The sequence below is a fragment of the Dipteris shenzhenensis genome, chromosome 1 (assembly GCF_047967505.1).
Source record: "Dipteris shenzhenensis isolate YYH24624 ecotype China chromosome 1, Dip_SZ_1.0, whole genome shotgun sequence".
Classification (NCBI taxonomy): domain Eukaryota; kingdom Viridiplantae; phylum Streptophyta; class Polypodiopsida; order Gleicheniales; family Dipteridaceae; genus Dipteris; species Dipteris shenzhenensis.
Window position 1 is genome coordinate 34,822,439 of NC_141596.1, and position 144,179 is coordinate 34,966,617.

Below are 144,179 nucleotides of genomic sequence, written 5' to 3' on the forward strand. Positions count from 1 at the left end.
AAGTAGCCACCCTAGGATGTGGACTACATGATGTGGAGATGTGGATTGAGGATATCCACAAGGAGAGATGTGGATGAGAGGATCCCACAAGTGTTGACTATTCAAAGGGCACTCTCTATATAAGAATCCTATCATGTATTGTTGTGAACACACATTGCAAGAGATATAGATTTGCAATCTCCCTCTCATGCTTTATTTAGTGTGCTTTGAGCCTCCTTAGTTCTTCTACTGATCTTGTGTACACTAGGCTTGGTGGCGATCATATCTTGGCTCTTTGACATGGTATCAGAGCATAGGTTTAGCTCTCCTAGTTTAGCTCATTAGTAGTTCACTAAGATTGCTCCCATTCCTTGATTAGTTTTAGAATGTAAGATTAGTTTTAGATCTCAAGAGTTCTTCATTTAGAGAGTTCAATTCATTGTGAGCTTTAGTGTTCCTTATTCTGTGTGAGAGAGAGAGTCCCTTGAGTATTTTCTTTGAGAGATATATTGTGTGTGTGAGTTTCTTGAAGTGAGAATTCTTGTAAGGTTCATTCTTCCTGAGTGGTCCTTTTGCTCATTGAGAGAGAAAGATATCTCTATTGTTCTTCTCCAAGAGAAAGAGAGGGAGATACTCTAAAGGCTATGACCTATAGTTATGATCTGCATCTACCTAAAGCTACATAGCCAATGTTGGCCTCTCCATCAACTAACAAAAGAAAAGAGCTGTAGCCTCCAAATGGCTTGAATGACTTCAACAAGTGCCTCTTGGTCTTCACACAGCTGTAACGAACTATCTGGCAGCCCCTATGCGCCAAGCTCCCACACAATGGATTAGCTACACCAACTAGCTATGCAAAGGTCGTTTGAAGGCTACATCTGCATAGAAATGATCTCTTGGCTCCTACACCAAGCTTCAATGCTCAAGCTTCTCCACTCGGATGCCACCTTCTACAACGTCCTCTAGCCTGCAGACTAGCTTCTAAATCGACAACAATGCTGTCCAATGACCCACATCTTCGAAGGTAATGGCTGCTTCTTCGGCTTGCATAGGAGACAGCAACTCAACTCCAATCACCAGGTGATTCACCCCAACACAACGAGCTCCATTGCAACCCTCGAAGACCCACCTCCAAGCCTCGCCACTTCCACCACCTCTCGTCTTTCCAACAACGAAACTTTTGCCCATGCCCGAAGGAATCTACTAGCAACTTGGAGCTCTCCAAATTGCATTAGCCTCTTGATTGCTAGTATTGTTGACTCGAAGGAACCACGGCTTAGAAAAAGCTCCTTGCTGAAGCCACGAGTTGCTTTGCTCAACTCCCTGTGGCTATAATGACGAGGATCGATATCGATGAAATTTGAGTAGATGAATTCCCTTTGGAGCCGCTATGGTTTCTTCCAATGTAGTATGAACGCCATGGCTACCCTACTACAAGCAACTGCAAGAGTGGTTGTGATGAGAGCTGCAATTAAGAAGGCCTTTTGTTTACAAGATCTGCAATGAAGAGGAGCAATACTTGTAGTATTGAAAGCAGCAGGTGATAGAAATTCATTGGGAACTGGTGAAGAAGATGGGCCATTGTGTTGTTCATTGGGAGCTGCTGGCAAAGGAGACGGGGTGAATGAAGCACTGATCCAAAATCAAAGATTTGAAGGCGGTGACTCCACAAGCCTCACGAGATCCACAGACATCCCCGTCGCACTTGCATCACATATTTCCACGAAGGTTTCATAACCTTCGGCCACGTGGCAGATAGGGATGGTCATGTTAACCGTGGTTAGTTTCCACTTTACCAGTGGTCAGTAGAGTGCCACATGGCACACATGCTTATCATGACATGTGTCATACAGTGCCACCCAGGCACAGTCCCTTGCTAAGCACAATGTGAGTGCAGCATGTGAATCGCTCTTCCACATCATCAAAGGCTCTCTTCTTCACAGAACCTTTGACAAGCCGTAACTTCCAATCCATGAAGAATTTGGACATGCTCCAAAAAGGAAAAATGATCGTCTTTCCGAGCTCTACGTGCTTGTTGGATCAGAATCATTGTTAGCAATTAGACACTACCAATATTGAAAGAAATGAATTGGTAAGACCTTTGCAACAAATGGAAAAGCAAAGCATGAATGCAGACATTGCTGTCATAAGCATGCCAAAAGCACAAGTGCATGAGATGACCATAGCAGAAAGCATGGCATCCACACATAAAGAATTAAAGCACATGGAAGAACAAAGCATCATGCATCAAGCTACGAAGCGAACGTCATTGACATGAAGCATTGAAAAGTAAAATCCTTTCCACCTACAGCCCATATGTTTGTAATCAACCTGATCACCTGAGAGTAGCTATGAAAGCACCCAGGGGAGGTATTGACATGTAACTCACATCTGACCACCTTGCAGTAGCCAAAGGATTATGGCACCAAGAGGAGGTGTTGAGATATGGTGCCATGAGCACATAGATTAAAGGGCTAAGGTATGTGCTAAGGAAAGAATTAAAGTAGCCACCCTAGGATGTGGATTACATGATGTGGAGATGTGGATTGAGGATATCCACAAGGAGAGATGTGGATGAGAGGATCCCACAAGTGTTGACTATTCAAAGGGCACTCTCTATATAAGAAGCCTATCATGTATTGTTGTGAACACACATTGCAAGAGATATAGATTTGCAATCTCCCTCTCATGCTTTATTTAGTGTGCTTTAAGCCTCCTTAGTTCTTCTACTGATCTTGTGTGCACTAGGCTTAGTGGCGATCACATCTTGGCTCTTTGACAAGGAGGGTGCCCTAAAAGGTTATATAAGTCCTTAAAAATAGACTCCCGGAGATCAGGTGAGCCCGAAGAGCTTCCTGGCCACATGATGAACTGGAAGAAAGAAAAAAAGACGATTATTGATGAGCTGAGAGGAAAGGGGAAGGAAAGAAAAGATTACTGTCGGAGCGCATCTATAGATGCATCTGAGAAGTGCGTCTATTTTTGCATATAATAGTGTATCTATCTGTGTCTGCACACAAGCTAGACGTGCCTGTAGATGCAGTTTTAGACGCGCTCTGAGACATGCCTATAGACGCGCTCCGACAGACGGACTTTTCTAAAAAGTAGAAAAGGACATGCGCCTGGCACAAAAATGTAACACTAATACCCAAATCATGCGTTTCTTGGATACGAGAAAGTACAAATCCAAAGAGAGCAAACTTTCAAAAAAGATCAACTGCAAAAAGACTTACCTTGGATAGAGGTATGGAAGGTTCTTCTCCTTTTTCAAAGTTGCTTCTCTTCCTTGTTATCCCTCTTCTCCTTTAAGCTTGGAAGTAAGTGTGGGTGCCTTCATCTTAAGTGTAAGCTTGGAAGTAAGTGTGGGTGCCTTTCTCTTAAGCATCGAAATTATGGATCTGCTAATAGCAAAGCAAGCAAGCCGCACGAAGTATAAGTAATGTGAAGAAAAGCAAAGCGAGCGCGCTAAAAGCAGATTTAAAAGCTGCATCTATAGGCGCGTCTAATAGTGCATCTATACACGCATCTAAATACACAGAGCAGACGTGGTTTTAGACACATTTGTAGATGTGCACCATAGAACAAACAGATGTGGTTTTAGACGCGCCTTTAGACGCACCACAGAGTTTAAAATTAAATATTTGAAGAAAAGCAAAATTTTTTGGGTTGTTTGTTTGTAGGATGTCTTCATCTTCAACAAGTAGCTCTAGTGAGGATGAATCCCTCCATATCCACCATCGCGAAATGTGGTTAGAACAAAAGTCAAATGTTTGTGTGATCGATGTCGAGGAAACATGTATCGTGCACACAGGATTACACTCAATCACAACTCAAAGTATGGAGAATGGGATGCGACCGTAAACATGGTAAGTGTTAAAGAGTTAAGGTTGATTGAGATACCTATGGGTGTTCATATGTTTGACTTATGATCCCGTTTTAATTTGATATAGGATGCAGCCCCACACCCACATATGTTGCCCTATGCTCGCCGCAAGGAGGCGAAGTGTCAATGATATGAGGTGGGATCTTCAAGAGGGACCATTACGGATGCATGGAGTGATGGTGATAGTAGCCCTCTGCCATTACCTCATGAAGCCGTGGAGGAGGAGGTGTTTGATGATATGGTGCAGGATTTATATGTCCATCAAGGGAGGGATGATAGCATGGAGTAGGATGATCTTTTTACTGCAGCATCGACTCCACTGTTTGAGGGGTGCACATTCTCTATTCTACGTGCCTCCCTTGAGTTACTAAACTTGCAAACCATCTATGGATGGAGCAATGCAAGTTTGAATGCATTACTTAAGCTTTAAAGTCTATTTTGCAAACATGGTGAATTATGCTAGTGGGTTAATTACTCGAAAGCTTTTCCTCATTTATGGTCTTCACGTGCACGCTATTGTGTAAAATGCTTCCAAGGGAGAATAAATTACCTACCTCAAGAGATATGGTAAGGCAACATGTGACCTCTCTTGGAGAATTAGATTCCAAGCACATCCATGCATGTGTCAACGATTGCGTTTTGTTTCAGGGACTACATAAGGATGCAAGAGAGTGCCCTACTTGTGGAGAGGCAAGATATAGAGAAGATCTCAAAACTTTGGACGTGCCTCATAAGGTTCTGTGACATTTTCCCATAATCCCTCGCATCCAACATATGTTCAAGTGCAAATCCATTGCAGAGCTGATGTCATGGCATTCCTCCCAATGGCAAGTGGAGAACTCCCGCAGACTCTCCTGCGTGGAAGCATATTGAAGACACATGGCCAAGCTTCAAGGAAGAACCTAGGAGCTTGAGACTTGGATTGGTTATGGATGATGTGAACCCATTTGGTCTCAAAAGCACCTCTTACAGTGTATGGCTAGTGATATTGGTGAATTATAATCTTCCACCCTCTATGGCTATTAAGAAAGGACATGTTATGCTGTCCCTTCTGAAAGTCGAAAATCTTGATGTTTATTTGGAGCCTTTGGTTAACGAGCTAGAGATACTTTGGAGAGGTATCGAGGTGCATGATGTGAGTAGGCCTCCCTCATCACGAGACTTCAACTGCAAAGAAGTCTTGATGTGGACGATGCATGACTTCTCAGGCTATGGCGAGTATTCAGGTAAGCATTGCACTTCTAATTATGAATAGGCAAAGGATGTGGCACCCTAAACCCACCTTCAACTCTTAATTGCATCTATTGTTCAGGTCTCACTACATCAGGTTACCATGCATGTCCTGTTTGTGGTCCTTCGCTAGTTGCCTCATGGGTAGACGCATTGAATAAGGTCATCTATGAGAATCACCATCGATTTCTCCCACCTGATCATCCTAGATATGTTGCCCCTTGGAATGAAGTCCTCCCACAATCACTCACCGCGGGAGATTCGATGAGAATTTGGGATGGTTCCATGACTCCTCCACCACTTGTAAGCATTTGTAACTATTGTGTGCTATATTGGCTGGAAATAAAGATTACCCACTAACACTTTATTTTGTTTAGATACTCCATCTTTTATCGTTTACCATATTGGTCCCACCTCAAGATCAATCACCTGCTTGATCCCATGCATATCTTCAAGAATGTGGCATCTACCATTTGGGAGCATTTGAATGGGACACGAGATTCTGTAGGCATAAGGGAGGATCTATGTACCACAGGGAGGATGTGTGAAGCTTGGCCACAAGAGAGACCAAATGGGTGTGTTTTTTAACCTCGTGCAGCGTGCTATTACTACAATTTGTACTCCCACTGGATGCATGAGGTGTTTGAAGGGAGCCTTTACAAAGAGCAAGAAAAGAGGTGTAGAGCAATTATATAGCTTGAAATCTCATGATTGGCACAAGATGCTCCAAGTAAGTATTTTATGTGCATAATATCTTTTTCCTTTCAAATTTGTGAGTGAATAATTATAAGCAACTAATCAACCACCTCCTTGTGGGTTCAGTTCATACTACCTACTAGCCTTTCACGTAGTGCATCGAAGGACGTGAAAGATTGTATTTACAAGATGGGCGAGCTTGTGAGGTACTTTACATGATACAAAATATGATGCGTATCAATGCTCCATTCAAGGTGTTCATATTGCTAATATGGTGTACTTTTTCATTTCTAGGTATGTAAGCTCAAAGGAAATAGATCCCAACATGCTTGAGAATGCTCGAGTTATGTCAGTGGAGGTGGTTTGTTTATGGAGGAGACATTTCCACGTTCTATTCTCACGAGCCAACTACATCTTATAGTGCATTTGGTGGATGAGATTGCTATATGCAGTGCTATACATGCACGATGGTTGTTCTTCCCCGAGCACTTCATGAAGACCTTGAAGGGCTTCATGAGACAAAATGCAAGACCCGAAGGTAGCATGGCCGAGGGTTGGTTGGTACAAGAGTCACTTGTATATATTTCTGAGTTTCTTGTTAATGTGGATGGCTCTCTCCCATGACTATGGAGAGATGATGAAGACCTAAGGATGACCTCTATTGTGCCTCAAGGGAAAGGATGCAACAAAGTAATAGACATAGAGTTGCATAATAGTATCAACCTCTATTGCGTGCTTAATAGTGATGTGATGAAAAGATGGGTGACAAGATACAAGGATGCAAAGGCAAGAAGACAAGAAGAAAGGGGCCTCTTTTGTACACACTACGGATCTCGTGTGCCATACCGTCAGTATCTAAGAGCACTTCCAAAGGATATTCATGTGGATTGGCTACTTGATGAAATGGAGAAAGCAGAGAAAGACGAGGGGATGCATATCACAATGGAAGAATGGGAGTATGCTAGGGGATGCGTGAGCAAGGTCGGTATATAGAATGTTATGCATAATTTAGGAGCTTTCAATAATTTAGATTTCTTATTTAATTGATTTTTTCTTGGTGTAGTGCACTATCTTCAATGCCATATGGTGTGAGGGCAAGCATTTTCGAACACAACGGATTGATGATAAGAGAAACACACAAGATTGCGGCATCATTGCTAGATTTGAGGGAGCCGATGGAGCCATGGATGATTATTGCGGCATAATCGAAGATATTATTAAGCTTGACTTTCGACGCTTCTTTGTGTATGTTTTGGATGTAAACTAGTTTAAGGATGTGGTGGAAAGAGGCCCTAATGCAACAATCAAACGCCATGCAAGTGGCTTTGTAACTATTGACTCCACAAAGTTTTGGCAAAGTAGGAAGGACACACTAGTACTACCGCAACAATGTGAACAGGTACTGTGCACACATATAACAATACTCACTTTTAAATATTTGATGCAAGGAAAATAACATGATTGTATTTGTGTTTGAATTAGGTTGTCTATCAACCAATGGTGGATAATAATAGATGGTGGCATGTCATACCTATTATGCCACGTTCCAAAGTGATGTATAGTACATTTACTAATATGGAGCATATGGAGGATGATCATGGCCATGGATGTGATGATGACCGTGATACGAGAGAGGAGGATGATCATGAGATAGGAGATACAGATATTGAGGACATTACCCGTGAGGACGAGCCTACCATTGGTGATGCTGATTTCGATGAGCACATGAGTAGCACAAGTTGTAGTGGGTTGAATGTATTTATAGATCTAAACACTTGTTTTGATTTTGAAGTAGATATTTTGGCAATGGTTGATCTCATTGAGGATGAGATTGAACCGTAGCCCATGATTGATATTGGCAAAACTATTTTACATATTGTCTCATTCTCCTCACCTCACTTAATTCTTGTATATGTGGGCTTGCAAAAAAGCATTGATGTTTTTGTTAAAATTAGGTGCTTTGGTAATCATGGGCAATATTTGGAAAGCAATGATGTACACCAAAATCTCACTTTCTGTATTCTCTATTTTGCATCTAAATATGCGTCTAATTCTCAGTGTAAATGTGCTAATAGATGCGCTAATATACGCACAAATAGACACGCTGATAAACGTAATGTTAGATGGGCCCATATTTTCTCAGTGTAGATGCGTAAATAGACGTGTTAATACACATGCAAATAGATGAGCTGTCAGAATCGTGATTAGATGCACCCATAATTTCTCTATTCAGGCAACGCCTATAGACGCGCTCGCTATTTTGCGCATCTACCAAGCGTGTCTATAGCTGCTTTGTGTTGTTGTGATTCATATTGATCACAAGTCACACATATATAGGTGAGACCTAGTTCAAGTTAGAACGAGGTATATATAGCTCTAACACCCCCACTCTTGAAAACAAACGTCTCTAGCTACAGATTAAAAAAATCCTTGGGGAGCACAAGGAGAAAACCTGAGTTTCTATATAAAAGTATACAAAGTTGATCATAGAGTTGAAGTGATGCATTTGTGCAATTAGTTATAAGTATGTATGTAATGCTGATCATAAATTACCACCAGTACAGATGTGCATCTATATACAAATGTTGAAAGTTAAAGATAGGTGTGTTAATCTTGTAGGAAGAGAGAGGCTGCAAGAACTCCAAGTTCTGATCGTAGCACTGTGAAGCATGCCTCACTAAGTCCTTTACTGAGAGGTCTGCAAGCATCAGAGAAGTGGGACAATGTTCAATCATTATCATCCCTTTCTTCATCACATGTCTGACATAATGATAATGAACAACAATGTGCTTGGATTTGTTATGCTGAACATAGTCTTTAGCCAGACTAATGGCACTTTGATTATCACATCTGAGAGGAGTATTGAATGAGGGAGGATGTCCAATATTTGTAAGCAATTGGTGTCGCCAAACCAATTCTTGAGCCTACTAGAGAGGCAGCTACATAATCAGATTCTGTGGTAGAAAGGGCAACACAACACTGCTTCTTACTTGCCCAAGCGACCCTACAACCATTGATAAAGAAATAATTACCACTTGTAGATTGCATAGTAGTGAAGTGAGACCTTGCCCAATCTACATCCATATATCCCAAAAGATTAAGAGACATCCTGGAAGATGATCTGCATGACATTGATAAACTAATCCAGAGTCAACAGTGCCTTTCAAATACATTAGAACACGTTTTGTTGTAGACCAATGTGGCATTGAGGGAGTAACCAAACATTGACATGGAAAATTAGTAGCAAAAAGAATATTTGGTTGAGTGTTGTTATGGATAAGATTGTCTAAGGAAAAAGGCATTAATATGTGTGTGTGTTTGTATATGTGGCAATAGTATAATAAAATATGGTGTGCATAGGGCCCAGGGTTGAGGTGGCAAGGCATGACCATGTGCCACCCTTCCACGTAAGAGGACCCATAAGGTGTGTTGTACATAATCCATGATAGTAATATTATAAAATGTAAGGTGGCATGGCTCCTCCATGTGCCACCCCTCCACCTAGGTTGCATTTAGTGAGATATGGCTCAAAGTACATGGGAGAAGTAATATAAAATAGGTGGAGATGGATATTATATTGAGTTATTCCCTCCATATGGGATAGGCCCATGTGGGGGAGGTACAGAAGGTCCAAGAGAGCAAGTTAAATAATGGGGAAAGTAGGATGAGGTGGCAAGATTCCTTGTGCCAACCCTCCACTTGTCCTCCTAGAGGTTTGAACATATTCTAAATTTGGGAAGAGACCAAGGGAGTATCATAGACTTGAGATATGGGGCTTGATTTATGTGGAAAATTGAGGCAAAGGGTTGTCGCACACAATTGAGAGTGCATAATTGCCTAGCCCACATGGGAGACTTTTCCACACACACCTTGCATGTGGGAGGATACATTAATTGAGAGAGACCCCCTCTTTTGGCAATAAAAGGAGGGGGCTATTCCTTGATGAGACATGCTCATTCTTGTAAAGCCACCTAGCTAGTACTTTGATATTTCCCTCTCATCCTTTCTTTCAAATAAAGTATGGTCCTCTTCCCATGATGTCTCCATCTTTACATTCCTCCTTCTATCATGTACATGCTTCTCTCCCCCCTCTCCCTTTCCCCTTGTGTCATAGTCTCCCTCTTCATTCCCTCCCCTTCTAATTCCTTTTCCCCTCCCATGATAACGGTGTGAAGATAGTGGGAGAGAGGGAAGGAGTCTCACTTGCGGCTTTCTCACATGCACAATGGGGGAATACACACAAAGGTGGAGGCTGAAAATAGTTTTCCTCTTCTTAGTTGTGTAAGCCAAAAGAACTCAAGTACAAAGAAATAGAAGAACCCTATATGTGGGTCTCAAATCAAACTCAACTAACTAAGGTGGCATACTAACTGAGCCACAAACTAGAGTAGATAAGGATAGCTGTCATCCAGCTATTATTCGTGGGCAGTGTACCAATTGCATCTGCAGCTAACAAGTCGGTGACATAAATGCACAACGGTCACCCTGGCATATCACGAGTGGAGCTCGATATCTCAACACTCCCCCTCGAGCTCAATCCCAATTCCTCCACACCAAGCAGGTCTCTGAACTTGCACAGCTTCTCTGCGCCCAATGTTTTCGTGAATATGTTAGCTACCTGATCCTCTGTGCTGACATAAACTAGATCAATAAGACCAGGTAGAACCTTCTCCCACACATAGTGATAATGCACCTCAATGTGCTTTGTTCTAGCATGATAGACTAGGTTATTTGCCAAGTGTATGTTGCTCATGTTGTCACAATGAATGACAACTGGACCATCTGGAGACTGATGCATATCATAGAGTAGCTTATGCAACCAAGCTACCTCACATGCAGCCATTGCTGCACCACTGTACTCAGCCTCTGTGCTCGACAAGGCAACTGTAGGCTGTTTCTTGCTGCTCCAAGTGACTGCAGCACTCCCAAAAGAGAACACATATCCACTGGTAGATCATCTATCAGAAATGCTACCAGCCCAATCAGCATCAGTGTATCCATGCAACTGTATCTGAACCCCAGCCTCATAAAATAGTCCATACTGCAATGTGGACTTCACATACCTGAGTATGCATCTAGCCGCATCCAAATGCGGAGAATAACCAATAAAGATGCACTTCTCAGCTTTTGGATCCAACTTGGACCTGAACTCATCTGGCACATGAACATAGGCAATGCAACCAAAAATTTTCAAATGAGAAATGTCTGGTTTCCTACCAGTATACATCTCCTCTGGCGTCATGCCATGTATTGCTGCAGTGGGAGTCCTGTTCATTATATAAACTGCTGTAGCAACTACTTCAGCCCAATAATAATCTGGTAGACCTTTTTCATTTAGCATGGCCCGAGATACCTCTCCAATATGCCTGTTTTTCCTTTCTGCAATTCCATTTTGCTATGGGGTATGACTGCATGAATATTGTTGCTTTATACCATGCTCTTGCAAGAACCTTGCAAACTCATTTGAGAGGTACTCTCCCCCTCCATCTGACCTTAGGCATTTTATTTGCAGGCCTGTTTCTTTTTCAACCATAGCTTTAAAAGCTTTGAAGTGCCCAAACACTTCACTTTTCTTTTTCATAAAATACACCCAAAGTTTTCTATTGAAGTCATCAATAAATGTGACAAAATAGTGACAGCCTCCAATAGATGCAGCTTTAGTAGTCCACACATCAGAGTGGATTAATTCCAATGGCCTTTTACTCTCTTGAACATGCTTAGGAAAAGGTTTCCTTGCCTGTTTCCCAAATTGACAGGCTTCACAAACCTTGTGCATTTCTGCAACCTTGAATTTAGGCAATCTTGCAACAATATTTTGGGCTTGCATTGATTTAAGTCGCTGTATATTAACATGACCAATGCATTTCTGCCAGATATTAATATTTTCAACTACACCGGTCCCATGTGCAAACATTGCTGCACTCCATTCAGGCATGTCTGCATCCAACGTAAACATCCTGCCCTTCTTCTTTCCTTTTGCTATCAAGTGACCGTTATTTTTCATATCCTCAACAAAGCATCCATGAGGATTAAATATGACCTGCAAGCCCTGCTCAACCATTTGACCAATAGAAGCCAAGTTCTTGGTGATGTTCGGGACATGAAATACATCGGACAAGTATTTCTTTTTCCCATCCTACATAGACAAAGGAATTTTACCAATCTGCACAATAGGATGTGCAGTATCATCACCAGTCCCCACAAATCCTAGGTTTTCCATTTTCCTTGCATCCTGCATCCATTCTGCATGACCTGTCATGTGGTTTGATGCACCTGAGTCAACATACTACACATCATTTCGTTCTTCTACACTTGTCACAGAGTTGGTCATATGCTGTACCATAAATAGATGCTCATTTCTGTCATCACCCTGTCTACTGGAAGATGCATAATTGCCTTGCTGCAATTTTCCATTCATAATGTCATTCTGCTTTTTGTAGCAGTCCTTAGCCATATGACCCATTTTACCACAATAGTAGCATTCAACATTGCTGTTTGCATTTTGGCCTCTCTGCCATCACCACAGCCTCTTTGGCTCCCCCTGCCTCTAGAGTTACCACGTCCTCCTGCATAGGACTAGTTTTCTTGAGTTTGCTGCATAATCTGATTTCTACCATGGGCTGCAGATCGGCCTCCCCTACCTCTGCCTCTACCTCTTCCAGCATTTGAGTAGAAGATAGTTTCTTTTGAAGTTCCTCCTGAAGAGGATGCACCCCCATTTCTCTGCTCTTCAGAAATTAGAAGAGCAAACAACTCTTCAAAATCAGGAAATTTTTCACGGACGGCAATGGATGTCCGGAACTATGCATAGTCCTTTCCTAGACCATTCAAGGTCACAGAAACTAGATCATCATCTTCCACTGGCGACCCAATGGAAGCAAGTGCATCTGCAATTTTCTTCACCTTCATGTGGTAGTCATTTATGCTCAAATTTTCTCTCTGCACATTGTGCAACTCTTGTTTGAGCTGCATTTTCCTGGCTTGCGTATTTGTGCAGTACATTTTTGCCAAAGTATCCCATGCCTCCTTTGGCATACTTGCATCCTGAATATGCACAATCATAGAGTCCGAAATACTGATAGACAGCCAGTACATAACTTTTCTAACTCTCTCATGCCATCCTTTAAATGCCTACATTTCCTGTTGATTGGGAACATTAGGAAGAACAGGTTCTTCTTCATTTCCTGTAATGAACTCCCAATAGCGTTTTCCCATAAGGAAATTTGTCATTCTAAACTTCCATGCCTGGAAGTTGTTCTTGTCAAGCTTTTCAGTGACAATCTGTGAAAGAGAATCAGATGCCATTAAGAACACTACAAAATATTCTGTCACTGCAAAAAACACAGCTTTTGCCTCACACGGGCAGATCTGCAAAACTAACGAAAGTGGTATTTCACCACACAGTCACTTCCTAGTGACGATTTTGCATCAACAGGCAACAAGCATGATTATGCAACTCCCAATATCTCTACACACAGGCATACGATGCAATTTCTGTGGCAACTTTTCACCGACTAGCCGAGCAGTGGTCGCACAGCCAAAACAGGGCCTTTTTCTGAGTGCCTGCGAAGAACTTCCGCCTTCAAAATGGGCCCCGAAATGGCCTCGAATCAGAAAAATAAAGTCACCATGGGCTTTGCCCTTTCCCGTAGCATATACTGCGCTCTCGCCACACCGTGAAGGGCGTCTCAATCTGAGACAGTGCACTCTTGCACTTTTGGCTATGCTACCTGCAGAGATTTGCTCCCAAACTCGAAATAGGAAAGCAACACTGGTCCTCTTACTAGGACACCGCGAACTTGGTTTGCTTTCTTGAGCTCCTTACCACAAACAAGGCTCTGATACCATGTGAAGATAGTGGGAGAGAGGGAAGGAGTCTCACTTGCGGCTTTCTCACATGCACAATGGGGGAATACACACAAAGGTGGAGGCTAAAAATAGTTTTCCTCTTCTTAGTTATGTAAGCAAAAAGAACTCAAGGACAAAGAAATAGAAGAACCCTATATGTGGGTCTCAAACCAAACTCAACTAACTAAGGTGGCATACTAACTGAGCCAGAAACTAGAGTAGATAAGGATAGCTATCATCCAGCTATTATTCATGGGTGGTGTACCAACCGCATCTGTAGCTAACAAGTCGGTGACATAAATGCACAACGGTCACCTTGGCATATCGCGAGTGGAGCTCGATATCTCAACAAACGGTTCACCCTCATGATCTCCTTTTCCCTATGGCCCTCGAGCATCGCCATGCTTAGCCTCTAGCCTTTGGTCTTGATTTCTTTTCTGGCTAATAGCAATGGTGTGGCTGCTGGGATCGAAATCTCCACGGCTAGTGGCGGATCTTTTGCTCGTAATAGTCGCATCTACAAAACTATACCATATGTGCTCCTTCTAAGCTACTGCGTGCGCATTCGATTCGTCCGTCTACTGTGTTCACTCGTGCGACAGTTTTCTGGGCTGCTGTGTCTTCTGGTCGCGGACAGTTTTCTCGCTTTGTGCATCTACTGCGTTGACCCGTGCGATAGTTTTCTAGGAGGCTGCGTATTCTAGTCGTGGATAGTTTTCTCGCTCCGCACGACGACTGTGTTCACCGCGTGATAGGTTTTTGGGCTGCTGCGTCTTCTGGTCACGGATAGTTTTCTGAGTTTTTGCAAAACTATAACAGCAGATCCCGCACCCCCCTCTCTCTTCTCTTTCTCTTTCTCTTCTCCTCCTCCTCTCCTCTCTTTTTATTAAAGAGTAGGATTTGAACCCAAGACTCCCCCTTCACAAAAGTGAGACTTATCATTGGGCCAACAAGTTGGAAGTGGTGAAAATGTAATGATTTTTGTTTATATATTGAAATCTCGAGAACTGTAACTCTCTAACCGTGGGGAGTTTGCTCTTGCCATAAAAAGCAAAAGTACTTCATTTCATGTGCTCTATTCACATCTCCTGCTAGATCGCCGATTCAAAACTTCTCCAAGCTTACTTCACGGATGCACGCCACATGAGGAGGGTGGATATTTATGTCACTTCTCGATGCGTTTAACATTTGGTGCCGGGTCCTCCACACCTTATGGCTACCAATGCACGAGATCTCTTCCTTGATCTTCATGTTGACCTTCAACGGCTGATTATCTAGTGCATTGTTCAAGGAGATAACGGGTGGAATGATACACCATGGATGATTCATGGTGAAGAACTACTAATACGCTGGGAGAACTTTGATTTTACTTCTACTCATTGTGCGGTGATCGAACTACTTGCTGCTTCAGAGGTAATTAAAACGGTGTCCTTCATCAAAGGGTGGGATGCTCCCCAAGCTTGGGGCGAGATTTGGCACATCTGCTTGTTAATTCCTATAGATAAGCTCATCCTGAATGGTTTATTCTCAATCTCACTACGAAGGTTTCTAGGCCTCGGCTATGGTTGGTAATGTTTCGACCAAGAATCCATTTGTACCTAATCAACCTTTTGTCCCTCATTTCGAGCTTCAAGTTGTAATTCTTTTTGGTCTAAAGATAAACTATCAACAAAGGATTGCAAGTTTATTTGGTGCTGAATGTTTGGCTCAAGTGTTGAATTCTCCCCACCCTCTCCTCCTACCTATCTTGGACTACCTAGAAACGTGGGATGTTCGAATTTTAGTCTTGGTGTGATGACATCTTGGATCCTTCAATTTGACGGAGCTTACAAACCTTCGACCAAGGCTGCTGGTGTGGGTGTGAAGCTCACTTCACCGGGTGGTGAGGAGTATTGTTACAGCAAGTCTACACCTGCAAGTACTTGCAATCAAGCTGAGTACTCGGCACTCATTTTTGGGCTACAAAAGGCATAAGAACATCATGCCAAGCAACTTGAAGTGCAAGGAGATTCTCAACTAGTGTGTGAACAAGTTAGTGGAAGGTGGAAGGTGCGGAGCAAAGGCTTGGTTCCATGACATCAACATGCATTGGAACTTTGCAACCAATTTGAAGAGGTAAAAATTCAGCATATCCCTCGAGCTCGAAATCTAGTGGCTGATTTCTTAGCACGTGAAGCTTGTACTTCAATCACGCATGACGCGAGTGGAAGCACCACCCCAACAAAGCCGCAAGCCACGAAGAAGAGTGATCATTTGTAAGGAATGCAAAGGTTGTGGTCATCATGAAACTAAGTGCTGGGCGTACTTGATACGAGTTCACAGACTTCAGAAGATCATCAGGAAGGTCCTCAAGGACATTGCTCAAAAGAAGGATGCCAGACTGCACACCCCTTGAAGAAATAGCATGGCGACTACAAGAACTGAAAGAAGCTGAAGGTGATGTGCAAGCTCTCCAACTGTTGACATTTGTCATGGCATTCTTGTTTGCCTTGATGAACAACCTCATGCAGCACCATGTCTCTAACCCTCGCTTGTAAAGATGGATGTGATATCATGAGGGTTGGTCCTTTTAAGATTGTCTATGTGCTATTCTATGCTGAAGATTCTTCCCATGTAGTATTTCACAATACACCAGTCACACCCTACCCTGCCTATGTGTGCTTTGTGGATGTATCTTCACCCGATTTTCAATTAGTACATGCACCATTTTTCATACGTAGTCGTGCTAGTAGGGATTGTAAAAATGTACGCATTATACCTTCCATGTGGCGCATACCAAATCAATTGGATACCAAATCTTGCATGGATGTACGTCTAGGGTAGCCTAAGAGCCGTGCAAAGTTTAATCTCCAACAGATAAGTCCACATGCGTATTTCGTTAGTACGTGCACCATTTTTCATACGTAGTCGTGGTAGTAGGGATTGTAAAAATGTACGCATTATACCTTCCATGTGGCGCATACCAAATTAGTTGGAGACCAAATCTTGCGTGGATGTACGTCTAGGGTAGCCTAACAGCCGTGTGAAGTTTCATCCCCAATAGGGTTTAGGGTTTAGTCGTGTTAGTAGGGATTGTAAAAATGTACGCATTATACCTTCCATGTGGCGTATACCAAATCAGTTGGAGACCAAATCTTACATGGATGTACATCTAGGGTAGCCTAAGAGTTGTGTGAAGTTTCATCCCCAACAGATAAGTCCACGTGCGTATTTCATTAGTACGTGTGCCATTTTTCATACGTAGTCGTGCTAGTAGGGATTCTAAAAATGTACGCATTATACCTTTCACGTGGCACATACCAAATCAATTGGACACCAAATATTGCGTGGATGTACGTCTAGGGTAGCCTAAGAGTCATGCAAAGTTTAAACTCCAACAGATAAGTCCACATGCATACTTCGTTAGTACGTGCGCCATTTTTCATATGTAGTCGTGCTAGCAGGGATTGTAAAAATGTACGCATTATACCTTCCACGTGGCACATAACAAATTAGTTGGAGACCAAATCTTGCATGGATGTACATCTAGGGATCCTAACAGCCGTGTGAAGTTTCATCCCCAACAAGGTTTAGGGTTTAGGGTTTAGTCGTGTTAGTAGGGATTGTAAAAATGTACGCATTATACCTTCCACATGGTGCATACCAAATCAGTTGGAGACCAAATCTTACGTGGATGTACATCTAGGGTAGCCTAAGAGCCGTGTGAAGTTTCATCCCCAATAGATAAGTCCACGTGCATATTTCATTAGTACGTGCACCATTTTTCATACGTAGTCGTGCTAGTAGGGATTCTAAAAATGTACACATTATACCTTCCACGTGGTGCATACCAAATCAGTTGGACACCAAATCTTGTGTGGATGTATGTCTAAGGTATCCTAAGAGCCGTGCAAAGTTTAATCTCCAATAGATAAGTCCACATGCATATTTCATTAGTACATACGCCATTTTTCATATGTAGTCGTGCTAGTAGGGATTGTAAAAATGTACGCATTATACCTTCCACGTGGAGCATACCAAATCAGTTTGAGACCAAATCTTGCATGGATGTATGTCTAGGGTGGCCTAAGAGTCGTGCGAATTTTCATCCCCAACAGATAAGTCCACATGCGTATTTCATTAGTACATGCACCATAGCTTTGCCACAGTCGTGCTAGTAGGGATTGTAAAAATGTACGCATTATACCTTCCACGTGGCGCATACCAAATAATTTGGAGACCAAATCTTGCATGGATGTATGTCTAGGGTGGCCTAAGAGTCATGCAAAGTTTCATCCCCAATAGAAATGTCCACATGTGTATTTCGTTAGTACATGCGCCATTTTTCATACGTAGTCGTGCTAGTAGGGATTGTAAAAATGTACGCATTATACCTTCCATGTGGTATATACCAAATCAGTTGGACACCAAATCTTGCGTGGATGTACGTCTAGGGTAGCCTAAAAGCCATGCAAAGTTAAATCTCCAACAGATAAGTCCACATGCATATTTCATTAGTACGTGCGCCATTTTTCATACTAGTCATGCTAGTAGGGATTGTAAAAATGTACGCATTATACGTTCCATGTGGCGCATACCAAATCAGTTGGAGACCAAATCTTGCATGGATGTATGTCTAGGGTAGCCATCTGCAATAGGGTTTAGGGTTTAGTCATGTTAGTAGGGATTGTAAAAATGTACGCATTATACCTTCCACGTGGCACCTACCAAATCAGTTGGAGACCAAATCTTACATGGATGTATGTCTAAGGTAGCCTAAGAGCTGTGTGAAGTTTCATCCCCAACAGATAAGTCCATGTGCGTATTTCATTAGTACGTGCACCATTTTTCATACATAGTCATGCTAGTAGGGATTCTAAAAATGTACGCATTATACCTTCCACGTGGCGCATACCAAGTCAGTTGGACATCAAATCTTGCGTGGATGTACGTCTAGGGTAGCCTAAGAGCTGTGCGAAGTTTAATCTCCAATAGATAAGTCCACATGCGTATTTCATTAGTACGTGCGCCATTTTTCATACGTAGTCGTGCTAGTAGGGATTGTAAAAATGTATGCATTATACCTTCCACGTGGCACATACCAAATCAGTTGGAGACCAAATCTTGCATAGATGTATGTCTAGGGTGGCCTAAGAGTCGTGCGAAGTTTCATCCCCAACAGATAAGTCCACACGTGTATTTCGTTAATACGTGCGCCATAGCTTTACCGCAATCGTGCTAGTAGGGATTGTAAAAATGTATGCATTATACCTTCCATGTGGCACATACCAAATCAGTTGGAGACCAAATCTTGCATGGATGTATGTCTAGGGTGACCTAAGAGTCGTGCAAAGTTTCATCCCCAACAGAAATGTCCACATGCATATTTCATTAGTACATGCACCATTTTTCATATGTAGTCGAGCTAGTACGGATCAATAGATAAGTCCACACGCGTATTTCATTAGTACGTGCATGAATTTTCTTAGTCACGTTTTTAAAATGTCCTAAAGCACAAAACACAATTACAACATTACTACTAATAAACAATTTTTTGTTTTACAAACACAACAAATCCCATTGAGAAGACATTGGACATCATGTATAAAATAGAATCTAATACAATGATGTGTATGAATGTTTATACAACCATCAGATTGAAATACAAAATATGAGTCCATGAAAATTACAATGGTACGGTCACACAGTGAGCCTATACATATCGAATACAAAAATGTGTAATCAACTAGTAATACCCAATAAAAATCAATCTGATCAACTGATGATCCCAAAAAATATGATATGTAATGTGCTACTCCTCAGGATCAGCTCTCATGCCAATAGTTGCAAGTATGCTCTCGTGATCCGCCACTGCAAGGCACCATCGTGGAGTGGATGTCGCCTTGCGAGTGCGAACACGACTCAAAGTAATCTTAATCGCAACAACAAGATGAGAATACATGTATGCCTCCTGATCCGCCATGTACTCCTGGAACTCAATATAGCGATCACGCCTCTATATCTGTTGAAAATAGTGGCCACCTATGATCAGGTTATGAGCATTGAAGTGCATCCAATGCCCATCCACTGTATCCTCATTCAGCACACTCTTCAGCATAGAGCATCGCAACAAGTAATAATCCACACCCTCCTCATTGCCCTCCAAAGCAATAACCGTGAAGATATCACCAATACACAAAATATTTGTAAGCTGGTCATAATATCTAGAGGAACTGAATCCCGCATCCTGATCATCACATGTACCTCCTCCTAAGGCTGGAAGGGAGAAATAACTCACCGTACCCATGGATCGGCCCATGGTATCATGGAGCACCCTCCCCAATCATCATCAATGCATGCAGAGCAAAAACATGCAAACCGTCGAGAAAAGATCACGGGGTGAGACTCACCTATGCTCCTGATGGAATGGAAATCAAGAGTGCCAGACATTGAATGATAATCAAAAGGCCTAGACCAATCAAGACTCCCAATGTCCACACACCAAAAATACCGGCTCACCACCCTATCGTCACGCGACTGAAACGAGGAGATAGCACTAGTGGATAAGTGCTGGCTACACCACCGCACCACATCATGTGCATCCTTGAAGCGATCGGCACTATGATGCAACTGGTATCGATGCAAAGCACGCTTCACACAAGCACCTGCACCATTGTGCTCTCCCTTACCATGCCCTGTCTCGAAGTAGCTCCATGTGATCGGAATGCCTATCTCACGGTGCCATCTGTAGAACCAATAAAACTGTTTAGCCAATTTGAACTGACCACCACAGTCGTCTGACCAGATCCAGCACCGCTACCATGTGACACCATGATCCCTCAAGAAACTATCATGCAAAGTGAAGCAATGTTGCACAAAATGGGCATCATGCGATCGATCATCACTAATGTAGAAGTGATACTCTCACACAATGATGCATGAGTCCATGGTGCTATCAATGCCATCCACATGAGCCTATGCATGACGATAGCTAATGTGCACAAATATAGCAACCTGCAATATGGCATTGAAAAAAAATATGACTATTGAAATAATTCAATATAATGAGGTGGGGAAAAAATCAATACTCAATCACACATCACCTGTTCGGAGAAATAATACTCCGATTGGATCTCACATGTGCTATGGTGCAAAGGTGTAATTCTCCGCAAAGTCCACCACTGAGACAACCACCCCTATAGGAAATGTCCTCAAAAATGCACGGAACTGACGATCCTCCCATTTCGCAGTGTGCGAGTGGCGTATGTAGCGGTATAGCTTCCCTAGAAAACTGTCAATGAATACAACACGTGGTGTCTCCTTCCCCACAAGTTGCAACCTCCTCGAATGTGCACCACCATCTAATGTCAAAGTACTATACTCATACTGCTACCAATGAACCATCTGCACATCACAAGTATCTAGTGCAACTCGTGCATTAGGAAAAAAGGGAGCTCATTTTGGGGCCTTTTACGGTTTGGAAAAATAAGCTCTCAACCAATCAATAGAGGGCCAACGTAACGTTGGAAATTCACGAAAATAAGAGAAAATAGAAAAAAGAAACAATACTTTATGTAGGTACAAGCGTGCTACATCAATGTGGAGATTGGTTTTTTATTCTCACAAGATCTTTGGACAAGAAGATAGAATCTAAACTGACATTTTATCTGATAAGGGCCTTCCCGCTTCCACCTTCCTTTGAACTTTGAAATTTTGTGCCGCCTTTCCTTCGAAAGGTCTGCCATTCTACACCACTGCCTCATTGTGCAGCAGCCTTTTCTTTTCCAAAACTGCTCCCTTGATCCTATTTGGCATAGAGTAAGATGTTTCTCGTCAACTGTCTGTCTGCCCACTTTCTCTTTCTTGAAACTTCAAGTTGTTATCTTATTTACATTACTTTGCTATTGTTATAGATTCAGAAAATCTCCAAGGTGAATAAAAACCATGGCCGTTCTTGTGGAAGACGCTCTGTGGATGATAATGCTATGAAGGCCTCTTTGGTCTTTCTTCAGTTCATCATGTGGCCAGGAATCTCTTCAGCCTCACCTAATCTTCAGGATAGGAGAAGTACCAATTTCTGACACAAAAAACATATGTAACATCTAAAACACAATTTCCACAACAAAGAAGAAAGCTTCATTATAATAAAAATTACAATACATTAAACTAAGTAACACCTAGCTTGTGTGATGAAAGTAACATCACTTGGTTTTTCAATGTTCTATCCCTGGGGTGCTAGCTCCTTTTGGTAATAAATCTAATAAAATATTGAGTATGTAATGCATAAAAAATAACTCCATGAATAAAGTTTAGTCATGTTTGCATGTTGGTGTTCTACACTAAAATAGCTTTGAAAATAATGCATTTACATCTTGAAATTTACATAATGCATGTAGAAATCAAAGAAGGTTGGTCCATATTCTATTATAGTTATTGTTTAATGCCCCCTTAGTCTTGTATTGTCCAAAATATGCAAAATCCTTGTGATCTCACATATTTCATAAAGGACATGACATGTTTTGTGCATGGGAGGCCTTAAAATTTTAGATTTTCCCCTTGAGTATTTAAGGTACTTTTGGGAGATCCATGCATATTCTATAAAACCTTATCCCCCTGTATCGTAGATTTTGAACTAGGTCACATAATACGCAATGAGTTGGAACTCAATGATTCTACCAAATAATGAGGCAATTTGATGCCTGATACCATGCAATTACTTTCATTGTTGTATATCTATTGAGTTGTATGTGGGTGCACCAATAGATTCCTACCAAAGATGGGGAGATAGCCTTATTAGCCAATTACATTCTCAGTGATCCTTCAAATTCTATGAAAGACGAATTACCATTTGGGTTACCTCCAAAAAAAATTGTTTATCATAAAATTGAGCTTGTTCTTAGGGTAGAACCTATTAATAGACCCCCTTATAGGTTGAGTTTATTGAAAAATTTGAGATACATAGACGACTAGAAGAATACATCAAGTTAGGATAGATTTAACCTAGTTTCTCAGCTTTTACATCAATAATGACATTACAAACAAAGAAATGTATGATACCTTTTGGTTATGTAACGATTAGTGAGGTTTGAGTAACATTACAATTATTTAATAAGCACAAGTATTTGATTGGCAAGCATTGATAAATGCATGATATGGGGCTATAATTTTTAGTAAGATTGATCTTAAATGTGGGTACCACAAATTAAAATGCGAACACAAGATATGAGTAAAATGACTTTTAGATTCAAATTTGGTCATTAGGAGCTTTTGCAAGCCATTAGGGCTTAGTAATGCTCCAACTACATTTGCCATGCTCATGAATGGTCTATAGGAATCAAAGATGTAGAGAGAGCACGTCATGAAGAGAGAGTGGGTAGTTCTAGAGAGTCACACCACTATCAAACATTCATACCTAATCCCAAGTTCCACACCTTTGGCTATGAAATAACCCACAAACCCCCCTTTGAAGCAAGAGTGGCGAGATACAAGATGCAAGGATAACACCACTCTCCAACTCCATTGTAATACTAGAAAGAGCATGCTGATGAATGGTCTATAGGAATCAAAGATATAGAGAGAGCTACAAAGATTCATACTTATCCATCATGAAGAGAGAGTGGGTAGTTCTAGAGAGTCACACCACTATCAAACATTCATACCTAAGCCCAAATTCCACACCTTTGGCTATGAAATAACCCACAAACCCCCCTTTGAAGCAAAGGTGGTGAGATACAAGATGCAAAGATAACACCACTCTCCAACTCCATTATAATACTAGAAAGAGCATGCCTTATTGCCTAGACCTCCTATGTGACAGTGACTCTCATCGATCTACTCAAACCATAGTTAAGACCATCACTCAATCACCTCCCTGTGCTACTAACTAGGTACAGGTATTTTAAAAGCCTAGAACTAATTCTCTCACACAAGGAATGCAAAAATACAATCATTTTAGGGGGACAGCTAGGGGCAAAGGACCCTTATTGACTTTCACAAGGAAAACATAAATAAATCTCTTAGGGTGAGAGATGCTCCCATGTAGTCATTACACATGTATGCAAACTCATAATCTTGTGATGATGTGTTGATGAACCTTTTGGCATGAGTGATTTGGAAAACAAGGTTGACAAAGTTAATGGGAATAATTTCCTAGGACAGTCAACTCATGACTCTCAAAATATAAGTGCTAGAGGCTTCAATTTGATAGAGGAGGCCTCAAATTGAAAAAGCAATAGATTTGATTTAGGCCAATTTTAAAACCCCTTTGAATTTATAGGTATGCCAAGGATGAATTTACATTGATTTTTGAAAATCCACACATGATGCTAATGCAAGGAAAGGAAGAATAGAAATGCAAGAAATTTTTAGACTTTAATCCATCAATTTTGGCTTTGAAATCTTGCAAATTTCTTTAATTTGGTGCTAGATTTCTATTTGTAGAGAGATGCTTTGGAATGAAGTTTGAGCAAATCAAAAAGACCCTGGATTCACCAATCTTGAGTGGTTGTAGAAAATGAGTAGTTAATGGTGCATTGCTTAAAGCAAACAGCTAGAAGTGAAGCAACAACAATGTGGGTGACATCATGTCAAAGACTAGGAGGTGAAGCAATAGCAGTGTGGGTGTTGTTTTGTCAAAGAATGGAGATGCTAGAGACCACCATTACAAGGCTTGTCTTCTACAAAATGTGTCACTATAGTTTTAATAGTTGCTATAGTAGTGAGTTAATAGAAGAGAGGTAGAGGCCCCTCATAGAAATACATAGCAAAGATAGAAGAATAACTAAAGGCTATCTTAGTGCTACATCTAAGAAGAGTATTTGTAGTAGCCAACACGTTTCTCACCCATAATATGTGATTGCTATATAGAAAAACGTCAACCAATATTATTACTATTGGAAAGCAACATACTCTTATAACATTTTTTCAAATGACATCCAAAATTAAACCAAACAACTCTTGCTAATAGATACAAGGCCTAGCAGGGAATATAACAAAGTTTACTAGGGCCGAAAGAATGATACAAATGGCTAATAACACTTTTGTTGAGAATGGTAACCCTTTCAATAGAAGCAATGTGAACAAGAAGACAACTAATCTTGGTGGCTTTTGCTTGATGGATGATTAGGTAGAATCAATAGAAATTGATGCCATAATAAACAACAACCAACATGCCTTTAGCAATGAATATGAGCAAGCTTCAAATGACCAACATACCAACATACAAATTAGACATCGACACCCATAAGAAGACTTAAACATCTTAAACAAGTGTATTCAGAAAGGTAGAGAGAGTGTAATCTCTTACAAGGCTCTTATACCATTTGTAGGAATCAAAGACGTAGAGCCTAGGGTGGTGACTCTCTAAGAACCCAGATTACTCCTGCAAACAAGTACATAGTTAAATAATTTAATATTTATCAATTTTCAATTTAACTATTTACCCCTTTTTTGTACATATAAATATTGTAATTTGAAGTTTTAAAGGCTCCCTCCATTATTATATTGGGTAAGTATTCTTTGAAACCTTCCTATGCACAAATGGCCCATAAGTCTTCCCAAATTCAAAAATCTCTTCCTTTAATAAACCTACTATCTTACATTTTGTACTGAGTAACCCCTAGAGATGTAGAGAGAGCTATGGAGGTTCAAACTTTTTGATCATGAAGAGATAGTGGGGTAGTTCTTGAGACAGAAAGGGAGACAAATACAAGAGAAGATAGAGACAATAGGCTAAGACACCATATGTTATAGATTGAAGTGATGAAGAAGCAAAGTACATGTGCCATTTTATACACTGGTTGGTCTGATCTTCTCACACTCTCATACATCATAGATGATGTCACACAAGAAAGAATAAAAACTAATTTAGATAGTATCTAGAGGCCAATGGTCAATTGAAGCTTCACACTCTCCAAACACATAGTCTCTTAAAACACTCTCAGACACACATACCTAAGCCTAATCCCACACTTTTGGCTCCAAAATAATCGAATATGGTCTACTGCACCCATATATTAGGAATTTTCTAGTACATTTTACTAATGATATATTGGTTCATAACAAAAGTATTGCTAAACATAGAGAACATTTAAGAAAAGTGTTCAATACATGAGAGAAGCTAGGCTTTTGTAAAAAAAGGGGAAATCATGTTATGCATGGTAATGTTATGATATTTAGGGTTCATTATAACTCTTGATGGGGTTGAAATGGATCCAAAGAAATGTAGCCCATATTTTAGTGAAGCCAGTACCTAAGAATGTGATAGTTGTATGATCATTCTTGGATTCATTAGTTTTATATAAAAGGAATATCAGCGCATATTCTAACATTGTCTCATGATTGGCTAATTTTACCTCAAATAAAGTACCTCACATTTAGGGAAAGGACCAACAAGAAATTTTTGACGGGGTAAAGAGAGCCATTCCTCAAGAACTTGTGTTAAGGATTGTTGATCCCTTCAAACCATTTTTCCTAAAGGTAAATACCAGTACTCATGTGGTAGAAGCAATTTTCTTGCAAGAGGAAAGGCCAATTGCCTTTGAAAGTAAGAAGCTTTCTCACTGAGAAATTGGCCAACTCATGAACAAGAGTTGTATGGCATTATTCATGATTTGAAGGCACATATGCCAACTCATGAATTAGAGTTTACATTGTGATTCATGCTGTGAAAGCATGGAGATGTTACTTATATGGTGCACAATTTTATGTCAATGTCAATCATGATTCTTTAAAGCATTTCGAAAAAGAGTGTGGCCACCAAGCTATAACATTCCATATGGAAATTCAATTCCAAAGAAGGTAGGATAATGGGGTTGTTGATGTGTTGTCACACATTATTATATTATGCATTTCACAATAGTATAGAGTTCTCTAATGAGCGAGCTAAGAGTAACCAAAAAGTGGATGAGTATGTCTAGAGCCTTTGGCCTAAACTTTTTGTGATTAAACTCGAGGTTATAATGATTGGCATCTATGAAAGGCCATGCATATGCAAGTTATACCATAAACAATGGTATGCTTAAGAAGAATGACAAGGTAATACTACCTAATCAAAATGATCTTGTGCAAAAAAACATCCATATCAAGCCTTTCTTAATCTAAGAAGAGGATCATCGCTGCATATTGTGCTGACTGATGTGGAGAATAAGAAAGCTTTCGACTGCTGATAAAGATCCCATAGTAAACCAGCATAGCGTATGACTCATCTCATTATGAGTATGCTTCAATTTCCTAACTAGCCACCATAAATCAAGAAGCTGGGGTAGCAAGCTCAAATTTTTCATCAAGATCAAGGCTCAGGTCGCATGATTGGATGGGCGTAACTAGGTCTGGCATCAGATGAAATCCATAGGCTAAATTAAGTGAGGACCAGTATATGGAACAGGTAGATAGCTCATTGCGTGTACCCAATGTTTGCATCAATAGTATTTAGAGCATGGCTTCATTAACTTCTATGTTGATGAAGATCCCAAGCACAAGTAACATCTAGAAACCTATCGCAAGAGAGAGTTTCAACAGATGCTTCAAGTGCTCAAAGATCAAGTGTTCAAAGATCAAGCATATATGTCTAACATATACCCCAAGGTTAGGAACATAGCTTCTAGCATCGATATTCCACATATGCTCACCAAATTCACCCAAAGACAGCATTGAGTGTGGCAAAACCCTCTATGCATTGAGTGTGGCAAAACCCTCTATGCATTGAGTGTGGCAAAACCCTCTATGCAAGATTTGACTTGTTCAAGCTTTAAGAGAGCATTCATAGCCCAAAGTATTCTCAGAAGTTTTCACTCCAGTTTCCACATTAACTCCTTTGATTAGATCACTGCAGATATTGGTAAGGAGATAGAAAATTCAAGGAAAGAGGTAATTCAATCAACAAAAGACAGCTTCAAGTCACCACCATCTCTTAGTTGAAGCTTGTCCTCGGACAAAGTGGCTTTAAAGATGTTATGGGACATCTAAAGATAAGTATTTCTTTCATGTTTATTAAGCTTGCCTTATTCTAATTCAAAGATCTAACCCTTGTATCTTATTACAAGGAAAGAAGTGTGTTGTTACCTTGATTGTTTTAGGAATCAAAAGGCAAGCACATAAGATTACTTATACATACATATGTGGTCCTAAAGTATTCCTTGATGGGACAAGCTAGTTATTCCAAGTTTTGGAGAATTCCAAGTTATTGTACGAGTGATATAATCTCTCTTATGGAACTAGTTTTATATGACTTATGTGGTCAAGGCTATGGACTACTTCTTTGGTCTCATCAAATTTGTATGCATAGTACCGATACAAAATAATCTCAAAATTATTGTATCTAGTTTATGGGTTTGAGCAGCTTATGCCAAAAAGGAGAAGTGTCAGAGGCTACGTGTTCATCTTTTATGACTTGATCCAAGATAAACTCAGGATCAGCAGAGCCTGTTTGAGGGTAGTATGTTCAAAGTTGGCAAGTTTATAGTCATGCACCTAATTTTATGATCTTTAATTAGAAACTAAGTTATGATAACTAATCATGATAATCAGTTATGTTCTTATGGAGGATGAGATGATCAAGTATATGATCCTTTATGGCAAAATTCCATGTGGTCATTATGGACCACGTATTTCAGTTCCAAGTTATATTATCTCAGTTCGAGAGGAGGAGTTTCAATCATGAAATTTAGTTTTGTTTTCTTGTAGAACATGACACGCTCAAGTACCAACTCTATATAATAGTATTGAGTATGGTCATCATTGAACAAGTCAAATTTTTTATCATTCCATAGTTCTCTTATTGGGAATTGTGTTGAATAAATAGAAGTCCTTATGAGGGTGCATGATATATTCAAGAACCAATTTTTTTGATGACAGGATTCTATTTGGTCACTATTAGCCCAGTGTTTACTTTAGGATTCCATTATTGAAGAGTTTCCATTGAAATATGTTTCATACAAAAACTCTTATGGTTCTCATGGATTATTATGGCCAAAGCGATAGAGTTTTACACTTCATTTGTCAGTTATATGTCCTTTTGGAAAGTTTGAGAACTCTCCAAGTTTATGTCTCTAACCAGCACGATAAATGTTTGGTAGCAAAGTTATTTTAGTTTTACATCTATATCAAGAATCTTCTCAGTTGAAGACAACTGATTAGAAGCCAAGGGGATGTCACCAAATTGGTACTTCTCCCAAGACATAAAGAGGAATCTCTAATTGTATTGATGATGGTCAAGAAAGTTGTCTTTCATTAACTAGAATAAGCTTTGTTTTACCTTTGCTTTGCATTGGTAAAAAAGAATTATGGGAATGCTCAGAAGGGACTAGGATTAGTCCACTAGGAATGCATGCATTTCACTAACCTCTAATGGGTTAAAGTATTGGGACTTGTTTGTGCAATGTGTAGGACCTAAGAGAGTCAAAAAGGACCCAAGAGTGAGGAGAAAAGCACAAAAAGTAGGACCCACAAGCCCTAAAAGCATGGACAAGGGGGCGCCTCTATAAAAGGAGGGCCAACTAGATAAAAAAGGTGCCAAAAGAAGAAGAAATCCTGAAAATCTTGGCTTTTATGTAAAAGTAGCTTTTAGAACACAGGCCCTAGCTTTTTGCTAGGCCTTGTCTATAAAAGAAAGGCCCAGGCCTCCCAAATAAATTGGAAAAGTTGTACACAGCTTCATGCTCTCCTTGAAGCTAGTTGTACAAAGCATATTCTATTGCAACAAAGACATTTTAGGGAGTTCTAGCCCTTATTTATGGGTCCTAGTGGAGTGTCCTCTCCCTCCTTCCCTCTTAGTTACTCTCTCTTCATGGCGACTCATGTACCAGCTTCAACGTTGAACTATGGTTTGCTGATTGGAGTTTCTAGCTAGTATGAAACATTAGTTTTGAAGTGCTAAGACTCAGATTTGATACAAATTAAATATTGAAGCTATGCTCTAGCTCCAAAATGGTTACAGTTTGCATGGATATATTTTGAATAAATATCATACAAAAGTGGGTTAATGGGATGGAACTGGGCATTTAGGGAGAGAGTACATGCTTGCCTTAATGCTATATAGATTTTGAAGTCTTTGATCAATGCCTTGCCATCTCAGTAGATAGCCCATTTGCCTTCCTTTCTAGCCGCCTTCACCTTTGCAAGCTCTGAGGCTTTACTCTTCAGCTTAGTTTTTGTAAGTTCCTCTGCAATCCAATAGACCCTTAGTTTATAACTGATGTATGATCTTCATTTGCTCTCCCTTTTTCTATTTTGTTTTCTCAGATGTTCTGGTGGAAACAGTTGTGATTGGAACTTTATGTGATTATCAGTATCTCGAGACATAATATAAAAAACTACTACTTTTTTTGCCCCAAAATAATATAATGCTATATAGAATATTAAGTTGTAATAATAACATATCTACCTAGCCCTAGTAAGGGTCTCTCAATTAACACTATCCTTCAAGATAAATGTTATGAATTTGATATTCTCTTAAGTAAAATCTTTTGAGATCGAAAGATAGATCAATCATTATAATTCCTTTAGTCCCTCTAAATGGGGAATGACCTTCCTCTAGATTGAGCATAAAGTTGCCTCTTCTCAACCAATGTATATTTTAGCCTAGTAAATATTTTTCTAAAGAGATAGTCATGGATCAAGGTCAGGGATTGGTGCCCAATCATGATGTTGAATTCATCCTACAAGATCATTGCCAAGGCATTGCATTGAGAATCATGGAGGTGTGCATGGAGGTAGTGGATCAAGTGAAAGGGTGGGATATCTTTGACATCCTCTAGCCTTAGATCATGCCTACAACATGAGTCAGAGGGTGATACTCTTTGGGTTCATGACTCAATAAGGCCAGGGATAGGGTAAAATGGGATTATATCCTATGTGTGCTTGAGAAACTTGGCTTTGGGTCAAGGTTCATCCACATGGTTGCCACCTTATTTGGCAATGTCTCAACCATCTTCTATCTCAATAAGGATGTGGTGGGCACTTTTTTTCTCATCCATTCAATCAAGGGAGAATTTTTGGTTGGCCTCCTCAAAGGCATCTCACAGGGCAATTAGCGTGTCAGCTTAGCATCCAACACTTTGTCAGCAATATTGTTTCATTTTCTATTGAAGAAAAAGGCAGTGTTGATAATCTCATGGTGGTTATGTCTCTATAGGCCTTAGAGTCTCATTGCAGTGGGTCAAAGACCTTCGCTTTGAGGACCCCTATTGTTGATTGGTATTATTTAGGGTTTATTCATCACACCTCCTAGCATGCCATCTCCTTGTAGTTTCTTTACAATGGGGGTCCCGAGAGTCTTACTTTGCATGGCTTTCCGTGTTACCATATTATTCTATTTCTACAAGTATAGGTGTTTATAGCAATGCTTAAGGTTCCTCTGTCTCTGTTTCTTGATTTCGAGCTCTTTGCATGACATTTAAAGATTGATTCTACATACATTTAGATCTAGCATCGATACTTGGTCCTTTGTGATGTGTATTGGTACTATGGATTTTTTTACACTAATAGTGACCTAAAACCTACACTAACTTCCTTTTGACCCATTGGATTTTGTGTCATTGAATATTTCATTAATGATTGCTCAATCTTTCTCAATGGATTTATTTAACCATTGACCAAGCAAAGTTAAATTTAACCATAGTTAATTCTTATCCTACCACGTGGCATTTATCTGAGACCTTGGAGAAGGAAGAAGGAGGCTTGAAGCTTCTCTGTGACAAACTTGCGACGATGACGGCTTCGATGGAGAGAGATTTACTGCTGCTACAAATTCGGGCTCGTGGAGGAGGAATTGGAGACTTGCGAGAGCTTGGAGCACGACCTGCACTATTGCCTGTGCGTCTACTTGGGGCACTGTCTGTGGCTGTGAGCATTGGAGCTGCACTCGTTTGCCTCGCTACTACTACTACTGAGGATGCTTGGGCTGGTCTATTGGAGTGCTGCTATGCATCACGAGCTTCAGAGCTCTGGTAACTAGGTGCTATGAGAGCTATGAGGCTTCGCAGAGTCAGTGGAGTCACCCATGCAGGGGCCGTTGGTCATAGAGGAGCATGGGATTCGGGTGTATGTAGATTTGCAGCCATTGCAGAGCGGCTTCGTTGCTTGCAGTGAGGCAGCTATTGATGTCGTAGCATTGCTCTATCCATGAAGGCTGGGTCACTGGGAGCTATGGAGGTCGTAGCTGGTCGTTAGGAGATAGGAGCACCTCTCTAGAGCTGTCAAATGGAAGCACTGTGACCCTATTGATAAGGCTACGATGGCAGATAGGGTCACGCTATAGATAGGAGCTTGAGAAGGCATTTGATCGTTGGGAGTTGAAGCTACCGCAAGTAGAGGTGTGCCATTTGATAGTCAGGAAGCTCATTGTTTGTACTTACTACCTAAGAACAAATCCATATCTCTCTTTCTTTCTTAGACTGAATCTCTCTCTCTCAAAAAACATAGACCTACTTTGCACTCTTCATATTTCTCTCCTTGGAGAATTGAATTCCTCATAATGGATCTCTCTTACTTTCTCAATGACAGAATTCCCTCAATGCAATGGAAGGAATCAATGGACAGAAATTTTCTCTCTCTAGGGATGAAACTTTTTTCTCAATCTAAAACTAAAACTAACCTAGGAGAAAACATGTGCTCCTAAGACATGCCTACAACTAATCTAGGAATGGAAGCAATCCTAGTGAACTACTAATGAGCTAAACTAGGAGAGCTAAACCTATGCTCTGATACCATGACAAAACATGTATGCCTCAGGATCTATGGATCACTCTAAGGTGGATGGAACCTATGTGGAAACATGAGGAAGAGAGTGCTCATGACATGTACCTCAAGTCAATCAGGTTCCAAGATAGATTAGCTTGGACTCATAAAGAGAACCTTGAGAAAGTGCAAAGTGCTTAGTTGATATTACTTCAAATGAACCTACCTTTTATAGGTGAGGGTACTTACATCCATTTGCTTGCTCACATGTGGGATATCTCCTCCATGCCATGTGGCAGCTTTTCCTTTACTCATACCTTTGCTCTACAAGTGCTCATGGCACCACAACTCTCAACATAGTCCAAGAGTGCAAGTTAAATAATGGGGAAAGTAGGTTGAGGTGGCAAGACTCATTGTGTCAACCCTCCACTTTTCCTTTTAGATGTTTGAATGTATTATAAAATTAGGGAGAGACTAAGGGAGTATCTTAGACTTGCGATATGGGGTTTGATTTATGTGGAAAAATGAGGCAAAGGATTGTCACACACAATTGAGAGTGCGTACCCACCTAACCCATATGGGAGACTCTTCCACACACACCATGCATGCGGGAGGATGCATTTAGTGAGAGACCCTCTCTCTTGGCTATAAAAGGAGGGGGCTATTCCTTGATGGAACACGCTCATTCTTGTAAAGCCACCTAGCTAGTACTTTGATATTCCCCCATCCTTCCTTTCAAATAAAGCATGACTCTCTTCCCTTGATGTCTCCATCTCTACATTCCACCTCCCATCATGGACATGCTCCTCTTCCCCCTCTTCCTTCCCCCTTGTGCCATAGTCCCCCTCTTCATTCCCAGCCCTCTTAATCCCTTTTCCCCACCTATGTTAACGCTTCTCCCCTCACGTTCCCTTTTCCTCTATGGCCCTCAAGTGTCGCCATGCCTCGCATCTAGCATCATGCCTCGAATTCTTTTCTAGTTAATAGAATTGGTGTGGCTATTGGGATACGAGGTCTCCATGGCTAGTGGTAGCATACAATCATTCCGTCGACATTGGTTATTCCTACGACTGTGTGCGATTCTGTGGCATCTTCTCTGCACTTCCAATCTGTGACATCTGCTTCCGGTTCTCCATCCCTGTAATTGTAAAACTTCTCTGTTGTTATGCTGTGCATCTTCTAGGTTCCCGCATGTCTTTTGGATTCCTATGCACACCACACCCACGCCCTGCGCCGTGCTTCTTGTTTGCACCGTGCCCACACTGCGCATCTTCTCCGAGCCCAGCGAGTCTTCTAGTCGCAACCTGTAGTCTTTGCAAATTCTGCAACAGATCTTGTGTTCACCTCTTCTTCTTCTTCTCCCTCTTTTTTTGTTCTCCTCTCCTCTCCTCTCCTTTTATTAAGGAGTGGGAATTGAACCCAAGACCTCGCCATTCACAAAAGGAAGACTTACCAATGGGCCAACAAATAGGAATTGATGAAAGTGCAATGATATTGCTTATATGCTGAAATCTCATGATCTGTAACTCTCTAACCATAGGGAGTTTCCTCTTGCTATAAAAAGCAAAAGTACTTCATTTCATGTGCTCTATTCATATCTCATACTAGATCGTAGATTCTAAACTTTTTTAAGTTCACTCCTTGGACGCACGCCACACAAGGAGGGTGGATATTTATGTCACTTCTCGACAAGTTCAAGGATTTGGTGCTTGGTCCTCTGCTCATTACAGCTACCAATTGGTGAGATATCTTTCTTGATCTTCATGTCGATCTTCAACAACTGACTGTACAATGCATTGCTCAAGGAGATGACAGGTGGGATGATACACCATGGATGATTCAAGGTGAAGAACTAGTGATACACTGGGAGGGCTTTGATTCCAATTCTACTCATTGTGCGGTGATTGAGCTACTTGTTGCATCAGAGGTAATTAAAAGGGTGACATTCTTCCAAGGGTGGGATGATCCACAAGCTTGGGGGGAGATTTGGTGCATCTGCTTATTAATACCTGTGGATGAGCTCGTCTTGAATGATTTCTTCTCAACCTCACTACAAAGGTTTCTAGGGCTCGACTATGGTCGGTAATGTTTCAACCAAGGAATCCCTTTGTACCTAATCAACCCTTTGTGCCACATTTTGAGCTTCAAGTTGTAATTCTTTTTTGTCTAAAGATAAAACTGTCAAAAAAGGATTGCAAGTTTATTTGGTGCTGAACGTCTTGCTCAAGTATTGAATTCTCCCCACCCTCTCGTTCTGCCTATCTTAGACTACCGAGAAACCCGGGTGTAATGAAATCTTGGATTCTTCAATTTGACGGAGCATAAAAACCTTCAACCAAGGCTGTTGGTGTGGGTGTGAAGCTCACTTCACCAAGCGGTGAGGTGTATTGTTATAGCAAGTCTGCACTTGCAAGTACTTGCAACCAAGCTGAGTACTTGGCACTCATTTTTTGGCTACAAAAGGCGCAAGAACATCACATCAAGCAACTTGAGGTGCAAGGAGATTCTCAGCTCGTGTCTGAACAAGTTAGTGGAAGGTGCAGAGCAAAGGCTTGATTCCATGACATCAACAAGCATTGGAACTTTGCCAAAAATTTGACGAGGTAGAAATTCAACATATCCCTTGAGCTCAAAATTTAGTTGCTGATTTCTTAGCATGTGAAGCTTGTACTTCAATCACGCATGAAACGAGTGGAAGCACTGCCCCAACAAAGCCGCAAGCCACAAATGAGGGTGATCATTTGTAAAGAAAGCAAAGGTTATGGTCATCATGAAACTCAGTGTTGTGCATATTTGATACGAGTTTACCGACTTTGGAACATCATCAGAAAGGTTCTTAAGGACATTGTTCAAAAGAAGGATGCCAAACCGCACACCCCTTGAAGAAATAGCATGGCGACTACAAGAACTGGAAGAAGCTAAAGGTGATGTGCAAGCTCTCCAACTGTTGACATTTGTCATGGCATTCTTGTTCACCTTGATGAACAACCTCATGCAACGCCATGTCTCTAACCCTCACTTGTAAAGATGGATGCAATATCATGAGGGTTGGTCCTTTTAAAATTATTTATGAGCTATTCTATGCTGAGGGATTCTTCCCGTATAGTATTTCACAATACACCAGTCACACTCTACCCTGCCTATGTGTGCTTTGTGGATGTATCTTCACCTGATTTTCAGTTTAAGCTACCTCTTTCCATTGTTTGCCAATAGATAAGCCTCATTTCGTCTCTCTCTTTTTAATTTTCCAAGCATGGCTGACATTCCCATGTTGTGTGGTCAAGTTGAGGAAAATCCAAATGAGTATCTTGTGGCCTTCAAGTGCCGTTGTGTTTCTCTCAACTTTCTTACTAAAGATAGATGGTTGTTGGTTCTTCCCACATTTCTATAGGGTTTGGCTCAAGTGTGGTACGAGAAGCAGGCCAAAGACATTCGCCAAAGTTGGCTGAGGTTAACATTAGCTATGATCGAGTATTTTGGCAAAGAAGAGGAGCTTGAGAATGTGTACCTGTAGGTGGCAAACCTGAAGCAGTCAGAAGGTGAGACGACGCGTCGACATGTGGATCGAGCGGCCATGCTCCTAGACCGTTTAATTGCCATGTAGGAGGACAACGCTAGATTTTGAGCTAGAATGAGTCAGCATGTGCTGGACTACCTTGTAGTAGGAGCAAGTGATGAATTTTTCCTCAAGCTTAAATGGGAGAATCCAGAAACCATGGTGCTAGCACATGAGATTTCTCAAAAGTTTGATAAACTTCAATCTGACCCCACTTCAAAGAAGACGGTTGTCCCTCCGCAACCCCCTCAATTCATGCAACAACAACCTAGGGGGTCCAACTCAGAGGCATACCCCCACCCCCCATCAGGGATGTATTCACCGCCTTCACCTCAAATGTATGGTCCTCCCTTAGATGCTTACCCTCAACAAGGAGTATAGCCTCAACCTCCGCCTGGAAGATTTTCCCAGCCTTGCCCATGAGCCCCCCTCTTCCTACTCCCCCGGCCCCTCCTACTAAAGAACCCAGGGTCAATGACCTAGCTAAGGCCCTGAATGTTGTTCAGCTTGAGATGGTGGGCATCAGAAATCAAGCCAATCGCCCTCCAAGAGAATGTGCCAATGTTGTATGCTACGAGTGCCACCAAAAGGGTCACCATCGCACCGATTGTCCTAATATTCCAAGGGTGAATCTTCTAAGTGAATCAGGCATCGAGGATTTTGACGTAGAGGTCCTTGACCTCAGGAAGAGAAGTCATACTGCCTTGGACCCCTCTCCAAAACGTGGACTAACTAGGCCACCCCAGGAAGAAGGTGTCCTTCTCAGAGCCCTTAGATGCTGAGATGGCAAACCCACTAATAGAGAAAACTAAAAGATCTCGTAGGAGTAAGTGGTCGCCCTTGGATTTTCCTCTCGGCTCAGGGCAAGAAGACTATTCGTTGTTCAAAACCTTGCTCATCGATCTTTAAGCATCATGCTTCCTCAACTAATAACATTAAGCCCTAAGGTGAGACATGAGATGTAGCAAGGGCTCTCAACAAGGAAGAGCAAGAAAAAGGGAAAGGTACAAGAGATTTCTTTTATCTCTGAAGAAGTTGATTGGCACCTGCATATAGTAGATGTCATCATAGATAATTGCCATATCAAAAGTGTGTGTGTTGATGGGGGAGCTGCATGTAATATCATGGTGCCCCGTATCATGAAGAAGTTGAATTTGAAATGCACCAGGCATTCCTCCACTCGAATTAAGGTAGTAGATGGTCGACGGCTCACCACCCTGGGAGTAATTGAGGATTTGCCCATCACTGTCAATGGGTTGACCACCATTGTCAATTTCTATGTAGTGGACATTAAAGATACAGGCAAGAGTTACCCAGCCATACTCGGGAGACTGTGGTTGAGAAAGAGTGATGGAGTCAGCTATTGGAAGATAGGACACATGTCTTTTGGTGCTTCAAAGAAGAAGATCCCGGTGCAACTAGGTGCCATTGAACCAAAAGAAGGAAAGGAGAAATACAGTGATACTCTCTCATCCTCAGTGTCTGAGTCAATGGAAGATTCAGATGGTGGGGAGGAGTTCTCAGAGGAAGAATTTTACATGATGGGGGTGTCTCTGATCCCACCACTCATAGAAAAGGTAACAGCTAGTTCTCAACAGCTTGAATCTATGCTTTCCCTTGACCTCACTTTGAGTGAGAAAGATGAGTTCCTAGAAATGTTCAAAGATTTCCCTGACCTCTTCGCAACTAGCTACCACCACCTTTGCCATGTGACTGCCATAGAGCACAAGATAGAGCTGAAGCCTGATGCTAAGCTAGTGGCTCAGAAGTATCGAAGATTAGGGCCCCTATAGACCAATGCTTTGCACTTAGAGTTGCAGAAGCTTGTAGAAGCTGGGTTTATTGTTCCGGTTCACAATACTGAATGGGTTTCACCACTGGTAGTCACCCCAAAGAAAATCAAGTGGTGGGTCTGATCGATTATAAGAAACTCAATGTGGCCACCAAGAGGGACCATCATCCTCTGCCCTTTCAAGACCTCATTCTTGAGAAGGTAAGTGGTCATGAGATGTATACTTTCTATGATGGTTACTCCCGGTTTTATCAAATCAGAATTGCCAAGGAGGATGTGCTTAAAACCACATTTGCCATACCCTGGGGGATGTTTGCATTCAAAGTAATGCCATTTGGCCTCACCAATGCTCCTGTTACCTTTCAAAGATTTATGTAGATGGTGTTTGCTCCTTATTTGGGGGTTTTCGTGGAGGTGTTTTTAGATGATTTATGTATATTGTCGGCATGTAAGGAGCACGTCATGAAGGTTAGGTTGGCTTCTAAAGGGTCAATGATGCGAATGGCAGCTTCAACCCTGATAAATGCACCATTGGAGCCACTCAAGGGAGGTTATTAGGGCATATTGTCTCATATGAGGGTGTCAAGCCTGACCCCGAGAAGGTAGAAGTTATCCTCAAGTTCTCCCCACCAACAACCAAATGTCAGGTACACTCATTTATCAATCTAGCAGGGTACTATTATCGCTTCATTGATCAATATGCTGCTTTGATGCGACCCATGACCACTTTATTAAAAGATGGGGTTGATTTCTCTTGGGATGAGGATTGTGATCATGGGTTTGTACCAATCAAAAGTGCTCTGGCTTCAGAACCCATTCTGTGCAATCCTGATTGGTCAAAGACTTTCTATATCAATCTTGGGTTTGGTGAGCACACTCTGGCAGGTATTCTTCTCTAGCAAGGGGAGGATCGGTTCATGTATCCCATTCGATTTGCTTCTCAACAATTGCTCCAAACTAAACGATGCTACTCTGAAGCTGACAAACATGCCTTGTCTTTGGTGTTCTGCATTGAGAAATTTAAGCATTATGTGGATGGAAAGTCCTTCATCATAATCTCTAGCAATTGTCTTACAAAGCAGGTTCTTCAATCACCAAGTCTCATGGGCCAGTTGGCCAAATGGTTGGCAATTCTGCAAGAATATGATTTTTCTTTCAAAATTGTAAAGGGGAGTTGTTCCAACTTGAAGAATGCTTTGATTGATTTAGAGGAGTGCCTCGATGTAACCCTTGTCGATGTAACCCTTGTAGTGGCCATAGAAGTTCGGGATCCATAGTATGGTGGTATCTATAGATTTTTGACTACTTTCTCCTTTCCTCTAGAAAGTACTAGCTATGAGAGAAAGAAGATCCACAGAAATAGTAGGCGCTACACTCTCTTCGATGGGGTGTTGTACCGTCAAGGCATGGATGGGGTACTAAGATGGGCCATTGATGCAAATAAAGTACCTAAGGTATTGAAGCATTATCATAATGGATTTTGTGGAGGCCACTATGTCGGTGACTATACAGCTAAGAAGATTTTACATGTTGGATACTATTGGCCGACCTTGTTCAAGGATGTCACTATGTATTGCAAAACTTGTGAACCATGCCAATTCTTTGGTAGGAAGGATTTGCGTCCTAGATAGCATCACCTAGTGATGTCCATCCATCCATTTCAGAAGTGGGGAATAGATTTTGTTGGGCCCCTGCCCATGACTGCCCGCAAAAAGAAGTATCTTCTGGTAGCCACTCAGTATGTCACTAAGTGGGCTGAAGCTATTACCCTCCCCATTGCAAATGGTAAGGTAGTTTCAAATTTCATATTTGAACTTATTTGCACAAGGTTTGGGACACCCATGGAAATAGTATCTGACCATGGGAGTCCATTCTTAAATGAAGCAGTGGAGTTGCTAATGGATCACATGGGTATATATCATCACACTTCTAGCATCTATTAGCCAGCATCCATGGGACAAACGGAGCAGACCAATGGCCTCCTTTGTAAATCCATGGGAATAATGGCCACAGGGAATAGCAGTGGGATCAGAAGGTCACTGAAGCCATGTGGGCTTACAACATCACCCATAAAACGTCTATAGGTCACACTCCTTTTGAGTTGGTGTATGGTATTGAGGCAATTTTACCACTAGAGATAGAGATTTTGGCCTTGAGATTGGCACAAGAACAAAGGATGACAAAAGATGAACATGTAGAGGCCAGGTTGGTACAACTTGAGAAGCTAGATGAAACCTGACACCTTGCACTCCATCAAACAGAGATCCAAAAGAACCGACAAAAGGCCCGCTTGGATGCTAAGATTCACAAGGGATGGGAAAGACACTTTGCTGAGGGGGATGGTGTGCTATGCTTTGATAACAAATTGGACCACCAAATGGATAAAAAGTTCCTTACATTGTGGACCGGTCCATACAAAGTCATCAAGGAACGTAGCAATGGGTATGTACAAGTATAGGAGCTGCATGAGCCATATGGCAAGAAGGTGATCAACAAGTGTTATCTCAAGCCCTTCTTTGTTCATGATGGTCCCAAGCATGGAAATGCTATGCATTCCCTGCCTTGGGGGGGGGGACTATTATGGATAAATTTGACCAAGGTAAAAGGCATAAATATATGTGTGTACTTGTACGTGTGGCAATAGTATAATACAATATGGTGTGCATAGGGCCCAGGGTTGAGGTGGCAGGGCATGACCATGTGCCACCCTTCCACATAAGAGGACTTATAAGGTGTATTGTACATAATCCATGGTAGTAGTATTATAACATGTTAAGGTGGCATGGTTCCTCCATGTGACACCCCTCCACCTATGTAGTCCCATGCCTGCATTTAGTGAGACATAGCTCAAGGACCATGGGAGAAGTAATATAAAATAGGTGGAGATGGATATTATATTGGATTATTGCCTCCATGTAGGATAGGCCCATGTGGGGAGGGTATAGATAGTCCAAGAGTGCAAGTTAAATAATGGGGAAAGTAGGATGAGGTGGCAAGACTCCTTGTGCCAACCCTCCACTTGTCCTTCTAGATGTTTGAACATATTATAAAATTGGGGAGAGACCAAGGGAGTATCTTAGACTTGGGATATGGGGTTTGATTTATGTGAAAAAATGAGGCAAAGGATTTTCACACACAATTGAGAGTGCGTACCCACCTAACCCACACGGGAGACTCTTCCACATACACCATGCATGTGGGAGGATGCATTTATTGGGAGAGACCCCCTCTCTTGGCTATAAAAGGAGGGGGCTATTCCTTGATGGAACACGCTCATTCTTGTAAAGCCACCTAGCTAGTACTTTGATTTCCTCCCATCCTTCCTTTCAAATAAAGCATGACTCTCTGCCCTTGATGTCTCCTTCTCTACATTCCACCTCCCATCATGTACATGCTCCTCTTCCCCCTCTTCCTTACCCCTTGTGCCATAGTCCCCCCTCTTCATTCCCACCCCTCTTAATCCCTTTTCCCCACCTATGTTAATGCTTCTCCCCTCATGTTCTCTTTTTCTCTATGGCCCTCGAGTGTCGCCATGCCTCGCATCTAGCATCATGCCTCGAATTATTTTCTAGTTAATAGTACTCTCATCTAGTAAGAGCTATTAAGTTCCAGACGCACCCTGTGCCACAACGAAAGAAGGGCAAGGGTGTCTTCAAATTGGACTTAGACACGCATAAGCACATCTTGGGGTGTCTTGGAGTGGTGGACAAGGATGACTAAGATAGTACTAAGAAAATCTATGTAGTCTCATCGTAAGAAAACAATATGTCCACTTGTCCTACAAAATGGAGTTTGTATTTGAGATTGCTTCCTTTTAGTATATCCCAAACAACCACCATGCTAGTTTCATTAAATTTTTTTTGTAAATCCCAAACGGTAAATCCCATGCTTATTTTTAGTATATCCCAACAACCACCGTGCTGGTTTCCCATAACAAATCCACACATCCTACAAATCCATTTATCTTGTAATAATAGAAGCAAACCACCATGCTGGTGGCTGTTAATATCCCAATGCAAACTAACCACCACATTGGCGATAACTTATCCTGCACTAATCCTGCACTACTACCATGCTATCCCTATACTACTACCATGCTATCCTAAAATTCATTGCACAATGCTATTCTAAAATAGTGCCCTTTAGACTGTTTATCGTTTTGTTAACTGTCAGATTTCATCCCATGCTTGCTTTTAGTATATCCCAACAACCACCAAGCTAGTTTCCCATAATGAGTCCACACATCCTGGCAAATCCATTCATGTTGTAATAATAGAAGCAAACCACTGCACTGGTGGTTGTTCATATCCTAGTGCAACCAACCACCACGTTGGTGATAGCTTATCTTGTACTACTACTGTGCTATCCCTACACTACTATCATGATATCCTAAAATTTGTTGCACAGTGCTAGTGCCCTTTTGATTGGTTATCATTAACCGTCATATTTTAACCACTGGGCTACTTAAAACATTTAAGTACTAACATGGAAGCAGGTTGATACAAAATTAGGTATTATGAGCACTAGGGTCAACATTAGCTTGGGTGTAGCCAATCACAGAACTATTTTCGAGGCCATTTTGGGGCCACGACACGATGTGCTTCTGGGTGAATATTTGAATTTTGCGTAGACCCATGCTCTCGTTGAAAATTTTCTCGACATCATGAAGGTGCACTGGCGTAATATTGAAACGCAATCTATTTATTCAGAACACCACGTAGCTCGACACATGGCATCTTTGCACTACTTCGCGCAGTGCAGTCTCTGGCCTACACCGCCTAATCACTTATTATCGTGCAGCCTTTTGTTGTAGCTTTGCTACCTCTCATTGGGAACGCACCCATGTAGATCATTAAAATTGAAGGTTGGCTTAGAGAGACCGCCGTGCTAGTTCTTGCCTTAATAATTATACACAATCTATCATTCTGAATACCGCAACCACAGCACAGTCTCTAGCCTGACCACGTGTCATCATGCAACCTTTTGCCACTTCCTTGCCCACATCCCATGCAAATCATAGGTTAGCTTAGAGAGACCACCGCGCTGGTTTTTGGCATAATAATGAGACGCCATCTATCATTTTGAGCATTGCCTCAGCGCAGTCTCTGGCGAGACCATCTATCATCGCCTAGAATTCAAGGTTGTCTTGGAGAGACCACCGTGCTGGTTCTTGGAGTTATAGCTCCGTTACCTATTTTTATGTATTACGGGAGGAGATTTCTGAAAGCCACCGTGCTGGTTCTTGGAGTTATATATTTGTGTACCAAGGAAAATGTATTCTGTTGTGCAACCAAGCAAAATGCAATTGATGATATGGCCTTTGAGGGGTCCCCTTTGAGGCCAAGGGCCATATCTACGTGCATTATACAATATCCAAGATGCCACTGGATAGAAATGGCATGTCAATATGGCCCTTGCGCGTAAATGGAAGCCATATCATCAATTGCACTTTTGAAAAGTTTAATTGTATTTTCTAGATGTATCTCCATGCAACCACAATGGTGGGGTTGTTGGAGTTATTTTAGCGCTATTTTGGTCATAAACCAAGGAAATTGTAGTCCTTCTTTCTTGATATTTATTCCTTGTTGCAGTAAATATAAATGATGAAAAAAGTACAGTTTATCGAGTAAAAATTGAGCAAAAGAGTTTACAATGCACATTTATGTCCAATAATAGGTTATATAAAAATTATCAACTTATACCGAGCAAAAATTGAACAGAGGATCTTACATTTATAAAAACTCAGCAATTGCTGAGAGCTTTAAACAAAAGATTATAGGTAGCGGCCATAACCATTCAAATACAAATATAAAAGTTAACAATAGTGCAGGATTAGAGCCTCAAATTGAACAAAAGGAGATCACATAACTGCCTTAGTCTCTTAGAGACCAAAACATTACATTCAATGAGGAATTTGTACAACTCAGTTTTTAGCCAGTCTAGCTTGTGGGAGCCAAAGGAGGATACGATGGAGAGGCTGAAGACCATGCACATTGCCAGGACTCAATTAATTGTGGGGGTTAAAGGTCACTGTGCCTTAACCCCGGTTATGTACAATACTCAAACACATATATAAATGAATGAAAAAGAAGATTAGGGTGGTTCTGCACCCACCAAAACTTGTGTGGCTCTCTGTCTCTCTCTCTCTCTCGCTCTCTCTCCCTCTTCTGTTCTTGCTTCCGTTGAGAGCACTCTCAACTGGTATCAGAGCCCGAGTGATCTAGCTGAGCGTGCGTGAATGCTTGAAGCTCAGCAGCTCTGTGGGAGGAAGGAGAAGCTTTGTGGGAAGCTTTGTGGGTGACTTTACTTGCATCCGAGTGTGCAGAGACCTTGGAGGAACCTTTGGAAAAGTCACTTTGGCTTTACGAAGTGGTTTTGAGAGCCTGTTAAGAGCTTTCAAAGAAAAAGTCGTTTTTTGAGCTTTTCCCTGTTCCGTTCGATGACAGAGACTCCATATTGACTTGTAGAGGCAACTATTGCTTGCTTTTGGTGTCCACTTCACTTCAGGAGCTTGGAAACACCTTCATTCTTGAATCTGGGATCATTTCAGTGGATTTCTGACTCACTGTGTTAGTTCCTACGTTTTTTTCCCGGGTGTTGGAACTCAAGTTTGGAGCAACCATTTGCAGATCTGTCAGTTCCGGTGGACTCAGGAGGTCCTAAAACTTCTATGTTGCTCATCATTCGCACACCGGTGGAGTTTACAGATAGCTCTGTTTCCAAAAACGTTTTTCAGTCCGGGTGTTGGACCCAGTGATTGAGACCACGGTTTCCAAAACCGTCTGTCCCATTGCGTTCCGGACGCCCAAAAACCCCTACCTATCAGTTCTTGCGTGATTCGGTGGAGAATTTTCAGAGTTATAAATCTCTGTGTATTTGATTTCGTCTCTCTGTTATGCATTTTTCATGCTAAGGTTTTGAAACCTTAGATTTATGCCACATGGCAGTGGATAAGTGTTGACTCCCATTTCTCATTCATCGGTTGGGATTTTGGAGTTCTGGCAGAAGAGAGATATTTGCAGATTTTCTTGCTGAGTCCAATTATGCAATGGCGCCCATGTTTTGAAGCATCTTAGGTTCTATTTTCAGTAGCGCTCATTACCGTGGGACTACGATTTCTTGAGCATACCTTATGCAGATCACTCTGGTTGCAGTTTGAGCAGTGTGCGCTCATTCGTGGTGTGCATTGGGTTGCAGTGGATGATTTATAGGCCATTTGGATGCATTGTGGTCCTTGTTGGATGCGCTGATAGGCCCAAATTGCCTTGTGGGATGCTATTTTTTATGGACGCTTTGCACATGGATGCTATTTTAAGCTGAGGGACAGCTTTGACACATTGCAGGTGATGCACTGATAGTGCTATGCTCTCTTGGATGAGACATTATTGATGCATATGCCAGTGGACAGTGTTTATGCTTGAGTCATTTGGCACTTATTGGCATTTTCTTTTGGGCCAGATTTGCTCATATGGATGCATAGTATATGCACATGAGTCAGATGCATCTTTTGATGCTTTGAGCTTTGAGCTTTGGTGATATTTCAGTCTATTGTGGCATACACATTTGGTGCACCTAGTATTTGGTGTGATTCTCTCTTGCAGGTACTAGCATTTGGGATTTTGCTTTATTTGCATCATGGCATCCTCTTCCATGCCTGAAAAGGAGTTTTTCAGCATTAAAAAGTTTGATGGGACAAACTTTTCTTTGTGGAAAGAACAAATAAGGGATGTGCTTATTCAAAAGAAGCAGATTAAACCCTTGGCAGGGATTGAAGCTAAGCCTGCAAATATGTTTGAGGATGATTGGAATGAGTTGGATGCATTAGCAAAGTCTACTATTAGACTTCATCTTGCAAAGTCAGTTTATTTCACTGTAGTAAATGAGCAGACTACTGAAGATTTGTGGAAGAAACTGTGTGCCATTTATGAGAAGGAAACTGCCTCTAATAAAGTTTACCTCATGAAGAGGTTGTTTGAGCTGCAGATGAAGGAAGGGGTCTCCATTGCTTCTCATTTGAATGAATTCAATATTATTTTCAGCCAGCTTCAGGCTTTGAAAATGAATTTTGATGCGGAGACTAAGGCAATATTTCTCTTATGTTCATTGCCATCCTCATGGGATACCTTCCGTATAGCTGTTAGTAACTCTGCACCTGGTGGAGTACTGAAATTTGATGATGTTGTGGGTAGCTTGTTGGCCGAGGAGATTAGACGGAAGTCTATGGATGGCAACAAGCAGGATGCAGCCTTAAATGTGCAAAGGGGCAGATCACAGTTCAGGGGGAAGTCCCAAGAAAGAGGGAAGTCACGTAGCAAATCTAGGGCACAGAACATTGAGTGTTACCATTGTGGCAAGAAGGGCCATATGAAAAAGGATTGCTACAAGCTGAAAAGAGAGCAAAAGGATAAGAAAAAGAATGCAAATTGGGGTGCAAATCAAAAGGAAGAGAGTCCAAGGGAGGACAAAGGAAAAGTGAGGATCGAGGAGATCAATGCAGTCACACATGATAGTGACAATGATGTTCTCTTCATGTCTAGTTTATCTACAGAGTTGCTTACCACTTCAGATGATGCATATTCCCAGGATTGGATTTTGGATTCTGGTGCTTCATTCCATGTTACTCCCCATAGGGAATGGTTCTCCACTTATGACAGTGGAAAGACAGGTTGTGTGCATCTTGGAAATGACTATGCATGTGACATAGTGGGAGTAGGTGACATAAAGTTTTCTTTTGCAAATGGGTCTGCATTTGTTTTGAAACATGTGAGACATGTGCCTAAGCTGACCAAGAGTCTTATTTCAGTGGGTCAGCTAGATGATGCTGGTTTTCACACCACTTTTGGCTTTCAAAGTTGGAAAATTCAAAAGGGCTCTATGCTTTTGGCTAGGGGTGCCAAGTGTGGGACTTTGTATCCCTTACATGTATCAGGGGTATTTGATCATGTTGTTGCAATAACCGAGCAGCCAAGCACTTCTTTGTGGCATTGCAGGTTGGGGCACATGAGCCAGAATGGAATGAAACTCTTATGCCGTTTGGGTTATGTACCGCATTTGAGTTTCTCTGATTTTGAATTTTGTGAGCATTGTCTCTATGGGAAGCAGACTAAATCAGCCCATAAAAGAAGGGGAAAGAAAGAGTTTGAAATGCTTGATTTGGTGCATTCAGACGTATGTGGTCCCATGCCTACACAGTCATTAGGCGGGGCTGAATACTATGTGACATTCATTGATGATGCAACTAGGAAAGTGTGGGCTTATGTTATAGCTCCAAAGAGTGATGTATTCCAGGTATTTTAGAAATGGCTGGCCTTGGTTGAGAATCAGTCAGGTAGAACGCTTAAATGCCTACGGACTGACAATGGTGGAGAGTATCTCTCTCATGACTTTCAGCATTTCTGTGATACACGTGGGATTAAGAGGGAGCTTACATCCCCTCGTACTCCAGAGCAAAATCCAGTTGCAGAAAAGATGAACCGTACCATTCAAGAAAGATTGCAATGCATGCTTTCCAATGTAAGTCTTTCTGGTGGTTTTTGGGCTGAGGCAATGAGGACTGCAGTGCATGTGATCAATAGATCACCTAGTAAGAGTTTGGATGGTGGTATTCCTGAAGAGGCATGGAGTGGCAAGAAGCCCTCTTACTCTCATTTGCGTATATTTGGGTATGAGGCATATGCACATGTGCCAAAAGAGCTTCGAAAGAAGCTAGATCCTAAGTCTAGGAAATGCATCTTTCTAGGTTATGGTGAAAGTGGAGAGATGGGCTATCGTCTCTGGGATCCAGAAGCAAAGAAGATCATACGCAGCCATGATGTGGTCTTCAATGAGAAGAAGATGCATAAGGCACCCATGAGGGATGTGGAAATGAGGAGAATCACTTTCCAGGATGTGAATCCACCTGCATATGTTGATAGGCAGCAAGCTGTCCATGCACCAAATGTGCAAGAAATGGTACAACCAAGTACTCCCACAGGTATACAATCAAGGGTAGATGATGGATCATCTATTGGTGGAAATGATGAGCCAAATGTGGCTAATATGCAAGTGGGACAGCAAGCTGAAATGCCCTTGGGAAGATCATCTAGAGTGTCTAGACCGCCTGATAGGTTTGTTCCAGGGGTAGACTATGTGATGCTTACTGATTACGGGGAGCCTTCTTGCTACAGAGAGGCTATGATGCGTGAGGATCAATGCAAGTGGGAGTATGCTATGCAATCAGAGATGAGTTCACTTATGAAGAATAAGACTTGGGACTTGGTTTCTTTGCCACATGGAAAGAAAGCATTGCCATGTAAATGGGTCTACAAAATGAAGGTCACAGGTGATGATGTGCCTAGGTACAAGGCCCGTTTGGTTGCTAAAGGGTTCAAGCAAGAGAAGGGTGTGGACTTTGATGAGATATTCTCTCCGGTTGTGAAGATGACCACACTTAGATGCATGCTTGGACTAGTGGCAATAGAGGATATGGAGCTTATGCAAATGGATGTCAAGACAGCTTTCTTGCATGGGGATTTGCATGAGGACATCTACATGGTGCAGCCGGAAGGCTTTGAAGAAAAGGGCAAAGAGCATTTAGTTTGCAAGCTAAAGAAGAGTCTCTATGGTCTTAAGCAAGCGCCTAGAGAATGGTATCAGAAGTTTGATGCTTTCATTCGGTCCCAGGGTTTTAGAAGGAGTGAAATTGATCACTGCCTCTACACTAAAAGGGCTAAGGATAGTAGCCTGATAATCCTGGCACTATATGTGGATGATATGCTATTGGCTAGCAAGAATACTTATGAGCTAGATGCATTAAAGGCCAAGTTGCATGAGGCCTTTGATATGAAGGATTTGGGACTTGCAGGTCATATTCTTGGTATGCGCATCACGCGTGATCGGCGTAGGAAACTCCTTTGGCTTTCACAAAAAGAGTATGTTACAAAAGTATTGCAGCGTTTCAATATGGAGGGGGGGAAGGCAGTGAGTACTCCATTGCCTCCATATGTGAAACTGAGTCATACAGATAGTCCCAAATCAGATGAGGAGAGGGCCATGATGGCCAAGGTTCCTTATGCATCAGCAGTTGGGAGTCTTATGTATGCTATGATAGCTACTAGACCAGACATTGCATTTGCAGTGGGAGTTGTTAGCCGGTATATGGCTAATCCAGGAAAGAGGCATTGGGAGGCAGTTAAGTGCATCATGAGGTACATGAAGGGTACCAAGGAGATGTGCATTTGCTTTGGTAAAGGAGACATGCGTGTACTTGGGTACACAGATTCAGACTATGCAGGGCATGTGGATAGTAGGAGATCCACTTCCGGTTATGTGTTCACCTTTGCAGGTGGTGCAGTGTCGTGGATGTCTCGTGCACAGAAGTGCATTGCTTTGTCTACCACAGAGGCTGAGTATGTTGCAGCCACAGAGGGTTGCAAGGAGGCTATATGGCTTGATCGGCTAGTGGGAGATTTGGGGATTCATACAGGTGTACCGACATTGCATAGTGATTCCATGAGTGCTATTCAGCTAGCACGGAATCCGGTCTTTCATGCAAAGACCAAACACATTGAGGTCAGGTATCATTTCATCAGGGAGGTACTTGAGGACAAGCGCATAGAGCTTGTCAAGGTTCATACAGATGATAACCCTGCAGATATGCTGACGAAGAGTCTACCTAGTCAGCGGTTTGAGTATTGTTGTGTATATTAGATAGTATGCTCACTAGTTATTCTCCCTTAAAGGCACATTGTCCTTTAAGTGGGAGGTTGTGGGGGTTAAAGGTCACTGTGCCTTAACGCCGGTTATGTACAATACTCAAACACATATATAAATGAATGAAAAAGAAGATTAGGGTGGTTCTGCACCCACCAAAACTTGTGTGGCTCTCTGTCTCTCTCTCTCTCTCGCTCTCTCTCCCTCTTCTGTTCTTGCTTCCGTTGAGAGCACTCTCATTAATCACCCCCCCAGTTAGTCGAGAGTACTCTACTCTAAATATATTGAGGGCTTCGTTGACATCTAGGGGGAACCCATACAGCATAGCCACAAAGAGGCCTCCTGTGAACATGTTATCCAAGGTGATGACATTCAGATGTATGGGGAGTCGCTTGTGGGAACAAAGAGTCTCCACTAGTGCGACCATTTCTATTCCATGTGAGTGCAATGCAATGACCTTATATGTGAAGGCAGATATTATTGGAATCACAGAGCATCGAGGGGGGGACCAACTAGGCATGCTAAAGATGAGTGGGTGAGTAGAAGATGAGTAGGGGAGCAAATGCAAAAATGATGGGGACATGGCAGACAAGGAGCTAGAAAAGATGCAAAAGGACCTTGAAGATCAGAGAGCTGAAAAGGAGGGTCTTTACAAATGGCTCTACAACATGCGAAACTCATTGAATATTGAAAAAGACCATATGGTGGAGGAGCTGAAAAGGGAGAATGCAAAAACCCAAAAGGTGATGCAGGAACTACGAGAGAGCTTCGAGGCCAGGAAGGATGGGGCAGAGAGCAGTTGGTGTGGAGAAGACAACAAGGTAGCTCCCTAAGCCAAAAAGGATGCAGAGAGTAGCCACCATGTTGAAGCAAGTTCCAACCATCACGATGGAGAACTTTGCAACAGCCACGACAGTGAGGGTTTTTTTTCAAAATAGTGTTGGAACTCCAAAGAGCAACCTACAATACCCTACAAGAAGATCACGATAGATGTTTGCACAAGCTTGCCATGGCTTTTGACAATTATGAAAAGTAGTCTCTCGCTCTGCGAGATGTCCAAACTAGAGTGGAAGTCTTGGAAACTGACCCTGAAGAAGTTTTTCAGGAATTTACAAAAGTTCAACAGATGCTAAGGGATTCTGATACAGTTGTTGCATATAGTGAGCAAAAAGTGGAGGAGATGAAGGAGAACATCCTATGAGGGAGGAAGGAATCAAGAAGTAACTTCATCATGTATAGAGCAAGACTATGGTATTGACGCCTGCAATAGTTAAATCGGATGCTATCCTGCTATGTAGCAGGGTCTAAAATGCATGGTTTGCCATACCCCCATCATAGATGATTGCTCTATCCGGATGGCCTGCATGCTACCACCTTATGCACATTTTTTTCATTGGAGTGTGGGTGCATACAAAATCGCTATGTAGAGAATGCCATTTGCCATTGCCTAGGTCATGGATAGATCAAATATGCCTTCTTGCTACAGCTATCTACGACAAGAAAGTAGATGCTGCACCTCAATATGCCATTTGGGCAAAAGATCTTAAAGACAAGGAGCTCAAATTGAAGAAGGCCAAGACTGAACCTGACTGCAAGGAAAAGGAGCCTAAGGGAGGAACTGGCCCCCCTCTGGAAAGGAGAAAAAAGGGCCGAGCCTGCAACCAGAAAGCTCAAATCAAGGAGAGAGGAAGCCACATGAAGGGAAGGAGTCTTTGAGATTGTAATCTATGTAATTTGTGTGTAATCTATTGAATTGTTAATCTTCTCTAGAGTTTACTTGGGCAATGTTTTCTAAGCTAAGTGACTAGATAGTGTCGTTTGATCCATGCCAACATGATGATAATAATGAGATGAAAGATTTTAATTTTGACACGTAATGTAAGACGAAAGATTTCGATTAGATTACTAATGTGAGACTGAAAGATTTTGATTAGTGAACTATTGTACCACAAAAGATTTCAATTAGACAACTAATGTGAGATGAAAGATTTAGATTAGACAACTAACATGAGACTAAAAAATGAGAAGGTTGGCGGCTCACTGAACTCTCTCCCTATTTAAGTCCAGTGCAGACACAACTAAGAGCTCATTATGAAATCTAGCCCCAAAACTCTATACATTGATCCACCTACTGCGAATCTATAGCATACCTAAAAGACTTTGGAATGCTTTTGTTCTATTTGAAAATGATGTTGTATGGCATCCTCATAGAAATAGACCCAGAGAAGGAGGAGGAAAATAGCTACAAGGAGGACATGCTTCAGTGGTGGGTGTATTACTAGGAGTTGGCACAGACGGTGATTATTAATTTCCCCGGCTATTGTTTTTTCTGCTCCTTTAAGGTACTTGTCAAGCTCATGATGTAGGTTTCTTTTGGCAGGACATGAAAGAGGCTCGAAGATGTATAGAGCACAAAGAGCAGGATGAAGAGGAATCCCAGCAAAAGGAGAAGATACTATGGGTGTATAAGTCGGTAGAGTCAACTCTACTTATAAGCCCCCCATATGAGGAGAAGGCATTTGAGTAGCTCGGTTATCCGGTAGGTCCTGGTTTGGACACCAGATGGGGGCCATGTGTGGCCTGATGGCTAGATGGCATTAGATAGAGTTGGCACACCACCAACTAGGCTACATGCAAGTGCGGGAAGGCATCCCATGACTGACCGCACTAAGGGTAGATGGAGCATTTCCCGCGGTAGCCCACTCTGGGGTTGCGGGGCCCATTTGGAGCCTCAGATGATCCTAGATATAGCTCTGGGCCGCGAACAGAGACACTCTCGTGTAACTACACAGGAACCAGCTAACTCTACTTGTAAGCCCCCCATATGAGGAGAAGGCATTTGAGTAGCGCGATTATCTGATAGGTCCTGGTTTGGACACCAGATGGGGGCCATGTGTGGCTTGATGTCTGGACGGCTTCAGATAGAGTTGGCAAACCGCCAACTAGGCTACATGCAAGTGCAGGAAGGCATCCCATGACTGACCGCACTGAGGGTAGATGGAGCATTTCCCAGGGCAACCCACTCTGGGGTTGTGGGGCCCGTTCGGAGCCTCAAATGATCCTAGATGTGGCTCTGGCCGAACGGTGACCGTAGGTTAGTTGCTCCACTTTGCGCACTGGTTCTATCGTGTGGTCGGTGGCCTATTTCAAGACCGACCCCTAGTCGACCGTTTTGGGTGGACTGGGTCAGTCACCAAATTGGCTCTAACCGACTACTTGTGGTGGTTATATAAGAGCAAGCCCGTGAAGCCCATTTCATCACTGGCTATAGTAACCCTGATTCCTTAGCATCCAGCCTCCGTCTTCTACTATTTCCTGCTCACCATCGAAGCTTCTTTCATAGGAGTGCATGGTTGGGAGGCAGCGCCATCTATTGTATCAATTTTACAATAATTAAATCTTTAATTCTCCATACTATCTGTTTTCTCTCTTACGTACGAGATCCTGTTATCTATTAAGCATAGACGTTGTATTGTTTTCTTACATGGTATCAGAGCCTGGACTCTAGCAAGAAGATTTGGTAGTGTGTTTCTGTTTGCGAGCAGATTTTGAGAGATGGCCCAGCCCACAAGACTACGAATCCCACCGTTCGATGAAAGTGGAAAGTTGGATGGCCCAGTAACTATCCACTCTGGAAGTTCAAGATGAAGACCATCCTAAGTGCATATGAGCTTTGGGATACTGCTACTGGGGTGGACTTGAAACCGGTCCCGAGACCAAATCTGGCCAATGCAGCACAACAAATAGTACCAACTGCGGATGAGATTCTTGCATGGACAAGAAGAAATGCAGATGCACTGTGTTCTATTGTTTGCAGTGTAAGTGCATCATGGCATTAATTCAACATGTCACCACAGTAGAGGAGGCATGGACGGTCTTGAAAAATCAGTACGAGACCACGAATCAGACGCGGATTCAAAATCTGGAGACTTAACTCGCGAACGAGAAACTGTCTAAGTCTAAAGTAGCAGAGAAGTTCATCACCAGGGTGAAGAATCTGCACGATCAGATGACTGCGATTGGCATCACCATCACCAGTGAGAATCTAGCATGAAGGTGCATACGGATTCTCCCACCAAAATACGACGGTCTTGTTACGGCATTGAATACGCAGAACAAAAATCTGCCCCTCAACTTTGAGGATTTCAACGCAATGCTTCTGGAGGAGGAGATGCGTCAAAAGATGAGGACTGGAGAAGATTCGGCTTTCTACGCTGGATCAAAGAAAGGTAAGGGTAAGGACTCTGGTAACCCATCTTCTTTTGATGATAAAAAGAGAAAGAAGAAGATCAAGTGCTTCTATTGCAACAAGGCAGGGCCCAAGCAGAATGAGTGCCGAAAGAAGATTGTAGATGAGAAGAACGAAGTTATAAAGAAAGAGTCCAGCAACAGCGCGCAGGCAATACCAGTAGAGCTGTTCGTAGCAATTGAGGAGATTTGCACGGAGGCAATTCATGTACCTGCAGATGAACCGTGGATTATTGACAGTGGTGCATTGCACCACATGACCAGTCAGAAGGATTGGTATACCTCTCTACAGCCGGTAGGGAATGACATCCTGGTAGCAGTCGGCAATGATGCAAAATGTCCAGCGAAAGAAAAAGGTACGATTGCTCTCAAGTTAGATGGAGTTGTAAAACGGTTGTTCGATGTTCTTTATGTGCTAGATATCAAGAGGAACTTGTTGTCCGTTTCTGTGATCACAGATCGGGACCTCAAAGTTCACTTTGATAAGAATGGCACACAGATTTTGGATCTTCAAGGGAAGGTCATTGGTAAAGGTACGCAGTGCAACAACATCTACGAACTCTCAGCTTTCAGTGCTCAAGCCGATGTGAAGAACACTAAGCTGTGGCATGAGAGGTTTGGTCATCTAAACCTTAGTTCTTTGAAGGAGATGCATAAAAGTGGAATGATTGCAGACCTACCAGAAATTGCAGATTTGCCCGATGTATGTGAAGCTTGCATGATGGGCAAGCAGCATCGGCATCCCTTTCCTAAAGAGGCCAGTAGGGCAAAGGCTCCTCTAGAGCTCGTTCACACGGACCTCTGCAAAAAGATGGAGATGGAAGCTTTGGGTGGTTCCTACTACTTCATGATGCTGATCGACGACTACAGTAGAAGCATATGGATATACTTCATGAAGACTAAAGACAAGGCTTTTAGTAAGTTCAAGGAATTGCATGTAATGGTCGAGAAAGAATCAAGGAGGAAGGTGAAGAAGTTGAGATCAGACAGAGGTGGAGAGTTTACATCAACTGAATTCGAAAGTTACTACAAAAGTCATGGGATCAAGAGGCAGAAACCCCCACCACATACATCATAGCAAAATGGAGTAGTAGAATGCAAGATGCACATCATCTGCGAAATGGGCAGGAGTATGATGAAAGGGAAAGATTTGCCAAATACTTTCTGGGCTGAAGCATGTAACACTACAATTTACATTCTCAATCATAGCTACACGAAGGCTGTGAACGAGATGACTCCACTGCATGAGGTGTCCCTTCTTTATTGTTAGCCATGGCGAGATATTGTAGTTCATCAAGACTATGGGCCATGTCGACCAAACTATGGAGAACAAACCAAAAGGGTTCACACCATCCTTTTCTATTTTGAGATGTAAATTGTGTCGCTCCCTTGCAAAGTCCGACCACATGTTGTCTATGTGCTGCCAAGTAGCACAATCTACTGGGATCCTCAAAGTGTCATCGATGGACTAGTGTGTAGCATGCCATGTCATCAGTTGCACAATGGAGTTGCATCTGAACATGTGTTGTATTCTGGGGATGATGGAAAAATGTGTCAAGACCTTCATTGGGATCTCATCTCCCCCAGTAAGTCTTGTCTGTAGTGCTGTGCTCCACACTTTGGGCCATTAACCAAATTGCCATAGTCGTGATAAAACAAAATACGATCATTAGGGCAAGCATGGATGGTTTCATAATCCATCTTAACCATTGTCAACATCTTCTTTCCTTTGTCTCTAGAATTGGGCATGGTATTTGGGATAGGCAACATCTTTTGGAGCAACCTATTACAATTTGCATATCCAAGAAACTTGTGAATGAGATATTAATTAATTAAAACAATTAGGAATGAGATACTAAGATCAAGGCTCCAAAGCTCATCAAGTCTGAGACACTTGCATCTGACCATCCATACTTTGCTTGCAAATTCAAGATCGAGAGGCAAGCTCATAGTTTTGACATCCTCGCACCATCATACAATAGTGTTGATGCCAAATCTCACATCATAGTCTCATTCTCAGACATCTCACCCCCATCTCCACCCATGGTGCCTCTTTTTAAAAGATCCATCATGTTCACCATACCCTCGTCCTCCTCTAGAGGATCATCATCAAGATCATCTTGGCCAAACTATGGTGGTGGTGTACGTGCTCCCTTCCTACTCTCCTCATCCTATATAATATAATGATGCAAGATTAGTGTGTGCAACAAGGACAAGCAACATAAATATCCATGAATCATTAAAATATCATTGGTTTACCAATGATGCACTATCATGTTGACCAATAGCCTCTTCTAGCGGTGCCTCTCCATACATCTGCAAGTGGCGCATGACAATATGGTGCTAATGACAAACCCCATGCCTGCAATGTGTGCAAGGACAAGGCAATCTCTCACGAAGCCACTCCAAACTCGCAGGAGGTGGCCCCCTATCCGATGAGCTCTCACTACTCATCGTCTCCACCTGCACACATCGACAACCATCCCCCCTAGTCAATTCAAACACTTAAACACCTAAATCTCCCAAATTCCCCTAAACACGCTAATCCCGTCTCTTTCACCAAACACCTCGGGGCCTAAATCCCCCCTAAATCCCTTCAAACATCCATTCACCCCACAAAATCTCCCATCCACCAAACCCCCCCTAAAACCCTAAACCCTAAACCCTCAGAAAACCCTTGTTTCGTCAGTATGGGTGTGATTATATATTGATGACCATACTGATGTCGATATTGACGCTCTACTTTTATATACCCACTTTCATACCGATGCCCATATTGACAAATTATGAGAATTAAAAACCCATGCTATTCGTCCTATGATGCTGTTCAATTTTTCGTGCATTCTCCTCCCTCACTTTCACTTTCAGCTCATGATCGCCTACCTCCTCCCTCCCCCTCCCACCTCTCCATCCTCTTTTACATTGACCCTCTGCACCTACAAGATTTGTTGCAGCTCTGTCTCCATCTCAAGGTAAGAATTCCTCTCTTCCCCTTCTATTTCAAGTTTGTTTGGTTTCTTTGTCTTTGTTTCTACCTCTCCTCTTGTTTCCCTTCCTCTACTTTCACTTTCCCTTCCTTTCTCTAAACTTTCTCTCCTCCTTTCCTTTCCTTTTCTTTCTCTAAAGGAAGAAACAATACATGAAAAACAATCATGAAAGAGAAGAGTATGAAAGCTCTACCTATTGTTTTTGTGCTTTCTCCTTTCTAGGCTTCTCTTTGTCTCCTCAATCCATACCCTTTGGAATGATACTTCTCCAAACTCCTTTCATTAATTAGTTTTCTTTAAATGGTATGTTTCCTCTCTTTTATAGGGCAATGAACACAAACCACCTCTTCTTTTGAGCAGGATCATCCGATGGCAAGACACGTCATTTCCAGGTAAGAACGTGCTTCCTCTCTTTTCTATTTTTCTTTTCATGAATGCATTGGCCTGGAATGATGGGCGTAGGAACTTTTCTCCTCTCTTCTCCTCTCTTCTCCCCTCTCTTTTCCTCTTCCATCCTCTCTTTTCCCTTTCTCCTATTTTCACATCCTGTTTCTCCCCCCTCTCTCTCTTATTTCCTCTCTTTTCCCTCCCTCTTTTCCCCCTCTCTTTTCTTGTCTCTTTTCCTCTCTTATCCCCTCTCTTATTTCCTCTCTTCTCTTATTTCCTCTCTTCTCCCCTCTCTTCTCTTTTTTCCCCTCTTTCTCCCCTCTTTTCCTCTTCCATCCTCCCTTTTCCTTCACTCCTCTCTTTCCCCTTTCTCTTATTTTCACATCCTGTTTCTCCCCTCTCTCTTTCTCTCTTATTTCCTCTCTTTTCCCTTGCTCTTTTTACTTCTCTTTCTTGTAGAGAAATTGATCGGTGACTACTGTCTACAGTCCCACTGATTGGATGTAAGGCACTACCTCTAGATCCTGGAGCACCTCATAGGATATGGTATTGTAATAGTAGCATCAGTAATCTTTGGTGTTGCATTTGACTTGTCAATGGATAACAACCCCACTGTATTCATCAAGCCAGTCTTGTGTGAGAGGTAAGAATTGGCTGACTTGGAAATAGCAGATGAAAAGTAGTGATTAAGTCATTTTGTAGCAAAACCTATAAAGGCATTAGGTTTCCTAAAGCCCAAGCAAAGTATAGTGAACCAACCTTGCTTGTGTGAAGTGATGGATGTGCCATAGCCAGAATCAACTACCACAACATCGATGCTTCAAAATTGAATGAACAAATCTCCATAGAACCCCACACCATATGATACACCACAAACATGCAAGAAGTACTCCATCATCTCACTACAACGATGAGCCACACAGAATGTTAGAGAAAACCTACCTATGCCTATATCACACAAACAGAATACAAACAATGCATGCACCAAAGGCGGCCATCATCCATCACAAGGCTTGCACAGACAGCCAAGGAATGCCAACCCATGCGTGCATGACTTCACAATCTGCTCCACACATCCATAATCTACTGCAAACACCACTCCCCTCTCTTCTCCTCTCTTCTCTTATTTCCTCTCTTCTCCCCTCTCTTCTCCCCTCTCTCCTATTTTTTCCCCTCTTTTTCCCTTTTCTTTTCCTCTTCCATCCTCTCTTTCCCCTTTCTCTTATTTTCACATCCTCTTTCCCCCCTCTCTCTTTCTCTCTTATTTCCTCTCTTTTCCCTCCCACTTTTCCCCTCTCTTATTTCCTCTCTTCTCCGCTCTCTTCTCCTCTTTTCTCTTATTTCCTTTCTTCTCCCCTCTCTTCTCTTTTTTCCCCCTCTTTTCCCCTCTCTTCTCCTCTTCCATCCTCTCTTTCCCCCTTTCTCTCTTATTTCCTCTCTTTTATCTCATCTCCCTCCGTCTTTTTCCTTCTCTTTTCCTCTTCCATCCTCTCTTTTCCCCTCTCTTTTCTCCCCTCCCTCTCTTTCCCCTCTGTTTTCTCCCCTCTTTTTTGCCTCTTTCCCCTATCTTTCCCCTATCTTTCCCCTCTTTTCTCCTCTCTTTTCTCCCCTCTCTTATTTTCTTATTTCCTCTCTTTTCTCTCCCTCTTTTTCCCCTCTCTTCTCTTTTTTCCCCTCTTTTCCCCTCTCTTCTCCTCTTCCATACTCTCTTTCCCCCTCTCTTCTCCCCTATCTCTTTCTCTCTTATTTCCTCTCTTTTCCCTCCCTCTTTTCCCCTCTTTTTGTCTTCCATCCTCTGTTTTCCCCTCTCTTTTCTCCCCTCCCTCTCTTTCCCCTCTCTTTTCTCCCCTTTTTTCCCCCTCTTTCCCCTCTCTTTCCCCTCTCTTATTTTCCCCTCTTCTCTTATTTCCTCTCTTTTCTCTCTTTTCCCTCCCTCGTTTTCCCCTCTCTTTTCCTCTTCCATCCTCTCTTTTCCCCTCTCTTTTCCTCCAAGTATGCCTTCAGAGCTTTCTCGCTAGCGGCCATGGGGAGTAGCTGAGAGAGAATGACGAGAAGAAAGCGAGGAGAGAGGGGCAAGAGAGCAATGAGGAGTAACAGAGTGGAAGGAGGAAGGAGGGGAATGATGAGATGGGAGTGGTGTGAGAAGGGATATAGCAGGGGAGAGGTGTGAGACAAAGAAGAGAGGAGGGGAGACTTTAAAGATTGGGGAGGATGAAGCGGGAGAAGGGAAAAGCAAAGATTCAAACATACAAAAGGTGAGGAGGATAAAGAGGATAGGGTGATAGGGGATGTGATTGGCACAGATTGTGGAATAAAGGAGAGTGGATGCAATAAAATTTCCTCGAATTATCTTTTTGGAATATATTGGCTTGTGCGATGTATATAATTTTTTGAATAGAAGTGAATGTGAATGTAGCTTGTTTGTACCCTGAATTCTTTTATAGATCTTGAATGAGTGCCACGATATGATTTGTAATGTGTTTCATATGCTTGTATTTGGTTCTTTTTTTTCAAACTGATTAAAAATGGAACACCCTCCTCCATGATATTCTTCCATAAACCCCAACCCGGTTCCCCATGTTGTTGTCATTAAGGGACATTGGATAAAGTTTAACATCAAAGTGCATGCGCGTGGGTGGGGTCCAAACCGATTTCACATGGAGCGGCATTTTCTGAGGGAGGCATAAAACAACCTATAGGATCTCTGTAAGCTTTGGAGAGACTGCTTTGAGTGACTACTTAGCAAGCAGGACCGCAACTAATAGTCTAAAAAGAGTATAACTATATATTAGAAGAAGTGGAAGATGATGTCCCGAGTGACCCGTCTAGCATTGAGGAGGAGGAAAGTACCTTAGATAGTAATGCAAAGCAGTAGACCTCCTCCTCTCTTTTGAAATTTTTGAAGAATGTCTCTTGTGGAGATGAATTTTGTTGAATAATACTATTTTTGCACTTGTTTTTGTATATGAAAACTCTTTTGAAGATAAAATTTGTACCTGAACACTCTTTTGGATCCAAATTTGGTATATGAATACTCTTTTGGATACAAAGGACTTTCTTTCCACTCAACCAAATCCTGAGGGGCCTACCCCTACGACTACCCTTGGGTGGACTTCCCACCATAGGCCAACTCCTCTCGGGCCTACCCCTGCGACTACCCCTCGAGGAACTCCTTTGCTACTAGTAGCCCATGCTCAGCCCATGGCTTCGTCGAGACTGGCGACGAGTTTGTCGCATCCATGAGAAATGCAGAGGCAACGAGATTCTTCTCTCTCCTGTCCAAAGGACCTCGGCTATTCCCTCTCCTACACCCCTTGGGGGTAGATCCAGGACATTGATGGCTTTACCTACTCAACAGCCATCCCCTGTAGCCCCTTCTGGGGGGTCATCACCTTGGCATACCCATCCAGAAATAGTAAGGGTCAAGGCTATTGTGGTGGCACGAGGGATATAGACGAGTCTATACACTCACATCCCTATAGGTCTCCGCTTCCTCATGAGATGCAATACCAGTCAGGTGTCTTGGCCTCTCCACACACAAGATGCAACACCCCAGAGACCACTCGCTCCTTAAGTGCTTGCTCCACCCCTTGCTCTAGCTCTACTACTCCATCCACCATGAATCCTTCAGACTTTGTTTTTCCCAAGGACCTTTCCTAGAGAGTGAATAGCATTGGGGAGGTTACACAAGACAAGGACGGGAAGGCGGTCACAAGATACATGAGGAGGTTTGTGAGCACCCATTTCCCCAATGATTTATTCAAACCTTGGAACCAACAAGACAATAACTACAAGGATGTTTGCATGGATGCCCTCAATAGACAATTTCCAAATCCTAAAGGGTTTGAGTTTGATCGAAATGCCATGCTTACTTGCATGGGGCAGCTCCTTAGATCTCATAGATATGAACTAAGGGAGGCTATTAAGGGGGGTAAGCACAAGACAGACTGGGTGGACCCCAAGGAATGGAAAAGAGCGAAGAAGTTTTACAAGGAGAATCTAGATGCGTTTGAGTCTCAGCGGAGGGTGGCGAGGATATGCCTAGAGACTGTAGGTCCTTCGCACCTCGAGAGCGGTGGCAGACTCGGCAACAAGGCATGGGTGGTAAGTATGTATTTATCTTCTACTAAATTTCTAATATGTTCAATCATTCAAATGTCTTGCCATTCATATCTAAGTAATCTGTGATTGGAAAGCCTCTAGACAATGAGGAGTACAAAAGGGCATTCAAGATTGCAGCCATGCATGGTTTAAGGAGAAGGAGAGAGAAGGAGTCCACATCGATTGGGAAAGGGTGGCGGCGCATCATATGAGTATACCCTATTCGTCTTCGTTATTGTTTGACTATCACCATTGTCTTACCATCAACACTTTTAGTTTTTCTAACTTGTTTCATTCTTAGGGAGGCACATTTGACCCATCCAAAGATCAGACGAGACCAAGGGCAAGGAGGGTGTGGAGGAGCAATAGTAGGATAGGACATTTAGTGGCTCAATATTCCGGCACTTCTACCCTTTTGTAGTAGATTGCCTAGGTGGATTTGCCATTTTGGAGTTCTGCAAATTTTCCATTTTGTAGCACATTACTTCAGGAGATTTACCATTTTGCAGCACATTGCCATTACTTTGTAGACTTTCTTTACAAAATTGTAATGTGTAAACCTCCGCATTTGTAACATTTATTTGTGATTTTAATCGAAAGAAAAGATTGTGTGGGACAGGATGGGACTGAAACAGGCCCCATCCTACCCCACTTAATTTTTTTTTAGCTTCTATAAAAACATTTGTATTGACACTACACTATATCGATGCCCATACCGACACTCTCAGCAGGTGTATTTTATCGACAGTGACATCGACACCCACACCGACAGTTTCTTTGCAACGTCTACAAAGACGGACATTTCCAACACTTTCCACTTGTTTTATCAAAAAATTCTTCATATTTAGCATCGGTATCGGTGTCAAAAAGCGGCCTGTGTCTTGTAGTGAATCCTTTTAAAACCTAAAATTCATATAGGAAGTTTGGTTGATACTTGAACTTTTGAGACATTACCCCATACACACTAACCAATGCAATTCACCAAAAGAACTTATAACTAAGGCCTCTTTGGCTACCTCATCATCAATTTTTCTATGCTTGTCAAGTCAGTGATATTCTCTAACAAGCCTTATGCAATTAAAGGTCATCTCATTTGGAGAGATTCCCTCTTGTTCTATCTATCCAAAATAGTTCCAAGCTTAGTGAACCTCTCAAATTCGAAGCACTTCCGTGCCTCAGCTCATGCACCAAATTTGGCATATATATCTAGATATTATATTGGACATCAATTTAGAGGCCCCATTCAATGTCCAAGCATCCAATAATGCATCCCAATCTTGAGATCTACTTCAAGTAAAGGTGATCTCATTTGAAAATAACCTCTCAAATTAGGATGCAATCATATTAGTTTAAATTCTTTCCTCAATAAGGAAGCGTGTTAAGCACTTTTTGTGCTTGAGTCAATGCACCACAATTGGCATCTACTCAAAACATGTCAAATGTTTTTGAACCTACCTAAGACCTGAATCTAGTCAAGCAATTGATGTACAAAATTAGTTTTATAGCACATCAAATACTTTAGTACAACCTTAGCCCTTTGTCAATTACCCATATTCTCCAATAGTCAATTACTTTTCTTCTCCTATAGGCATTAAAGTTGCGAGTACATAATTTAGAAACAAGGCTTTATTTTGCATCTGCTCAAAATAGCTCACAGTTTCTTTAACCTACTGAAAGCAAGAAGCTTTTCAAGTACTTGTTGAGCTTGGCCGATTGAACCACTTTTGGGTTAGATACCTACAAAATCATTTACAACCACAACATTTCTTGGACTGTACTAACAATTCTTATATATCCTCTTGCATGTTGGAAATCTTACAAATATTAGTCGTATAGGCATAGGCTAAAGTAACTTCATGTAGTGAACATCATAGTGTTTTGAGAGAGGCCTTTACTTCTATTCAAAATAACTCCTCTTAGGAATACATGATATTGAAAATTCTAACTTGAATAGGAATCTCATCGATCATTGTCCACATCATATTTGACATACATAGAGCATACACATCTATAAAAGATTTTACCTAGCCATCTCATGATGAATTAATGAAGCACTCAGCAAGTGAACCACATTTTGCTCACTACATCCATTAAAATAGTCTCATACTTCCTCGCCCTTTGAAATTAAACCTAGGATACGCTATGTCTTGAACAAAAATCTTATCATGCACTTGATGCACGACATCCAGTTGCACATCTTATACTTGCAGTCATTTCCAATGATTCTGTTTTCCCATTTTAATCACTCCTCCACGATTTTCGCTAGAATAATTTCAGTCATGCCAGAAGAAAATTTGTGAGCGCAAAGTTCAAAGGATCCACGTCAACGCCACAAATGGGAAAAGTGGATCGCTAAAATAAGTGGGGTGAATTAACACGCCGCGTTGACAAAGTAACATCACCCCACTGATTACGCGCCTGCCAGTGCATATAAAGGTCGCTCCTGGGTTCGTTTCTATCGATTGCCCTTTCATAGCTACTACCCATTCCAGTACTCCCACTGCTGGTGCTGCTTGTGTCAAAACGACGCTGATTGCAATATGGCCAACATCGCGATCTTCGACCGTGCCACCCTCGCCTTCCTCGCCCTCCTCCTCCTCATCTCCACCTCCACTACCCACGCCACTATCTCCTGTGACACCGTCAAGTCCAAGCTCGGCCCCTGCCTTCTTTTCCTCTCCCGTGGCTCCCCTGCCCCTGCCAAATCCTCGGCTTGCTGCATCAACCTCTTTAAGCCATTCATTTATGAGGCTGCTAGGTGTGAGATCAGAGAGTCATCAAGTTGGGTTTCAGATCAAACAGTCATGTACAACTCGAAGCATCTTCCTTGTTTCATGGCATGACTCTAATTATTTATTTTTCCTTTTAGTCTCGAGCATTTTCTAAACGACAGAAGCTTAGAAATGACAGCTGAAAGGGTAATGCACTACTTAAAAGAGTTTCCATGTAAACATCGAAGCTTTTAACAAAAGCTTTTATGTGAATCCACATGTTAGCTTACATGTTTAATAAGTGCACTCTCTGGTAGTTTAAGTACTATGCTTTAGATCAGTATGGATAGTTTAAAGTCTTAAGTCAAAAGACTTGAAATGATGTAACAAGCACACAAAGGATGGGTACAAACTTTGCAAGATCCCCTAAAAATCTATTGTTTGTGAAAGAGGATGAGTTCAGAAGTCATGACCAACACTTTGTCCTTTTTCAGAAGGTGGTACACCACATTGCATCTGCAGTTCCTTGAACCTTTCTACATTGAAGTGCCTATTTTCATAAGCTTCCTTTGCTTGGAAAAAACAAGTGTACACATCAAATCTTGAAAAGATGGATTTCTAGAGGTAAGAATGAAATACAAAAAACCAGCTATGAGGCCAAGAGATGATACAAAGAATGCAATGGGTTCCATCAAATCCCATGAGAACTCCTAGAAAGTGAGGCGAAAGAAAAGTAAGGTCTGCATTATGACGAGCACCAGAGCTATCCAGAACATTTTGCGCGCTTTCCTTAGTGCGATTCTATCAATCTCTTCTTTCTCCTTTTGCACACCGCTCACAGTCCTCTCCTAATTGCAAGGTTATCCTCGCAGTTTCTAGCAATCATATAGTTTCAACATGAAAACAAATGGAAGATGAATACACAAGGCAACTAAGACTTACCAGGCAAAGACGATTGAGAGAATAGCACCAAGACAATAGCAGGTGATAGCGATAGAGAAAATAGCACTAGGAGCAGTCGTTGCCGCTATGGCGATGGTGAAACAGGAACAATAGCAAGCTTTGATGATCGCAATGACATGAAATTTCAAAAGAAGGAAATCTAGTAGGGTGGATGACAAAACAGAGCAAGACGGCGATTTGACTGAACAGAGCGAGAAGGCAGTTCGACGAGACAATGGGAAGCAAAGTTTGATTTGGAGGGAGTTTCTTGAATCAATAAAAAATGAAAATGAAAATATAAACCTGAACCTGACACATGGCTTCACCAGAGGGCAGATTTCCTTTTTATGTCACAATGCTACTTGCCTAAAGAAAATGAAAGGTAGACTATTGCGTGCCTTTTCCATTCGCTACGAACTCTAAAGAATCTTAAATGCAACGTATCTTTATGTCTCTTTGATTACTTCTTCAATGTGTATGCCCATAATAATAAGACAATACGTAGCATCATACTAGGGGTGCGTCCTACAGTGACTACGAAAACTCAAGACCGCATCAAGCTATCCACACAATAAGCCCACTTATCACGCTAGCATAAAAGTAGCAGGTAGAGACCAAAGCAGAGCCATGATAACCCATTAACCAACGCGGTCTTGTATAAATAGTAATTTCTTTTTCAGTTCAATATTAGTTATTTTTTGCTACTTTCTCTAAAACAACATGCGAGACATACAATCTCTTGTGTTAGACCATATTCTATTCTATTGTGCCTTTTGCCTTGACGGAGTTGAAGAAACATGCGAGACAATATATGCAGCAAGCAGACTCTCTTGACACGTTACACAGAAAACAAATCATATGGATCAGATATGTGCAATGTATATTGTCTATGAATGGCTTAGTAGGAGTAAGATTCACCATTTCAGCCACAAGAAGTGCTTCCAAACTAGAAAATTCATGCATATTTGCTAGATAGAACTAACCATTTTGTCCTCTTTGTCTAGAGAATTGTATTTGCTATATAGCTATCTAGGAAATGTGAGCCTTTATATGGAGAATCAACTAGAATTTTCCTTTCTTATATAGGAAATTTGAGTACCTATATTGTGCTATCTAGTAAATGTGAGTTTGTATATGGAGAATAGATTGGATTTCAAGTTTGTTATATAGTGAATTATATTTCCCATATTGTACAAGTATAGTGCTATGTAGTAAATGTGAGTTTTTATATGGAGAATAACGTGAATAGTTTGCTATGTAGGGAAGTGTATTTCCTATATAGCCCAAGTATGTTGCTATTTAGGAAATGTGAGTTTGCATATGGAGAATGAAGTAGCATCTATAATTCCTATATAGAAAATGAGGTTTTTATCAAGCAAATTGGAGAGAATGTATCTATCTATTACTTATTAACCATGGACAAAGGAAAAAAGAAGCAAGGACACTTGGCAACTTGGAGACCAAGAGCATGCCATATATCCAAAATTTGAGCCTTTGGACCTTTGAAACTACTCTCCTTCATTTGAGAATTTTGAATTGGAAATGATGCTTGAAACTACCTTCACAATTTTTGAATTTGAAGCAATGCATACCTCATGACTGTTTACAAAAACTGACGTTTTAATAGTTAATAAATTATTTGAAACTTTGCAAACATTAAGCAGCAGTCTTTTGTGAACACTCCCTATGCTTGGACATGTGTGCATGTAACCAAGATAGACCAACAACATGTCCATGTGGCACTTAGCTCAGATGTGAACTATACGAGTGGCAGCTTCCTTTTCTTTTCAACATCTCAAGGTTTCCTCTATCTTAGACACTAGATATGCCACAATACATGATTCATGCAATTCAATCACATCCGTCCATAAAATTGACCAAGGTTGGATGCATCTACATCTATTTATGACCTTCAAGGGACAAAACATGAATTTCGTAAGAGATATAACTAGATTACATGGTTTTTGCAAGAAATATAACTACATTCAAGGATGATTCCTTGATGATTCACGTTTAAAACATGCATACTTTGACTGAATATCTAGTGTTGTAATGATTTACATTTTGAATGTGCATAATGCAACTTCATACCTTAATCCAATTCTACAGTGTCATTCAAGATCCTATTCAATCTGCCTTGTATCACAAATAGTAGAGTCTTCTAGCTTGTCACCATCATATTTTAAGACTTCCTTGTTAGGTTCTAAATCCAAAATGCATGCATTTAAATCAATTTGGATTTGATTATTGTATCTTTGAGGGCCCAAAACACACAATGGTATTTGTGGCTTCATTGGTCTAGAAGGCGATGAGGATGAGCTAAACACAAGCCTTCTAGTTGAGGTCCAGACCTCAACTTACTACAAGCCCAAACAAACTCGCAGTTGATCTCCTCGATTGACTAAGTTAAAATATAATTGAGGGCTATCTAAAGAATTCCTCACATAATTTTTCCTAGGAAGAAATAAAACTACTTTAAACTAAACCCTGTAGAGGGTGCTAGAGGATGATGCTCATATTGGCATCAAGGAAGACCGGCTTACAGCTATGTGTTACATCAAATACACATTTTGTGATTGGTGCATTTGATCCAAGATGAGCTATTAGGTCCATAATCTCAAAGTTTTGTCTTCTAAGCCTAGGTATAGCAAAAGGTTAGACATGGAATCTAAGAACATTGATGATTATGTAAAGCACTAAATCCCACTTTGCATGAAGGTTTATTAATGATCAAAGTCAAGTCTTTTAGTTGAGGACTCAAACTCCTATTCAAGTGGGGAAATTAGTTATGTCCATGGATACCTAAACAATAGCAAGGGTCATTCTAACCCTTACTTTTTCCTATTACCACAACAAGGGTCATAGTAACTCGCTTGTTCTTTCAAGTATGACAATGTCCACAAAGACCAGTCACCTCTAGAGTTGAGAGCAAACTACTTGTTGTTTTATAACTTTGTTGATAACCAATGTCTTTGGCAATTGTAACAATCAACCAGCAAGCTTAAGTCTTTATAGAGGAATCTCTTTCGTTAGCAAGTCATACTCCTTAGTATAGAGTGAAGGTAAAAAAAGAGTAAAAAAAGAAGCTTTGAGGGATGATAGAATAGATTTCAATATCTCTTCTAGATGTGCAAATTCATCCCTCCAAGTTGCTACTATTTTTGTTGTAGATTTTGACAATTTGGAGGTCTTAATGGTTGATCAAGTCAACTAGAAATTGGGGCCTTTGACCTTGACTAAAAGTTTTCAGTATATTTACTCTTCTTGAGCATTAGAACTCAGTTATGGAACTCATGGGTGTCATTGTACTTTGCATTTATGGAGATGACTTAGTGGTGTATGTAGCATATCTTATGATGTATGCAACTTCATTGCATCCATATGGGGATGATATGATGATTGTGCTCTCAAATAATATGTTCTCAAATTCTATATTTTTTATTCTATTTGTCAAACCTTGTAATGCATTAGACACTACCCATGTGGTAAGACCTTGCCTAGAACTAGATACTTTGCTTCACATTGACAGAAAGATTATGCTTTGATATACTGAGAAGATACACAAAGAAGGAAAGCTTTGCTTCATTGACACCAAACCACAATGAAATGGACAAGCAAGTTTATGATTCTGATACAACAGTGGCTTGGAAATGGGGATGGAAAAGGATTGCTATCAAGGGGGGAATATTCCCCACATCTCCAAAATATTAGAATTTTTGTGTGTGGTCAATAAGTGTTCTCTACCTTGGGATGTCCCCCTTAAATGATTGTTAGTCTCATGTGTGAGATTTACCTTGTCAGACATATGGGAACTTCCCATACATAGTCATGGTTCAATCTCCCAATTGTAAACCAAGAGACCAAATTCAAAGTGAGATCATGTTCGGGTGAGGTTGCCCAAAAGAGTGTACTGTTGATAAAAGTTTCAAATCCTGGTGAATGTTCCAAACATTTATTTTTATTATGGGATACAAACTTTCTACACCAATATAAAAGTTTCGCTTCTTAATGAAACTAACATGAAAAAATCATCCTTGGAAAGGGCCAAGCATGGGAAGTGCTAATATGGCTTCTTGGACTACCGAGAGGGATGTTTGGAGGGAATATGCAAGGCCGGGTGAAGGTGGTTACAGTTTGACTCAATGCACCCTATTTCAAAAGATGGTGCAAAAATGATGGAATCCAAGCCCACAACTCTCTTCACTATCCTGGTCATATATAGATTGACAATGGTGGGAATATTGTATAGAGATGGATGTACAAATTATGTAGTCTTGGCATGATCATCTTGGACATTTCTTTGAGGACAGGATTGAGTATGTCTCTATTGTTAAGGAGACCTCTATTGTTCAAGAATAGAGAAGGGTTGTTTGCCTATCCTAGAATCAAGGAATTAGTCAAAGATATGCAAGCATGGAGATGGTGGGAAGAGTGGAGCATTCATGCCTCATCTGCAAGCCATGGCCATGAAAGTATTATCACAACCTTGTAGCAACTCCTTTAGTGAACGAAACTGGAGTAGCTATAAGTTTGTGCATTTTGTCACAAGGAGTTGCTTCACATCAGAGAGATTAGAGAAATTTGTATACCTCTATGATGCAAATGGTAGAGTGTTGGGCAATGTAAAAGGGCAGTGCACTGATGGTGATATGCCAAAGTTGGTACACACAGATCTCCAAGGCCCCTTTCATGATGTTCCTATGCTTACACATCCTGAACCAAATTCTAGTGATTTAGAAGAAGAGGTGGTTGCATGATGTACATTGGTATGTGCTAATAAGTTCTGTGAAGCACTCTACACAATGAATGCACTCTGCAAATATGCATGTTGACTATGCAATGATCATCCATGAATACATGTTTTGCACGTCCTTGCTTGCTCACATTGAGTTTGCAAATGGATGAGCACTTTTTCTATTTTCACGCTACAATGCAATCTTTCATCGTTCTTTTTTATCATCGTTTTATAATGCAATTCATTTAAAATACAAATGAGATCTTGTGGTTTAGTGTTCTTTTTATCATCATTTGTTAATGCAACTCATTTAAAATGCAAATGAGATGTTACAATTTATCGTTCATTTTTATATTGTCATCATACATATATGTCCTTACAGTGCACCTGATGACTTGGGTCATTGTTTGCATGGGTGTAGCCATTTTTGGTGAGGTTCAGGGACTTTTCTATATATAGATATCTTGCATGACCCATAACTTATGCATTGCTCAACGGAATTCGGCAAACTTTGTCTTCAAGTTGTAGTGCACATTCTAACTTGAACATGAGAGCAAAAGTTATGGAATAAGTATTTGGAACGAGACTATTAAAGCATTACGAGTGCTATGTTGCATGTGAAGCATGCATGCTGAAAACTATAGGATATAGTAATTTATTCAAAAACATCAAAATTTTGTTCTATACATACATGTGAGAGTGCTCTCAACGGAAGCAAGAATGGAAGAAGGAGAGAGAGAGACAGAGAGCCACACAAGTTTTGGTGGGTGCAGAACCACCCTAATCTTCTTTTTCATTCATTTATATATGTGTTTGAGTATTGTACATAACTGGGGTTAAGGCACAGTGACCTTTAACCCCCACAACCTCCCACTTAAAGGACAATGTGCCTTTAAGGGAGAACAACCAGTGAGCATACTATCCAATGCCCATCAATACACGACAATACTCAAACCGCTGACTAGGTAGACTCTTCGTCAGCATATCTGCAGGGTTATCATCTGTATGAACCTTGACAAGCTCTATGCGCTTGTCCTCAAGTACCTCCCTGATGAAATGATACCTGACCTCAATGTGTTTGGTCTTTGCATGAAAGACCGGATTCCGTGCTAGCTGAATAGCACTCATGGAATCACTATGCAATGTCGGTACACCTGTATGAATCCCCAAATTTCCCACTAGCCGATCAAGCCATATAGCCTCCTTGCAACCCTCTGTGGCTGCAACATACTCAGCCTCTGTGGTAGACAAAGCAATGCACTTCTGTGCACGAGACATCCACGACACTGCACCACCTGCAAAGGTGAACACATAACCAGAAGTGGATCTCCTACTATCCACATGCCCTGCATAGTCTGAATCTGTGTACCCAAGTACACGCATGTCTCCTTTACCAAAGCAAATGCACATCTCCTTGGTACCCTTCATGTACCTCATGATGCACTTAACTGCCTCCCAATGCCTCTTTCCTGGATTAGCCATATACCGACTAACAACTGCCACTGCAAATGCAATGTCTGGTCTAGTAGCTATCATAGCATACATAAGACTCCCAACTGCTGATGCATAAGGAACCTTGGCCATCATGGCCCTCTCCTCATCTGATTTGGGACTATCTGTATGACTCAGTTTCACATATGGAGGCAATGGAGTACTCACTGCCTTCCCCCCCTCCATATTGAAACGCTGCAATACTTTTGTAACATACTCTTTTTGTGAAAGCCAAAGGAGTTTCCTACTCCGATCACGCGTGATGCGCATACCAAGAATATGACCTGCAAATCCCAAATCCTTCATATCAAAGGCCTCATGCAACTTGGCCTTTAATGCATCTAGCTCATAAGTATTCTTGCTAGCCAATAGCATATCATCCACATATAGTGCCAGGATTATCAGGCTACTATCCTTAGCCCTTTTAGTGTAGAGGCAGTGATCAATTTCACTCCTTCTAAAACCCTGGGACCGAATGAAAGCATCAAACTTTTGATACCATTCTCTAGGTGCTTGCTTAAGACCATAGAGACTCTTTTTCAGCTTGCAAACTAAATGCTCTTTGCCCTTTTCTTCAAAGCCTTCTTGCTGCACCATGTAAATTTCTTCATGCAAATCCCCATGCAAGAAAGCTGTCTTGACATCCATTTGCATAAGCTCCATATCCTCTACTGCCACTAGTCTAAGGATGCATCTAAGTGTGGTCATCTTCACAACCGGAGAGAATATCTCATCAAAGTCCACACCCTTCTCTTGCTTGAACCCTTTAGCAACCAAACGGGCCTTGTACCTAGGCACATCATCACCTGTGACCTTCATTTTGTAGACCCATTTACATGGCAATGCTTTCTTTCCATGTGGCAAAGAAACCAAGTCCCAAGTCTTATTCTTCATAAGTGAACTCATCTCTGATTGCATAGCATACTCCCACTTGCATTGATCCTCATGCATCATAGCCTCTTTGTAGCAAGAAGGCTCCCCGCAATCAGTAAGCATCACATAGTCTACCCCTGGAACAAACCTATCAGGCGGTCTAGACACTCTAGATGATCTTCTCAAGGGCATTTCAGCTTGCTGTCCCACTTGCATATCAGCCACATTTAGCTCATCATTTCCACCAATAGATGATCCATCATCTACCCTTGATTGTATACCTGTGGGAGTACTTGGTGGCACCATTTCTTGCACATTTGGTGCATGGACAGCTTGCTGTCTATCAACATATGCAGGTGGATTCACATCCTGGAAAGTGATTCTCCTCATTTCCACATCCCTCATGGGTGCCTTATGCATCTTCTTCTCATTGAAGACCACATCATGGCTGCGTATGATCTTCTTTGCTTCTGGATCCCAGAGACGATAGCCCATCTCTCCACTTTCACCATAACCTAGAAAGATGCATTTCCTAGACTTAGGATCTAGCTTCTTTCGAAGCTCTTTTGGCACATGTGCATATGCCTCACACCCAAATATACGCAAATGAGAGTAAGAGGGCTTCTTGCCACTCCATGCCTCTTCAGGAATACCACCATCCAAACTCTTACTAGGTGATCTATTGATCACATGCACTGCAGTCTTCATTGCCTCAGCCCAAAAACCACCAGAAAGACTTGCATTGGAAAGCATGCATTGCAACCTTTCTTGAATGGTATGGTTCATCTTTTCTGCAACTGGATTTTGCTCTGGAGTACGAGGGGATGTGAGCTCCCTCTTAATCCCACGTGTATCACAGAAATGCTGAAAGTCATGAGAGACATACTCTCCACCATTGTCAGTCCGTAGGCATTTAAGCATTCTACCTGACTGATTCTCAACCAAGGCCAGCCATTTCTGAAATACCTGGAATACATCACTCTTCTGAGCTATAGCATAAGCCCACACTTTCCTAGTTGCATCATCAATGAATGTCACATAGTATTCGGCCCCGCCTAATGACCGTGTAGGCATGGGACCACATACGTCTGAATGCACCAAATCAAGCATTTCAAACTCTTTCTTTCCCCTTCTTTTATGGGCTGATTTAGTCTGCTTCCCATAGAGACAATGCTCACAAAATTCAAAATCAGAGAAACTCAAATGCGGTACATAACCCAAACGGCATAAGAGTTTCATTCCATTCTGGCTCATGTGCCCCAACCTGCAATGCCACAAAGAAGTGCTTGGCTGCTCGGTTATTGCAACAACATGATCAAATACCCCTGATACATGTAAGGGATACAAAGTCCCACACTTGGCACCCCTGGCCAAAAGCATAGAGCCCTTCTGAATTTTCCAACTCTGAAAGCCAAAAGTGGTGTGAAAACCAGCATCATCTAGCTGACCCACTGAAATAAGACTCTTGGTCAACTTAGGCACATGTCTCACATGTTTCAAAACAAATGCAGACCCATTTGCAAAAGAAAACTTTATGTCACCTGCTCCCACTATGTCACATGCATAGTTATTTCCAAGATGCACACAACCTGTCTTTCCACTATCATAAGTGGAGAACCATTCCCTATGGGGAGTAACATGGAATGAAGCACCAGAATCCAAAATCCAATCTTGGGAATATGCATCATCTGAAGTGGTAAGCAACTCTGTAGATAAACTAGACATAAAGAGAACATCATTGTCACTATCACGTGTGACTGCATTGATCTCCTCGATCTTCACTTTTCCTTTGTCCTCCCTTGGACTCTCTTCCTTTTGATTTGCACCCCAATTTGCATTCTTTTTCTTATCCTTTTGCTCTCTTTTCAGCTTGTAGCAATCCTTTTTCATATGGCCCTTCTTGCCACAGTGGTGACACTCAATGTTCCGTGCCCTGGATTTGCTACGAGACTTCCCTCTTTCTTGGGACTTCCCCCTGAACTGTGATCTGCCCCTTTGCACATTTAAGGCTGCATCTTGCTTGTTGCCATCCATAGACTTCCGTCTAATCTCCTCGGCCAACAAGCTACCCACAACATCATCAAATTTCAGTACTCCACCAGGTGCAGAGTTACTGACAGCTGTACAGAAGGTATCCCATGAGGATGGCAATGAACATAAGAGAAATATTGCCTTAGTCTCCGCATCAAAATTCATTTTCTGAGCCTGAAGCTGGCTGAAAATAATATTGAATTCATTCAAGTGAGAAGCAATGGAGACCCCTTCCTTCATCTGTAGCTCAAACAACCTCTTCATGAGGTAAACTTTATTAGAGGCAGTTTCCTTTTCATAAGTGGCACACAGTTTCTTCCACAAATCTTCCGTAGTCTGCTCATTTACTACTGTGAAATAAACTGACTCTGCAAGATGAAGTCTAATAGTAGACTTTGCTAATGCATCCAACTCATTCCAATCATCCTCAGACATATTTGCAGGCTTAGCTTCAATACCTGCCAAGGGTTTAATCTGCTTCTTTTGAATAAGCACATCCCTTATCTGTTCTTTCCACAAAGAAAAGTTTGTCCCATCAAACTTTTTAATGCTGAAAAACTCCTTTTCAGGCATGGAAGAGGATGCCATGATGCAAATAAAGCAAAATCCCAAATGCTAGTGCCTGCAAGAGAGAATCACACCAAATACCAAGTGCACCCAAATGTGTATGCCACAATAGAGTGAAATATTACCAAAAGCTCAAAGCTCAAAACATCTAAAGATGCATCTGACTCATGTGCATATACTATGCATCCATATGAGCAAATCTGGCCCAAAAGAAAATGCCAATAAGTGCCAAATGACTCAAGCATAAACACCGTCCACTGGCATATGCATCAATAATGTCTCATCCAAGAGAGCATAGCACTATCAACGCATCACCTGCAATGTTTCAAAGCTATCCCTCAGCTTAAAATAGCATCCATGTGCAAAACGTCCATAAAAAATAGCATCCCATAAGGCAATTTGGGCCTATCAGCGCATCCAACAAGGACCGCAATGCATCCAAATGGCCTATAAATCATCCACTGCAACCCAATGCATACCACGAATGAGCGCACAACACTGCTCAAACTGCAACCAGAGTGATCTGCATAAGGTATGCTCAAGAAATCATAGTCCCACGGTAATGAGTGCTACTGAAAATAGAACCTGAGATGCCTCAAAACATGGGCGCCATTGCATAATCAGAATCAGCAAGAAAATCTGCAAATATCTCTCTTCTGCCAGAACTCCAAAATCCCAACCGATGAGTGAGAAATGGGAGTCAACACTTATCCACTACCATGTGGCATAAATCTAAGGTTTCAAAACCTTAGAATGAAAAATGCATAACAGAGAGACGAAATCGAATACACAGAGATTTATAACTCTGAAAATCCTTCACCAAATCGTGCAAGAACTGATAGGTAGGGGTTTTTGGGCGTCCGGAATGCAATGGGACAGACGGTTTTGGAAACCGTGGTCTCAATCACTGGGTCCAACACACGGACTGAAAAACGTTTTTTGAAACAGAGCTATCTGTAAACTCCACCGGAGTGCGAATGATGAGCAACATAGAAGTTTTAGGACCTCCTAAGTCCACCGAACTGACAGATCTACAAATGGTTGCTCCAAACTTGAGTTCCAACACCCGGGCAAAAAACGCAGGAACTGACACAGTGAGTCAGAAATCCAATGGAATGATCCCAGATTCAAGAATGAAGGTGTTTCCAAGCTCCTGAAGTGAAGTGGATACCAAAAGCAAGCAATAGTTGCCTCTACAAGTCAATACGGAGTCTCTGTCATCGAACGGAGCAGGGAAAAGCTCAAAAAACGACTTTTTCTTTGAAAGCTCTTAACAGGCTCTCAAAACCACTTCGCAAAGCCAAAGTGACTTTTCCAAAGGTTCCTCCAAGGTCTCTGCACACTCGGATGCAAGTAAAGTCATCCACAAAGCTTCCCACAGAGCTTCTCCTTCCTCCCACAGAGCTGCTGAGCTTCAAAGCATTCACGCACGCTCAGCTAGATCACCCGGGCTCTGATACCAGTTGAGAGTGCTCTCAACGGAAGCAAGAATGGAAGAAGGAGAGAGAGAGACAGAGAGCCACACAAGTTTTGGTGGGTGCAGAACCACCCTAATCTTCTTTTTCATTCATTTATATATGTGTTTGAGTATTGTACATAACTGGGGTTAAGGCACAGTGACCTTTAACCCCCACAACATGCAACCAAGTAATCATTCTAAAGTACACTATGTGAGCTTCTCCTTAGCCCAAGGACACACCTAAAGGAGATAATTATGCAGGGGTTAATGGGCCTCCAATGTTGTGCTAAATTGATGCATACCCATTTGAGGGGCACGCTCCATAACTTTTTTTATTGTTGAAAACTAAAACTGATTGAAAATTTGGAATCCAAACTATTGGGACTAGTGCATGGTGGTCTTAAAACATTGATAGTTGTTGGTATTGGTATCTAGATTCACCCTAAAATGGAAGAAGTTGGAAAAGTGCAATTTGTGCATGTGCAAAGATATTTTAATAAATCCAACACTATTTACAAATTTTAATTGTTTCTTTTTCCATGCATTGCTTGCTATATGGTTCATAAGCATGGCAAAGGTCATTGCATTTAATAATAGACATCATTAAACCTGATAGCATGCCCTTTGGCCTATTTGTGTTTTGAAGCATTTTAGGCCACATTGCACTTGTTTGGGATATCCAAGTCTGGTGATGTGTATCGCTGAAGGTGGGAAAAACCGACAATTAAAATTTTGCTACTCCCACGAATTTTCAATTTTCACACCTCCCGCCCATCAAATCTTGGAAGATTAAGGACGTGCAACCTACCCCCGTGCCCTGCAACCCACATGCACCTCGACATGACCTTGTGCAAACTTTCATTTTCCATTGTCTTCTTTCGGGTCAGTTTTCTTTTCTTTGGTTGCCTCACCAGTTGGCTTCTATGGGTCTATTCTGGACTGATCGTGGTCATGGCGTCAATGGCAACATGCAGCTCGCCATGGCTTGCAAGAGAAGAAGACATCAGCTGCAAGACATGAAAGCCAAAAAGCTAGGTCAAGGCATAAGGAACACATTGCAGGTCGAGAAAAGCATTGGCACAGTATCGAATCAACAATAGAAGACACTTTTGCAACATCTACAAAGGGAGCAACAACGAGAAGAAATAAGACTCCTTGTAGACCAGCACACAGAAGCGGTTGCAGATGCATGCATTTTATCATTTCAATCAGAGCGAAGAACACAAGCTGTGGTGTCATGATTGGTGGGAGCATTTGAGGCAGTAACATCAGGCCATTCAAGTGATTACCAATCTCAAGTCTTCACAAGCTTTAGCCTGCACCCTAAAGTTCATAGAGTAACAACCCTACCAACACCTCAGAAGATGCACACCCAAGAGGTGATGCTCTCTAACCTGAGAAGTCACCTATAGAAAGTGAAAGGGGTGCATAGCTTAGATCAACTAGCTGCAAAGAGGGTGACATTAGCTATGTTGGTGTCCCTTGAAACAAAGGAGAAACAGCTTGGGCGCACAATAGAATAGACATCTATAAGAAGCGGATGAGATGCAAGGTGTTTGAGGAGCACATCGTACACATGCTAAATACAACATAGGTCAATGGTGCCTAAACTAGCCCGGTGGTTATTTGTGATTGAGCTTTGGGATAGTTTACTTGTTTAATTTCTTAAACTAGGCTTGGACTAAATGTGATTTTTCTAAACTAGCCTGGTGGTTGGAACATGTTGATTCAGCTCAATCGCCAGTTATGTGATTGTCATGAACCAATGTGGTTGAGCAGATATTAGTTGTTGTCCAGCCCGGTGGCATGGTTGAGCAAAAATTAACAACAATATATTTCACAACATATATTGTTATTTTACTAAACTAGCCCGATGGTTGTTTGTGATTGAGCTTTGGGATAGTTTACTTGTTTAATTTCTTAAACCAGGCTTGGACTAAATGTGATTGTCCTAAACCACCCTGATGGTTGGAACATCATGCAACCATAGGCTGGTTTAGCTCAATCGCCAGTTATGTGATTATCCTGAACCAGCATGGTTGAACATACGGTTGTTGTCCTTCCCAGTGGCATGATTGGGAAAAAATTAATAGCAATATATTGTTACTTTCCTAAGATTTGGGATAGTTTACTTGTTTCATTTCTTAAACCAGGCTTGGACTAAGCATGATTGTCCTAAACCACCCCGGTGGTTGGGACATCATGCAACCGTAGGCATGCAACCGTAGGCTGGTTCAGCTCAATCACCAGTTATGTGATTATCCTGAACCAGCGTGGTTGAATAGACATTAGTTGTTGTCCTTCCCGATGGCATGGTTGAGCAAAAATTAACACCAATATATTTTGCAATATATTGTTACTTTACTAAATTAGCTCGATGGTTGTGTGTGAGCTTTGGGATAGTTTACTTGTTTCATTTCTCAAACCAGGCTTGGACTAAATGTGATCGTCCTAAACCACCCCGGTGGTTGGAACATCATGCAACCATAGGCTGGTTCAGCTCAATCACCAATTATGTGATTATCCTGAACCAGCGTGGTTGAACAGACATTTGTTGTTGTCCTTACTAGTGGCATGGTTGAGCAAAAATAAACGATATATTTCGCAATATATTGTTACTTTACTAGACTAGCCCTGTGGTTGTTTGTGATTGAGCTTTGGGATTATTTACTTATTTCATTTCTTAAACCAGGCTTGGACTAAATGTGATTGTTCTAAACCACCCAATGGTTGAAACATCATGCAATTGTAGGCTGGTTCAGCTCAATCACCAATTATGTGATTTTTCTGAACCAGCATGGTTGAACAGACATTAGTTTTTGTCTAGCCCAGTGGCATGGTTGAGCAAAAATTAACAGCAATATATTTTGCAATATATTGTTATTTTACTAAACTAGCCCAATGGTTGGAACATCATGCAATTGTGGCTGCTTCAGCTCAATTACCAGTTATGTGATTGTCATGAACCAGTGTGGTTGAACAAACATTAGTTATTGACCAGCCTGGTGGTTGAAATTATTGTGTTTCTTAGTACTTAAATTCGTTAAATTTAATTTCCTACTATTCGGATCATATACCACTGTTAAATTGTGCAATTCAGAAATGAAAAGCAATATATTGTTATTTTGTAATGGTGAAATTCAGAAATGAAAAGAATATACTTACTATTGTCTAATATGTGAAGCTGAGACCGTAAAGCTAAACCATCTCAGTGGTTGAAATTGTGACAGTGTCCTAAATCATCCCAGTGGTTGAAATTGTGACTGTCCTAATGTGTCATAAACCAGCTCAGTGATTGACTGTCCTAAACCAGCTCGAGCCAACCTATGATTTGCATGGGATGTGGGCAAAGAAGCGGCAAAAGGTTGCATGATGACACGTGGTCAGGCGAGAGACTGTGCTATGATGGCGGTATTCAGAGTGATAGATTGTGTGAGAGGTTGATTGTAATCCATGTTACAGCATCATGGGCATCATTGAGTTTTTCTTGAGGGCATTCTAATTGGTGTTTAAATAGAGCTTGCTTAATAACATCACCGCATCCATCATGTTCACCCTTGCCATGGCTAGACCCAAAGAAATTCCACATCATGTCTAGACCGATCAGGGATTTGAACCTTGAGACGAAGTAGAATCCACATGCTGATTTAAATTGAGACGCAACACCATTTGACCACACCCAATGTTGTTTTATATTTTCTACATGGGGATTTTCCTTTTTCATCCATTCCAATGCAGTAGAAAAGCATGCTGCACAATGAGGGTGTCATGTTCCCTATCATCTGAAATGTAGAAATAATACATGCATTGCACTGACCTGGACTCTTATGAGTTAGCAAGTAGACTGGCATCAAGCCTAGAGGAATCAGGCAAATGACTGTACGTTATATGCACAAGAATTGTTATCTACTTGTTGTACCAGTGAGCACGTTGTATCTCACCTTGTTCTTGAAAATAATAATTTTTTGCAAAATCTATGATAGATACAATAGTGTCACGGGGAAAATTCTCAAGGCATGTACTGAGCTACTTATCCTGCTAGTTAGCCATGAAACTGTGAAGCACATATTTTGGGATGGATAGAACCGTGTGACCTATATACAAGCTCCCTTGGTTCGGTGCTCTTATATGACACATCCATCTTTTTTTATCGGATCCTTCAACATTGACATTTTCAAATCTCCTCCATTTTAGAGCATGGTTGTCTTCCCTCATTTCATTTGGATAGACATTAAATGTCTTCTTCTTTGGCTTCAAATTGCAACACTTGCATGTGCCACGAATGCATTCAATCATGTGCCACCCACGGTCTCCCTTTGGATAAAACCACTGGCTCCCACAAAGACCTTAGGCTACAAAACCTACCCTCCCTTGCAACACAGGATGAGGATCCAGGTGGCTACAGACTGTGCATTCATTGGGGAGGCATCCCTATGGAGCAATGCTCCGACACGACCATATCTCAAGTCATTCATAGCTTATCGATGCAGGTCAAAGTCTATGTGTGTTTTGCAACAACAAACATGTAAGAAGTGCAAAATGGAGCAACTAACCTATGGTCACCGTTCGGCCCAGAGCCACATCCGGGATCATCTGAGGCTCCGAACGAACCCCGCAACCCCAGAGTGAGCTGCCCTAGGAAATGCTCCATCTACCCTTAGTGCAGTCAATCATGGGATGCCTTCCCGCACTTGCATGTAGCCTAGTTGGTGGTCTACCAACTCTATCTAAAGCCGTCCAGCCATCAGGCCACACATGGCCCCCATCTGGTGTCCAAACCGAGCTACTCAAATGCCTTCTCCTCATATGGGGGGCTTACAAGTAGAGTTAGCTGGTTCCTGCGTAGTTACACGAGAGTGTCTCCATTCGTGGCCCAGAGCTATCTAGGATCCTCTGAGGCTCCAAACGGGCCCCACAACCCAAGAGTGGGCTACCGCGGGAAATGCTCCATCTACCCTTAGTGCGGTCAGTCATGGGATGCCTTCCCGCACTTGCATGTAGCCTAGTTGGCGGTGTGCCAACTCTATCTAAAGCCGTCTAGCCATCAGGCCACACATGGCCCCCATCTGGTGTCCAAAACAGGACCTACCGGATAACCGAGCTACTCAAATGCCTTCTCCTCATATGGGGGGCTTACAAGTAGAGTTGACTCTACCGACTTATACGCCCATAGTATCTTCTCCTTTTGTTGGGATTCCTCTTCGTCCTGCTCTTTGTGCTCTATACATCTTCGAGCCTCTTTCATGTCCTGCCAAAAGAAACCTACATCATGAGCTTGACAAGTACCTTAAAGGAGCAGAAAAAACAATAGCCAGGGAAATTAATAATCACTGTCTATGCTGACTCCTAGTAATACACCCACCACTGAAGCATGTTCTCCTTGCAGCTATTTTCCTCCTCCTCCTCCGGGTCTATTTCTGTGAGGATGCCATACAACATCATTTTCAAATAGAACAAAAGCATTCCAAAGTCTTTTAGGTATGCCATAAATTCGTAGTAGGTGGATCAGTGTACAGAGTTTTGAGGCTAGATTTCATAATGGGCTCTTAGTTGTGTCTGCACTGGACTTAAATAGGGAGAAAGTTCATTGAGCCCCCGACCTTCTCATTTTTTAGTCTCATGTTAGTTGTCTAATTAAATCTTTCATCTCACATTAGTTGTCTAATTGAAATCTTTTGTGGTACAATAGTTCACTAATCAAAATCTTTTAGTCTCACATTAGAGATCTAATCAAAATCTTTTGTCTTACATTACGTGTCGAAATTAAAATCTTTCATCTCATTATTATCATCGTGTTGGCGTGGATCAAAGGACACTACCTAGTCACTTAGCTCAAAAAACATTTCCCAAGTAAACTCTGGAGAAGATTAACAATTCAATAGATTACACACAGATTACATAGATTACAATCTCAAAGACTCCTTCCCTTCATGTCGCTTCCTCTCTCCTTGATTTGAGCTTCCTCGTTGCAGGCTCGGCCCTTTTTTCTCCTTTCTAGAAGGGGGCTAGTTCCTCCCTTAGGCTCCTTTTCCTCGCAATCAGGTTCTCTTGGCCTTCTTCAATTTGAGCTCCTTATCTTTAAGATCTTTTGCCCAAATGGCAAATTGAGGTGCAGCATCTACTTTCTTGTCGTAGATAGCTGTAGCAAGCAGGCATATTTGATCTATCCATGACCTGGGCAATGGCAAATGGCATTCTCTACATAGCGATTTTGTATGCACCCACACTCCAAAGAAAAAAATGTGCATAAGGTGGTAGCATGCAGGCCATCGGATAGAGCAATCATCTATGATGGGGGTATGTCAAACCATGCATTTCAGACCCTGCTGCATAGTAGGATAGGCATCCGATTAAACTATTGCAGGCGTCATACCACAGTCTTACTCTATACATGATGAAGTTACTTCTTGATTCCTTCCTCCCTCATCCTAAGGCTGCAGATGTTCTTCATCTCCTCCACTTTTTACTCACTATATGCAACAACTGCATCGGAATCCCTCAGCATCTGTTGAACTTTTGTAAATTCCTGAAAAACTTCTTCAGGGGCAGTTTCCAAGACTTCCACTCTAGTTTGGACATCTCGCAGAGCGAGGGACTGCTTTTCATAATTGTCAAAAGCCATGGCAAGCTTGTGCAAACATCTATCGTGATCTTCTTGGTATTGTAGGTTGTTCTTTGGACTTCCAACAGTATTTTGAAACAAAAACCCTCACTGTGGTGGCTGCTACAAAGTTCTCCATCACGATGGCTGGAACTTACTTCAGCATGGTGGCTGCTCTCTGCATCCTTTTTGGCTTAGGGAGCTGCCTTGTTGTCTTCTCCACACCAACTACTCTTTGCCCCATCCTTCCTGGCCTCGAAGCTCTCTCGTAGTTCCTGCATCACCTTTTGGGTTTTTGGATTCTCCCTTTTCAGCTCCTCCACCATATGGTCTTTTTCAATATTCAATGAGTTTCGCATGTTATAGAGCCATTTGTAAAGACCCTCCTTTTCAGCTCTCTGATCTTCAAGGTCCTTTCGCATCTTTTCTAGCTCCTTGTCTGCCATGTCCCCATCATTTCTACATTGCTCCCCTACTCATCTTCTACTCACCCACTCATCTTCAGCATGCCTAGTTGGCCCCCCCCTCGATGCTCTGTGATTCCAATAATATCTGCCTTCACATATAAGGTCATTGCATTGCACTCGCATGGAATAGAAATGGTCGCACTAGTGGAGACTCTTCGTTCCCGTAAGCGACTCCCCATACATCTGAATGTCATCACCTTGGATAACATGTTCACAGAAGGCCTCTTTGTGGCTATGCTATATGGGTTCCCCCTAGATGTCAATGAAGCCCTCAATATATTTAGAGTAGAGTACTCTCGACAAACTGGGGGGGTGATTAATTGAGTCCTGGCAATGTGCATGGTCTTCAGCCTCTCCATCGTATCCTCCTTTGGCTCCCACAAGCTAGACTGGCTAAAAACTAAGTTGTACAAATTCCTCATTGTATGTAATGTTTTGGTCTCTAAGAGACTAAGGCAGTTATGTGATCTCCTTTTGTTCAATTTGAGGTTCTAATCCTGCACTATTGTTAACTTTTATATTTGTATTTGAATGGTTATGGTCGCTACCTATAATCTTTTGTTTAAAGCTCTTAGCAATTGCTGAGTTTTTATAAATGTAAGATCCTCTGTTCAATTTTTGCTCGGTATAAGTTGATAATTTTTATATAACCTGTTATTGGACATAAATGTACATTGTAATCTCTTTTGCTTAATTTTTACTCGATATACTGTACTTTTTTCATCATTTATATTTATTGCAACAAGGAATAAATACCAAGAAAGAAGGACCATAATTTCCTTGTTTTATGACCAAAATAGCGCTAAAATAACTCCAACGACCCCACCATTGTGGTTGCATGGAGATACATATAGAAAATACAATTAAACTTTCAAAAAGTGCAATTGACGATATGGCTCCCCTTTACGTGCAAGGGCCATATCGACATGCCATTTCAATCTAGTGGCATCCTGGATATTGTATAATGCACGTAGATATTGCCCTTGGCCCTAAAGGGGACCCCTCAAGGGCCATATCATCAATTGAATTTTGCTTGGTTCACAGACCTGCCCTGCCACCTCAACCTTGGGTCCTTGCTACTTCATATTATATTCTACTAATGCCACACACACATTTTCACTTCTACTTATTGTAAAGATAGTGGGAGAGAAGGAAGGAGTCTCACTTGTGGTCAGCTAACTAAGGTGGCATACTAACTGAGCCGTTCTATCGTGTGGTCAGTGGCCTATTTCGGGACCGACCCCTAGTCAACCGTTTTGGGTGGACTGGGTCAGTCACCAAATTGGCTCTAACCGACTACTTGTGGTGGCTATATAAGAGCAAGCCCGTGAAGCCCATTTCATCACTAGCTACAGTAACCCTGATTCCTTAGCATCCAGCCTCCGTCTTCTACTGTTTCCTACTTGCCATCGAAGCTTCTTTCACAGGAGCGCACGGTTGGGACGCAGTGCCATCTATTGTATCAATTTTACAGTAATCAAATCTTTGATTCTCCATACTATCTATTTTCTCTCTTACGTATGAGATCCTGTTATCTATTGAGCACAGACATTGTATTGTTTTCTTATGTGGTATTAGAGCCTGGACTCTAGCAAGAAGATTTGGTAGTGTGTTTCTGTTTGCAAGCAGATTCTGAGAGATGGCCCAGCCCGCAAGACTGCGAATCCCACCGTTCGACGAAAGTGGAAAGTTGGATGGCCCAACTATCCACTCTGGAAGTTCAAGATCAAGACCATCCTAAGTGCATATGAGCTTTGGGATATTGCTACTGGGGTGGACCTGAAATTGGTCCCGAGACCAAAATCGACCAATGCAGCACAACAAATAGTACCAACTGCGGATGAGATTCTCACGTGGACAAGAAGAAATGCAGATGCACTGTGTTCTATTGTCTGCAGTGTAAGTGATTCCATCATGGCGTTAATTCAACATGTCACCATGGTGGAGGAGGCATGGACGGTCTTGAAAAATCAGTACGAGACCACCAATCAGACATGGATTCAGAGTCTAGAGACTCAACTCACGAACGAGAAACTATCTCACTCTAAAGCCGCAAAGAAGTTCATCATCAGGGTGAAGAATCTGCGCGATCAAATGACTGCGATTGGCATCACCATCACTAGCGAGAATCTAGCATGAAGGTGCATACCAAAGTACGACGGTCTTGTTACGGCACTGAATATGCAGAACAGAAATCCGCCCCTCAACTTTGAGGATTTCAATGCAATGCTTCTGGAGGAGATGCGTCAAAAGACGAGGACTGTGGAGAAGATTCGGCTTTCTATGCTGGATCAAAGAAAGATAAGGGTAAGGACTCTGGTAACCCATCTTCTTCTAATGATAAAAAGAGAAAGAAGATCAAGTGCTTCTATTGCAACAAGGCAGGGCCCAAGCAGAATGAGTGTCGAAAGAAGATTGCAGATGAGAAGAACGAAGTAAAGAAAGAGTCCAGCAACAACGCGCAGGCAATACCAGTAGAGCTATTCGTAGCAATTGAGGAGATTTGCACGGAGGCAATTCATGTACCTGCAGATGAACCGTGGATTATTGACAGTGGTGCATTGCGCCAATGACCAGTCCGAAGGATTGGTATACCTCTCTACAGCCGGTAGGGAATGACATCCTTGTAGCAGTCGGCAATGATGCAAAATGTCCAGCAAAAGAAAAAGGTATGAGTGCTCTCAAGTTAGATGGAGTTGTAAAACAGTTGTCCGATGTTCTTTATGTACCAGATATCAAGAGGAACTTGTTGTTATTAAGACTTTCTGGGCTGAAGCATGTAACACTACAGTTTACATTCTCAATCGTAGCTACACGAAGGTTGTGAATGAGATGACTCCACTGCAGGCCTTTTCTGCTAAGAAACCTTCAGCTGCACATTTCAAATTTTTTGGATCTGACTATTTTGTGCATGTCCTAATGCTAACAAGACCAAATGGAAACTGAAGAGCCGGAAGTGTATTTTCTTGGGCTACAGTGAAGAGGCGAAGGGTTGTACCATCTCTATAAACCTGTTACCAAGAAGGTAATTATAAGTCGCGATGTGGTCTCTTTCTAAAGATTATGCAAACTCAGTATAAAATTGAGATTATATTCCAAATTAGAAATGATATGCTCCATAAACAAATGAAACTATAGGACATCAAATTCAATCAATAAGTAAATGCAACAAGATGCAAAATTATCAAGTAATGCAACCAGCTAAATTTCTATTTACTTATTCGATAATAGAAAGAGAATATCAGACATTGAGTATAGAATTATAATAATGCACATATGAGTCACAATAGAGATACATGATCTATGTATACTCTCCATCAAGAATCACAAATAAAACTATTAAGGATTGAAACTAAGATATTTTACACAATGGTCATTTTTACAGAGTAATAACTTTTTTTTCCAACTTCTTGAAAAAGTTATGATTTATTTGAGATATTCAATCATTAATCATGCATTTATAAACTAATTTTGTGCACCAGTTCTATCATGTAGTCGGTGGCCTATTTCGCGACCGACCCCTAGTCGATCATTTTGAACGGACTGGGTCGGTCACCCAATTGGCTCTAACCGACTACTTGTGGTGGCTATATAAGAGCAAGCCCGTGAAGAGCATTTCATCACTGGCTACAGCAACCCTCATTCCTTAGCATCCAGCCTCCGTCTTCTACTATTTCCTGCTCGCCATCGAAGCTTCTTTCACAGGAGCGCACGGTTGGGAGGCAGCGCCATCTATTGTATCAGTTTTATAGTAATCAAATTTTTTATTCTCCATACTATCTATTTTCTCTCTTGCGTACGAGATCCTGTTATCTGCTGTTGAGCATAGACATTGTATTGTTTTCTTATAGTCCATACCAGACGAGTCTCCTTCCTATTAGCTCTCCGATCCCAAATCCAGTTACTTGCCTTCCTACGGACTAGTGGTGGATCAAGTTTACCTTCCATATAGGATGATCAAGTGGAAGATATTGAGGATGACCTTCATAAACCATCTTCCGCATATGTTTGGAGTGTCACACATTCAAACTAGGGCCACAAATAAGACAAGCATGGTACCCTTGTGTTTTAAGTCCTACATATATGCATGGACACATAGGTCATTAGACATGCATAGAACACACCACAATAGAATTATAAAGGTATAAATAGGCATGCAAAACCACCATATTTTTGGCCTTGTACTTTCTTGACATAAGTAGGGCAAGCATGAGGTGTCCCTTCTTTATTGTTAGCCATGGCGAGATATTGTAGTTCATCAAGACTATGGGCCATGTTGACCAAACTATGGAGCATAAACAAAAAGGGTTCACACCATCCTTTTCTATCCTCAGATGTAAATTGTGTGGCTCCCTCGTAAAGTCCGACCACATGTTGTCTATGTGCTACCAAGTAGCACAATCTGCTGGGATCCTCAAAGTGTCATCGGCGGACTAGTGTGTAGCATGCCATGTCATTAGTTGCACAATGGAGTTGCATCTGAACATGTGTTGTATTCAGGGGATGATGGAAAAATGTGTCAAGACCTTCACTAGGATCTCATCTCCCCTAGTAAGTCTTGTCTGTAGTGCTATGCTCCACACTTTGGGCAATTAACCAAATTGCCATAGTCGTGATGAAACAAAATACGATCATTAGGGCAAGCATGGATGGTTTCATAATCCATCGTCAACATCTTCTTTCCTTTGTCTCTGGAATTGGGCATGGTATTTGGGATAGGCTACATCTTTTGGAGCAACCTATTACAATTTGCATATCCAAGAAACTTGTGAATGACATATTAATTAATTAAAACAATTAGGAATGAGATACTAAGATCAAGGCTCCAAAGCTCATCAAGTCTGAGACACTTGCATCTGACCATCCATACTTTGCTTGCAAATTCAAGATCGAGAGGCAAGCTCATAGTTTTGACATCCTCGCACCATCATACAATAGTGTTGATGCCAAATCTCACATCATAGTCTCATTCTCAGACATTTCACCCCCATCTCCTCCCGTGGTGCCTCTTTTTAAAAAATCCATCATGTTCACTATACCCTCGTCCTCCTCTAGAGGATCATCATCAAGTTCATCTTGGTCGAACTATGGTGGTGGTGTACGTTCTCCCTTGCTACTCTCCTCATCTGTATAATATAATGATGCAAGATTAGTGTGTGCAACAAGGACAAGCAACATAAATATCCATGAATCATTCAAATATCATTGGTTTACCAATGATGCACTAGCATGTTGACCAATAGCCTCTTCTAGTGGTGCCTCTCCATACATCTGCAAGTGGTGCATGACAATACGGTGCTAATGACAAACCCATCGCCTCCAATGTGTGCAAGGACAAGACAATCTCTCACGAAGCCACTCCAAACTCTCAGGAGGTGGCCCCCTATCCGATGAGCTCTCACTACTCATTGTCTCCACCTGCACACATCCACAACCATCCCCCCTAGTCAGTTCAAACACTTAAATACCTAAATCTCCTAAATTCCCTTAAACCCACTAATCCCCTCTCTTTCACCAAACACCTCGGGGCCTAAATCCCCCCTAAATCCCTTCAAACATCCACTCACCCCACAAAATCTCCCATCCCCCAAACCCCCCCTAAAACTCTAAACCCTAAATCCTCAGAAAACCCTTGTTTCGTCAGTATGGGTGTCATTATATATTGACGACCATACTGATGTCGATACTGACGCTCTACTTTTATATACCCACTTTCATACCGATGCCCGTATTGACGAATTATAAGAATTAAAAACCCATGCTATTCATCCCGTGATGCCGTTCAATTTTTTGTGCATTCTCCTCCCTCGCTTTCACTTTCAGCTCATGATCACCTGCCTCCTCCCTCCCCCTCCCACCTCTCCATCCTCTTTTACATTGACCCTCTACACCTACAAGATTTGTTGCAGCTCTGTCTCCATCTCAAGGTAAGAATTCCTCTCTTCCCCTTCTATTTCAAGTTTGTTTGGTTTCTTCGTCTTTGTTTCTACCTCTCCTCTTGTTTCCCTTCCTCTACTTTCACTTTCCCTTCCTTTCTCTAAACTTTCTCTCCTCCTTTCCTTTCCTTTTCTTTCTCTAAAGGAAGAAACAATACATGAAAAACAATCATGAAAGAGAAGAGTATGAAAGCTCTACCTATTGTTTTTGTGCTTTCTCCTTTCTAGGCTTCTCTTTGTCTCCTCAATCCATACCCTTTGGAATGATACTTCTCCAAACTCCTTTCATTAATTAGTTTTCTTTAAATGGTATGTTTCCTCTCTTTTATAGGGAAATGAACACAAACCACCTCTTCTTTTGAGCGGGATCATCCGGTGGCAAGACACGTCATTTCCAGGTAAGAACGTGCTTCCTCTCTTTTCTATTTTTCTTTTCGTGAATGCATTGGCCTACAATACTTTTCTCCTCTCTTCTCCTCTCTTCTCCCCTCTCTTTTCCTCTTCCATCCTCTCTTTTCCCTTTCTCCTATTTTCACATCCTCTTTCTCCCCCCTCTCTCTCTTATTTCCTCTCTTTTCCCTCCCTCTTTTCCCCCTCTCTTTTCCTCTTCCATCCTCTTTTTTCCCCTCTCTTTTCTTGCCTCTTTTCCTCTCTTATCCCCTCTCTTATTTCCTCTCTTCTCCCTCTCTTCTCTTATTTCCTCTCTTCTCCCCTCTCTTCTCTTTTTTCCCCTCTTTCTCCCCTCTTTTCCTCTTCCATCCTCCCTTTTCCTTCACTCCTCTCTTTCCCCTTTCTCTTATTTTCACATCTTGTTTCTCCCCTCTCTCTTTCTCTCTTATTTCCTCTCTTTTCCCTCCCTCTTTTCCCTTCTCTTTCTTGTAGAGAAATTGATCAGTGACTGCTGTCTACAGTCCCACTGATTGGATGTAAGGCACTACCTCTAGATCCTGGAGCACCTCGTAGGATATGGTATTGTAATAGTAGCATCAGTAATATTTGGTGTTGCATTTGACTTGTCAATGGATAACAACCCCACTGTATTCATCAAGCCAGTCTTGTCTGAGAGGTGAGAATTGGCTGACTTGGAAATAGCAGATGAAAAGCAGTGATTAAGTCATTTTGTAGCAAAACCTATAAAGGCATCAGGTTTCCTAAAGCCTAAGCAAAGTATAGTGAACCAGCCTTGCTTGTGTGAAGTGATGGATGTGCCATAGCCAGAATCAACCACCACAACATCGATGCTTCAAAATTGAATGAACAAATCTCCATAGAACCCCACACCATATGATACACCACAAACATGCCAGAAGTACTCCATCGTCTCACTACAACGATGAGCCACACAGAATGTTAGAGAAAACCTACCTATGCCTATATCACACAAACAGAATACAAACAATGCATGCACCAAAGGCGGCCATCATCCATCACAAGGCTTGCACAGACAGCCAAGGAATGCCAACCCATGCGTGCATCACTTCACAATCCACTCCACACATCCACAATCCACTGCAAACACCACTCCCCTCTCTTCTCCTCTCTTCTCTTATTTCCTCTCTTCTCCCCTGTCTCCTATTTTTTCCCCTCTTTTTCCCTTTTCTTTTCCTCTTCCATCCTCTCTTGCCCCTTTCTCTTACTTTCACATCCTCTTTCCCCCCTCTCTCTTTCTCTCTTATTTCCTCTCTTTTCTCTCTTTTCCCTCCCACTTTTCCCCTCTCTTATTTCCTCTCTTCTCCGCTCTCTTCTCCTCTATTCTCTTATTTCCTTTCTTCTCCCCTCTCTTCTCTTTTTTCCCCCTCTTTTCCCCTCTCTTCTCCTCTTCCATGCTCTCTTTCCCCCTCTCTTATCACCTCTCTCTTTCTCTCTTATTTCCTCTCTTTTATCTCGTTTCCCTCTGTCTTTTTCCTTCTCTATTCCTCTTCCATCCTCTCTTTTTCCCTCTCTTCTCTCCCCTCCCTCTCTTTCCCCTCTCTTTTCTCCCCTCTTTTTTGCCTCTTTCCCCTATCTTTCCCCTCTTTTCCCCTCTCTTTTCTCCCCTCTCTTATTTTCTTATTTCCTCTCTTTTCTCTCCCTCTTTTTCCCCTCTCTTCTCTTTTTTCCCCTCTTTTCCCCTCTCTTCTCCTCTTCCATACTCTCTTTCCCCCTCTCTTCTCTCCTATCTCTTTCTCTCTTATTTCCTCTCTTTTCTCTCTTTTCCCTCCCTCTTTTCCCGTCTTTTCGTCTTCCATCCTCTGTTTTCCCCTCTCTTTTCTCCCCTCCCTCTCTTTCCCCTCTCTTTTCTCCCCTTTTTTCCCCCTCTTTCCCCTCTCTTTCCCCTGTCTTATTTTCCCCTCCTCTTATTTCCTCTCTTTTCTCTCTTTTCCCTCCCTCGTTTTCCCCTATCTTTTCCTCTTCCATCCTCTCTTTTCCCCTCTCTTTTCCTCCAAGTATGCCTTCAGAGCTTTCTCGCTAGGGGCCATGGGGAGTAGTTGACAGAAGAAAGTGAGGAGAGAGGGGCAAGCGAGCAATAAGGAGTAACAGAGTGGAAGGAGAGGAAGGAGGGGAATGACAAGATGGGAGTGGTGTGAGAAGGGATATAGCAGGGGAGAGGTGTGAGACAAAGAAGAGAGGAGGGGAGACTTTAAAGATTGGGGAGGATGAAGCGGGACAAGGGAAAAGCAAAGATTCAAACATACAAAAGGTGAGGAGGATAAAGAGGATAGGGTGATTGGGGATGTGATTGGCACAGATTGTGGAATAAAGGAGAGTGGATGCAATAAAGTTTCCTAGAATTATATTTTTGAAATATATTGGCTTGTGTGATGTATATAATTTTTTGAATAGAAGTGAATGTAAATGTAGCTTGTTTGTACCCTGAATTCTTTTATAGATCTTGAATGAGTGCCACGATATGATTTGTAATGTGTTTCATATGCCTGTATTTGGTTCTTTTTTTTCAAACTGATTAAAAATGGAACACCCTCCTCCATGATATTCTTCCATAAACCTAAACCCGGTTCCCCATGTTGCTATCATTAAGGGACATTGGATAAAGTTGAACATCAAAGTGCATGCGCGTGGGTGGGGTCCAAACCGATTTCACATGGAGCGGCATTTTCTAAGGGAGGCATAAAACAACCTATAGGATCTCTCTAAGCTTTGGAGAGACCGCTTTGAGCGACTACTTAGCAAGCAGGACCGCAACTAATAGTCTAAGAAGAGTATAACTATATATTAGAAGAAGTGGAAGATGATGTCTCGAGTGACCCGTCTAGCATTGAGGAGGAGGAAAGCACCTTAGATAGTAATGCGAAGCAGTAGACCTCCTCCTCTCTTTTGAAATTTTTGAAGAATGTCTCTTGTGGAGATGAATTTTGTTGAATAATACTATTTTTGCACTTGTTTTTGTATATGAAAACTCTTTTGGAGATAAAATTTGTACCTGAACACTCTTTTGGATCCAAATTTGGTATATGAATACTCTTTTGGATACATATGTTAATGTAACTTATGGAGATAGATGATAATATACAATGAAGCATTAAGTAAATTTTAGTAAATTGAACTTGAGTTTTAAGTAGTAAATTGTCTTTTAAGTAAAGTGTAAGTAATTATAAGTTTTTCACTTCTTACCCGCTCTTGTGTTCGTGTTTGTTTTCTTGTTTGTGTCTATGTTTGTCCAATCTCCCCAAATTAGACATGTCAGCATGTTGCACATCTGGAGAGCACAGACCCCGTGATCATGAGCCCCTCATAGGACAAGACATCATGGGTTCTACTCTCCAAAGGACTTTCTTTCCACTCAACCAAATCCTGAGGGGCCTACCCCTACGACTACCCCTGGGTGGACTTCCCACCATAGGCCAACTCCTCTCGGGCCTACCCTTGCGACTACCCCTCGAGGAACTCCTTTGCTACTAGTAGCCCATGCTCAGCCCATGGCTTCGTCGAGAGTGGCGACAAGTTTGTCGCATCCATGAGAAATGCAGAGGCAACGAGATTCTTCTCTCTCCTGTCCAAAGGACCTCGGCTATTCCCTCTCCTACACCCCTTGGGGGTAGATCCAGGACATTGATGGCTTTACCTACTCAACAACCATCCCCTGTAGCCCCTTCTGGGGGGTCATCACCTTGGCATACCCATCCAAAAAGAGTAGTAAGAGTCAAGGCTATTGTGGTGGCACGAGGGATATAGACGAGTCTGTACACTCACATCCCTATAGGTCTCCCCTTCCTCATGAGATGCAATACCAGTCAGGTGTCTTGGCCTCTCCACACACAAGATGCAACACCCCAGAGACCGCTTGCTCCTTAAGTGCTCGCTCCACCCCTTGCTCTAGCTCTGCTACTCCATCCACCATGAATCCTTCAGACTTTGTTTTCCCCAAGGACCTTTCCTTGAGAGTGAATAGCATTGGGGAGGTTATACAAGACAAGGACGAGAAGGTGGTCACAAGATACATGAGGAGGTTGGTGAGCACCCATTTCCCCAATGATTTATTCAAACCTTGGAACCAACAAGACAATAACTACAAGGATGTCTGCATGGATGCCCTTAATAGACAATTTCCAAATCCTAAAGGGTTTGAGTTTGATCGAAATGCCATGCTTACTTGCATGGGGCAGCTCCTTAGATCTCATAGATATGAACTAAGGGAGGCTGTTAAGGGGGGTAAGCACAAGCCAGACTGGGTGGACCCAAAGGATTGGAAAAGAGAGAAGAAGTTTTACAAGGAGAATCCAGATTCATTTGAGCCTCAGCAGAGGGTGGCGAGGATATGCCTAGAGACTGTAGGTCCTTCGCACCTTGAGAGCGGTGGCAGACTCGGCAACAAGGCATGGGTGGTAAGTATGTATTTATCTTCTACTAAATTTCTAATATGTTCAATCATTCAAATGTCTTGCCATTCATATCTAAGTAATCTGTGGTTGGAAGGCCTCTAGACAATGAGGAGTACAAAAGGGCATTCAGGATTGCAGCCAGTGCATGGTTTAAGGAGAAGGAGAGAGAAGGAGTCCACATCGATTGGGAAAGGGTGGCGGCGCATCATATGAGTATACCCTATTCGTCTTCGTTATCGTTTGACTATCACCATTGTCTTACCATCAACACTTTTAGTTTTTCTAACTTGTTTCATTCTTAGGGAGGCACATTTGACCCATTCAAAGATCAGACGAGACCAAGGGCAAGGAGGGTGAGGAGGAGCAATAGTAGCATAGGACATTTAGTGGCTCAATATTTCGGCACTTCTACCCTTTTGTAGTAGATTGCCTAGGTGGATTTGCCATTTTGGAGTTCTGCAAATTTTCCATTTTGTAGCGCATTACTTCGGGAGATTTACCATTTTGCAACACATTGCCATTACTTTGTAGACTTTCTTTACAAAATTGTAATGTAAACCTCCGCATTTGTAACATTTATTTGTGATTTTGATCGAAAGAAAAGATTGTGTGGGACAGGATGGGACTGAAATAGGCCCCATCCTACCCCACTTAATTTTTTTTAAGCTTCTATAAAAACATTTTACCGACACTACACTATATCGATGCCCATACCGACACTCTCAGGTGTATTTTATCGACAATGACATCGACACCCACACTGACGATTTCTTTGCAACGTCTACAGTGACAGACATTCCAACACTTTCCACTTGTTTTATCAAAAAAATCTTCATATTTAGCATTGGTATCGGTGTCAAAAAGCAGCCTGTGTCTTGTAGTGAATCCTTTTAAAACCTAAAATTCATATAGGAAGTTTGGTTGATACTTGAACTTTTGAGACATTACCCCATACACACTAACCAATGCAATTCACCAAAAGAACTTATAACTAAGGCCTCTTTGGCTACCTCATCATCAATTTTTCTATGCTTGTCAAGTCATTGATATTCTCTAACAAGCCTTATGCAATTAAAGGTCATCTCATTTGGAGAGATTCCCTCTTGTTCTATCTATCCAAAATAGTTCCAAGCTTAGTGAACCTCTCAAATTCGAAGCACTTCCATGCCTCAGCTCATGCACCAAATTTGGCACATATATCTAGATATTATATTGGACATCAATTTAGAGGCCCCATTCAATGTCCAAGCATCCAATAATGTATCCCAATCTTGAGATCTACTTCAAGTAAAGGTGATCTCATTTGAAAATAACCTCTCAAGATTAGGATGCAATCATATTAGTTTAAATTCTTTCCTCAATAAGGAAGCGTGTTAAGCACTTTTTGTGCTTGAGTCAATGCACCACAATTGGCATCTACTCAAAACATGTCAAATGTTTTTGAACCTACCTAGGACCTGAATCTAGTTAAGCAATTGATGTACAAAATTAGTTTTATAGCACATCAAATACTTTAGTACAACCTTAGCCCTTTGTCAATTACCCATATTCTCCAATAGTCAATTACTTTTCTTCTCCTATAGGCATTAAAGTTGCGAGTACATAATTTAGAAACAAGGCTTTATTTTGCATCTGCTCAAAATAGCTCACAGTTTCTTTAACCTACTGAAAGCAAGAAGCTTTTCAAGTACTTGTTGAGCTTGGCCGATTGAACCACTTTTGGGTTAGATACCTACAAAATCATTTACAACCACAACATTTCTTGGACTGTACTAACAATTCTTATATATCCTCTTGCATGTTGGAAATCTTACAAATATTAGTCGTATAGGCATAGGCTAAAGTAACTTCATGTAGTGAACATCATAGTGTTTTGAGAGAGGCCTTGACTTCTATTCAAAATAACTCCTCTTAGGAATACATGATATTGAAAATTCTAACTTGAATAGGAATCTCATCGATCATTGTCCACATCATATTTGACATACATAGAGCATACACATCTACAAAAGATTTTACCTAGCCATCTCATGATGAATTAATGAAGCACTCAGCAAGTGAACCACATTTTGCTCACTACATCCATTAAAATAGTCTCATACTTCCTCGCCCTCTGAAATTAAACCTAGGATACGCTATGTCCTGAACAAAAATCTCATCATGCACTTGATGCACGAAATCCAGTTGCACACTTGATGCACGACATCCAGTTTTCCCATTTGAATCACTCCTCCACGATTTTCGCTAGAATAATTTCAGTCATGCCGGAAGAAAATTTGTGAGCGCAAAGTTCGAAGGATCCACGTCAACGCCACAAATGGGAACAGTGGATCGCTAAAATAAGTGGGGTGAATTAACACGCCGCGTTGACAAAGTAACATCACCCCACTGATTACGCGCCTGCCAGTGCATATAAAGGTCGCTCCTGGGTTCGTTTCTATCGATCGCCCTTTCATAGCTACTACCCATTCCAGTACTCCCACTGCTGGTGCTGCTTGTGTCAACGCTGATTGCAATATGGCCAACATCGCGATCTTCGACCGTGCCACCCTCGCCTTCCTCGCCCTCCTCCTCCTCATCTCCACCTCCACTACCCACGCCACTATCTCCTGTGACACCGTCAAGTCCAAGCTCGGCCCCTGCCTTCTTTTCCTCTCCCGTGGCTCCCCTGCCCCTGCCAAATCCTCGGCTTGCTGCATCAACCTCGGATTTCTCCACTCTCGTGCAGCCTCGAGAGCCGACCGCCAAGCCGTCTGCCGTTGCTTGAAAGATGGCCAATCCTCCTTCAAAGTTAACCTGCGCGCCGCCAAGGCTCTGCCCGGAATTTGTGGCATTCCCTTCCCCTACACTCTCGGCCCAAACATCCAATGCGACAAGTAAAGATTTCATCCATCTGACTTTGACGTTCTGGCTTCCATTTAAATTTGCTTGTCCACCGTATGCTTTCTCCTTCCCTTAATTATGCTCGCCGCTATGATCTCAGTCATGCCCTTATGCTGCAGGATACACTAGCTGCAACTTTCCGGCCGTCGACGCGTCGCTCACCTGATCAATCGGATGACGAGGGACAGGTCTTACCGCTGTTGCACGAGCACTCGTTAGGATTAGTCGGGTGTGCCTTCATATGTATTCCATGTGCTGCATGGTGTTGGCCAGCTTGGACAGCTTTTGGATTTAATAAATGAGGAAAGGCAATTAATTGTTGAACGTCTCAATGGAGAATGTTACTAGTCTAGTGTCTCCTCTAGGCAAATTGCGTGGCCGTCGAGCAATACTCATGTCAAGATTGTATTGAAGCAAGTTTGTTTGTGTAATCAACAAAGGTCAGAAAGAAAATGAAAGGTAAACTACTGCGTGCCTTTTCCATTCGCTAAGAACTCTAAAGAATCTCAAACCCAACGTATCTTTATGTCTCTTTGATTACCTCTTCAACGTGTACGCCCATAATAATAAGACAACACGTAGCATCATAATAATACGCCCATAATAAAAAAGTGAAGCCAATAAAAGAACTACTCTAGAACTTCTGCTGTTGCTCGTCTATATGGTGTACGAAAAGAAACGCCATTAATTACTTACACATAAAACACTTTGGCTCTATGGAAAACAGCTAAAGGGTTGACACATGGGTAGTCACATGGGCTAGAATGGGCCATTTACAGGCACAAAAATGGTGGGCAGTGGCCAGTCTGTAGCATCATTTCATAGGTTAATGGGAGTAAAAGGGCTGCCATACTAGTTGAAAAAAGTTAGGTGCTCGTTGGCAGCATTACATTGATAAGGTACTTAGATTAGATGATAGTGGACTCAAGTTATGTAAAACTTGGCACTAAAGATCGTATCCATATACTCCATTCACTCAAGATATGTAAAACTTGACACTAAAGCTCGTATCCCTATAGTCCATTCACTCATCATGCAAGAGATGACTATATACACTAGGGATGCACTGATAATGGCATTTCAAGAACCCACGTTTTGATGTAGTATTTCTATAAACACTGCCCTTACATCGTCTAAGGCTATCACACTTTTCATACACTACAGCTCGTATCCCTATAGTCCATTCATTGAGAGGAGTATATGCACTAGGGATGCATTGATAATGGCATTTCAAGAAACCTCATTTTGATGTAGTATTTCTACAAACACTGCCGTTACATCATCTAAAGCTCCCACACTTGTCATACACATTTTCACACAGTAATATCTGACTCAACAATCTGACTCAACAATAGAGGCTTGAATCATTGGAATTTGTTCTAGGGTTGCTACACTCACAGATGCATCCATATCACAAATGAAGATGATCTTGTATAGCTATTGGCAATGGATGGGAGTTTGTTGTTGTTGCAAGGAATGCCCAAGAAAGTGCTAAATCTAAAGGATTAATTGGTCCAAGTTTTGGAGCATGTTGAACTCCCTACTTGTCCCACAAAAATTGTAAAAATACTCCATCTGATCTCCAACACAATAATAATTTGGAGGAGGTCAAGTCTTGCTCTTGCATTGGCTGAGAGTCCCCATATCCATAATTACTATTCGGGATGAGCATCTTTGCAAAGAAGCAACCAAATGTTTGGTACACTGAGGTGAGCTTGAATTTTCAAGGTGGAATAAATGATAGGGAAAGGGATTTCACCTCTTGCCTATGGCTGCTAGGCTCCTCCTTTGGACACTATGACCATGCAACATGCATCCAACTAGAGGCCTCCTCTGGGATGATGGCCACATTCATCCAACTGCTATTTGGACAACACATCAATAGCTAAGATAGAAGACAAACAAAGATAGAGACAAACAACTGCTCTTTGGACACCTCAATAGTTGAGATAGAGGAGAGACAAAGACACAGATAGAGACAAAGACAGTAGCAGTGTCTCCGTCCCCTCCAAATCCAAAGTTTATGTGAGTAACTTCGATTTCTCCCTCACCAATAGTGACAGTTGCAACTCAGTTGAACTTGAGGCCTCCTTTGGGATGATGGCCACATTCTGCTCTGCTGAGATAGAGGAGAAATGAAGACAAAGACAGAGACCTGCTCTTTGGACACCTCAATAGTTGAGATAAACCATAGGGACTTGCTTCATTGCCAAGCCCTACTTCCAGGTGAAGATTAAACTAGCCACACAAATCACACAATGCTTCAAATTCTAGTCCACATTTTCACAAAAAGTATACTAGCATAGATGCAAAGGTCTAGAGAGACATATAGCCAAATAGACAGAAGCTCCAAAATGAACTACATGAAGTAAAAGTTAACGTGTACCATGTGAACAGCCAAAAATCTAAGGGGCAGATCTATTCTATCTGATGCTCAATCTCCAAGTTCTGCCACATGCCCTTTGTAGGCTCTTCTTGGCTGCTAGGAAACCTGTTGGATTGCATGCTTGCTACCCCATAGCAGGGCTGTTTAAAAACTGAAATGGAGGTTGCTTGCTGTAGGCCCCTTGCTGCTCTGCACTGCAACCAATGGTGAGGTACTATTCTTGGACTAATCCTAGACCTTCCTACTGCTCCCGTCTGCACCCATAATATGAGGTACTATAGACCCTGATCTAGGCCTCGCTACTGCTCCAGTGTGTATCCAATACTGAGGCACATGAATAACTTTGCAAGGTCCCTAATGGGCCCTCTTATATCGGGCTGTTTGCCCTCTGAACTCACCGATAGCAGAGCCACAGAGTGGACTGACCCAATCCATGACACCCGACCAGTAGCAGCTTTTCATGCTCTAGAACAGCTGTATAGCAGGGCTACCCACTTCCAGGAGTACCCAAGATAAGGGATGACTATAATCCTGCAACATGGATGTTGGAGGTGACCTCAAATTCTATAGAGACCCACCTGCAAATAGATTTTGCACAGCAGTATACCAAAAGTCTGATCTCTTCGTGTATGAACTATTTCGAATCCTTTCCAGAGCACTAGTAGCATCTACCCATGAATTCAATGCAAAAAGCAATGCACATAGTGTCTCTTTAAGCCATTCATTTATGAGGCTGCTAGGTGTGAGATCAGAGAGTCATCAAGTTGTGTTTCAGATCAAACAGTCATCTACAACTCGAAGCATCTTCCTTGTTTCATGGCATGACTCTAATTATTTATTTTTCCTTTTAGTCTCGAGCATTTTCTAAATGACAGAAGCTTAGAAATGACAGCTGAAAGGGTAATGCACTACTTAAAAGAGTTTCCATGTAAACATCGAAGCTTTTAACAAAAGCTTTTATGTGAATCCACATGTTAGCTTACATGTTTAATAAGTGCACTCTGTGGTAGTTTAAGTACTATGCTTTAGATCAGTATGGACAGTTTAAAGTCTTAAGTCAGAAGACTTGAAATGATGTAACAAGCACACAAAGGATGGGTACAAACTTTGCAAGATCCCCTAAAAATCTATTGTTTGTGAAAGAGGATGAGTTCAGAAGTCATGACCAACACTTTGTCCTTTTTCAGAAGGTGGTAGACCACATTGCATCTGCAGTTCCTTGAACCTTTCTACATTGAAGTGCCTATTTTCATAAGCTTCCTTTGCTTGGAAGAAACAAGTGTACACATCAAATCTTGAAAAGATGGATTTCTAGAGGTAAGAATGAAATACAAAAAACCAGCTATGAGGCCAAGAGATGATACAAAGAATGCAATGGGTTCCATCAAATCCCATGATAACTCCTAGAAAGTGAGGCGAAAGAAAAGTAAGGTCTGCATTATGACGACCACCAGAGCTATTCAGAACATTTTGCGCGCTTTCCTTAGTGCGATTCTATCAATCTCTTCTTTCTCCTTTTGCACACCACTCACATTCCTCTCCTAATTGCAAGGTTATCCTCGCAGTTTCTAGCAATCATATAGTTTCAACGTGAAAACAAATGGAAGATGAATACACAAGGCAACTAAGACTTACCAGGCAAAGACGATTGAGAGAATAGCACCAAGACAATAGCAGCTGATAGCGATAGAGAAAATAGCACTAGGAGCAGTCGTTGCTGCTATGGCGATGGTGAAACAGGAACAATAGCAAGCTTTGATGATCGCAATGACATGAAATTTCAAAAGAAGGAAATCTAGTAGGGTGGATGACAAAACAGAGCAAGACAGCGATTTGACTAAACAGAGCGAGAAGGCAGTTCGACGAGACAATGGGAAGCAAAGTTTGATTTGGAGGGAGTTTCTTGAATCAATAAAAAATGAAAATGAAAATATAAACCTGAACCTGACACATGGCTTCACCAGAGGGCAGATTTCCTTTTTATGTCACAATGCTACTTGCCTAAAGAAAATGAAAGGTAGACTATTGCATGCCTTTTCCATTCACTACGAACTCTAAAGAATCTTAAATGCAACGTATCTTTATGTCTCTTTGATTACCTCTTCAACGTGTACGCCCATAATAATAAGACAATACGTAGCATCATACTAGGGGTGCGTCCTACAGTGACTACGAAAACTCAAGACCGCATCAAGCTATCCACACAATAAGCCCACTTATCACGCTAGCATAAAAGTAGCAGGTAGAGACCAAAGCAGAGCCATGATAACCCATTAACCAACGCGGTCTTGTATAAATAGTAATTTCTTTTTCAGTTCAATATTAGTTATTTTTTGCTACTTTCTCTAAAACAACATGCGAGACATACAATCTCTTGTGTTAGACCATATTCTATTCTATTGTGCCTTTTGCCTTGACGGAGTTGAAGAAACATGCGAGACAATATATGCAGCAAGCAGACTCTCTTGACACGTTACACAGAAAACAAATCGTATGGATTAGATATGTGCAATGTATATTGTCTATGAATGGCTTAGTAGGAGTAAGATTCACCATTTCAGCCACAACAAGTGCTTCCAAACTAGAAAATTCATGCATATTTGCTAGATAGAACTAACCATTTTGTCCTCTTTGTCTAGAGAATTGTATTTGCTATATAGCTATCTAGGAAATGTGAGCCTTTATATGGAGAATCAACTGGAATTTTCCTTTCTTATATAGGAAATTTGAGTACCTATATTGTGCTATCTAGTAAATGTGACTTTGTATATGGAGAATAGATTGGATTTCAAGTTTGTTATATAGTGAATTATATTTCCCATATTGTACAAGTATATTGCTATGTAGTAAATGTGAGTTTTTATATGGAGAATAACGTGAATAGTTTGCTATGTAGGGAAGTGTATTTCCTATATAGCCCAAGTATGTTGCTATTTAGGAAATGTGAGTTTGCATATGGAGAATGAAGTAGCATCTATAATTCCTATATAGAAAATGAGGTTTTTATCAAGCAAATTGGAGAGAATGTATCTATCTATTACCTATTAACCATGGACAAAGGAAAAAAGAAGCAAGGACACTTGGCAACTTGGAGACCAAGAGCATGCCATATATCCAAAATTTGAGCCTTTGGACCTTTGAAACTACTCTCCTTCATTTGAGAATTTTGAATTGGAAATGATGCTTGAAACTACCTTCACAATTTTTGAATTTGAAGCAATGCATACCTCATGACTGTTTACAAAGACTGACGTTTTAATAGTTAATAAATTATTTGAAACTTTGCAAACATTAAGCAGCAGTCTTTTGTGAACTAGATATGCCACAATACATGATTCATGCAATTCAATCACATCCGTCCATAAAATTGACCAAGGTTGGACGCATCTACATCTATTTATGACCTTCAAGGGACAAAACATGAATTTCGTAAGAGATATAACTAGATTACATGGTTTTTGCAAGAAATATAACTAGATTCAAGGATGATTCCTTGATGATTCACGTTTAAAACATGCATACTTTGACTGAATATCTAGTGTTGTAATGATTTACATTTTGAATGTGCATAATGCAACTTCATACGTTAATCCAATTCTACAGTGTCATTCAAGATCCTATTCAATCTGCCTTGTATCACAAATAGTAGAGTCTTCTAGCTTGTCACCATCATATTTTAAGACTTCCTTGTTGGGTTCTAAATCCAAAATGCATACATTTAAATCAATTTGGATTTGATTATTGTATCTTTGAGGGCCCAAAACACACAATGGTATTTGTGGCTTCATTGGTCTAGAAGGCGATGAGGATGAGCCAAACACAAGCCTTCTAGTTGAGGTCCAGACCTCAACTTACTACAAGCCCAAACAACTCGCAGTTGATCTCCTCGATTGACTAAGTTAAAATATAATTGAGGGCTATCTAAAGAATTCCTCACATAATTTTTCCTAGGAAGAAATAAAACTACTTTAAACTAAACCCTGTAGAGGGTGCTAGAGGATGATGCTCATATTGGCATCAAGGAAGACCGGCTTACAGCTATGTGTTACATCAAATACACATTTTGTGATTGGTGCATTTGATCCAAGATGAGCTATTAGGTCCATAATCTCAAAGTTTTGTCTTCTAAGCCTAGGTATAGCAAAAGGTTAGACATGGAATCTAAGAACATTGATGATTATGTAAAGCACTAAATCCCACTTTGCATGAAGGTTTATTAATGATCAAAGTCAAGTCTTTTAGTTGAGGACTCAAACTCCTATTCAAGTGGGGAAATTAGTTATGTCCATGGTTACCTAAACAATAGCAAGGGTCATTCTAACCCTTACTTTTTCCTATTACCACAACAAGGGTCATAGTAACTCGCTTGTTCTTTCAAGTATGACAATGTCCACAAAGACCAGTCACCTCTAGAGTTGAGAGCAAACTACTTGTTGTTTTATAACTTTGTTGATAACCAATGTCTTTGGCAATTGTAACAATCAACCAGCAAGCTTAAGTCTTTATAGAGGAATCTCTTTGGTTAGCAAGTCATACTCCTTAGTATAGAGTGAAGGTAAAAAAAGAGTAAAAAAAGAAGCTTTGAGGGATGATCGAATAGATTTCAATATCTCTTCTAGATGTGCAAATTCATCCCTCCAAGTTGCTACTATTTTATTTGTAGATTTTGACAATTTGGAGGTCTTAATGGTTGATCAAGTCAACTAGAAATTGGGGCCTTTGACCTTGACTAAAAGTTTTCAGTATATTTACTCTTCTTGAGCATTAGAACTCAGTTATGGAACTCATGGGTGTCATTGTACTTTGCATTTATGGAGATGACTTAGTGGTGTATGTAGCATATCTTATGATGTATGCAACTTCATTGCATCTATATGGGGATGATATGATGATTGTGCTCTCAAATAATATGTTCTCAAATTCTACATTTTTTATTCTATTTGTCAAACCTTGTAATGCATTAGACACTACCCATGTGGTAAGACCTTGCCTAGAACTAGATACTTTGCTTCACATTGACAAAAAGATTATGCTTTGATATACTGAGAAGATACACAAAGAAGGAAAGCTTTGCTTCATTGACACCAACCACAATGAAATGGACAAGCAAGTTTATGATTCTGATACAACAGTGGCTTGGAAATGGGGATGGAAAAGGATTGCTATCAAGGGGGGAATATTCCCCACATCTCCAAAATATTAGAATTTTTGTGTGTGGTCAATAAGGGTTCTCTACCTTGGGATGTCCCCCTTAAATGATTGTTAGTCTCATGTGTGAGATTTACCTTGTCAGACATATGGGAACTTCCCATACATAGTCATGGTACAATCTCCCAATTGTAAACCAAGAGACCAAATTCAAAGTGAGATCATGTTCGGGTGAGGTTGCCCAAAAGAGTGTACTCTTGATAAAAGTTTCAAATCCTGGTGAATGTTCCAAACATTTATTTTTATTATGGCATACAAACTTTCTACACCAATATAAAAGTTTCACTTCTTAATGAAACTAACATGAAAAAATTATCCTTGGAAAGGGCCAAGCATGGGAAGTGCTAATATGGCTTCTTGGACTACCGAGAGGGATGTTTGGAGGGAATATGCAAGGCCGGGTGAAGGTGGTTACAGTTTGACTCAATGCACCCTATTTCAAAAGATGGTGCAAAAATGATGGAATCCAAGCCCACAACTCTCTTGACTATCCTGGTCATATATAGATTGACAATAGTGGGAATATTGTATAGAGATGGATGTACAAATTATGTAGTCTTGGCATGATCATCTTGGACATTTCTTTGAGGACAGGAATGAGTATGTCTCTATTGTTAAGGAGACCTCTATTGTTCAAGAATAGAGAAGGGTTGTTTGCCTATCCTAGAATCAAGGAATTAGTCAAAGATATGCAAGCATGGAGATGGTGGGAAGAGTGGAGCATTCATGCCTCATCTGCAAGCCATGGCCATGAAAGTATTATCACAACCTTGTAGCAACTCCGTTAGTGAACGAAACTGGAGTAGCTATAAGTTTGTGAATTTTGTCACAAGGAGTTGCTTCACATCACAGAGATTAGAGAAATTTGTATACCTCTATGATGCAAATGGTAGAGTGTTGGGCAATGTAAAAGGGGAGTGCACTGATGGTGATATGCCAAAGTTGGTACACACAGATCTCCAAGACCCCTTTCATGATGTTCCTATGCTTACACATCCTGAACCAAATTCTAGTGATTTAGAAGAAGAGGTGGTTGCATGATGTACATTGGTATGTGCTAATAAGTTCTGTGAAGCACTCTACAATGAATGCACTCTACAAATATGCATGTTGACTATGCAATGATCATCCATGAATACATGTTTTGCACGTCCTTGCTTGCTCACATTGAGTTTGCAAATGGATGAGCACTTTTTCTATTTTCACGCTATAATGCAATCTTTCATCGTTCTTTTTTATCATCGTTTTATAATGCAATTCATTTAAAATACAAATGAGATCTTGTGGTTTAGTGTTCTTTTTATCATCGTTTGTTAATGCAACTCATTTAAAATGCAAATGAGATGTTACAATTTATCGTTCATTTTTATATTGTCATCATACATATATGTCCTTACAGTGCACCTCATGACTTGGGTCATTGTTTGCATGGGTGTAGCCATTTTTGGTGAGGTTCAGGGACTTTTCTATATATAGGTATCTTGCATGACCCATAACTTATGCATTGCTCAACGGAATTTGGCAAACTTTGTCTTCAAGTTGTAGTGCACATTCTAAACTTGAACATGAGAGCAAAAGTTATGGAATAAGTATTTGGAACGAGACTATTAAAGCATTACGAGTGCTATGTTGCATGTGAAGCATGCATGCTGAAAACTATAGGATATAGCAATTTATTCAAAAACATCAAAATTTTGTTCTATACATACATGCAACCAAGTAATCATTCTAAAGTACACTATGTGAGCTTCTCCTCAACCCAAGGACACACCTAAAGGAGATAATTATGCATGGGTTAATGGGCCTCCAATGTTGTGCCAAATTGATGCATACCCATTTGAGGGGCACGCTCCATAACCTTTTTTATTGTTGAAAACTAAAACTGATTGAAAATTTGGAATCCAAACTATTGGGACTAGTGCATGGTGGTCTTAAAACATTGATAGTTGTTGGTATTGGTATCTAGATTCACCCTAAAATGGAAGAAGTTGGAAAAGTGCAATTTGTGCATGTGCAAAGATATTTTAATAAATCCAACACTATTTACAAATTTTAATTGTTTCTTTTTCCATGCATTGCTTGCTATATGGTTCATAAGCATGGCAAAGGTCATTGCATTTAATAATACACATCATTAAACCTGATAGCATGCCCTTTGGCCTATTTGTGTTTTGAAGCATTTTAGGCCACATTGCACTTGTTTGGGATATCCAAGTCTGGTGATGTGTATCGCTGAAGGTGGGAAAAACTGACGATTGAAATTTTGCTACTCCCACGAATTTTCAATTTTCACACCTCCCGCCCATCAAATCTTGGAAGATTAAGCACGTGCAACCTACCCCCGTGCCCTGCAACCCACACACACCTCGACATGACCTTGCGCAAACTTTCATTTTCCATTGTCTTCTTTCGGGTAAGTTTTCTATTCTTTGGTTGCCTCACCAGCTGGCTTCTATGGGTCTATTCTGGACTGATCGTGGTCATGGCGTCAATGGCAACATGCAGCTCGCCATGGCTTGCAAGAAAAGAAGACATCAGCTGCAAAACATGAAAGCCAAAAAGCTAGGTCAAGGCATAAGGAACACATTGCAGGTCAAGAAAAGCATTGGCACGGTATTGAATCAACAATAGAAGACACTTTTGTAACATCTGCAAAGGGAGAAACAATGAGAAGAAACAAGACTCCTTGCAGAGCAGCACACAGAAGCGGTTGCAGATGCATGCATTTTATCATTTCAATCAGAGCAAAGAACACAAGCTGTGGTGTCATGATTGGTGGGAGCATTTGAGGCAGTAACATCAGGCCATTCAAGTGATTACCAATCTCAAGTCTTCACAAGCTTTAGCCTGCACCCTAAAGTTCATAGAGTAACAACCCTACCAACACCTCAGGAGATGCACACCCAAGAGGTGATGCTCTCTAACCTGAGAAGTCACCTATAGAAAGTGAAAGGGGTGCATAGCTTAGATCAACTAGCTGCAAAGAGGGTGACATTAGCTATGTTGGTGTCCCTTGAAACAAAGGAGAAACAGCTTGGGCGCACAATAGAATAGACATCTATAAGAAGCAGATAAGATGCAAGGTGTTTGAGGAGCACATCGTACACATGCTAAATACAACATAGGTCAGTGGTGCCTAAACTAGCCCAGTGGTTATTTGTGATTGAGCTTTGGGATAGTTTACTTGTTTAATTTCTTAAACTAGGCTTGGACTAAATGTGATTTTTCTAAACTAGCCTAGTGGTTGGAACATCATGCAACCGTAGGCTGATTTAGCTCAATCGCCAGTTATGTGATTGTCATGAACCAATGTGGTTGAGCAGATATTAGTTGTTGTCCAGCCCGGTGGCATGGTTGAGCAAAATTAACAACAATATATTTCACAACATATATTGTTATTTTACTAAACTAGCCCGATGGTTGTTTGTGATTGAGCTTTGGGATAGTTTACTTGTTTAATTTCTTCAACCAAGCTTGGATTAAATGTGATTGTCCTAAACCACCCCGATGGTTGGAACATCATGCAACCGTAGGCTGGTTCAGCTCAATCGCCAGTTATGTGATTATCCTGAACCAGCATGGTTGAACATACGGTTGTTGTCCTTCCCAGTGGCATGGTTGAGAAAAAATTAATAGCAATATATTTTGCAATATATTGTTACTTTACTAAGCTTTGGGATAGTTTACTTGTTTCATTTCTTAAACCAGGCTTGGACTAAGCATGATTGTCCTAAACCACCCCGGTGGTTGGTACATCATGCAATCGTAGGCTGGTTCAGCTCAATCACCAGTTATGTGATTATCCTGAACCAGCGTGGTTGAATAGACATTAGTTGTTGTCCTTCCCGATGGCATGGTTGAGCAAAAATTAACACCAATATATTTTGTAATATATTGTTACTTTACTAAATTAGCTCGATGGTTGTTTGTGATTGAGCTTTGGGATAGTTTACTTGTTTCATTTCTCAAACCAGGCTTGGACTAAATGTGATCGTCCTAAACCACCCCGGTCGTTGGAACATCATGCAACCATAGGCTGGTTCAGCTCAATCACCAATTATGTGATTATCCTGAACCAGCGTGGTTGAACAGACATTCGCTGTTGTCCTTACTAGTGGCATGGTTGAGCAAAAATAAACGATATATTTCGCAATATATTGTTACTTTACTAGACTAGCCCTGTGGTTGTTTGTGATTGAGCTTTGGGATTATTTACTTATTTCATTTCTTAAACCAGGCTTGGACTAAATGTGATTGTTCTAAACCACCCAATGGTTGAAACATCATGCAACTGTAGGCTAGTTCAGCTCAATCACCAATTATGTGATTTTCCTGAACCAGCATGGTTGAACAGACATTAGTTTTTGTCTAGCCCAGTGGCATGGTTGAGCAGAAATTAACAGCAATATATTTTGCAATATATTGTTATTTTACTAAACTAGCTCAATGGTTGGAACATCATGCAATTGTGGCTACTTCAGCTCAATTACCAGTTATGTGATTGTCACGAACCAGTGTGGTTGAACAATAACCAGCCTGGTGGTTGAAATTATTGTGTTTCTTAGTACTTAAATTCGTTAAATTTAATTTCCTACTATTCGGATCATATACCACTGTTAAATTGTGCAATTTAGAAATGAAAAGCAATATATTGTTATTTTGTAATGGTGAAATTCAGAAATGAAAAGAATATACTTACTATTGTCTAATATGTGAAGCTGAGACCGTAAAGCTAAACCATCTCAGTGGTTGAAATTGTGACAGTGTCCTAAATCATCCCAGTGGTTGAAATTGTGACTGTCCTAATGTGTCATAAACCAGCTCAGTGGTTGACAGCTCGATGATTAAATTTGTGACTGTCCTAAACCAGTGCAGTGATTGAAAAATGTTTTGCTTCATTATATACTTTAATTCGATTGTGTTGAGCATTGTAAGCCCTAGTACATTAGATCTCCTCCCATAATATATAAAAATAGGTAATGGAGCTATAACTCCAAGAACCAGTGTGGTGGTCTCTCCAAGACAACCTTGAATTCTAGGCAATGACAGATGGTCTCGCCAGAGACTGCACTGAGGCAATGCTCAAAATGATAGATTGCATCTCATTATTATGCCAAAAATCAGCACGGTGGTCTCTCTAAGCCAACCTATGATTTGCATGGGATGCAGGCAAAGAAGCGGCAAAAGGTTGCATGATGACACGTGGTCAGGTGAGAGACTGTGCTATGGTGGCAGTATTCAGAGTGATAGATTGTGTGAGAGGTTGATTGTAATCCATGTTACAGCATCATGGGCATCATTGAGTTTTTCTTGAGGGCATTCTAATTGGTGTTTAAATAGAGCTTGCTTAATAACATCACCGCATCCATCATGTTCACCCTTGCCATGGCTAGACCCAAAGAAATTCCACATCATGTCTAGACCGATCAGGGATTTGAACCTTGAGACGAAGTAGAATCCACATGCTGATTTAAATTGAGACGCCACACCATTTGACCACACCCAATGTTGTTTTATATTTTCTACATGGGGATTTTCCTTTTTCATCCATTCCAATGCAGTAGAAAAGCATGCTGCACAAATAGGGTGTCATGTTCCCTATCATCTGAAATGTAGAAATAATACATGCATTGCACTAACCTGGGCTCTTATGAGTTAGCAAGCAGACTGGCATCAAGCCTGGAGGAATCAAGCAAATGACTGTACGTTATATGCACAAGAATTATTATCTACTTGTTGTACTAGTGAGCACGTTGTATCTCACCTTGTTCTTGAAAATAATAATTTTTTGCAAAATCTATGATAGATACAATAGTGTCACGGGGAAAATTCTCAAGGCACGTACTCAGCTACTTATCTTGCTAGTTGGCCATGAAACTGTGAAGCACATATTTTGGGATGGATAGAACCGTGTGACCTATATACAAGCTCCCTTGGTTCGGTGCTCTTATATGACACATCCATCTTTTTTTATCGGATCCTTCAACATTGACATTTTCAAATCTCCTCCATTTTAGAGCATCGTTGTCTTCCCTCATTTCATTTGGATAGACATTAAATGTCTTCTTCTTTGGCTTCAAATTGCAACACTTGCATGTGCCACAAATGCATTCAATCATGTGCCACCCACGGTCTCCCTTTGGATAAAACCACTGGCTCCCACAAAGACCTTAGGCTACAAAACCTGCCCTCCCTTGCAACACAGGATGAGGATCCAGGTGGCTACAGACTGTGCATTCATTGGGGAGGCATCCCCATGGAGCAATGCTCCGACACGACCATATCTCAAGTCATTCATAGCTTATCGAGGCAGGTCAAAGTCTATGTGTGTTTTGCAACAACAAACATGTAAGAAGTGCAAAATGGAGCAACTAACCTATGGTCACCGTTCGGCCCAGAGCCACATCCAGGATCATCTGAGGCTCCAAACGAACCCCGCAACCCCAGAGTGGGCTACCCTAGGAAATGCTCCATCTACCCTTAGTGCGGTCAGTCATGGGATGCCTTCCCGCACTTGCATGTAGCCTAGTTGGCGGTCTGCCAACTCTATCTAAAGCCGTCCAGCCATCAGGCCACACATGGCCCCCATCTGGTGTCCAAACCAGGAGCTACCGGATAACCGAGCTACTCAAATGCCTTCTCCTCATATGGGGGGCTTACAAGTAGAGTTAGCTGGTTCCTGCGTAGTTACACGAGAGTGTCTCCATTCGTGGCCCAGAGCTATCTAGGATCCTCTGAGGCTCCAAACGGGCCCCACAACCCGAGAGTGGGCTACCGCGGGAAATGTTCCATCTACCCTCAGTGCGGTCAGTCATGGGATGCCTTCCCGCACTTGCATGTAGCCTAGTTGGCGGTGTGCCAACTCTATCTAAAGCCGTCTAGCCATCAGGCCACACATGGCCCCCATCTGGTGTCCAAACCAGGACCTACCGGATAACCGAGCTACTCAAATGCCTTCTCCTCATATGGGGGGCTTACAAGTAGAGTTGACTCTACCGACTTATATGCCCATAGTATCTTCTCCTTTTGTTGGGATTCCTCTTCGTCCTGCTCTTTGTGCTCTATACATCTTCGAGCCTCTTTCATGTCCTGCCAAAAGAAACCTACATCATGAGCTTGACAAGTACCTTAAAGGGGCAGAAAAAACAATAGCCGAGGAAATTAATAATCACTGTCTGTGCTGACTCCTAGTAATACACCCACCACTGAAGCATGTCCTCCTTGCAACTATTTTCCTCCTCCTCCGGGTCTATTTCTGTGAGGATGCCATACAACATCATTTTCAAATAGAACAAAAGCATTCGAAAGTCTTTTAGGTATGCCATAAATTCGTAGTAGGTGGATCAGTGTACAGAGTTTTGGGGCTAGATTTCATAATGGGCTCTTAGTTGTGTCTGCACTGGACTTAAATATAGGGAGAAAGTTCATTGAGCCCCCGACCTTCTCATTTTTTAGTCTCATGTTAGTCGTCTAATTAAATCTTTCATCTCACATTAGTTGTCTAATTGAAATCTTTTGTGGTACAATAGTTCACTAATCAAAATCTTTTAGTCTCACATTAGAGATCTAATTGAAATCTTTTGTCTTACATTACGTGTCAAAATTAAAATCTTTCATCTCATTATTATCATCATGTTGGCGTGGATCAAAGGACACTATCTAGTCACTTAGCTCAGAAAACATTGCCCAAGTAAACTCTGGAGAAGATTAACAATTCAATAGATTACACATAGATTACATAGATTACAATCTCAAAGACTCCTTCCCTTCATGTCGCTTCCTCTCTCCTTGATTTGAGCTTCCTCGTTGCAGGCTCGGCCCTTTTCTCTCCTTTCTAGAAGGGGGCTAGTTCCTCCCTTAGGCTCCTTTTCCTCGCAATCAGGTTCTCTTGGCCTTCTTCAATTTGAGCTCCTTGTCTTTAAGATCTTTTGCCCAAATGGCAAATTGAGGTGCAGCATCTACTTTCTTGTCGTAGATAGCTGTAGCAAGCAGGCATATTTGATCTATCCATGACCCGGGCAATGGCAAATGGCATTCTCTACATAGCGATTTTGTATGCACCCACACTCCAAAGAAAAAAATGTGCATAAGGTGGTAGCATGCAGGCCATCGGATAGAGCAATCATCTATGATGGGGGTATGTCAAACCATGCATTTCAGACCCTGCTGCATAGTAGGATAGGCATCCGATTAAACTATTGCAGGCGTCATACCACAGTCTTACTCTATACATGATGAAGTTACTTCTTGATTCCTTCCTCCCTCGTCCTAAGGCTACAAATGTTCTTCATCTCCTCCACTTTTTGCTCACTATATGCAACAACTGCATCAGAATCCCTCAGCATCTGTTAAACTTTTGTAAATTCCTGAAAAACTTCTTCAGGGGCAGTTTCCAAGACTTCCACTCTAGTTTGGACATCTTGCAGAGTGAGGGACTACTTTTCATAATTGTCGAAAGCCATGGCAAGCTTGTGCAAACATCTATCGTGATCTTCTTGGTATTGTAGGTTGCTCTTTGGACTTCCAACAGTATTTTGAAACAAAAACCCTCACTGTGGTGGCTGCTGCAAAGTTCTCCATCGCGATGGCTGGAACTTACTTCAGCATGGTGGCTGCTCTCTGCATCCTTTTTGGCTTAGGGAGCTGCCTTGTTGTCTTCTCCACACCAAATACTCTTTGCCCCATCCTTCCTGGCCTCGAAGCTCTCTCGTAGTTCCTGCATCACCTTTTGGGTTTTTGCATTCTCCCTTTTCAGCTCCTCCACCATATGGTCTTTTTCAATATTCAATGAGTTTCGCATGTTGTAGAGCCATTTGTAAAGACCCTCCTTTTCAGCTCTCTGATCTTTAAGGTCCTTTCGCATCTTTTCTAGCTCCTTGTCTGCCATGTCCCCATCATTTCTACATTGCTCCCCTACTCATCTTCTACTCACCCACTCATCTTCAGCATGCCTAGTTGGCCCCCCCCTCGATGCTCTGTGATTCCAATAATATCTGCCTTCACATATAAGGTCATTGCATTGCACTCGCATGGAATAGAAATGGTCGCACTAGTGGAGACTCTTCGTTCCCATAAGCGACTCCCCATACATCTGAATGTCATCACCTTGGATAACATGTTCACAGAAGGCCTCTTTGTGGCTATGCTGTATGGGTTCCCCCTAGATGTCAATGAAGCCCTCAATATATTTAGAGTAGAGTACTCTCGACTAACTGGGGGGGTGATTAATTGAGTCCTGGCAATGTGCATGGTCTTCAGCCTCTCCATCGTATCCTCCTTTGGCTCCCACAAGCTAGACTGGCTAAAAACTGAGTTGTACAAATTCCTCATTGTGACAAAATATGAAGAGGGGAGAGGAGAAGAGTGGAGATGAGGAGAGAGGGCACAGCTAGAGAGCACACCACCAATGACTAACTGTACACTAGAATTAGTTGAAAAAATAGAATATATACAAACCCTTTTAGGGTTAGGGTTAGGGGATCTAACCCTTTCCTTTATAGCACTCTATAAGGTTAGTGCTATGCACATATGATCACGTGATGGTGCTATGCACACATGATCACATGATGTTGAGCGTGAACTCTCAACACCTTCCCTCAAGATCAACATCATGAAGTAGGCCTTCCCTCAAGATGATGATTCTGGGGAATCGAAGAAGGACTGAGCATTACATTCCATCACACCCCTTTAATGGGAATGTCCTTCCTCTGCATCAAACCAAGAGCTAGTCGGTGTTTCTCGAATAGCTCTTTACCGAGTGGTTTGGTAAAGATGTCTGCAACATTTTCTTTGCTATCACAATGCTGCAGTGTGATGTCACCAAGTAACACTCTTTCTCTGATGAAGTGCGATCTGACATCAATGTGCTTTGTTCTGGAGTGATATACTAGATTTTTGGCCAATGCTTGAGCCGATTGATTATCACAGTATATTGTTGTTGGCTTTGACTCATCAAAGTAATCTGTTTCTGACAATAGTCTTCTGAGCCATATAGCCTCACATGCACCTGTAGTGAGTGCTCTATATTCTGCTTCAGTCGAAGACAAAGAAACAGTTGGCTGTTTGTTTGACAACCATGATATAGCACCTTGACCAAGGAAAAATGCATATCCCTGTGTCGATCTCCTGGTCTCATGATCTCCAGCATAGTCACTATCATAGTATCCATGCAACCGTGGATGACTTCCTCTGTATTCTATCCCAAATTGTCTTGTACCTCTGATGTATCTCAAGACTCTTTTGGCTGCATTCCAGTGAGACTGTTTTGGATTTGCCATAAACTGTGCTAGTGAGCTTACTGCATAACAAATATCTGGCCGTGTGATTGTCAGATATATAAGAGATCCAATGAGTTGCCTGTAGTATCTGTCATTGACTGTAGGCTTTTCTGAATCTTTAGTAAGTTTAAAACTCTGTTCCATGGGAGTGGCTGCAATCTTGCAATCTGCCATATGAAACTTCTTCAGGAGACTGTCAACATATTTGAGCTGACTCATGAATGTGCTATCTGAATCTCTCCAGAACTCAATTCCAAGACAATAGTGCATAAGTCCAAGATCTTTCATGTCGAACTCTGCAGATAAGTCTTGTTTTAGCTTTCTGATGAAGCTATCCTTGCTTCCTGTCACAATCAGATCATCTACGTACAAAAGTGCAATAGTAATATCTTCCCCTTGAACTTTGTAGTAGAGAGTATGATCTGCATTGGACTTCATGTATCCCAGATCAGCAAAATACTTGTCAATTCTGCTGTACCAACTTCTAGGTGCTTGCTTTAAGCCATAGAGACTTTTCTTGAGATGGCAAACCTTGTTCTCCTGTCCTGGTTCAACATAACCGGCTGGTTGTTGCATGTAGACTTCCTCGTCTAGATAACCATTGAGAAATGCATTCTTGACATCGAGCTGATACACATTCCATTTACTGAGTGTGGCTAGTGATATCAAGAACCGTGTGGAATCCATCTTTGCTACTGGAGCATAAGTCTCATCATAATCTTGGCCATATTGTTGTGCAAATCCTTTTGCAACTAATCTGGCTTTGTATCTCTGAATACTGCCATCTAGATTGTACTTACTTTGTATACCCATTTGTTGGCTATGGCCTTCTTTCCTGGTGGAAGGTCGCATAATTCCCAAGTGTTGTTTTTATACAAAGCATCCATTTCTTCATTCATTGCAGTTTGCCATTCTGGCTTATCTACTGCGTCTTCGAAGTACACTGGCTCTTCTGTAGCCATGATGGTAGTCATAAGAGCATAGTTGGTGGTTTCCACCTGAATTGCTTTGCCTTTCTGAGCATATGTCAATCTGGCTGGTGGTCTGCTTTCCCTAGTAGACCGTCTGAGCTGTTGTGACGCTGATTGGGGTGTTGCTGGCAATTCTTGCTCTTCTTCATCAACCTGTTCTGTAGATGACTGTGAAGTCGATGCTTCTATCTCCTGTGTAGGTGAGGTTTTCCATTCTGATTCCTCATCGAAGATTACATCTCTGGAGATAATGACTTTGCGGTTGATGGGATCATACAATTTGTATGCTTTACTTTCTTCACTGTAGCCAACCATGATGCATTTGCGTGACTTCGCATCCAATTTCCTGCGATGATCATCATGTATGTGGGCATATGCTATGCAACCAAATATGCGGAGATGCCCAATGCGTGGCTTGTGTCCCGTGAATGCTTCATAAGGAGTCATACCTTGTATCGGTTCGGTAGGAAGCCGATTAAGCAAGTAGTTAGCTGTAGCTATTGCTTCTGCCCAATACTGATTCGGAAGATGCTTTTCACTAAGCATTGCTCTAGCACTGTCTGCTAAAGTCCCATTCTTCCTTTCAGCTATTGCATTTTGCTGAGGAGTATCTGCACATGTGAATTGTCTTCGAATGCCGTGAGTTTTGCAAAAGTTCATGAAGGCTGAAGACATGTATTCACCTCCTCTGTCTGATCTCATGACCTTGATCTTTCTACCTGTTTGGTTTTCTACCATGGCTTTGAATTCTTGAAATCTGGCAAACACTTCAGATTTCTCTTTCAGAAAGTAGACCCAACAATATCTGATGTAGTCGTCGATGAAGGTCAAGTAATAAAGTGAACCATTGATGCTGCGGGTCTGGGCATAACCCCATACATCTGTATGAATTAAATCAAGAATACCTCGTGAACGAGAGGTACTTCTGACAAAGTTGGTTCGCTTTTGTTTGCCGAAGCAGCATGCTTCACAAACCTTTCCAAGAAACTGTAGCTTCGGAATCCCAATTGCCATATTTTGATTCCTTAGATCTAACAAGTACTTGAAGTTGGCATGACCATATCTCTTGTGCCATTTTGCAGATAGTGGCATCTGTTGCATTTGAGCTGACATGGCATGTTTATCTGGTACTGTAGCTAGCATCCTGTATAAGCATCCTTCCTTGACACCTTTTGCTACTAGCTAACCTCTTTTGGATTTGTCTCTGATAGTGCATTCATCACCGTCGAAGATGACTTTGTAGTTGTGTTCCGTCATTTGACCTACTGACAAAAGGTTCTTGCTGAGCTTCGAAACATAGAGCACATCTTTGACTAATCCTTTTGTACCATTGAAATTGTTCATAGGGATAACACCTGTCCCTTGAACCGGATTCGGTGTATTGTCTGCTGTATAGATGACATTCTTTTGACCTTCTAATGGCTTCATTTCTGTGAACCATTCCTGATGATTTGTCATATGAGATGATGCACCGCTGTCGATGTACCAAGGATCCTGTTCCACTTGGTCGACTTGATAATTGAAATCTTCTTTGGGATTGAAATCAGTGTCTAGGTGCATTGTATCAGTCTGATGCAATTCCTCACTTGCAAGAAACATATTGCCATGTTCATTTGCAAAATGACTGTGACTAGAATGTCCACCACGATGATTTCCTCTTCCTCAAGAATTCCCTCGGTGGATTGACTGCTTTGGTCATACTACTTCTTGCGGCAATCTCTTTCATAGTGTCCAAACTTGTGACAATAGTTGCATTGAATGTTTGACACATTGGTGGATGCATTCCCTCGTCCTTGGAATCTTCCTCGGTTGGAATGATTTCCTCTTGCTGATTTTGATGTTGCTGAGGATGCTGCTGATGCTGATGTTGATTCTGACTTTGATTTTGACCACTTTTCTGATATGATCTACCTCTGTTTCTGCCTTTGCCTCTGCTTCTGTCTGAAGCGGTGAATGCCTGATCATTAGAATGACCTTTACATGCTTGAATGGATTGAGTCCTGAGTTCTTCACCAAGTAGAACTGACTGAAGTTCTTCCAGTGTTGGAATTTGCCGTTGGATGGCAATACTCTGGACCAGATTCTCATATCCTTCTCCTAGTCCATTCAGGATTACTTGAACCATTTCTGCGGGATTCATAGTCTCTCCTGCTACTGCAAGTTGATTGTTGTAATCTTTGATGCGGAGTACATAAGCATGACCGGTTTCACTGCTGTTGCGGAAACTCTGGTTGATCTGGTTTCTCAAGGTGAGAATCCTGGATGTGTTCTTGGACTCGTAGAGAGCTGCGAACATATCCCATGCTTCTTTTGATGTCTTGACTGTGTTGAGCTGTGCTAGCATGACATCTTGCACATTCTGCTTAATCAGGTGATAGGCATACTTGTCTTTCTTATCCCATTCTGCTTGATCTCGGGCAATGGCAGGATCTGCTACTGATGCGAAAACTGTTTGTGTAGATGTAGATCCCGATGTAGATCCCGTTGCTGGTGCTGTGACAACAGATGGAGTAGAGCTACTGGTGGCTGGATCGGCCAATGGTCTAGGTATGGATCCATCAACATACTCCCATTTGTCCTGAAGCACAAGAATGGTCTCCATTCGGTATTTCCATGTACCGTAATTGTAGTTGTCTAACTTAGCAGATGCCTCCAGATTGAGGTTGCTAGTCGACATGGTGCAAACAATGTACTCAAAAAGTGTCCTGGAAAACTCTGTATGAATCAACTGCAAATACACTGAAGATGCCAAGTGAAATCTCTGTACCGTCGGTGAAGATAGAACTGCAGTAAATAAGATCTGACCTGTGTTACAAGGCTTGTGGCAATGATGCCGGGAATAGCCAAGAGGCTTTACAAGGCTGAAAAATGATGTGCACGATGCCGTGAGATAGCCAAATCGGCTTTACAATGGTGGCATGTGTGTGTGAAATCAAGTGCTATCTGCCCACTGAATCAATCTGCAATGCCTCTGAACTCTGAAGTCTACTCACTGAACTGATGAACGTAAGGTTTCAGGTAATGTAATGATGTGAAATCGGATGTGAGCGTATGGACTGACTCCGAGTAGGTACTAGTCGGGAATTTCGGGCATGGCTTAGATTGGCAACTTGGGGAATTCAAAGCGTCCCCTCTATGGCGATCTAGTCTACTCTGATCTAGATCTAAACCAACCGTCGATCGATGAAAGAGCAACAAATAATTCCTTTTCCTTTGTTCTTTTTAAGTGCTGGGTCAGATGCGTCGATGTAGAGGCAAATGTGCGTGAAGGAAGTGGTTTTGTCGGCGAGGCTCAAATGTGAGTGTAACTTGCGCCGAAATGTGCGTGTGATGTAACGAGCACGTAGAGCACAAAAAATCGAGCGACTTTCCTTTTTGGAGCACCCTCAAATTCTTCCTGGATCAAGAGATATGACTTGATCTAGGTGGAGGGGCAAAAGGAGTGCAAATGGTGCTCAATGATGATGTGTCACTGTGAGTCACATGCAGTGATGATGTGGCACTGTGCTTAGCAAGAGGTGTGCCAGTGAAGCTCTGTGCTGAGGTGGCAGTGCTGAGGTGTCACTGATGACGTGGCACTGATGACGTGGCAATGATGACGTGGCACAAGTGATGTGGCAGATGACGTGGCCTGATGACGTGGTAGCTGATGTGGCAGTGATGATGTGGCAGTGATGACGTGTCATTGATGACGTGGCAGGTGACGTGGCTGATGATGTGTCACTGATGATGTGGCAGGTGACGTGGCTGATGACGTGTCACTGATGACGTGGCAGTCGATGCTGACGTGGCAGTCGGTGCTGACGTGGCAGTCGGTGATGTGTCAGCTGACGTGGACTGCTTACGTGGCGCTGATGACGTGGCTCCGATGGTGACGTGGCAGATAAGGTCTGCCACGTGTCAACCTGCAGACCACTTCTGGGGTGAGTGGTGACCCTGAGGATAAGGTTGGGTTGAGTGTGGGATGCCACGTGTCGCCTCGTGGGCCGCCGAAATCTTGGAGATGCCGACGGAATCTCGAAGATTCCGTCGTCGTTTTCGTTAGAGAGGCTGAGTGAGCTCCGTTGAAGAGCGCGGGCATGCGGAGGAGCCGGAGCGCGTCGCTGGCGATGGAGCTCGTCGTGGAGCTGGAGCGCGTCGCTCAGGAGGTTGGAGCTCGTTGAGGCAGCTGTTGGAGAAGCCGCCGGTTAGCTTTCTGGAGTCGGCAGCGTCCGTGGAGGATGGCAAGAAGTCGAAGCTGGGCTTTACCGTGTATCCTTCGCCACTGCTTGTGCTGCCATGGTGCAGCGCCTCACCTATCGTCACTTGTGAATTCGGGGCTGCTCGGCCTTTGATGCAGGGTCGCTTGGAAGACGGGAGCTGCTGTAGGTTTAGTCGACGCTTGGCGAGCGCGCCGTTTTGGCGAAGCTTTTGTCCTCAAATCTGCTGCTGCACCCGTCTGCGTAATGGCTATGGCCTTCGCAGCTCTCCTTCGGAACCCAGTCCAGCAGCGCACGCCATGCCACCGCAGCTGCATGGAGCGCTCTCCAGCCAGCTGCTCGTCATTCGTCGGCTTTGCTGGAGTGTCATTGCAGCGTGATGGTGGCGATGAAGGCGGCTGGCTATAGTGGCTTTACGATGGCCTTGAGAGCTCTGCTGGCTTGGCGATGGCGCTTGCGAAGGAGCCTTCGCTGCTTGAAGCCTCAGGTCGTTGGAGGCTCACAAGCTGCAATCGTCCTTAGTCATGGCTGTGGACCAAGAGGCGTTATGCAGCTTGCTAGCATTTGGAGGTACTGGAGCGGCCGTTGTAGCATGAAGAAGAACTCGCTCTCTCTCTCTCCAAAAACAGATCTCGCAAGATCTCACTCATAGCAGAAATCTCTCAGCATAGTTCTCTCATGAAACTTTTCAAGAGCTCTCTCAATGAATCCTCTCACAAACTAGATCTCTCTCTCTCACTCTATGAAGGAAATTCTTCTCAATGAGAAGGAAATTTCTCTCTTTCAATGAACGGAAATCCTTCACTCAACGGAAGTGAATAGAATGAAAGACTACCTCTCAATCTCTCAATCTCTCTCACACTCTCACAAGAAGGATGGCGCCTCAACGGAAGGCAGAACCAGGCTCTGATACCATGACAAAATATGAAGAGGGGAGAGGAGAAGAGTGGAGATGAGGAGAGAGGGCACAGCTAGAGAGCACACCACAAATGACTAAATGTACACTAGAATTAGTTGAAAAATTAGAATATATACAAACCCTTTTAGGGTTAGGGTTAGGGGATCTAACCCTTTCCTTTATAGCACTCTATAAGGTTAGTGCTATGCACATATGATCACGTGATGGTGCTATGCACACATGATCACATGATGTTGAGCGTGAACTCTCAACACATTGTATGTAATGTTTTGGTCTCTAAGATACTAAGGCAGTTATGTGATCTCCTTTTGTTCAATTTGAGGTTCTAATCCTGCACTATTGTTAACTTTTATATTTGTATTTGAATGGTTATGGCCGCTACCTATAATCTTTTGTTTAAAGCTCTTAGCAATTGCTGAGTTTTTATAAATGTAAGATCCTCTGTTCAATTTTTGCTCGGTATAAGTTGATAATTTTTATATAACCTGTTATTGGACATAAATGTACATTGTAATCTCTTTTGCTTAATTTTTACTCGATATACTGTACTTTTTTCATCATTTATATTTATTGCAACAAGGAATAAATACCAAGAAAGAAGGACTACAATTTCCTTGTTTTATGACCAAAATAGCGCTAAAATAACTCCAACGACCCCACCATTGTGGTTGCATGGAGATACATATAGAAAATACAATTAAACTTTCAAAAAGTGCAATTGACGATATGGCTCCCCTTTACGTGCAAGGGCCATATCGACATGCCATTTCAATCTAGTGGCATCCTAGATATTGTATAATGCACGTAGATATTGCCCTTGGCCCTAAAGGGGACCCCTCAAGGGCCATATCATCAATTGAATTTTGCTTGGTTTACGGACATGCCCTGCCACCTCAACCTTGGGTTGTTGCTACTTCATATTATATTCTACTAATGCCACACACACATTTTCACTTCTACTTATTGTAAAGATAGTGGGAGAGAAGGAAGGAGTCTCACTTGTGGTCAGCTAACTAAGGTGGCATACTAACTGAGCCATTCTATCGTGTGGTCGGTGGCCTATTTCCGACCCCTAGTCGACCGTTTTGGGTGGACTGGGTCAGTCACCAAATTGGCTCTAACCAACTACTTGTGGTGGCTATATAAGAGCAAGCCCGTGAAGCCCATTTCATCACTAGCTACAATAACCCTGATTCCTTAGCATCCCTAGCCTCCATCTTCTTCTGTTTCCTGCTTGCCATCGAAGCTTCTTTCACAAGAGCGCACAGTTGGGAAGCAGTGCCATCTATTGTATCAATTTTATAGTAATCAAACCTTTGATTCTCCATACTATCTATTTTCTCTCTTACGTATGAGATCCTATTATCTATTGAGCACAGACATTGTATTGTTTTCTTATGTGGTATTAGAGCCTGGACTCTAGCAAGAAGATTTGGTAGTGTGTTTCTATTTGCAAGCAGATTCTGAGAGATGGCCCAGCCCGCAAGACTGCGAATCCCACCGTTCGACGAAAGTGGAAAGTTGGATGGCCCAGTAACTATCCACTCTGGAAGTTCAAGATCAAGACCATCCTAAGTGCATATGAGCTTTGGGATACTGCTACTGGGGTGGACCTGAAATTGGTCCCGAGACCAAAATCGACCAATGCAGCACAACAAATAGTACCAACTGCAGATGAGATTCTCGCGTGGACAAGAAGAAATGCAGATGCACTGTGTTCTATTGTCTACAGTGTAAGTGATTCCATCATGGCGTTAATTCAACATGTCACCATGGTGGAGGAGGCATGGACGGTCTTGAAAAATCAGTACGAGACCACCAAGCAGAAATGGATTCGGAGTCTAGAGACTCAACTTGCGAACGAGAAACTGTCTCACTCTAAAGCCGCAGAGAAGTCCATCATCAGGGTGAAGAATCTGTGCGATCAGATGACTGCGATTGGCATCACCATCACTAGCGAGAATCTAGCATGAAGGTGCATACGGATTCTCCCACCAAAGTACGACGGTCTTGTTACGGCACTGAATATGTAGAATAGAAATCCGCCCCTCAACTTTGAGGATTTCAATGCAATGCTTCTGGAGGAGATGCGTCAAAAGACGAGGACTGTGGAGAAGATTCGGCTTTCTACGCTGGATCAAAGAAAGATAAGGGTAAGGACTCTGGTAACCCATCTTCTTCTAATGATAAAAAGAGAAAGAAGATCAAGTGCTTCTATTGCAACAAGGCAGGGCCCAAGCAGAATGAGTGTCGAAAGAAGATTGCAGATGAGAAGAACGAAGTAAAGAAAGAGTCTAGCAACAACGCACAGGCAATACCAGTAGAGCTGTTCGTAGCAATTGAGGAGATTTGCACGGAGGCAATTCATGTACTTGCGGATGAACCGTGGATTATTGACAGTGGTGCATCGCGCCAATGACCAGTCCGAAGGATTGGTATACCTCTCTACAGCCGGTAGGGAATGACATCCTTGTAGCAGTCGGCAATGATGCAAAATGTCTAGCAAAAGAAAAAGGTACGATTGCTCTCAAGTTAGATGGAGCTGTAAAACAGTTGTCCGATGTTCTTTATGTGCCAGATATCAAGAGGAACTTGTTGTTATTAAGACTTTCTGGGCTGAAGCATGTAACACTACAGTTTACATTCTCAATCGTAGCTACACGAAGGCTGTGAATGAGATGACTCCACTGCAGGCCTTTTCTGCTAAGAAACCTTCAGCTGCACATTTCAAAGTTTTTGGATCTGACTATTTTGTGCATGTCCTAATGCTAACAGGACCAAATGGAAACTGAAGAGCCGGAAGTGTATTTTCTTGGGCTACAGTGAAGAGGCGAAGGGTTGTACCATCTCTATAAACCTATTACCGAGAAGGTAATTGTAAGTCGCGATGTGGTCTCTTTTTAAAGATTATGCAAACTCAGTATAAAATTGAGATTATATTCCAAATTAGAAATGATATGCTCCATAAACAAATGAAACTATAGGACATCAAATTCAATCAATAAGTAAATGCAACAAGATGCAAAATTATCAAGTAATGCAACCAGCTAAATTTCTATTTACTTATTCGATAATAGAAAGAGAATATTAGACATTGAGTATAGAATTATAATAATGCACATATGAGTCATAATAGAGATACATGATCTATGTATACTCTCCATCAAGAATCACAAATAAAACTATTAAGGATTGAAACTAAGATATTTTACACAATGGTCATTTTTACAGAGTAATAACTTTTTTTTCCAACTTCTTGAAAAAGTTATGATTTATTTGAGATATTCAATCATTAATCATGCATTTATAAACTAATTTTGTGCACCAGTTCTATCATGTAGTCGGTGGCCTATTTCGCGACCGACTCCTAGTCGATCCTTTTGAACGGACTGGGTCGGTCACCCAATTGGCTCTAACCGACTACTTGTGGTGGCTATATAAGAGCAAGCCCGTGAAGAGCATTTCATCACTGGCTACAGCAACCCTCATTCCTTAGCATCCAGCCTCCATCTTCTACTGTTTCCTGCTCGCCATCGAAGCTTCTTTCACAGGAGCGCATGGTTGGGAGGCAGCGCCATCTATTGTATCAGTTTTATAGTAATCAAATTTTTTATTCTCCATACTATCTATTTTCTCTCTTGCGTATGAGATCCTGTTATATGTTGAGCATAGACATTGTATTGTTTTCTTACAGTCCATACCAGGCGAGTCTCCTCCCTATTAGCTCTCCAATCCCAAATCCAGTTACTTGCCTTCCTACAGACTAGTGGTGGATCAAGTTTACCTTCCATATAGGATGATCAAGTGGAAGATATTGAGGATGACCTTCATAAACCATCTTCCGCATATGTTTGGAGTGTCACACATTCAAACTAGGGCCACAAATAAGACAAGCATGGTACCCTTGTGTTTTAAGTCCTACATATATGCATGGACACATAGGTCATTAGACATGCATAGAACACACCACAATAGAATTATAAAGGTATAAATAGGCATGCAAAACCACCATATTGTACTTTCTTGACATAAGTAGGGCAAGCATGAGGTGTCCCTTCTTTATTGTTAGCCATGGCGAGATATTGTAGTTCATCAAGACTATGGGCCATGTTGACCAAACTATGGAGCATAAGGGTTCACACCATCCTTTTCTATCCTGAGATGTAAATTGTGTGGCTCCCTCGCAAAGTCCGACCACATGTTGTCTATGTGCTGCCAAGTAGCACAATCTACTGGGATCCTCAAAGTGTCATCGGTGTGTAGCATGCCATGTCATTAGTTGCACAATGGAGTTGCATCTGAAAATGTGTTGTATTCAGGGGATGATGGAAAAATGTGTCAAGACCTTCACTAGGATCTCATCTCCCCCAGTAAGTCTTGTCTGTAGTGCTATGCTCCACACTTTGGGCAATTAACCAAATTGCCATAGTCATGATGAAACAAAATACGATCATTAGGGCAAGCATGGATGGTTTCATAATCCATCGTCAACATCTTCTTTCCTTTGTCTCTGGAATTGGGCATGGTATTTGGGATAGGCTACATCTTTTGGAGCAACCTATTACAATTTGCATATCCAAGAAACTTGTGAATGAGATACTAATTAATTAAAACAATTAGGAATGAGATACTAAGATCAAGGCTCCAAAGCTCATCAAGTCTGAGACACTTGCATCTGACCATCCATACTTTGCTTGCAAATTCAAGATCGAGAGGCAAGCTCATAGTTTTGACATCCTCGCACCATCATACAATAGTGTTGATACCAAATCTCACATCACAGTCTCATTCTCAGACATTTCACCCCCATCTCCTCCCGTGGTGCCTCTTTTTAAAAAATCCATCATGTTCACCATACCCTCGTGTGCAAGGACAAGGCAATCTCTCACGAAGCCACTCCAAACTCTCAGGAGGTGGCCCCCTATCCGATGAGCTCTCACTACTCATTGTCTCCACCTGCACACATCCACAACCATCCCACCTAGTCAGTTCAAACACTTAAATACCTAAATCTCCTAAATTCCCTTAAACCCACTAATCCCCTCTCTTTCACCAAACATCTCGGGGCCTAAATCTCCCCTAAATCCCTTCAAACATCCACTCACCCCACAAAATCTCCCATCCCCCAAACCCCCCCTAAAATCCTAAACCCTAAATCCTCAGAAAACCCTTGTTTCGTCAGTATGGGTGTCATTATATATTGACGACCATACTGATGTCGATACTGACGCTCTACTTTTATATACCCACTTTCATACCGATGCCCGTATTGATGAATTATAAGAATTAAAAACCCATGCTATTCGTCCCGTGATGCCGTTCAATTTTTCGTGCATTCTCCTCCCTCGCTTTCACTTTCAGCTCATGATCACCTGCCTCCTCCCTCCCCCTCCCACCTCTCCATCCTCTTTTACATTGACCCTCTACACCTACAAGATTTGTTGCAGCTCTGTCTCCATCTCAAGGTAAGAATTCCTCTCTTCCCCTTCTATTTCAAGTTTGTTTGGTTTCTTTGTCTTTGTTTCTACCTCTCCTCTTGTTTCCCTTCCTCTACTTTCACTTTCCCTTCCTTTCTCTAAACTTTCTCTCCTCCTTTCCTTTCCTTTTCTTTCTCTAAAGGAAGAAACAATACATGAAAAACAATCATGAAAGAGAAGAGTATGAAAGCTCTATCTATTGTTTTTGTGCTTTCTCCTTTCTAGGCTTCTCTTTGTCTCCTCAATCCATACCCTTTGGAATGATACTTCTCCAAACTCCTTTCATTAATTAGTTTTCTTTAAATGGTATGTTTCCTCTCTTTTATAGGGCAATGAACACAAACCACCTCTTCTTTTGAGCGGGATCATCCGGTGGCAAGACACGTCATTTCCAGGTAAGAACGTGCTTCCTCTCTTTTCTATTTTTCTTTTCGTGAATGCATTGGCCTACAATGATGGGCATAGGAACTTTTCTCCTCTCTTCTGCTCTCTTCTCCCCTCTCTTTTCCTCTTCCATCCTCTCTTTTCCCTTTCTCCTATTTTCACATCCTCTTTCTCCCCCCACTCTCTCTTATTTCCTCTCTTTTCCCTCCCTCTTTTCCCCCTCTCTTTTCCTCTTCCATCCTCTTTTTTCCCCTCTCTTTTCTTGTCTCTTTTCCTCTCTTATCCCCTCTCTTATTTCCTCTCTTCTCCCTCTCTTCTCTTATTTCCTCTCTTCTCCCCTCTCTTCTCTTTTTTCCCCTCTTTCTCCCCTCTTTTCCTCTTCCATCCTCCCTTTTCCTTCACTCCTCTCTTTCCCCTTTCTCTTATTTTCACATCCTGTTTCTCCCCTCTCTCTTTCTCTCTTATTTCCTCTCTTTTCCCTCCCTCTTTTCCCTTCTCTTTCTTGTAGAGAAATTGATAAGTGACTGCTGTCTACAGTCCCACTGATTGGATGTAAGGCACTACCTCTAGATCCTGGAGCACCTCGTAGGATATGGTATTGTAATAGTAGCATCAGTAATCTTTGGTGTTGCATTTGACTTGTCAATGGATAACAACCCCACTGTATTCATCAAGCCAGTCTTGTCTGAGAGGTGAGAATTGGCTGACTTGGAAATAGCAGATGAAAAGCAATGATTAAGTCATTTTGTAGCAAAACCTATAAAGGCATCAGGTTTCCTAAAGCCCAAACAAAGTATAGTGAACCAACCTTGCTTGTGTGAAGTGATGGATGTGCCAAAGCTAGACCACAACATCGATGCTTCAAAATTGAATGAACAAATCTCCAAAGAACCCCACACCATATGATACACCACAAACATGCCAGAAGTACTCCATCGTCTCACTACAACGATGAGCCACACAGAACGTTAGAGAAAACCTACCTATGCCTATATCACACAAACAGAATACAAACAATGCATGCACCAAAGGCGGCCATCATCCATCACAAGGCTTGCACAGACAGCCAAGGAATGCCAACCCATGCGTGCATGACTTCACAATCCACTCCACACATCCACAATCCACTGCTGGATGCAATAAAGTTTCCTAGAATTATCTTTTTGGAATATATTGGCTTGTGCGATGTATATAATTTTTTGAATAGAAGTGAATGTAAATGTAGCTTGTTGTACCCTGAATTCTTTTATAGATCTTGAATGAGTGCCACGATATGATTTGTTTCATATGCCTGTATTTGGTTCTTTTTTTTCAAACTGATTAAAAATGGAACACCCTCCTCCACGATATTCTTCCATAAACCCCAACCCGGTTCCCCATGTTGCTATCATTAAGGGACATTGGATAAAGTTTAACATCAAAGTGCATGCGCGTGGGTGGGGTCCAAACCGATTTCACATGGAGCGGCATTTTCTAAGGAAGGCATAAAACAACCTATAGGATCTCTGTAAGCTTTGGAGAGACCGCTTTGAGCGACTACTTAGCAAGCAGGACCGCAACTAATAGTCTAAGAAGAGTATAACTATATATTAGAAGAAGTGGAAGATGATGTCCCGAGTGACCCGTCTAGCATTGAGGAGGAGGAAAGCACCTTAGATAGTAATGCAAAGCAGTAGACCTCCTCCTCTCTTTTGAAATTTTTGAAGAATGTCTCTTGTGGAGATGAATTTTGTTGAATAATACTATTTTTGCACTTGTTTTTGTATATGAAAACTCTTTTGGAGATAAAATTTGTACCTGAACACTCTTTTGGATCCAAATTTGGTATATGAATACTCTTTTGGATACATATGTTAATGTAACTTATGGAGATATATGATAATATACAATGAAGCATTAAGTAAATTGTCTTTTCATAGTTTTAGTAAATTGAACTTGAGTTTTAAGTAGTAAATTGTCTTTTAAGTAAAGTGTAAGTATTTATTAGTTTTTCACTTCTTACCCGCTCTTGTGTTCGTGTTTGTTTTCTTGTTTGTGTCTATGTTTGTCCAATCTCCCCAAATTAGACATGTCAGCACGTTGCACATCTGGAGAGCACAGACCCTGTGATCATGAGCCCCTCATAGGACAAGACATCATGGGTTCTACTCTCCAAAGGACTTTCTTTCCACTCAGCCAAATCCTGAGGGGCCTACCCCTACGACTACCCCTGGGTGGACTTCCCACCATAGGCCAACTCCTCTCGGGCCTACCCCTGCGACTACCCCTCGAGGAACTCCTTTGCTACTAGTAGCCCATGCTCAGCCCATGGCTTCGTCGAGAGTGGCGACGAGTTTGTCGCATCCATGAGAAATGCAGAGGCAACGAGATTCTTCTCTCTCCTGTCCAAAGGACCTCGGCTATTCCCTCTCCTACACCCCTTGGGGGTAGATCCAGGACATTGATGGCTTTACCTACTCAACAACCATCCCCTGTAGCCCCTTCTGGGGGGTCATCACCTTGGCATACCCATCCAAAAAGAGTAGTAAGGGTCAAGGCTATTGTGGTGGCATGAGGGATATAGACGAGTCTGTACACTCACATCCCTATAGGTCTCCCCTTCCTCATGAGATGCAATACCAGTCAGGTGTCTTGGCCTCTCCACACACAAGATGCAACACCCCAGAGACCACTCGCTCCTTAAGTGCTCGCTCCACCCCTTGCTCTAGCTCTGCTACTCCATCCACCATGAATCCTTCAGACTTTGTTTTTCCCAAGGACCTTTCCTAGAGAGTGAATAGCATTGGGGAGGTTATACAAGACAAGGACGAGAAGGCAGTCACAAGATACATGAGGAGGTTGGTGAGCACCCATTTCCCCAATGATTTATTCAAACCTTGGAACCAACAAGACAATAACTACAAGGATGTCTGCATGGATGCCCTTAATAGACAATTTCCAAATCCTAAAGGGTTTGAGTTTGATCGAAATGCCATGCTTACTTGCATGGGGCAGCTCCTTAGATCTCATAGATATGAAGGCTGTTAAGGGGGGTAAGCACAAGCCAGACTGGGTGGACCCAAAGGATTGGAAAAGAGCGAAGAAGTTTTACAAGGAGAATCCAGATTCGTTTGAGCCTCAGCGGAGGGTGGCGAGGATATGCCTAGAGACTGTAGGTCCTTCGCACCTTGAGAGCGGTGGCAGACTCGGCAACAAGGCATGGGTGGTAAGTATGTATTTATCTTCTACTAAATTTCTAATATGTTCAATCATTCAAATGTCTTGCCATTCATATCTAAGTAATCTGTGGTTGGAAGGCCTCTAGACAATGAGGAGTACAAAAGGGCATTCAGGATTGCAGCCAGTGCATGGTTTAAGGAGAAGGAGAGAGAAGGAGTCCACATCGATTGGGAAAGGGTGGCGGCGCATCATATGAGTATACCCTATTCGTCTTCGTTATCGTTTGACTATCACCATTGTCTTACCATCAACACTTTTAGTTTTTCTAACTTGTTTCATTCTTAGGGAGGCACATTTGACCCATCCAAAGATCAGACGAGACCAAGGGCAAGGAGGGTGAGGAGGAGCAATAGTAGGATAGGACATTTAGTGGCTCAATATTTCGGCACTTCTACCCTTTTGTAGTAGATTGCCTAGGTGGATTTGCCATTTTGGAGTTCTGCAAATTTTCCATTTTGTAGCGCATTACTTCGGGAGATTTACCATTTTGCAGCACATTGCCATTACTTTGTAGACTTTCTTTACAAAATTGTAATGTAAACCTCCGCATTTGTAACATTTATTTGTGATTTTAATCGAAAGAAAAGATTGTGTGGGATAGGATGGGACTGAAACAGGCCCCATCCTACCCCACTTAATTTTTTTTTAGCTTCTATAAAAACATTTGTACTGACACTACACTATATCGATGCCCATACCGACACTCTCAGGTGTATTTTATCGACAGTGACATCGACACCCACACCGACGGTTTCTTTGCAACATCTACAGTGACAAACATTCCAAAACTTTCCACTTGTTTAATCGAAAAAATCTTCATATTTAGCATCGGTATCGGTGTCAAAAAGCAGCCTGTGTCTTGTAGTGAATCCTTTTAAAACCTAAAATTCATATAGGAAGTTTGGTTGATACTTGAACTTTTGAGACATTACCCCATACACACTAACCAATGCAATTCACCAAAAGAACTTATAACTAAGGCCTCTTTGGCTACCTCATCATCAATTTTTCTATGCTTGTCAAGTCAGTGATATTCTCTAACAAGCCTTATGCAATTAAAGGTCATCTCATTTGGAGAGATTCCCTCTTGTTCTATCTATCCAAAATAGTTCCAAGCTTAGTGAACCTCTCAAATTCGAAGCACTTCCGTGCCTCAGCTCATGCACCAAATTTGGCACATATATCTAGATATTATATTGGACATCAATTTAGAGGCCCCATTCAATGTCCAAGCATCCAATAATGCATCCCAATCTTGAGATCTACTTCAAGTAAAGGTGATCTCATTTGAAAATAACCTCTCAAATTAGGATGCAATCATATTAGTTTAAATTCTTTCCTCAATAAGGAAGCGTGTTAAGCACTTTTTGTGCTTGAGTCAATGCACCACAATTGGCATCTACTCAAAACATGTCAAATATTTTTGAACCTACCTAGGACGTGAATCTAGTCAAGCAATTGATGTACAAAATTAGTTTTATAGCACATCAAATACTTTAGTACAACCTTAGCCCTTTGTCAATTACCCATATTCTCCAATAGTCAATTACTTTTCTTCTCCTATAGGCATTAAAGTTGCGAGTACATAATTTAGAAACAAGGCTTTATTTTGCATCTGCTCAAAATAGCTCACAGTTTCTTTAACCTGCTGAAAGCAAGAAGCTTTTCAAGTACTTGTTGAGCTTGGCCGATTGAACCACTTTTGGGTTAGATACCTACAAAATCATTTACAACCACAACATTTCTTGGACTGTACTAACAATTCTTATATATCCTCTTGCATGTTGGAAATCTTACAAATATTAGTCGTATAGGCATAGGCTAAAGTAACTTCATGTAGTGAACATCATAGTGTTTTGAGAGAGGCCTTGACTTCTATTCAAAATAACTCCTCTTAGGAATACATGATATTGAAAATTCTAACTTGAATAGGAATCTCATCGATCATTGTCCACATCATATTTGACATACATAGAGCATACACATCTACAAAAGATTTTACCTAGCCATCTCATGATGAATTAATGAAGCACTCAGCAAGTGAACCACATTTTGCTCACTACATCCATTAAAATAGTCTCATACTTCCTCGCCCTCTGAAATTAAACCTAGGATACGCTATGTCCTGAACAAAAATCTCATCATGCACTTGATGCACGAAATCCAGTTGCACACTTGATGCACGACATCCAGTTTTCCCATTTGAATCACTCCTCCACGATTTTCGCTAGAATAATTTCAGTCATGCCGGAAGAAAATTTGTGAGCGCAAAGTTCGAAGGATCCACGTCAACGCCACAAATGGGAACAGTGGATCGCTAAAATAAGTGGGGTGAATTAACACGCCGCGTTGACAAAGTAACATCACCCCACTGATTACGCGCCTGCCAGTGCATATAAAGGTCGCTCCTGGGTTCGTTTCTATCGATCGCCCTTTCATAGCTACTACCCATTCCAGTACTCCCACTGCTGGTGCTGCTTGTGTCAACGCTGATTGCAATATGGCCAACATCGCGATCTTCGACCGTGCCACCCTCGCCTTCCTCGCCCTCCTCCTCCTCATCTCCACCTCCACTACCCACGCCACTATCTCCTGTGACACCGTCAAGTCCAAGCTCGGCCCCTGCCTTCTTTTCCTCTCCCGTGGCTCCCCTGCCCCTGCCAAATCCTCGGCTTGCTGCATCAACCTCGGATTTCTCCACTCTCGTGCAGCCTCGAGAGCCGACCGCCAAGCCGTCTGCCGTTGCTTGAAAGATGGCCAATCCTCCTTCAAAGTTAACCTGCGCGCCGCCAAGGCTCTGCCCGGAATTTGTGGCATTCCCTTCCCCTACACTCTCGGCCCAAACATCCAATGCGACAAGTAAAGATTTCATCCATCTGACTTTGACGTTCTGGCTTCCATTTAAATTTGCTTGTCCACCGTATGCTTTCTCCTTCCCTTAATTATGCTCGCCGCTATGATCTCAGTCATGCCCTTATGCTGCAGGATACACTAGCTGCAACTTTCCGGCCGTCGACGCGTCGCTCACCTGATCAATCGGATGACGAGGGACAGGTCTTACCGCTGTTGCACGAGCACTCGTTAGGATTAGTCGGGTGTGCCTTCATATGTATTCCATGTGCTGCATGGTGTTGGCCATTGGACAGCTTTTGGATTTAATAAATGAGGAAAGGCAATTAATTGTTGAACGTCTCAATGGAGAATGTTACTAGTCTAGTGTCTCCTCTAGGCAAATTGCGTGGCCGTCGAGCAATACTCATGTCAAGATTGTATTGAAGCAAGTTTGTTCGTGTAATCAACAAAGGTCAGAAAGAAAATGAAATGTAAACTACTGCGTGCCTTTTCCATTCGCTAAGAACTCTAAAGAATCTCAAACCCAACGTATCTTTATGTCTCTTTGATTACCTCTTCAACGTGTACGCCCATAATAATAAGACAATACGTAGCATCATAATAATACGCCCATAATAAAAAAGTGAAGCCAATAAAAGAACTACTCTAGAACTTCTGCTGTTGCTCGTCTATATGGTGTACGAAAAGAAACGCCATTAATTACTTACACATAAAACACTTTGGCTCTATGGAAAACACTTAAAGGGTTGACACATGGGTAGTCACATAGGCTAGAATGGGCCATTTACAGGCACACAAATGGTGGGCAGTGGCCAGTCTATAGCATCATTTCATAGGTCAATGGGAGTAAAAGGGCTGCCAGACTAGTTGAAAAAAGTTAGGTGCTCGTTGGCAGCATTACATTGATAAGGTACTTAGATTAGATGATAGTGGACTCAAGTTATGTAAAACTTGGCACTAAAGATCGTATCCATATACTCCATTCACTCAAGATATGTAAAACTTGACACTAAAGCTCGTATCCCTATAGTCCATTCACTCATCATGCAAGAGATGACTATATACACTAGGGATGCACTGATAATGGCATTTCAAGAACCCACGTTTTGATGTAGTATTTCTACAAACATTGCCCTTACATCGTCTAAGGCTATCACACTTTTCATACACTACAGCTCGTATCCCTATAGTCCATTCATTCATCATGCATGAGAGGAGTATATGCACTAGGGATGCATTGATAATGGCATTTCAAGAAACCTCATTTTGATGTAGTATTTCTACAAACACTGCCGTTACATCATCTAAAGCTCCCACACTTGTCATACACATTAATAAGGGCATTTCTCACAGTAATATCTGACTCAACAATAGAGGCTTGAATCATTGGAATTTGTTCTAGGGTTGCTACACTCACAGATGCATCCATATCACAAATGAAGATGATCTTATATAGCTATTAGCAATGGATGGGAGTTTGTTGTTGTTGCAAGGAATGCCCAAGAAAGTGCTAAATCTAAAGGATTAATTGGTCCAAGTTTTGGAGCATGTTGAACTCCCTACTTGTCCCACAAAAATTGTAAAAATACTCCATCTGATCTCTAACGCAATAATAATTTGGAGGAGGTCAAGCCTTGCTCTTGCATTGGCTGAGAGTCCCCATATCCATAATTACTATTCGGGATGAGCATCTTTGCAAAGAAGCAACCAAATGTTTGGTACACTGAGGTGAGCTTGAATTTTCAAGGTGGAATAAATGATAGGGAAAGGGATTTCACCTCTTGTCTATGGCTGCTAGGCTCCTCCTTTGGACACTACGACCATGCAACACGCATCCAACTAGGTTTTAGTTGAGATAAACCATAGGGACTTGCTTCATTACCAAGCCCTACTTCCAGGTGAAGATTAAACTAGCCACACAAATCACACAATGCTTCAAATTCTAGTCCACATTTTCACAAAAAGTATACTAGCATAGATGCAAAGGTCTAGAGAGACATATAGCCAAATAGACAGAAGCTCCAAAATGAACTACATGAAGTAAAAGTTAACGTGTACCATGTGAACAGCCAAATATCTAAGGGGCAGATCTATTCTATCTGATGCTCAATCTCCAAGTTCTGCCACATGCCCTTTGTAGGCTCTTCTTGGCTGCTAGGAAACTTGTTGGATTGCATACTTGCTACCCCATAGTAGGGCAGTTTAAAAACTGAAATGGAGGTTGCTTGCTGTAGGCCCCTTGCTGCTCTGCACTACAACCAATGGTGAGGTACTATTCTTGGACTAATCCTAGACCTTCCTACTGCTCCCGTTTGCACCCATAATATGAGGTACTATAGACCCTAATTTAGGCCTCGCTGCTGCTCTAGTGTGTATCCAATACTGAGGCACATGAATAACTTTGCAAGGTCCCTAATGGGCCCTCTTATATCGGGCTGTTTGCCCTCTGAACTCACCGATAGCAGAGCCACAGAGTGGACTGACCCAATCCATGACACCCGACCAGTAGCAGCTTTTCATGCTCCAGAACAGCTGTATAGCAGGGCTACCCACTTCCAGGAGTATCCAAGATAAGGGACGACTATAATCCTGCAACATGGATGTTGGAGGTGACCTCAAATTCTATAGAGACCCACCTGCAAATAGATTTTGCATAGCAGTATACCAAAAGTCTGATCTCTTCGTGTATGAACTATTTCGAATCCTTTCCAGAGCACTAGTAGCATCTACCCATGAATTCAATGCAAAAAGCAATGCACATAGTGTCTCTTTAAGCCATTCATTTATGAGGCTGCTAGGTGTGAGATCAGAGAGTCATCAAGTTGGGTTTCAGATCAAACAGTCATCTACAACTCGAAGCATCTTCCTTGTTTCATGGCATGACTCTAATTATTTATTTTTCCTTTTAGTCTCGAGCATTTTCTAAACGACAGAAGCTTAGAAATGACAGCTGAAAGGGTAATGCACTACTTAAAAGAGTTTCCATGTAAACATCGAAGCTTTTAACAAAAGCTTTTATGTGAATCCACATGTTAGCTTACATGTTTAATAAGTGCACTCTCTGGTAGTTTAAGTACTATGCTTTAGATCAGTATGGACAGTTTAAAGTCTTAAGTCAGAAGACTTGAAATGATGTAACAAGCACACAAAGGATGGGTACAAACTTTGCAAGGTCCCCTAAAAATCTATTGTTTGTGAAAGAGGATGAGTTCAGAAGTCATGACCAACACTTTGTCCTTTTTCAGAAGGTGGTAGACCACATTGCATCTGCAGTTCCTTGAACCTTTCTACATTGAAGTGCCTATTTTCATAAGCTTCCTTTGCTTAGAAGAAACAAGTGTACACATCAAATCTTGAAAAGATGGATTTCTAGAGGTAAGAATGAAATACAAAAAACCAGCTATGAGGCCAAGAGATGATACAAAGAATGCAATGGGTTCCATCAAATCCCATGATAACTCCTAGAAAGTGAGGCGAAAGAAAAGTAAGGTCTGCATTATGATGACCACCAGAGCTATCCAGAACATTTTACGCGCTTTCCTTAGTGCGATTCTATCAATCTCTTCTTTCTCCTTCTGCACACCGCTCACAGTCCTCTCCTAATTGCAAGGTTATCCTCGCAGTTTCTAGCAATCATATAGTTTCAACATGAAAACAAATGGAAGATGAATACACAGGGCAACTAAGACTTATCAGGCAAAGACGATTGAGAGAATAGCACCAAGACAATAGCAGGTGATGGCGATAGAGAAAATAGCACTAGGAGCAGTCGTTGCTGCTATGGCGATGGTGAAACAGGAACAATAGCAAGCTTTGATGATCGCAATGACATGAAATTTCAAAAGAAGGAAATCTAGTAGGGTGGATGACAAAACAGAGCAAGACGGCGATTTGACTAAACAGAGCGAGAAGGCAGTTCGACGAGACAATGGGAAGCAAAGTTTGATTTGGAGGGAGTTTCTTGAATCAATAAAAAATGAAAATGAAAATATAAACCTGAACCTGACACATGGCTTCACCAGAGGGTAGATTTCCTTTTTATGTCACAATGCTACTTGCCTAAAGAAAATGAAAGGTAGACTATTGCGTGCCTTTTCCATTTGCTACGAACTCTAAAGAATCTTAAATGCAACGTTTTTTTATGTCTCTTTGATTACCTCTTCAATGTGTATGCCCATAATAATAAGACAATACGTAGCATCATACTAGGGGTACATCCTACAGTGACTACAAAAACTCAAGACCGCATCAAGCTATCCACACAATAAGCCCACTTATCATGCTAGCATAAAAGTAGCAGGTAGAGACCAAAGCAGAGCCATGATAACCCATTAACCAACGCGGTCTTGTATAAATAGTGTTTTCTTTTTCAATTCAATATTAGTTATTTTTTGCTACTTTCTCTAAAACAACATGCGAGACATACAATCTCTTGTGTTAGACCATATTCTATTCTATTGTGCCTTTTGCCTTGACGAAGTTGAAGAAACATGCGAGACAATATATGCAGCAAGCAGACTCTCTTGACACGTTACACAGAAAACAAATCGTATGGATTAGATATGTGCAATGTATATTGTCTATGAATGGCTTAGTAGGAGTAAGATTCACCATTTCAACCACAAGAAGTGCTTCCAAACTAGAAAATTCATGCATATTTGCTAGATAGAACTAACCATTTTGTCCTCTTTGTCTAGAGAATTGTATTTGCTATAGAGCTATCTAGGAAATGTGAGCCTTTATATGGAGAATCAACTGGAATTTTCCTTTCTTATATAGGAAATTTGAGTACCTATATTATGCTATCTAGTAAATGTGAGTTTGTATATGGAGAATAGATTGGATTTCAAGTTTGTTATATAGTGAATTATATTGTACAAGTATATTGCTATGTAGTAAATGTGAGTTTTTATATGGAGAATAACGTGAATTTTTAGTTTGCTATGTAGGGAAGTGTATTTCCTATATAGCCCAAGTATGTTGCTATTTAGGAAATGTGAGTTTGCATATGGAGAATGAAGTAGCATCTATAATTCCTATATAGAAAATGAGGTTTTTATCAAGCAAATTGGAGAGAATGTATCTATCTATTACTTATTAACCATGGACAAAGGAAAAAAGAAGCAAGGACACTTGGCAACTTGGAGACCAAGAGCATGCCATATATCCAAAATTTGAGCCTTTGGACCTTTGAAACTACTCTCCTTAATTTGAGAATTTTGAATTGGAAATGATGCTTGAAACTACCTTCACAATTTTTGAATTTGAAGCAATGCATACCTCATGACTGTTTACAAAGACTGACGTTTTAATAGTTAATAAATTATTTGAAACTTTGCAAACATTAAGCAGCAGTCTTTTGTGAACACTCCCTATGCTTGGACATGTGTGCAACCAAGATAGACCAACAACATGTCGATGTGGCACTTAGCTCAGATGTGAACTATACGAGTGGCAGCTTCCTTTTCTTTTCAACATCTCAAGGTTTCCTCTATCTTAGACACTAGATATGCCACAATACATGATTCATGCAATTCAATCACGTCCATCCATAAAATTGACCAAGGTTGGATGTATCTACATCTATTTATGACCTTCAAGGGACAAAACATGAATTTCGTAAGAGATATAACTAGATTACACGGTTTTTGCAAGAAATATAACTAGATTCAAGGATGATTCCTTGATGATTCACGTTTAAAACATGCATACTTTGACTGAATATCTAGTGTTGTAATGATTTACATTTTGAATGTGCATAATGCAACTTCATACCTTAATCCAATTCTACAGTGTCATTCAAGATCCTATTCAATCTGCCTTGTATCACAAATAGTAGAGTCTTCTAGCTTGTCACCATCATATTTTAAAACTTCCTTTTTAGGTTCTAAATCCAAAATGCATGCATTTAAATCAATTTGGATTTGATTATTGTATCTTTGAGGGCCCAAAACACACAATGGTATTTGTGGCTTCATTGGTCTGGAAGGCGATGAGGATGAGCCAAACACAAGCCTTCTAGTTGAGGTCCAGACCTCAACTTACTACAAGCCCAAACAACTCGCAGTTGATCTCCTCGATTGACTAAGTTAAAATATAATTGAGGGCTATCTAAAGAATTCCTCACATAATTTTTCCTAGGAAGAAATAAAACTACTTTAAACTAAACCCTGTAGAGGGTGCTAGAGGATGATGCTCATATTGGCATCAAGGAAGACCGGCTTACAGCTATGTGTTACATCAAATACACATTTTGTGATTGGTGCATTTGATCCAAGATGAGCTATTAGGTCCATAATCTCAAAGTTTTGTCTTCTAAGCCTAGGTATAGCAAAAGGTTAGACATGGAATCTAAGAACATTGATGATTATGTAAAGCACTAAATCCCACTTTGCATGAAGGTTTATTAATGATCAAAGTCAAGTCTTTTAGTTGAGGACTCAAACTCCTATTCAAGTGGGGAAATTAGTTATGTCCATGGTTACCTAAACAATAGAAAGGGTCATTCTAACCCTTACTTTTTCCTATTACCACAACAAGGGTCATAGTAACTCGCTTGTTCTTTCAAGTATGACAATGTCCACAAAGACCAGTCACCTATCATGAGAGTTGAGAGCAAACTACTTGTTGTTTTATAACTTTGTTGATAACCAATGTCTTTGGCAATTGTAACAATCAACCAGCAAGCTTAAGTCTTTATAGAGGAATCTCTTTCGTTAGCAATTCATACTCCTTAGTATAGAGTGAAGGTAAAAAAAGAGTAAAAAAAGAAGCTTTGAGGGATGATAGAATAGATTTCAATATCATTAGATACTTTGCTTCACATTGACAAAAAGATTATGCTTTGATATACTGAGAAGATACACAAAGAAGGAAAGCTTTGCTTCATTGACACCAACCACAAAGAAATGGACAAGCAAGTTTATGATTCTGATACAACAGTGGCTTGGAAATGGGGATGGAAAAGGATTGCTATCAAGGGGGGAATATTCCCCACATCTCCAAAATATTAGAATTTTTGTGTGTGGTCAATAAGGGTTCTCTATCCTGGGATGTCCCCCTTAAATGATTGTTAGTCTCATGTGTGAGATTTACCTTGTCAGACATATGGGAACTTCCCATACATAGTCATGGTTCAATCTCCCAATTGTAAACCAAGAGACCAAATTCAAAGTGAGATCATGTTCGGGTGAGGTTGCCCAAAATAGTGTACTGTTGATAAAAGTTTCAAATCCTGGTGAATGTTCCAAACATTTATTTTTATTATGGCATACAAACTTTCTACACCAATATAAAAGTTTCGCTTCTTAATGAAACTAACATGAAAAAATCATCCTTGGAAAGGGCCAAGCATGGGAAGTGCTAATATGGCTTCTTGGACTACTGAGAGGGATGTTTGGAGGGAATATGCAAGGCCGGGTGAAGGTGGTTACAGTTTGACTCAATGCACCCTATTTCAAAAGATGGTGCGAAAATGATGGAATCCAAGCCCACAACTCTCTTCACTATCCTGGTCATATATAGATTGACAATGGTGGGAATATTGTATAGAGATGGATGTACAAATTATGTAGTCTTGGCATGATCATCTTGGACATTTCTTTGAGGACAGGAATGAGTATGTCTCTACTATTAAGGAGACCTCTATTGTTCAAGAATAGAGAAGGGTTGTTTGCCTATCCTAGAATCAAGGAAAGTCAAAGATATGCAAGCATGGAGATGGTGGGAAGAGTGGAGCATTCATGCCTCATCTGCAAGCCATGGCCATGAAAGTATTATCACAACCTTGTAGCAACTCCTTTAGTGAACGAAACTGGAGTAGCTATAAGTTTGTGCATTTTGTCACAAGGAGTTGCTTCACATCAGAGAGATTAGAGAAATTTGTATACCTCTATGATGCAAATGGTAGAGTGTTGGGCAATGTAAAAGGGGAGTGCACTAATGGTGATATGCCAAAGTTGGTACACACAGATCTCCAAGGCCCCTTTCATGATGTTCCTATGCTTACACATCCTGAACCAAATTCTAGTGATTTAGAAGAAGAGGTGGTGGCATGATGTACATTGGTATGTGCTAATAAGTACTGTGAAGCACTCTACACAATGAATGCACTCTGCAAATATGCATGTTGACTATGCAATGATCATCCATGAATACATGTTTTGCACGTCCTTGCTTGCTCACATTGAGTTTGCAAATGGATGAGCACGTTTTCTATTTTCACGCTATAATGCAATCTTTCATCGTTCTTTTTTATCATCGTTTTATAATGCAATTCATTTAAAATACAAATGAGATCTTGTGGTTTAGTGTTCTTTTTATCATCGTTTGTTAATGCAACTCATTTAAAATGCAAATGAGATGTTACAATTTATCGTTCATTTTTATATTGTCATCATACATATATATCCTTACAGTGCACCTCATGACTTGGGTCATTGTTTGCATGGGTGTAGCCATTTTTGGTGAGGTTCAGGGACTTTTCTATATATAGGTATCTTGCATGACCCATAACTTATGCATTGCTCAACGGAATTCGGCAAACTTTGTCTTCAAGTTGTAGTGCACATTCTAAACTTGAACATGAGAGCAAAAGTTATGGAATAAGTATTTGGAACGAGACTATTAAAGCATTACAAGTGCTATGTTGCATGTGAAGCATGCATGCTGAAAACTATAGGATATAACAAATTATTCAAAAACATCAAAATTTTGTTCTATACATACATGCAACCAAGTAATCATTCTAAAGTACACTATGTGAGCTTCTCCTCAACCCAAGGACACACCTAAAGGAGATAATTATGCATGGGTTAATGGGCCTCCAATGTTGTGCTAAATTGATGCATACCCATTTGAGGGGCACGCTCCATAACTTTTTTTATTGTTGAAAACTAAAACTGATTGAAATTTTGGAATCCAAACTATTGGGACTAGTGCATGGTGGTCTTAAAACATTGATAGTTGTTGGTATTGGTATCCAGATTCACCCTAAAATGGAAGAAGTTGGAAAAGTGCAATTTGTGCATGTGCAAAGATATTTTAATAAATCCAACACTATTTACAAATTTTAATTGTTTCTTTTTCCATGCATTGCTTGCTATATGGTTCATAAGCATGGCAAAGGTCATTGCATTTAATAATACACATCATTAAACCTGATAGCATGCCCTTTGGCCTATTTATGTTTTGAAGCATTTTAGGCCACATTGCACTTGTTTGGGATATCCAAGTCTGGTGATGTATATCGCTGAAGGTGGGAAAAACCGACGATTGAAATTTTGCCACTCCCACGAATTTTCAATTTTCACACCTCCCGCCCATCAAATCTTGGAAGATTAAGCACGTGCAACCTACCCCCGTGCCCTGCAACCCACACGCACCTTGACATGACCTTGCGCAAACTTTCATTTCCATTGTCTTCTTTCGGGTAAGTTTTCTATTCTTTGGTTGCCTCACCAGCTGGCTTCTGTGGGTCTATTCTGGACTGGCGTCAATGGCAACATGCAGCTCGCCATGGCTTGCAAGAGAAGAAGACATCAGCTGCAAGACATGAAAGCCAAAAAGCTAGGTCAAGGCATAAGGAACACACTACAGGTCAAGAAAAGCATTGGCACGGTATCGAATCAACAATAGAAGACACTTTTGCAACATCTGCAAAGGGAGAAACAACGAGAAGAAACAAGACTCCTTGCAGAGCAGCACACAGAAGCGGTTGCAGATGCATGCATTTTATCATTTCAATCAGAGCGAAGAACACAAGCTGTGGTGTCATGATTGGTGGGAGCATTCGAGGCAGTAACATCAGGCCATTCAAGTGATTACCAATCTCAAGTCTTCACAAGCTTTAGCGTGCACCCTAAAGTTCATAGAGTAACAACCCTACCAACACCTCAGGAGATGCACACCCAAGAGGTGATGCTCTCTAACCTGAGAAGTCACCTATAGAAAGTGAAAGGGGTGCATAGCTTAGATCAACTAGCTGCAAAGAGGGTGACATTAGCTATGTTGGTGTCCCTTGAAACAAAGGAGAAACATCTTGGGCGCACAATAGAATAGACATCTGTAAGAAGCGGATGAGATGCAAGGTGTTTGAGGAGCACATCATACACATGCTAAATACAACATAGGTCAGTGGTGCCTAAACTAGCCCGGTGGTTATTTGTGATTGAGCTTTGGGATAGTTTACTTGTTTAATTTCTTAAACTAGGCTTGGACTAAATGTGATTTTTCTAAACTAGCCTGGTGGTTGGAACATCATGCAACCGTAGGCTGATTCAGCTCAATCGCCAGTTATGTGATTGTCATGAACCAATGTGGTTGAGTAGATATTAGTTGTTGTCCAGCCTGGTGGCATGGTTGAGCAAAAATTAACAACAATATATATTGTTATTTTACTAAACTAGCCCGATGGTTGTTTGTGATTGAGCTTTGGGATAGTTTACTTGTTTAATTTCTTAAACCAGGCTTGGACTAAATGTGATCGTCCTAAACCACCCCGATGGTTGGAACATCATGCAACCGTAGGCTGGTTCAGCTCAATCGCCAGCTATGTGATTATCCTGAACCAGCATGGTTGAACATACGGTTGTTGTCCTTCCCAGTGGCATGGTTGAGAAAAAATTAATAGCAATATATTTTGCAATATATTGTTACTTTACTAAGCTTTGGGATAGTTTACTTGTTTCATTTCTTAAACCAGGCTTGGACTAAGCATGATTGTCCTAAACCACCCCGGTGGTTGGGACATCATGCAACCGTAGGCTGGTTCAGCTCAATCACCAGTTATGTGATTATCCTGAACTAGCATGGTTGAATAGACATTAGTTGTTGTCCTTCCCGATGGCATGGTTGAGCAAAAATTAACACCAATATATTTTGCAATATATTATTACTTTACTAAATTAGCTCGATGGTTGTTTGTGATTGAGCTTTGGGATAGTTTACTTGTTTCATTTCTCAAACCAGGCTTGGACTAAATGTGATCGTCCTAAACCACCCCGGTGGTTGGAAAATCATGCAACCATAGGCTGGTTCAGCTCAATCACCAATTATGTGATTATCCTAAACCAGCGTGGTTGAACAGACATTAGTTGTTGTCCTTACTAGTGGCATGGTTGAGCAAAAATAAACGATATATTTTGCAATATATTGTTACTTTACTAGACTAGCCCTGTGGTTGTTTGTGATTGAGCTTTGGGATTATTTACTTATTTCATTTCTTAAACCAGGCTTGGACTAAATGTGATTGTTCTAAACCACCCAATGGTTGAAACATCATGCAGCTGTAGGCTGGTTCAGCTCAATCACCAATTATGTGATTTTCTTGAACCAGCATGGTTGAACAGACATTAGTTTTTGTCTAGCCCAGTGGCATGGTTGAGCAGAAATTAACAGCAATATATTTTGCAATATATTGTTATTTTACTAAACTAGCCCAATGGTTGGAACATCATGCAATTGTGGCTGCTTCAGCTCAATTACCAGTTATGTGATTGTCATGAACCAGTGTGGTTGAACAAACATTAGTTATTGACTAGCCTGGTGGTTGAAATTATCTTGTTTCTTAGTACTTAAATTCGTTAAATTTAATTTCCTACTATTCGGATCATATACCACTGTTAAATTGTGCAATTCAGAAATGAAAAGAAATATATTGTTATTTTGTAATGGTGAAATTCAGAAATGAAAAGAATATACTTACTATTGTCTAATATG